Below are 119410 nucleotides of genomic sequence, written 5' to 3'. Positions count from 1 at the left end.
TCACCAGGCTGTGGAATTTATGAAAACCACATTCCTCAGATTCTAAAACACTGGCCATCCCGCTGCTCTTTCAAATTATGTTGATTTTGCTGACTAGTCTCTCTGAGAGCCAGAACAGTTGTCTAATTGTAAGTAAATAATCTCAGAACAAATCCATGTTTGACATACTAGCATTTACTGTTTTGCAAAAGGGATTTACTTCAAGGATATTGAAAAATTCCATTGCTGTTTAAGGGGAGTAGCAACTGTGACCCTCTATAAATTAAAATGCTTGACCCTGCTATATGATATAGAAGATCCAAAGTATTTCACAGGTCCAGGTCAGTGGAGGCAGAAAACAAGCCCTGCTCCTGAAGGTGCGGTATTGTGTTCGCACAAACATCCGCCAGCACCGTGAAGGTTTACAAGGGTGAGGTATTTCAAGCTCGGCCTCTTGGGCTCACGTGCAGCCCCCCCATACCTTCTTGGGGAATGTCTAAGGTTGATTTTAAAGGTCTACCCTTAGAGATCATGTTGCTAGGAAAGGACATGCTGGCCACGCTCAGAGCTGCTGTGAAGTGGTAAATGGGGATGCTGGTGCCACTGTGGTGTCAAAGTTCAAGAGCCTCACGAGTCCTGTGGACCACCTACAACCTGAGGCTGCCAAATCCTAGCATCCTCTGTATTCAAGGGAAGATGAAGCCATGAAATCTAGTCTAAAAGCCTGGAATGGTCAGCTTGAGTGTGACCCACCACTGTTCTTCTGAGACCCTTTCAGGGCCAGCTGGGATAGCACAGGGACTCGAGCACCAATGCCCCACTTCTCTTGAATGCAATGCCATAGTGGTAGCTGTAGTGGTGGCACTACCACAAGTGCCTGTAGAGAAGGGTTTTCTTGGCTGAGATGTCACAACTCTCCTTCTCTATCCATACAAGCCAGGACCTGGTAACCTGGCATATGAGCAAGCTCTGAAGAGCTCACTATGATCTTGGGTGATGACACAACAGCGGCACCATGGGCACAGCAGAATGCATGGCCTGTGGTGCCTGGGAGCCCCAGCCCTGCCAGCTCGGAGCCTTGCCCAGAGCTAAAAACTTCCAGGACAAGGCAGATGATGAGGGGAATCTGAAGTGCAGGATCATCCCCAGGAATTACACACCCACATGCATATATTGAATATTGTGGCCAGAAATGGGAAGGATGCTGCACTGAATTTCCATCTATCATTCTTTGACTGAACAAAAGAAGCTACATGGTGTGTTGGGGGTTTTTCCATCACCAGATACAGATCTATACCTCCCTTTGTGGAATTCTTTAAGAGCTGATATTTATGATGTCATCATTGCATCCTTTTTAGCACAGCCACTGTAATATCACAGTCACTGTATAACCTGCTTGAAAAGGGGTGCAGAGCTCCTTACAAGTTCCAGTGATTCCAGAGCACAATACCCCATTAAACCCATGAGCTTTATTGAGGCCCAAACCAAATTCTGAGCGTGATGCAGAATTCCCAAAGATGTATGCTTTGGCTTGTTAGGTGCAGGCTGATGTTTGAGGTTTTTTAAGAAGAACACTTTCCAGGTTCTCCCAGTCTGTCACTGTGCTGAATTCAATGTGCCTTGTACCATTAAGTGTTATAAGATAAAAAGGTGACAGATCAAGAGCAATCAGGTTTTCATATCATATTTTTTACACGGCTGAATACTTTTTTTTTTTTTACTGTGTTTGGCATACATGGAGTGAAGAATTTTAGCCTGTGACACATTTTAGTTCTAATCCCTTCAATATTCCCATTATAATGAAGAGACAAAACTGGCTTATTGTGAACTAATTTAATAGAAATATTCATAAGAAACAACGAAAATGTTCTGTGACTAATGAAAGCATTCAAATTAGCTATCCAGTTGTTTAAAAGGTCCTGCTAATAACTAGTTTGTATTTGTCTGAAAAGTTAAACTATTGGAGTACAGTCAGTGTGATGGAAGCATATAAAGTTTTGTTTAAATTTTTGGCTCCTACAGGGAAAACTGTCTCTTTGGATTTGTGTGCATCTGTTTCTGTCTGAAACTAAAATCCAAAGAATCAGGAGCTGGAACAGTTTTTGGTGTTGATTCAAGTGGTGCATGAGAATTCAAGTCAGTCTTCTTACTGTATCAGTACCAATTTCACTATTTCCAGTCAAAGAAGTTATGATACTTTTTCTTAAAATGTTCTTGAATGGGACTGCATAAAAAGCTCCAGCATGTCAAGCCAGTTCTTCTGGACTTGTGTGCTGCTCATGGGCAGATCACTCATAAATGCTGCTAACAAATTTGCCCTTTGTGACCTCATGCTGTGAAGTTACCTCAATAATTAAAAGAGTTCCTATATCAAATAACAAAGCCCCTTTTGGACAGTGGAATGTGTAATGTTTGTAGATTTTCCTCTCCAGTAAGCTGTCAACATTTTCAAAGGAAAACAGGAAGATGTCTAGCAGGGAGATCACAAGGTAGGGAGCCAGGAGGTCTAGCTTTATTCCTGGCCCTGCCACCATCACATTACATGATGGATGAACAGCTCCTCTCTGCTTCGTTTTCATTATTTCCCACACAACATTCCTGTTCCTGATGGACTCTGGGCTCCTGGTGCTGGGGACCATTGGAAAAGCTCTGGTAGCAGAAGATGTTCACAGGACTCCTGGGCACATACAGCAGCGTGAATTTTCAGAAAACATCGACTGCCTCTGAAAAAAAAAAAAACTGTACATTTTTTTGTCTCTCTGAAAAGTTCAGCAGCTTTGTAGGGAATATTAACCTCTTTCCCATGAATACATGTACTGGCCACGAAGGTGCCGTTATAATAGTTGTCATTTAATCCAATGTTTGTCTTAAGCAATAAATTTTCAGCAACAATCCAATAATATTTCCCTGGGATCCCAAATGGCTTCTTTTTTTTTTCTTTTCTTCTTTTTGAGGCTGAATTAACAGTTACGTAATATAAGGAGGTTTTTTTTTTTGCTTTTGCTTCATAAATGATTTTTTGTAAGACACAGTGGAAAAAGAACACCATATAACAATTCAAAATGAAGCCATCTGGCTTTGTGTCCATCTAACAATGTTAACAAATATCCCACATCTAAAAGAAACAAGAAGCACTATTTCTGTGCCGTGTTCATTTACTGCACTTTGAAGAAGCACAACACAAAGATGCATTTATTGAACCAAGCATACATCTTCCTTTTTCTTTTATGTGGCATTTCATTCCTTCTTTGCCTGTGTTTCAGTGATCTTGGCTCCAGTGTGGTGCACCTTAAAAAATCAGAAAGCAATTCTCAAAGCCATGATCTTGCTGTTCCACTCGGTGTGGGCTCCTACCTTGCAGCCCAGCAGAAGGCACCTTGTCCAGCTGGGACTGCAGATAAACTACTCCACACAAAGGGAAAATAGAAGGAACTGGAGTTATCACCAGGACTCAGCCCTTAAGTCGCTTCAGAGTAACTCATTGGCTTGTCCCATAATGGGTTTTTGCTTGTGAGTGTATTGGATGATGCAAGATAAATATGAAAAATGAAACTATTAGAAATGTCTCCCTGCTTGTTGGCATTTTGATATTGCTTGTGGGAAGAAAAAGAAAAGAGCAGAAGGGATTTCAAGCTTAGATTCATGCTACTGGGAAAGTCTTAAAATTAGTCTACACCCAGTCTTCCTTAATGTGTGGTCTCCAAGACATCAGAAGGGACACTGTGAAATGATTGCGAAAAAAATTTAAAAAACACACACATGCACACATATTCCCACAGATTCAAACAAGCCAGCAGGAAAAGCAGGAGAAAATAAAACTAAAAATATAAAACTAAATAAGAATCCTGTATGGACTCTAGCCTTAGTGTTTGACCATAATGAAAACTATCTTGGCAAGGTGATCCTTGGATTTTTTTTCCTCCCCCCACCCCATTAGGTGGTACTTCAGTAAGGAGGAGTGGTAACACTGGCAAACACCTTTAGTTAAGGCACAAATTTCACCAATGAATGGAGTTTGTGCTCACACAGCAAAAGGACTTCACAGTAAAAATCTCACAAATAGACACAGAGTTTGTATAGACAGGCCTGTCAGTTTGGGAGCGTTTACTTTCATGCTGCTTTCTGTAAAGCCATAGGCCAACACAATGGCTCTGGCCCTTCCACCACAGGGAGGCAGGATGGATTTGGTGAGATAGCTCTGCTTGGAAGTGAAGATGGGCATCTCTGTTGCTGCAACTTATTTAGTTAAGAGGGAATTGCATCTCTCTTGGATTGTCCTCCAGAAGCTGGTCCCTGTCTGGTATATTATACAAGAAACTCTCCCTCTTGGGGGCACAGAAAATATGGGCAATGGCCAAGGTCTTGTGCTGCTGCAGATCCCTTTGTCTCTCCTCTCCCACCACTGACAGAAACTGCAGGTGCCAGATAGAAGAAAACTCAGAAGAGCTCCTGCAGGGCAGCTGTCCTGATCTCTGCACCTCTTCAGGACAAGCACAGCTGAGTAAGCAAATCCATAGGATGGCCAAGCTTTAAGTGAGATAAATAAATAAATAAATAAATAAATAAATAAATAAAATATTGATATAATTAACTCCTAATTTTTATATAGCACCCAAAAATTATCATTTGAGCCTCTCAAAAGATGACAAGAGTTTGGCATATTCATTGGAAATTGCATTATGTTTTTTCTGTTTCTAAAAAAAAAGAGTTCCAAGGAGCCTCTTGCCTTCCAAGAGAGGAGCTGGGGCAGGCACCAGCAGTGGTGGGACTCCAGCAGATGTGAATGGGCTCTGCAGCAGAGTATGGGCTCTTTTCCTCAAAGTCCTGATCTTTGCGTGCACACACACATGCTCAGCTAATGCAACTCTGCTGATACTGTCAACAGCTTTTCTTCTTCTTTTTCATGCCCATCTGTAGTTTTGACTCATTTATTCCAAAACTGTGCAGCTAAGTCTGCCCAGCTATCTAAAATTAAAGATCTTAATTTGCTTTCCCTTTTTTTTCCTCTTTCTTCTTTTAATGTGGTTTCATTACAAAATGTCCTCCTTTCTGCTGTTATGACTGAAAGGAGCTCATGTAGGTGTCCTAAAACAGGGGAGAAGAGTTCAGAAATCCTGTGTGGTGTCATCTTCATGTAGAGGAATGTGTCTGAGAGAGTATTTAAATCTTCTGTGTCCATGCTGAAGACTTTCTCTTTTTCCTGGTGACACAAGTGCTTTCTTTGCCATTAGCTCACCATGTGGGAATCAGTGTTTTAGCATGCATAACAGCACGGCAAAAGTTTAGAATATGCTACAAAGCTTAATGACAAAAATATGTGTAGAATCAAATAAATCAAAATCCTGCTTTTGGACTGGGTTCTGTGGGTGGAAGGTTGTTCTTATATTTCATTTTTAAGCCTTCATTCATTCCTGCAATAGAATGCTATCTGTTTTGTTTTTAATTTGGTCAGCTTCACACAGTTCTTCACATGCAACAGATATAAGATACCTCTTTACTGTCTTGTTTCTTTATCCAATATATTTTTTAAAAGTATGTGATGTTTACAGTTTGACCAAAAGTAATGCCTTTTACTCATCTTGGAGGGCTTAGCACCAGGGGCCTCATCAAATGAGTGTCTCTTGATTACAAAGCCAAGTATTTAGGCTCAAAGAGATGATTCTTTCTAGCATAAACTCACAAAAATATGTCTTGTTGAGACCTCTCAATATGATGTAATATAAAAAATATATATAAACACAGGAATTATTCAGAGAGGTTTTGCAATCTTGACAAACGACCCATTAAAAGATGGATCTTTTCCCTGAAAGGGAAAGTTATTCTTAGCATCAGAACATAGTCACTTTCAAAGTAACATAAGTGAAAGGGGGTTGTATCTGTTCACAAGTAGTTCAATTTTGTACAGACCTTGAGAAAATTGCAAACAAAAAATAAGTCTGTTGAATTTTGCATCAACATGTAGAGAACTGCAGTAAAAACCTTAGGAGTGTTACGAGTGGAGCAGGAGTGGAAAAGTCAGGGTGGGCATCCACCCAAAGAAGCAGCAGGGGAAGGTTTATGAGTGCAATATCTGCTGACAGTACCTGGATTGGTGGCACATGAAGAACCCATGGACTGCGTGCAGCTCCCACCCAGACTGGGAGACACGGAGGTGCCCAGGCTGAATAATGATGACCTGATTTCTAGATGGTACAAAAGAGGCACATACAAACCCACATCACTGCCACCAAGCTAAGGAGAAACCAGGACATGTGGGGAGAACCTCACAGGGGGCATCCCTTGTCCTACCTGCCCAGGCAGACTGGCTGGGTACTCATATCTGGATGCCTGAATGCATTTATTTGGGTATACACCCCTCCTGGTGCTTGACAGCATATGGGCATAAGAGTGTGAATGAAATTTACTCCATTTTACCAATAAAATACCTTCTCCTCTCTAAAGTGATCTTTGATAGATCAGAGTAGTGTTGCAATATTATTTCTTACAGATGTATGGGGAATTCTGGCTTTCAAAGAACTTTGTGTGTTGTTATGATCAGCGATTGCTCTGCTGCCTGTTTGCAGTGAGAGCACGGGCAGGTTCCAGCACAATTTGCCTCTAATAGCATAAAATAGGAGTTACACATCCAAACCCATCAGAAGTTTGTTTAACTGGATTGGTTTTGCACAGCTTTCCTGTCTGCCAATAAAATAAATAAATTAAAATGATAATCTTCTCAACATGCAATGAAATCCTGACTCTGCTGAAGCCAGTGGCATGTATCCCATTGATTTCAGGAAGGCCAAGTTTTCAGCGATGACTTCTGGTCTTCCAAGCTGTTGAATGTGAAAGCTGAAGGCAAAGGACGTCTGTAAAGGTTCCTCCTTACCAGGCTCTCTAGAGCTAGCACCATCAGAAAGAGCAAAAGCAGTAGGATACTCTAAAATGAGCACATCCAATGATCATTTGAAGTTCAAGCAGATATTTAATGGCTTTTAAAGAACTAAACAATACCCACTCCTGTATGAGATGAAAAGTAAATAGTATCTTTCCCATTAAGGTTAATGGCAGCATGCTCCATCCCTCAGGAAACAAGCAGCAATATTTACATCTACGCCTGCACATGTCCTTGAAATGTGTTTATTTCCTTCCTATGCAGGTTTTAATAAACTACCATCCTGACTTAGAACAGTACCTAAAACACAGGCTGACTTTTTCATCAAAATATTTGCCAATGCAGTAGTGCTCTCTTCATCAAAATCTGAAAAATTTTAAAATATGTTGATGATACAAATCAACTCCACCCCAAAGTCTTTCAGCGCAAATGTTTCAAGAAAAACACTATTTCAAGAAAGCAGATTTCAGCATACATTATGAAACTTCATTTCAGCATTCTGAAATTATGTTTCTATTTGTCTTGTGTTAATTTTAAAATAAATTTTATAACTTATGGCAATTTATACAATACTGCAGTTAGCAGATGACAACAGAGCACAATGCAATAAAAACTATCATCACAGCTGAAATATTTTATTCCCTTCCTGGGTTTTACTATCTTTTAAAATCATTACTGTGTGCTGCTTTCTATCACTGAATGAAACTTCTTTCCTTGATCACAGTGTCTCCTGTTTTTTGCGAAGATTTGGCATGTCACTCCTATCCAAGTATTTCCTGTTTGTTTTGGAACTAAAGAGTCTGATGAATTCTTTCAACACAACAGAAATTGGAGACAGCTACATTGAGAAGATAAAATGCTTTAATGTGCAATAAACAGAAGCCAGACTTTAAAATTATTTAAAGTAATATAATGAAATATAGCTGTTCTGAAGTCACAAACTGATTTCAAAGCAATGAAAGTGGCATAAAGTAATATCAAAATGTAAAAACACAAAAAATAAATACAGCAAACATTTAAAAGTCTTTAACCCAGAATTTCAAAATCCAACTCATAATTTACAGTGTTCTAAGTAAAGAGAATTTTTAAAAAAATTTTTTTGCACTGTGGAGTGTAGGAAAAATAAGTTCAAATGTCATTTCTCCTTTAATTCAGAATAAAAACAAATTTTCAACAGCAAAATTTCCTGAGCACATGCATCCCATGTTTTGATCAGGACTGATACTTAGACTGACAAGTTAAAAGAAAATTCCTCTTTCCAAAAAGTGCCACATGTTATAGAACAGCATGAGCCCGAGTGATCATTTAATCAAAACTGTTTAAATTTGGAGTGGTATTCATAAACCATGAAGGAATTCAGTCATTGTTCCCATATCAATCCATATATCATCACCACATACAGTGTAAGATTATATATAGATTTCTTATTAGCCAGAAATGCTGCCCATCAGCATAACCAGGAAGCACAAGTCCAAGTAAAGCTATGCAATTATATTCAAACCATTTCAGCTCATCCTTGCCAAGAAAAAACATCAACAGAAGCGTTGTCTGCATGAACAATTAATGCCTGCAGAAGGCTTAGAGCATCAGGCCATGCATGAGGCTCTTCACCTGCAATACTTGGTAATACAGGGGTCTACAACTGAGTGAACGCTTCTGAATGTATCCTTTGTAACCGTGTTTTGCCTGACCAGAATGAACTTGCCATAAAACAAGCAACAGAGACTCTAATGTATAATTTAGAATTTACTTTTGTAAAGAATCGCTCAGGTTGGAAAAGACCTCCAAGATCATCGAGTCCAGCCATTAACCCAGCACTGCCAAGTCCACCACTAACCCATGTCCCCAAGAGCCACATCAACACAACTTTTAAACACCTTCAGGGATGGAGATTCCACCAATTCCCTGGGTTTAAAATGTGACAAAACAATCCACTCAATAGGGCTCACCTGGACACATACAGGTTGTGAACTTTCAGCTTTCTCCTTCATTCTTTGCAATTATTAGTTGCAGTCTTATTTCACATGACTCTTACAATTCAAAGTTTTGGTAAGAGCAATCCATTACAAGAACTGCCACCACCCTGAAAAAAGCTTCCAGTGGTATAAAATGCTGCTGCCTACTTAGTTAGCAGAGCAGATCATGTCCCAGGGTTTCATTCTTCACATTTCAACTCCACCATAAAAGAAATGCAATTCAAGATTTCTTCCCTGGTGACCAGATGCCTACACAGCTATGGCAGTGGATGAATTCATCTCCTGCATTATCACCTTCTACAGCAGTTGTTTTTCTGGGGCAACCACCAAAGTCAGAAAAGAAGCTCCAAAGGGCAGCAAATGAAGGGCTCACAGGAGCACTTTGCTTCCAACTGGATGAAAGAAGCTTGAACGTGGCCATGCCATTTAACACAGGACCATGTATTGTACCTCCTATCAGTGTGGAGGATAGGAGGTACAATATTCATGAAATATTTCATATTTCATGCATTCAAAGTTGAAGTGGGACTGGAATACATTTTGAGAAGACATAATGAGGGTTATAGACTTCATATTTTCCCAAATAACTTATGCAAATTTCTTGTTTGTGCTTTATCTTAGCCCCAGTAATTCACCACAGGCACAAGAGGAGGGTGATATAGAAGACCACAGAGCTGGAGCACCTCTGCTGTGAAGACAGGCTGAGCTGGGGTTGCTCAGCCTGGAGAAGAGAAGGCTCTGGGAAGACCTCATAGCAGCCTTCCAGTGCCTGAAGGGGGCTACAGAAGAGATGGAGAGGGACTTTCTACATGCACATGTAGTGATAGGACAAAGGGGAATGCTTTTAAACTGACAGAGGGTAAGTTTATATTAGATATTAGGAATAAATTCTTTACTGTGAGAGTGGTGAGGTGCTGGAACAGCTTGCCCAGAGAAACTGTGCATGTCCCATCCCTGGAAGTGTTCAAGGCCAGGTTGGATGGGGCTTTGGGCAGCCTGGTCCAGTGGAAGATGTCCCTGCCCATGACTGGAGGGTTGGAATGGGATGATCTTTGATGTCCCCTCCAACCCAGACTGTTCTGTGATTCTATAACTCTATGTTGAACACTTTTTCTGAAATTAGAGGCTGCACTTTCACATCCCTTTTCTTCACCCCAAGGCTGCAAAGAGGTTAGGAAGAGTTACCAGAAAACTCTCTTAGTCACAAGGAGCTCATTCCCTGTAGGAGGGGGAAGTGAGAGGTGGCTGCAGTCACGGCCAAGGCTCTGCTAGCCGAGTCTGGTTTCTGGCAGCAGCTCAGCCAGTCTCTCTGAGGCAAGGTAATGCTTGTTCCAGCAAAGGCAGCCAGTTCTCACCCTCATCCCGAGGCACCGAGCTGCTGCTGCTGCTGAATCAGGGCTGCACAAAGGCGAACGAGCCCAACGGGAAAGGGCAGGGAAATGGAGACAGCTCACACTCATAAAATGAGAAACACAGAGTTAGAGGAATTACAGAAACTATAAAAATCCTCTGCGCTTTGGAACGTCCTTCTACCAGCAAAGCCTGAGAAGTCCTTTCCCCACAGTAATTCCTCTTCTGTGTCATCCAAACCTCAAATTCCTCTCTGGAAATGAATGTGGATGGGACTATATTTCCCTGTGGTTGTTGCTGAATGACTCAAAACTTTTCCCTCCCTTTTCCTGTGAGACCGAGGGGCCACATCAACCAGCAGCAAAATTTTGCACTCTGCATTTTAGTTCTGTGAAAAAAGTAGTATCTGGGCCAAAAGAACAGGAAAATTGGTTACAAGTTCAGGTTTCTTTAATTGCAAGCACAAATATTATCAATGTGTAAAATGAAAGATAATAACATAAAGTTAGGCTGCTTGGTTGGGTCTATGGAGGCTTGAAGGGGTGGACAGCAGGTTCTTCTTGGGACTTGTCTGGAAAGGTCAAGGGGGAGAAGACCACTGCCAGGAGCAGCTTGTACGCTCCACTGCTAAATGCAGCAGCACCAGCAGCTGCAAGGCTGAGCAATGGCTTCTGTGCCTTGGTCTTCAGCAACAAGATGTCTCAGACCTTTTTGCCTAGAAGTGATGGTCAGAGAGACAGAAACTAAAAAAAAAAAAAGGAGAAATAACTGAGTCAGAGGTTCGTGGGGAAACTTTGATCTATGTCAATGGAACTAGATAGGGTTTGTGCAAGGGTTCCAAAAGGTTCAAAGGATAGTGGTTAATGATTCCTGCCACCTTGTCTGGTGACTAGTTACAAGCAAGATCTGTCCTGTCTTATACCCTGCAGATGAAACAAAATTGGGGAGTGCATTCACTGGGCTAGGAAGCAGCCCTGGATCTAGGCAGGCTGGAGGACTGGGCCAAAACAAATGTTTTGAATTGAAGAGCAAGTTCAATTTTCTGCTCCTGGGATGGACCAGCTTACTGCAATGGGACAGGCTGGGAGCGTGGGGAGCAGCTCCACAGGAAGGACAGCAAGCTGAGCATGAAGCAGAGGTGCAGCCCAGCAGGTGACAGCAGCTTCCTGCTGGGAGGCTGGGGAGGAGATGGAGCTGGGCTCTACACAGTGCTCCACGCTGGGAGGATGAGAGACAAGCACGCATTGACACAAGGGAGGTTCAGACACGACACAAGAAGAAACTTGCTCAGCCTGAGTGATCAGTCCCACCCAGGCAGGGGTGCAGGCTGCCCAGAGAGGCTGTGCAGTCTCTGCCTTTGGAGCTTCCAAGATCCAAAGGGGAAAAGCACTCAGCAACCTGGTCTGGTCTCACACCTGACCCTACTTGGAACAGGAGGCTGGACCAGACACCTCCTCATGGTTCCCTCCAGTATAAATGACTCTGTGTTGCAATTTTGCTATGCCAGTGAATTTTGTTCTCTGCTACTTCTGCATATATTTGGATATTCATTTCTTTGCAAGTACCTTAACTATGTTCATTTAATAAATTTTTAAAAAAGGAATTTATCACACAGGCAAATATCTCAAAGGGGGAAAAAAGGAACGTTATGAGCAGACTAGCTGCCTGTTACCAATTTTGAAGTCTATTTTCTGAAATCTAATACAAAGCAAAACCAGTAACACTCCAAAACTCAGAAAAATACATGGTAACAGAAGAAGCAAACTCTTCCATACTTGAACTTATGAACATCCCCCAGGAACAATGGTCAGGTGGTGCCTCTGGTGCCTTGCTTCATTTTCATTCCCTATGAAAATGTTTTTTGCATGTATTGCAAGTGGCACATGGACTTAACACAGTGCTGCTCCATGCTTCACAGCTCTCCCTGCCCTTGCAGTCATCCATTGCCCAAGAAACCCCCGAGAGATCTCCAGGTCCTAAGGGAACAGTTTGAACAAACAGGTGTATGTATATACTTGTTCTGCAGTTCATGCTGATTTTGACAGATTTTGACTGTCAGCAGGCATGCCTGGTCTCTTTCCATGAAGAAAACATCATGACAAATGACAGCATGAAAACTCTGCACTTCAAAGGGTTATTTTGTAAGTGTGAGACAGAACTCTTTCCTCTCCATCCCAAGTGCCCCTGCAGGAACAACAAAGCTGGTGAATAGTGCAGAGCTTTGCTCCTGATCTCTGTGCTGCTCCCTTTCTGGGAGGCAGAGCTGGAAACCTCACTGAGCTCTGTCAGCCACAGCAGATGAGCTTCTGCCAGAGCAGGAAGGAGTTTTTCCCAGTCTCCATACTCTGCCCTAGCACCTGCACTGAAATGGGCTAATAGCACCACTTCTTTCCTGAACTTTAACCTGAAATGCTTGGAATACCCTTTACACAATACTCTGGAAGCCAGCTGCGTGCTGAGCAGCCATCCTTAAAGTAGAGAAAAGAGGTCTATACTCTACCTGAGGGTGTGTGAGCGGCTGATGCTGAGTCTGAAAGCCAAGGCCTGTAACTCATTGCTCGGCTGGGTTTATAGGTAGTTTTATGTGGATCTGAGAGAGGTATAGATGCCTCTCTCAGGCAATGTGTTTCATTCCTCACAAATATCTCAAGTAGAGAAATTGACTTTTCTATTGTGGGAGAAAGCTTTGTAGAACTTTCAAAAGACCTGACAGCCTGGATTGACACAAGAAAGATCAAAATCAGCTTGTTCCCCTGTGTCCTCTCCACAGATACCTCCAAACACATTTTGGGTTATGTCTTCTCTTTATAAGGTTGCATAGTAGATGAAAGATTAAAATCACTGGCCACCATGGTCATTCTTTCTTCATTCCTGAACTGGTTTTGGCCTTTCTTTAAAGTTACCCAATACTTTCCATTATAAGGACCTTATAGCCTTGCCAAAATTCAGTCATCCTAGCTGTAATTTCTCCTGCTGGCTGGATGCCTCTGGCTGATTTTGTTTGGACTTCTTTTGATAATTTTTTTGGAAAATTTTCAGTCATTTCCAAGAAAGAACCTAAGGGAAAATGTATATATTGTTGTCTGTGTCAAAAGCCTGTGGATGTTTTCCTTTAAAAACTCTCATTTCCCAGGCTTTGCATCAAAATCCTGAAATCTGGTGGGTAGGTGATCTTTGTGCCTGGAATAATATTTTCTCTTTCCCAGTGGGAGTCTGCACAGCATAGAAGCAAGATGTCAACCCCAGGTTTGTACAGTGAGGAAAACTTTAAGTCTTTTAAGGGTTCTACCTCACTTATTGTAAAGGTCAGAGAAGAGGCAGGGAAAAAGAAATTTCTGATTTTCAGAGCTGAAACTAGAGAACAGGACTCTGACTCTGCCAGGCAGTGCCTGTGTGATGGGAGCAGCTACGCTGGGTCTGGGTGGAGTGGATGTGACTTTCTTCAAGTGGCCAACCCAGTGCTGTGGTTTAGATTTGTGACCAAAAGAGTGCAGGTAACACATCCATGTTTTTGCTGTTGCAGTGCTTTCACAGCACCAAGGCCTTCTCTGTTTCTAGTTTGAGTAGGCAAGAGGCTGGAAGGGGACAGCTGACCCAAACTGCCCAGGGATGTTTCACACCGGATACAGTGTGCTCATCAATAAAACTGGGACTTTTTGTGCTCAGCTGCTGCTTGAAGACTGACTGGGCACAGGACTGCTGGTGGGATGTGATGAGTGATTGCCTTTGCATCAGCTGGGATCTTCTTTTCCCCATGCATTTATTAAACTGCTTTCATCTTGACCCACGAGTTTCTCTCACTTTTGGCTTTCCAGCTCTCTCCCCCGTCTCTCTGGGGGAAAGTGAGTGAGCAACGGGGTGGGGGCTGAGCTGCCAGCAGCTGGCCTTCACCCATCCCAGCCACTCAACAACATCCAGCTCAGCCCTGTCTGTCACTACCCATGTTTTTCTCAACAATCCTGACAGGAGCCTATGGCTTCATTTGCAGAAGGGCTGAGCACTGCCCCCTGACATGAAAGACAATGGGATGTAGCCTTCAAGCATGGAAACACTGGGCATGGCTGTAGCTGGATTGCTGGTCCTCTGCAATCAGCAGCACCCCTCATGTCCCAGTGATCCACTCGTGGGGATTCAATCAGAGCCTGCCAGGGCTGCTCTTTGCAGGTTTCATACGCATGGAAAGATGGGAGAGAAAGGTCAGAGGCAGCACTGTGTGTAGCTGAGCCTTGTGGGGCTGTCACTAGGACTTTCAGCCAGGCTTGGAAAGTGGAAGGTGGCCTCAGGTGTATAGTGTAAGCATCGACAACAACATTGGGTAGCTCAAGAAATCATTGCACTTCAAGGGATTCACTTAGGAGAGAATGGCTTTAATCTTACTGTGTCTCAGTCCTATAAAACAGAGGTATTAATACTACTTATTGCTTGCAAAGTTGAATTAAGATTTGGGCAATGCTACCCTGATGACAGACATAGAGGAAATCAATAATTTTATCTTCAGAGAGGAGCATGAACATTGCAGTGAATGGGACCTATAGGAAGAATGAAGAAAAGATAAAATATTGAAGGGGTGCCCCCTAAATGAGTTCAGTCCCTCCTCTGTACCAGATAAATTGAATTACGAGAGAAAAAAATTAACACACCATTATAAACTAGTATTCATATTGATACCTTTTGTCAGTAGGAATGTATGTCTTGTCAGTAATTCCAAACATAGGCAAGTGAGCTGAAGTCCCATGGGAAATCTTTCTCATGGCATTTCCTATTGTGAGTGCTCAATTTCGGCACCTCAATAATGTTTTTGGACCACAACTATTTGTGCATGCCTTACAAAATGAAAAAGCCACAATATCTCTTATCTCTTTATAGCCTTCATTAATATTTCCAGTGAGTATCTCATGCTCTGTAATCTACCTGAAAGAAGACAGAAGCACAATATTGGTTGCACATTGTTGATAATATGGTCTCAGAAGCAATCGCTTCCTATCTTTTGGTACATCTGTTCCTTTTGAAGTCCATTTGCTGTAAAAAAAAAAATCTATGTAAACCTGGTAAATTCTACTAAAAATACTAATCAGAGTGGCCATCTTTTATTTTCAGTATGTTCCAAAAAGCAAAACTTCAAAGGTTCAACACTCTCCATAAATATTAATTTACATAATTTACAGATGTGTTCTACATAGCGTGCAAAATACTTTACAATTGCAGTCATGATGTTCCCTGATTTTCAAAGGGTTTTTTTCTCTTCTTTTTGGGCCAAAGTCAGAGCTGAAGAGTTGTAATTTAATATTCCCCTGGACCTACTTACACCCACTTGTTGAAGCGTCAGGGAGTCCTAGTGGGTGGAACTCACAGGCTAAGGAGCCAAAATACATTGCAATAATGTTAACTTAATATAGGGAGGATTCACTGTATTTTTATTTGCTTTTTTCTTGCTAGGATCCTCTCCTGTGACCAAGCAATATACAAGCCACACTCAGTCCCTGTTTGACTCTGAGATCTGCACTGCCAGGCAAGGGATCAGGAAGACATCCTACAAGAAAGATGGAGAGGGACTTTTCACAGGAGCACACAGTGGCTGGACAAGTAGGAAGGGGTTCAAACTGAAAGACAATAGGTTTAGATTAGATAATAGGAAATAATTCCTTACTGTGAGGGTGGTGAGGCACTGCAACAGATTTCCCAGAGAAGTGGTGGATGTCCCATCCCTGGAAGTGTTTAAGGCCATGTTGGTCAGAGCTCGGAGGAACCTGATCCAGTGGAAGATGTCCTTGTCCACAGGAGGGGGGTGGAACTAGAAGATCTTGGAAGTTCCTTCCAACCCAGGCCATTCTATGATTGTATGATTGTATCATGCATTTGGACTAACCATGTGAATCTCTATTGACATAACCAACAAATCTGGGGAGTGGACACAGCTGAACCACACTGTGTTGGTGTCTGTAAGTAATTTACACCGGCTTCCACTCCCTCTAGTGCCAGGTGCCCTTACAGAGACAGCTCTGTGCACCACTTTGCCTCTGGGAGAAGTTGCACAGCCAGACTGGGGCATGCAGAACACACCCAGCTCAAACCCAGATGTATGGCATGTAATGACAGCACACTGATGCTTCTCTGGGCTGACACAGCCCAGTTCTGGGTTCCTGCTGGCTTGCTCCCACTAAAGATAGCCATAAACTGAATGTCATTGGCATTTGGACAGTCTCAAAACATGGAGAGACCTTTGCTGCTTTCCATCCACATAAATCAAACTCTGGCCAGTATCATTTTTATATACTCCAGCTAAAGAGAGAGCTGACCTGGTTAGACCTCAGGCAATAACAATCTATTCCTGAGGCAATCAGAATTATTTTTCTGTGTGTTGAAAGAAACACATTCTATGAGCAAACAAAATGTCATAAGTAATGTATAAAAATCTGCTTCTGCAAGGATCCTAATAAAATTGGCACAAATTATTTGGTCTTGGTTTTAGTGTCTTCAGCATTTTAGCACTCTAGCAGTAATGGAATTGCTTTTCATTATGGAAATTTTGGAGTGCAAATGTCAAATATTTCATTGATTTGGATATTCAGCAGACACAACGGCTACAATTGTTTTAGACAACTTTGACAAAAAACTGTGCAAGGAAATTGGTCTGTAAATTGCCAGAATAAAATTTCACAAACTTTCTGAACTGTAAACAATCTCTCTTCATGCAAAATATGAAAAAACACCACAACAATGTGTTTTACCAAATATAAAAAATATTAAACAGTGGTCCTTCAATCTCACCCGCACATTATCGTAATAGCTGTACTTTTACTTGCATTTTGCTTTTATTTAAATTTAGTGCAATGTGACTGTCCAGCCTATTCTAGAGCTATCTTCCTTTTTTTTCCTTCCAAGATAAAAAGTTCACAGCAATTGAAAGACAAGAGAACTGGCACATGAGCCTTTGCAGGATCAACATCCAAACCATAGCTAGAACAAGTCTGTATCTCTAAGTAATTCTGGCATACCGAAAAGACAACCAGGTGTTTTGCTGCTTTCAGAATCCCCCTCAGTCTCACAGTTAATCAAAAAATAGGAAAGGAAAAACAAAAATCAACCTCACTTGCCAGGGACAAGTCTAGATAACTAAATACTTTCAAATTATGATGCTAATTACCCAGATTAAGAAAAGGCTCATCTGTAGATTTAACAAAAAATTTTAGCAAATAGCTTCACCATTTGTTCAGGATCATTTACAAACTCATTACCCAGATCCAAGGATAATGTCTTCACTCTGGGCACAGCTCCAAAATGGTCATTAACAACAATATGAAATTGTTGCGCAGAAAAAGATTTATCATTAAAATATGTTATAATACTCAACTCTTACTTTTCAAATGAACATTTTGTATGGAACCCAAATGGTACTTACTTCAGACAAATGATCCTCCACATATGGTTCCCGTGTCACATGCAGTTCTCCTCAATGATGCATGCAATTATTTTTTGAGACATTTTTAAATTCAATTGCTGCCCTTTGTATTGTATGCGAGTTCGGGCTATGAGAAAGCTGCCGATCAAAAAAGAATGCCACACATGCCTCCATGTGCAAGGAGCAAGGCTTCCAGGGTCTCCAAGATTTGCCAAAGAGCACAAATTTTGTAGGTTAGGCTCTGGGAATGAGCCAGGTGAGGGTAATGGTTCGTTATGAAGTAGAATCAAAGTGAGCAAGAACTGAGCCCATTACCTTGGCTCAATCACTTTAGCACAGCCTGCACAATTTATTCTAAAGTGCACACGGGGAAATTAAACACTGACATCTTTCTCTTTTGGATTACTGCTGAATTTCAATACATTTTGCTAAGCAAAATGAGTGAGACCCATTATAAACAAACTTCCTTTATATTCAAGAGGAGACTGTAGCAAGAAAAAAAAAATAAGCAATGCACATGTGGTTGGTAAGTGCTTAAAGTCACACCGTGCCACAGCAACTGCAAAGCACTCACTTGGGTACCTTATTTCAGCATTTGATGAATAAATTGTAATAGTTCCATATAAACAGGCCATATTAAGGCAATATGTAAACATTTCTGAAGAAGGATGATTTGTTTAGATCCTTTAGCCCTTCTCTGAGTCTGAATCTGGCTGCAACATGGCATGGCTTTGTGACAGGCAGCCCGTTGTGGCAGTAAGCTGCTGTTATATTGTTATTGTTGGATGAAAAAACAGGCCTCATAATTTATGTCCTGAACTAGGGTAACAAAGAAGCCCCTAAAATGAAGCATTTCTGTGAAATTAGTTTCCCTAGAATGTGGTCTAAAGTTTCCTAAAAATAAAAGACTATGAAAATACACTTGAAACTTTTTCTGAGAAGATCCGTGGTTTTCTGCGGAAAAGCAAAGTAACCGTGTTTGGCAAATTTCACCATAGATTTAAATGAAACTTGAAAAATATGAAAGAGTGTATAAAAAGCTAAAGTTTGTGAAGGCCTGTGACTGAGCAACACAGTATTATGTTTCCTAGCATAATACAAACCTGTATTATGCAGTGTACTGCACCCTAAATATGAATGTATGCAGCTGAACATATACAATAATGTATATGCTGCATGATATCAATTATCCACTGATGTTTGTTAAGTGTGCTTGATCAATTACCCCATCTCCATGATCCACCAACAATCTGTCTTCCCCTCTGTTAGTCCCAGGATTGCTAAGGGCGGTGATGGTGTCTAACACCTACACCCTCCTCTGGTGGACAGACATGGATTGGTGAGAAGGAGAGAAGAATGCTCACTTTAGAAACTAAAACATAAAATACTTGGGTTTAAAGGAAAGATTTGACATGTAAAACAGTTCATGAGTTTCCTGCACTTCTTTACTAAAACTAGATTTTTATAGCAGTGTTAGCAGAAGCTCATCAGCCATTTAAATTAAGGTATTTTTACCTATACTTTCTCACACATTCCTAACATATGTATAGGAAATTCAGTATGGAATACAACCTACATGATTAAAAGCCCATATGGAAGCTTACTCCAGAAATATGAAGTGTCCCACTGTGTTCACAAATTAATAAATATTTTCAAGTCACAAGAATGAAGGTAGACCCCAGGCCTACTAAATCAATCATAAGCTCTGTATGAATTCAAAATACTAATAATTTTTCTTTCGATTAATAAGGAACATATTTTCCTCAGATGCAGAAGTTAACTCATCAGGCTCTGCAGGTTTGGTTGCTACTTTTCAGTTCATTAAGGTTACTGTATAAAAAATTAGAAAAGTGTTATCTTTTACTGCTTTTGAGGAATTTTCTAAATTCCTGCACAGTCCTGCTCCTTGCACATCACCTGATGACACAGGTTTAAGGTCATATTCTTCTTTCCCCATCTTTTTTTAAAGCACTCCTTCTGCACAGTGTTTTCAAACAGAGGTACCCTCCTATGGAGAAATGGGGCTTCATTTACTGCTTTCATACAGTCAATGAAAGTGATGGAAAGGTTTCTTTTCGGAAACATACTCATGGGCTTTGGATCAGAGTTTCGATGGCTTTCAGTTTTGAAAACAGAATTTTATTGATTCTTTAAAATAAAAATTGCAAATTAACTTAGGAGCCTCGCGCCAAGTAAGCACAAGTGTGTCTCATATACACTGCAGTCCTAATCCAACACAGCACTACAGGGACCCTGTAATTACCTGATGACTGTATTCAGATTTAAGTGTTTTACTCCTGATATTCCAACGGCTAGAGTGTAAACTAAAAGCTGAGTCAAGTCTCTTTGATATCTGAGCCCTGCTTTAAAGCAGCAAATGGCTACTGCAGCTGGTATTCCAATATTTTCATCAGTCCCAAAGTAAAGGTACTGCCTCCAATTCAGTGAAACTTGCTCAAGCAGATGTCAACTCAAGTAAGCAGACCAACTGAAGGAATTCAGATTTCTGAATCTGTTCTTTCATTTTTGCTCTAGAATGACTACTTTTGGTGGATTTAATCCTCCAATCCTTGCTGATATGAGATCCTACTTGATATGTTTCCAGTGCTTTTTGACCTGGTGTTAAATTAATGCTGTGACCCTGAGCCATGACCTTTCTGGTACACTGTGGTCCTTAATGGAGGTATAGAACCTCTGGAAAGACCATGTAGTATAATCATTTCTTTGGGAAACCCCACATCCCACCAGTTGTGGTACCTCTAACTGCAAAGGCAAAATCATGTACATCTTCTCACTGCATCAGGAGTGACTCTGGTGCCTCCACTACTATCTGCCTCCACTACTTTGTTCATTCCCAGAACGAACTGGGGCACACTGCACCTGCCCTGCCGCATCAGCACTGATGGGAACACTCAAAGCTGGATCATAAACATTTATCACCGTCTTCAATTGCCTAAAAACTGGTAGCTTTGCAGGAAAACAAGCCATGCCTTTCATGAAAACAGGAGCCTGGAAACGATCCCTTATTCCTGGCAACATCCAGAACTAGAAAAATAAAAAGATGACTGGCCGGTATATCCCTAATCCCACAAATATTTACACACACTCTCCAGTGCCACTGAAGTGCACGCAGTCCCATTGAATCCAACAGGACTACTCGTGGCCCTTCATTCAGCACCAGGGTGAATTTGGCACATCCTGCAGCAGATAACCACGCACCCCCGCTCCAGGATCCCTCCATCGGCGCGCCGCGAGTGAGGCACGCTGCTGCGGGGAGCCTGGAGGCACCGCACTCGCGAGGAATCCTCTGGGTGCCTGCAGGGCCGTGGGGAGTACGGGGCCAGGACCGTTCTCCTGCCGGGAGCATCACATCCCGCTTGAGCTCCCCGGTCCCTGACGGGTGCCCTGTACCTCCCGTCCGGGGCTGCTCCCCACGGGCATCCCGGGCTGCCCACGGCCCCGCATCCCGGGAACCTCGCGGTCCCTTAGGACGCGGCGGGCGGGCTGTGACAGCCCCGGGGCGCGACACCCGCAGCCCCATCCTGCGGCGGGACCCCGAGCCCGCCCCCGGCCGCGGCCCCTTCCCCGGGGCGGAGGGAGGGAGGCGGGGCCGGGCGGGCTCGGCGGGGCTGGCGGCGAGGGCTGGGTGCCGGCGGCGGGCGAGCAGCGAGGCGAGCGGCCGGGGCTGCGCAGCGGGGCCCGCGGCGGTCATGGCCCGGCAGTAGGCAGGGAGCGCCCCGCCGCCCGCCGCTCCGGCGGCAGCCCCGCCGCGCCCCGACCGTCCTATGCGAGCCGCCCCGGCGCCAAGATGAAAGGTAGGCACGGAGCGGGGAGCCCGCACACGTGCACCGGGCACCGGGCAGCGCGGATGGACCGGGGCGTGCGGGAACGCCGTGCGGGAATGCCGTGCGGGAACGCCGTGCGGGAACGCCGTGCGGGAATGCCGTGCGGGAACGGGGCGGGAGCGCGGACAGTCTCAGCAAGGGGACACTGCGGGCAGGGCGGTCTTGGGGACAGTGCCCGCGGGACACAGGTGGCGGGCAGGACACGGGCTGCCGGTGCCGGGAGAGGCAGAGCGGGGTCTGACCGCCACCCCGGGTGCGGGGTCTGCGCCGTGTGTCCGTCAGTCCCGCTCCGGGAGCGGGCTGTCCCTGCGAGTGTGTGAGTGAGGGTGTCCCGGCATGAGTGCTCTGCCCCCGGCACGGTCTCTCTCGGCACCCAACTTTTATCTTCCCCCTCGCCAGTACCCCGAGAAGAAGAGTTGTGTTTCTCCCTGGTTGATTTGTTTATTTTTTGCCAGCGTTTTGCGATGTTCTTGGTGTTGCTTCTAAACATCTGGCAGTGATTAGGTGCCAGTAGAAGCCTAACTGGCTTGTGAAATGTATTTGGCGTATTTCTTCTCTGCATCCACCGCCTGGAAAATTTTTGGTCTTTACTTTGCATCTGTTCAAACTAAAACTTTGTTTCTTTTCCTTTTTCTCTCTTTTCCTCCCTTCCTCCTCTGTTTTAAATGAGTGAAATGTCTCTGTCCTGCATAGCCGTGACAGAGAGGTATCACATACTTTAAATTGAAATAAAGAAGCGGATTGCCGAATTGCTACTCTGCAACCTAGTAAAGATGTATGGGAGGTGCAAGAAAGCCTTCTGTTTATGAAAATTGATAGCCTTACAGCAAAAGGCAGAGGCTTTACACATTGGGGAATACTTACAATGAAAACATCAAAGGACATTATGGAAAGTTTAGGAGTTAGTTGGGACGTTGTGAGAGTTGAATTCAGTTTTTCTTCAGAGGCAAAAATAAGCTTAAGGAAAAGACATACATACATGAAAATTGCTTTTGGGCACCACTGTGCCTGTTCTTGGAATGCAGAGTTTTATTCCAGATGCCAGGAGGCCAGTAAACATCATGATAGTTACACTGAATTTCCAGAGTCTAGGACACCAAATGATGTGATTATTTATTCACTTGCCGGAGTAGCTGCCTGAAGGGAGGAAAAACTTTTGGGGGGCATTCATTTTGCAAGCCCACACACACACAATTTAAGTTACTTCTGACACTGTGTCATGGTGCCTCTCCAGAGCCATGCAACATATGACAAATAATGTATTTACAATGTTCTTTATTTATAGGCTGATCATGCCAAAATTTTTGTCATCATTTTGTCATTATCAGCATAAGTGTAAGGACAAGAACAAACCAAAATAATGGGGATCTGACAGTAGATAGAACAAACCTGTTACCACTGAAAGCCTTACACTCCATTCTTTGGGGTTTTGGGGAGAGGTGGGATGCAAAGGAAGAAGGATGGGAATAACATATAATGCAATTTGTGTCTCCTTCCATTCTACTTACATCACTCTTTGCAAAGCAGAGCAGTGGCGTTCAAAGGGAGGATGTAATTCCTGCTCCTGGGAGCACTCCCTGCTGCCCCACACTCCATCAAGAGGGAGTGCTAGTCCTTACCATTTGGCTTCCCTAAGAGTGATCACAGCCATCTTATTTCTTTCCCCCAGAGAGTTACAGAAATCAGTCATAAAACATGCAAAGAAGAACACTTGAAGGACTCTGCTAATAGCAAAAGAAAAGAGTCAAACAAAACATCACATCAAGTGCTTCTGCCAGTGTTAGAGAAGTCAGAGAGTCAAATCAGATTTTGACTCAGTGATTTCCTTTTCTGGGTATGGACTTGGATTTTCATGTTTTCTCTTTAAACTTGATGGTAGTGATAATTGTAGGACTGTAGTATAGTTTTTTATAGTTTTGTACTTGTTTTTGTTCTCAATAAAAACAAAAAGATCTGTTGATTGCAGCTGTCTCTGTATCTATCCTCTCTAGAGAATGGAGGAATATCTAAATAATTACATCACTAAATATCTGTAAGGAATAAATTATATTTCCATTGCTGGTATTTGTAATGTGTTATGTTTTAAATCAGTAAAACAAATTGAAGTTTATGTTCAATATGCTAGCAGTTTTATTTCCAGCAAACAACACTGAGCTCACAAACTTTGCCATATTTTTTAGCAATAATTCATGTGATTTATATAGGAATTTGTCTGCTTTAGGGTCAGATATATCTTTATCAAATGATACTTCTAAGTTATAGTTATTTATTGGGGTATGAAGGAGCACTTGTTGCCTGGGAAACAAATGAAAACAGCTTCCTCATAGTCAAACACCACCACATGTTCAAAACCATTGGCCCTAATTTAAGACAGGGACAAGCATTGTTAAAACTGAGAGCTTCTTTCCATATAGCTGCAATATATTTTGTAACTGCTACTTTAAACTCTACCTGTAATCACTATTGTCAATGGCAGTGCTGGTGATAAGTATTTCCCTCTGAAATATCGATACTTTTTGGATAACCACTTAATACTAATGCCCAAAATCAGGCAATGTGGTCATTTGGCTTCAAAGCCAAAGTGGTCATTTTGGGACTGTTGCTCCAGGATGACAGAGAAGCTCTTAATTAATGATGCTTAAAGTAGCTTAGCTGCTTCTTTTCATTCCTCTTCTTCCTTCTCCTCCCTTTCTGCCACCACAAGCACCTTGCTGTGTACCACTTGTATAGCAATGCTGGAGGAGCAATGCACTTGTATAGCGCTGCTGGAGGACAAATCATCTGGGATCCTGTGGGCCAAATATTCTGTCTCGTGCTGTTGCTCTCATTCTATACAAGAGGAAGCATGGGGGAGAAGCAGGTGTGGCCTTGGTTGTGTTGCACTGGAGCAGTGAAGCCCTTGGTGCCTGGGGACCAGCCTGGCCTGAACTCCTGTCCTGCTTAGCCTTGAGTCCTCTGCCTCAGAGGCGCTCTGTGCGCTCCATGCGCTCCATGCACAGGAGAGGAGAGCACACCCAGCTCCCTCGGGATGTGCCAGTTCAGCTGGCCCCAAGTTTGCCTTACACAGTGAGCACTTTAGCAGACAATTAATTACCATATCAGCCTGTGTTGCTAAAATTGTCCCTTCTGTGGGACTTAGAGCCAGGATGTAATTTGCAAATAATGCCTACAGTAGCAAAAGCTGACTGCTTATGCAAGCTCACTTCTTTCTTGACTACCTTGAAACATTTTTAAAAATTTATTTATATGATGGTTACCTTCTTGACAGGTTTTGTCTTTCTCTCAGTTTTGATGCCATTGCTAATTTTAAAGAATAAAGGAATAAAAGTTATAATTTTGTAACACTGCAGAAAAGACGCTCTCTCTCTCTCTCTTTTTTCTTTGTGTGCACAAAATCCAATGAACAGTCATCTGCAAATAGGTCTTTCCTGGATAGAAACTTCAAACCAAGAATTTTTTTAAAAATCCAGTCCAGAGCATTTTGCAGAAGCCAGAAAGCATCTGAAAACCAAGATTAGAAGTGGAGTGATCCAGTAACCTTTCCTTAGTCCATTTATAACAGAGCTTATATGAATATAGTGACATAAACATGAAACATATGGAGGAGGTCTGAGTGGTGTGTGTTGGACATGTCACAGGACCCTACAGCAGAAGTTCAAAGGCACGAGCAGTTATAATAAATGTGTGATAAAACACAGAACAAATCCTGAGCAACGCTACTATACAGTCAGTGTGTGTCCTGAATTGATTGGTAGCACAGAGGATTTTAAACATATGGATGAGAAAGATGCAAGTGTGTGTCAAAGCATGGTCTTACTAATACAGAGGAAAACAGAGCTATGAAATTATAAGAGAAATCTGTTCTTGTACAGATATAAATATTAGTATAAAACTGCAAAGGATATTGAGCAAAATTAGCATATAACCAATTTATGACAGGAGCATTTTCAGGAAGAACTTGTAATTGTTTGTTATTGCTTCAATTCTACTTTTCCCAGCCACACAGGACTAAGAATAGCAACTAAGAATAGCACAAAAAAAACTCCCTATGAAGAAGGGAGTTGTTTAAAATATCCTTTTTCTCTTACTTTGGATAACGTAGATTCATTTTAGACTGATTTTGCTACAGCTGAGGGCTGAACAGAGCCCTTTTTTTGTCACAACCACTAAACAGTTTACTTAGATCCACACTGAAAGACTGTTGTGCCCAGAGGTTCAGACACTTCTGTCTGCTAGGATAAGGAAGGAAAGGTAATCTTGCAGAGAGATAGAGCTGATCAGGCCTTGCAGAGATAAAACAGAGTAAAATAAAGAGAGCTGGGACAAATGTCAAGGATGAAAGCACCTCAGTACTGCAAAAGATGCATGCCCAGTTATCTTCAGCTTCACAAAACTTTCCTTATCCTGAGGTTCTGTATGTCAGAACAGAGAATCTCTCCTTCCAGCCCTCCCCCTTGGAAAGCAAAATAAAGACACTTTTTACAAGGCATGGAAAGTGAACCTGATCCTCCTCATAATGTGAGTGTGGTCTGTGAGAGCGAGGGAGCAACCTAAGATGAATTGTCTTTGGAGTTTGACCGCTTTCACCTAAAACTGCAATCCCTTTCGGTGCATAAATTTGAGGTGCAGACTGGGACATCACTGGGGAACAAAAAGTGAATGAGTTATGGGAGGTAATAGAGACATGTGTTGTTAGGAATGTGTATGCCATTTTAATACCGCTGTTAATTGCCTCCTCTGACATACAGACAGGGAGGCACGATTTTTCAGTGCACTAATGAGAACATATCTGTTTGCCCTTAAATCATTATTCTGAAATATGATATGATTTAAACTTTTAACTTCTAAGGTTGATCCTCCACACCATGCAGCTGCTCCTGACCCCAGTACGGTAATGTGGCACTTACAGGCTAACAAGTTTTGTTCAAAACTCCCTATTTACTGTCTTCATCTTGTACCTAAAAAGCAAAACTAGAGTGATTGTTTTTGTACCTCTAAATTTCACAATCTTCTGTCATTTTGTGTGTGTTCCTAATGTAATTGCTCACATTTTTTGGGCACAGCAGTAGGGGAACAGATGAAGACCAAGACATTAAAGTGCACCCATTTGTCACAATTATTGGTTTTGTTTGTTTTATGCAAGTGTTAAGTGATGGGAGACACTATCCAAGTCACAGGATAGTACCAAGGGAGGATCTCTGATCTAGGACATTGCCTCTTTCACTCACTAAGATAAGCAGAAAAATTCCCAGATCAGCAGTCTCGGTTGGACAGAGCTGAGGAAAAGCCTCAGTTTGCCAGAATCCAAGCTCAAACAACATCCCAAAGGATGCTTTGCAATGCAGGGAGGTGGTCTCTCTTCCAGGACAGCCTCAGCTGAACTTCAGTCATGGCTGCCCTAGAGACCAGGTACTCTGCAAGTGCAGAATCCATGTAATCCCTGTGCAAAGGAGTTTACTGCGTGACAAGCCAGACAAAGGAAGGGTTGGATAATATGGGCACAACACAGCCAACAGCAGTGACTGTTAGTGTGACATGTCAGCTTGGGATCCTCTCAGTCAGGAAGTGCTTCAAGTGGGGGGTAGGATTTTGTGAGGTAGGCTGAGAGAGAGACTTGACTATGAAGAGGGCCTATGAGGGAAAAGTAGTGGAGAAAGGCAGAACAAGAGGACAAGTGAAATAAAGCATCTGTGAAGAGAACTGGGAATGAGCAGCCCATTAGCACAAGCAGGAGACTGTCCAGAATAAAAGCTATGAAAACCAGTGGAAACCAATTAGACTGATGAAGTCATCAACATCTGAAGGCCACAGCTGCTTGCTGGGCTTCTGCTGGCTCCATTTCACCTCTAGGTCAGCAGTTTGAATGTAGACCCAGTTAATAGTGAGCAGAAATGCATATAAATCTGGTAGCAGCTCAAAAAGCTTTTGAAATGTGATATGAGAAAGATATTGGTGTCGCTGTTCTTGTCTGCCTGAACAGTTGTTAATATTACAGAAACCTCACAAGTGGATGGGTTTTGCCTTTCAGTGAAAGTGCTGAGAGGGAGAGAGCAGGCAGAAGCAGCTTTTTGACACTGCAGGCAATCTCTCATGAAGGAGAGGCACTTGTTACACAGTTCTTAGTAGAGTTCTTCATCCATGCTGACGGGTTAAAGAGTGGAATATTGTGATTTTCAACTAATGGGCACACCTTCTTTCCTAACGGTACAAGTAAAAATCTCTCCTTGATAATAGAATGAGCTTTACAGAGTTACACTGAGATGTAGCTCTACAGTTCCCGTTAAGTCAGCAGGAAAGGCAGGGCTCTAACCATTAAAGCCCTTTGAAAGGGAGATTTATTTTAGAGGAAACTCTTACACTGGATGTCATTTTTACTACAAATTAATCTTACGGTCTGAGTTCCCAGCCTGGCACTTAGGGGTAAGTTCTAATGTACTGTAATTTGAGTTATCAGGGGGTTTTAAAGGAACTTCTAAAATCTGAGGTGAAACTTGGCATGACCATTTTCAGCCCAGATGCCTCATTCTCTCCTGGAATAGATTTTCCCAGATTTTGAAATGCAATGTAGAATATTGGTTTGTTTTCTTTATTTAAGACTTCAGATGAGGTCTTTAAACAAGGACTTTTTATCCATGTTTGCAGCACACAAGTGCTCTGGAAATTACTGGATACCACATGTCTGCAGCCCCCATACGACCCAGCATCTCTAATGGTTCTGAGGTCTTGTTTGCCTCGTTAGTTAATTAGGTTTAAATGGCTGAGCAAGGTGTACTGTTAAAAGGAGACAGCTGGACACGTACATTAGCAGCTTTCTTTAACGCCTTCCGTATGCCAACAATGACACCCATGAAAGGAAGGAGCTAAAATGGAAACAACTTCCCTAAAATCACCTTGCACCAAAGGCTCCTCAGATCTGGTGCTGTGGTTTTATGCCCTGTATTGTCTCAGGGGCAGATTTAGCATCCATTTTGGCTCCATGCCAGCTCTTTCTTTCTTGACCTCAGAGTGACTCATAAGTGATCCATGATTAATTTATTTAAGGTTTAAGAACAAGAAATTAAACAGTTCTACTCCACAGATTTGCTTTGCCACTAGCAAATTAATCAAATGAGAGTCTAATTTGTTTTAGATTAAATGAATTCCCTCTGTTCGCTGTGCTAATCCCCAGCTGAACTGCCTTTTCATAATTCCCACTGCCTTGAAGCATTGTACTGTAACTTATTTAACTCTACAACTGTATTTACTAGAGGTGTTGCAGTAATGGCTTATAACTGGAGGGCAAGTGGAATTTGGCATTGCTACTCAATTGGGCATGGATATTGCCAAAATATCTCAAAGGAGGTTTTTTTACTTTTTTGGACCAGAACTCTTACTTTGCACTGACTCCGTAGAATATTTGATGTAGTGCTGTTCAGCCCCAGTGAGACAGTGATTTGTAGCAGTTTGCTGTAATCTCCCCATGACAATCTGTTCTAGCATCCAAGGAGTCTCTTGTAAACCCAATAAAACAGGAGATCTCTGGTGGCCCTTCCCTTACATGGTTAAATACAATTGGTTGCTCACATATGTTTCTGTTCTGCCCAAAGTTCACCTTTTTTTATGGACCTTCCTGCTGCCAGAGTTCTGTACAAGTCAGGGAAATAAGAGACCAGCTTTTCATGTTTCTTCATCTTTCTTATTCTAAATTTTGGTTCACAGCTGAGAGCTCAGTTGAGTGTCTTATAACTGAGTTAGGGCTGGTCTTCCCCCTACTAAAGAGTTAATTCTTGTGACCAGGACATAACAACAAATTCTACTTGATTGTCTGCTTCAAGGAGGAGTCTACCCTTGATATTTTTCACCTATGAAAATAAGCCTTGCCTGCATATTAATACATGTGTATGTAACAGAAACACTGCGTTCATTCCTGTCCTCTTTGTAACTGGGGACTGGATTTAAACTAAAGTAAACTATTTCTAACTTAAGGCTTTCACAATGTCCAGCAAACCCCTCCTGCACCAGTTGCAGCCTCATTCAAGTGTGGGCACCGCTGATGTGAAAATGCAGAATTTCCATTTCTAAGATCAGTCACTGGTGCTCAAAGCTCATGAATTTCTGCCACAACAATTTCTGATACTGCCTTTAAAACCATAAGTCATTAAAACACACTAGAGGTGTTCCTAGTATTTGACTTCTTACTTGGTGTATATTTTCTTAACCTCTGTAATTCATAACAGATCACATTTTCATAGTTTTCACTAGAAAAGCTGTTACCTTCTAAATGAAAACTTAGATTCTCCTGTACTTTGCTGATTTGAAGATATCAGGAAGCTTTGAGATTTTTGTAGAACTTGTGAAAAAATTTTAATATTTCCAGCACTGTAACAGGGAGCTGAGGATTGTTTCTGCTGCCTCCAGTGAGGACAACACTGCACAAAAGACATGAGAGGAGCAGGCTGGGTGTAGGGCTTTGCCTGGGGACTTAAATTTATAAGCTTGTTTGTCAACTTAATTTTTAATATTTCAAGCATAGACTTCTTCTGAGGTAGGACTTTCAACCCATCTTAGTCTCTTGTTCCAAAGTGCTGTAATTTCTGAGTGTTTAGTCTAAGCTTGCTTTATTAATTTCCTCCATCTTTTTTTTCCTTAAACTTGTTACATTACAGTTAATATTTTAAAGTACTATATTTGCACGTGATTTCAGCAAAGTTGCAGTTGTGACTGAAAGAACATTGAGCTTTGTCTGTTAAATAATTTTTAAAGATTTCCCCTAAAATTACATTGACTGCCCCTTGCAGGATCAACTCACAGAGGTGATGTTTGAGATTTTACTGATCAGGGAGATGAGTCACCTTTTGACATAACCATCCTTGCTCATCTCCACATCTTTGTTTCAAATATCACAAGTGCTCTTCAAAATTAGGAGGTGAATAAATAATTATAATGTATCCAAAGCTTAAGGAAAAAGCCCATCCCCAGAAAGAATAACATGCAACATTGCAAATACTGAAAACCATATATATATATATATATAATATATATATATATTTAAAAGTATATGTGTGTATAGAAATGTATAATATGTACATATATAAACATGTTGCATATACTGAAATGCCCAAAGAAACAAAAATGTAATTAAAGTTGTAAAAGGCAATGCTGTTGGTCTAAGCATGAAAAACAAGAAAAGTAGAGAAGGGGCTGTCAGCCTGGGAGGAAGGATGTGGAGATGTGGTATGGGATGAAGCTGCAGGATTTAAAGGTGGCCTGGCTGTATAGATCAGCTGCAGATCAGATAAGCCAGGTTCCACTCCTGAGAAACAAAGGAGGCAATTGTGTTGCAGACTGATAGCAGGAGAGGGCAGGAAGCTAAGGTCTCTGGAGCTGTAATCTTATTTTGTGCAGCATTTTATCTTTCATGCAAGAGGGGAAGATCTTTCCTGAGTAGTTCACTGCTGGGATAAGAAGTTGGTTGCTGACTGTTTATGGTTTATTAGTATTTGTCATGTTTAGCTGGGAGGCCTTGTCTTCAGATAACATTTGGGACAATTGTGAGGGTTTGTTTGGCTTGGTCTTTTAAAGGTTTCTTTCTGTCTTCAAAACCAGGATGTGTTTGTTTTGCCTAAGGAGCATCCACTGGCACTTCCATTTCTTAAATGCACATCTGAATTGGGGGTCTAGTTAAACATATGGACAGGAGCACTGCTGGCAGTAGGCAAAATGTCTCACCTGGTGAAGAATATGTTTTTAGCTGTTTAATCAATTGTTCTGTCTGAGTAAAGGGTGATGTTCTGCAAAATTATGCATTTCATGGACCCTGCTGCTGCTTCAGGCAAAGTGTCCTTCAGAGACTTCTGTCTGTGGCACCTCACAGGTCAGAAGGAAGAACAAGTCAGATTTCCTGCTGGAGACAAGCACACAAATAGTTTAGGCTTTGTTGAAGCTGGATGCAGACTGTATCTTTGCCTTTGAATTCATCCCCCCAAGGCTATGTGCTGTCCCAAGGTAGCTGTGGCACCAGTTAGCCCAATTTCGTGATGCAGAGCAGCCCAATCATGTGCAGCAAGTCTGTGGGCAAAAAAGATCTAACTAAACACAGACTTCTCACACCATCATACATGTTTATCAGCTTTGAGCTTGCTTTTCCTCCACCAGTCATTAAATGTTCCCTCTGGGAAATACAGAGGCGGGAGAAGAACAGCCTGGGCTGTGCTGCCCTCCCAGCAATTGATGCAGAGGCTGGGGCTGGTGACAAGGCAGAGCTTTTGCCTTTCCTGGCTCAGCAGGATGAGAGGTTGTCTTGGTGGAAGGAGGCTGAACACACGAACACAAACATATTCTTTTTTTAATAAAGAGTCATGAGTGTATTTCTTTTTTGCTGATGCCAGCCTTTTCCTTTGCTGACGGAAGGAAATGGAGAGAAATTCAGCTTCCGACAAAATAACCTTGTGATTATTAGCATATTACTGCTTGCTTACTGTAAAGATGAGAACAAAGGGCATGATGGAATCATCAAATGATAGAATATCCTGAGTTGGAAGGGACCCTCAAGGATCATCAAACTCCTGTCCCTGCACAGGCCAGCCCCAAGAATCACACTGTGTGTGTGAACGCATCGTCCTAACACTTCTAGAACTCAGGCAGGCTGGTGCTGTGACCTCTTCTCTGGGGAGCCTGATATTCTCCTAACAGCCAACCTAGACCTCCCCACAACTTCCCTTCCCTCAGGTCCCATCATCAGGGTTTGCCCCTCCACTTCCCCTCACGAGGAAGTGTAGACTGTCATGAGGTGTCCCTGCAGTCTCCTCTTCTCCAGGCTGAACAAACCAAGTGCCCTCAGCCATTCCCCTCTAGACCTTTCACAGTCTTCACCATCTCACCTGAGTTTCCCAGTTCTGTTTCCCATGTTTTATGGGATCATTTTCAGGCCAAGCTAGTGTGCATGGGAGGTAATGGATGGATGGATGGATGGATGGATGGATGGATGGATGGATGGACGGACAACCATCCCCTCAGACTCCTGTATCCCAGGCAAGCTTGATCAGGTGGCACACTGATGACAATTGTGGCTGTCATTGTGATGGAGCTCATATCTGCTCTGGTCTGCTCTTAGCTGGCCAAGCAGGCCTCAGGCTGCCAGGTGATAAATCTGCACAGTTTGTAATCCAGAGTTCTGCTGGGGATTCTTATTGGGGGAAAGGCTCTGAACTGCCTTCTGCACTTGGAGACAGAGGTGGGATAGGAGCAGCAGAGGGGAAGAGCTGTAGCGTGCCTAACAAACCAAGTAAACTTACATTATTTGAACATGCACCTGTAAAAACTTCTTCTCATCTTTTTCCAGTGGTAGTAGTAATAATCTGCTGCTGTGTCTTTCTTTCTCCAGACGACTTTGCAGAGGAGGAGGAGGTGCAGTCCTTCGGCTACAAGAGGTTTGGTAAGTGACCTGACCAAAAGCAGCCTTTCAGCTTGCTTTTGCATAGTGCTCAGGGTAAATCAAACACTTGCTATGAAAAACTTTCCTGTTGGCAGCATTGAAACATACAGGTACAGTCCCATCATCCACATCCAATGTCCTCCCAGAGGAAGGTGTGATGTTTAGACTTGGTTTATTTTCTTGGCCAGCATAAGGCTTCCGAAACAGTTCTTTCATTCGGGAATTGAAGCCCACACCTGAAGAGAAATGAATGTGCTGGCTGTGAAAAGGAGCCATGCCTCTTACATGTTCTCTGCCCAGCTGGGCATTGCTTCAGCCCCCAGACTGATGTGCAGCAGAGTTTGTAGGTTTTCCCCAGAGTGGCTTCATGGCATCTCCTGTAGACATGGCTCAGTTGTACCGATACCTGAGCCACGACACAGGCTGTGCACTCCTCTCAAAGGAAAGGTATATGGTATGAGTGCATTCTGATGTCAAAAATTATTAAAACGAGGTTGCTCACTTTCTTTCCTTTTTCCACTTTCCTCTTTTTTTTATGTTTGTTCACCCAAAATGGCCTTCTCCTGTGAGGAGGGTAGTACCACACATCTGTGCACAGGGGTTAGCGGCCTTCTGGGCCCCTGTTTTCAAGGCTCTTGTGATCTCTTTCTGTTGGGAAAACAGTCTCTGCAGTCAACAGTTTCACCCAGGGCAGGAGAATGCCTGTCCCTGTGGCAAGGGGAAGGTGACATGGTGGCCTCTGAGCTTCCACAGTGCCAGCTCTGTCTTGGCACAGCCAAAGGGGCTCATCATCAAAGCTGCTGGTGCCTTTTCACCTATGAGCCATCAGAATAGTTCACCTCATTTTTTCTGTCATGGGAAAGTAGCTGCAGCAAGAGTCACTTTCAATGACCCCAGTTGGCAAATAGATAAAAAAGGCAGGCTGAAAATAAAAATGAAAAGTAAGTAAAAAATTCCTTCCATCCCAAAAGGAGCAGGAGGAGGCAGCGTAAGGAGATGTGGAGTTTGGGAGGTGGGGATCACATTCACATGACCTTTTCTACCCCCTGAACTACTCCACTGCTCCCTGCTGCTGAGCTTTATTTTGGATAGACCAGCCAACCACAGAGCCAGCATCTGTGGCTTGGAAAGTCCTCCATAAGGCTGCACATAGGGTTTTTTCCTTTCTTGTTTGTTGTTTTCCTTTTGTTTGTTTCCATTTGTTGTTGTTGTTCTGCATTAAGCCCTGGAATAGCAAAAAAGCAAAACAAATCTTGAGAAATAGGAAGAAATGCTAACTGTTCATTTCTGTAACCTCCAAATGAGTAAAAAATATTGCTATTCATTAACAGCTATAAATATAGGTTCCTTTGGTGTTATCCTCTACCTGGCTACCCCTGATCAGCACTTTTGCAGTAAACAAGATTTTAGGGAGGAGTGGGCACTTAATTATCCTTACTGTCCCAACAAAAAGTGCACTGTTGTGACAGGATGGGATTTTTGCCTACTAACTTGCTGTCATTTCTTTCTTTCTCCTGGGTATTGTGATGCTACCAAGGTGAGTTATTTCTCCCCTTAGAAATACAGACCATTTCCAGAAATGCTTGTGCTGTTGTGCTTGGTGGGGCAGCATGGAGGGAGGAGAGGACTTACAGCCTGGAAGTGGTAGGAGGAGATTTCACCACAAGAGGAGGAGTCAGGGTAGTTCCACCCTTAGAAACCAACCCTAAGTGCCTTACGCCTCGGGAAGGCAACATTGCTGTGGTCAGGAAGGTATCCCAAATATCTACAGTACAGAAGAGCCTTGACTAAAGGGGAGATGGGATCATGAAGCCATAGCATTGACACTGGTGAGAGCTGTGTAATTCAGTAGGGTCCCAATCCAAGGAGACACCTTTGTCCATACTATTTTGGAGCCCAAACTTCCTCCCATAACCTCCTCATCTTTCCCAGCACCATGAGGCATCTCAGGGAGGAGCTAGGCTGGCCTGGTTTCCACACACCCCTGCACCAGCATCCATGTTGTTTGAATATAGGTGCTCATGCTTTTGTGTGCCTTAAAGGGTTTATTTCCCCTTCTTCAGAAAACCTGACTGAGTGAGTTCCCACCTCTACAGTCTCTGTTGCATTTCCAGGCAGCCTCTGAGCAGCCTCTGGAGAGAGTGGGAGCCTCATACCTTCAGCAGTGCTGGCTGCTTCCTCTCCTGGCACTGGGCTCCTCCAGACAGAGAGGGGACCTGCACGACTTTTAAAGGCTCCAAACTCAGTGGACAGCTGGGTCAACATTTCAAGTGAAGCACCAGAGGTTGCTCTTGGGGCCAAAATGCAGCTGAGCTCCTGCCTGACCAGTAGGAAATGTTACTCCTGCTGTCCTGGTGTTTCCTCTTGGCCCCGTGTTCTTCCTGGTAAAAGAAGGCAGTAAGGGGGAATCCCAAGGCAAGAACCAAGTTTTATTTGTGTTTTATTATGCAAACCTTGATAAAAGGTAATTTTGAAAGAAGTCTGTCTGCTGGCTGGCCCTGTAGAAATGCCAGCCCTGTTCCTGTACAGCCTGTTGGTGTGGGCAGGGATAAAAACCAGCAGTGGGGTTTTTGTTTCAGGATTCATGATGCAAGAGCAGTTGTGTTAATATATTATGATTGGAGAACTCCCTGTATGCTCCACGGACATGAGACATGGTAGGTGGACCATGAGTCAAGTACCTTTGACTCCATTATTTGGAATTGGGAGGTCTTGTTTGGAGCAAAATGTGTTCTGAGGGGCAGAAGGCTAAAGTGTAACTGTTTTAAAAATCGTGGCTAGCAGTCAGTCACTGCTGGCAGCTGGAAACATGTGTTGGTCAGCATTTGGCAGGCAAAGCCTTGACCAAGCTGCTTTCCTAGAGTTCAGCTGAGGAGTTTATTATTAGCTGCCTTGTTCCCAGAGCCTGTAGTTTGGTTCAAGGAAGGAAGAGATCAGCAGAAGGAGGGAAGGAGGGAGGCATTCTCCAGCAAATTTCATTTTGGGGAAGAAGTTTTTGAGAAGAGGATGGAATACGCACTGTCTTGCACCACTTCCCCTTTTTCTGAATCATTCTGTCCTTCCTTCTCAAATAAGTTAATTTGTGAGAATTTGTCAAGCTACTGTATTTTTAGTCAATAGAACATTAACTGGTCATAGTAAGCCAAACATACTAAGCATAACACACTAACATATTAAAGAATAATGAATACAGATGCAGACAACTCCTAGGAAAATACACATCAGATTTTTTTCTCCTTTGAGGTTGGGCTAGATTTGCTGCAGGGGGTCAGTAAGAAAAACAGTCTTTCCAGCTCACTGATGCTGTTTACTTCTTTTCAATGAATGCTACAGATGTGCAGGGATGCTGCCAGAAGTTGCTCAGCTGCAATGCCTCCAGATTGCTGCACTGAAAAGGGAGGAAGTGTGTTTCTTATTCCAGTTACTTCATTTTCAATCCCATTTCTCAGGCTGTCCTAAAGTTATCTGCTCCAGATGGAAGCTAAGCCTCTCCACTGGCTTTCCTCTACCAGATTGCCACCAATATTAACTGTTTGGTCAATCAGTGTCACTGGTTTGTACCACCTCATGCACAACTCACTTTGGGAAACAATGAACGAGGAAAGGGCAAAACTTCCTTTCCAATATGATACACTTTGGGGATGCTAAATCTCAAGCATGAGAGCTAAGACTAGTTTCTAAATGTAGACAGAACGATGAGACCTCTTTCTGGCAGGGTTTGACTCTTTCCTCTGAGATTTGGGCTCTGGGCATCTCCCTAGGCAAGGGAATTGGAGGGATCAAATCGACTCCAAGGTAGAAGATCTGATCTTCCTAACTCATGGCATTCTGAGGTAATAGATGTAGAATTCATTGTGGGTTTTTTTTTTTTTTTCTTTATGGTAATGTTTAAGAACTTAATATCTCTGCTTTAATAAATAGAATATTTGAAGTAGAAATTTCCTGTTAAGTTACTGATTGCATAGTGCAAAGCTACAGTACAATATGGGATTGCTGAAAGCAGAGAAGATGGTCTTTGACCTGTTGCAAAGCACACTTGTACTGTTTTAGAAAACAGGCTTCAAATAAATGAGCTGAAAGCCCTGCTGCTGAAGAGAATCTTTCCATGGAATCAGAAGATAGGACCAGAACACTATAGATAAGTGGAAGACTAAACAGCTTGTGCAAGATAATTACCCTTTGCCCTTGACAAACACAGCCAGAATTACAGACTGTGAGGCTGTTCTCCACAGAAACACCCATCTTGGCCACCTCCATGCTCTAGATGGTGAGTCAGGGTACTCCTCACCATCCCCTCCCCTCTTCCCTGCTGAGCTGTCAGGAGGGGACAGTCTCTCATGTCCCCAGGGAAGTCCAGTGCACACCAAGCCACTGATCCTCCAACCTTCCCCACACCCCCTAGGTCAAGAGCTGCCAGGGAAGGAGGGATAAAAATTACCAGGGGGCCCCCTGAAGGAAGGCAGGTGCTTCTTTAGATATCTTTTGTAGGATATGTAAGATATGACTGAGTTAGGATACCTCTTCCATGCAGTTACAACCATCTAGCTCCTAAGCATGATTCCAGGTGTAAGAATAAAGTCTAGGAATTTGTGGACCAGGAATGGATGAATCATCCTGCCATGCAGTAATGAAATCTGCCATACTAAAAAAAAAAGGTGAGGGGGAAAAATATGTTTAAAAACATATTTGTAAAATAGGGCTTTTTTTCCCCCTTGATGAGTGGCCTGGGAACAGCTGAACAAGATCCATTTAACTGTTTTCTTGCTGTGCACTTTTTATAGAATTTTGTATGGTAAGAAGTTATATATTCTTTCTTCACCTTTGATAACATATAACTATGGAGTTTTAGGAGTGTACAACTGACAAAAGAATTGCGAATGGGTTACAGCAAAACTGAAAACTTTAAGATACAAAGCTTTTTCTGAAAAGGATTTTAAAACATACAGAGGAATTTGTGCCTATAAATAACTGCTCAAACATGATCAAAATTCATGGCTCAGAATTTTGTGATAGTTCAAGAACAGCATTTATTCATTAACACTGCACAGATGGAATAATTTTAGTCCTTGTCTCTGAATAAATCCAGGCCATTGTTCATATCTCTAATAACAAGCACCAAAACAATGTCTGGCATCAGCCTGGTGGTTTGCTATATGCACACAAACCTTAAGCCCCTATGAAAAAAAAAAGTAAATTCTAAGCTTTAGGAACTTATCGACTTTTCTTTATGGTTTGTAAACGACCAGTGAGGGATTTCAGGTGCCACAACCACATACCTCCCTGGGCATTCTTTCACTTGTGTGCCTGCAGTGTGTAATCATATGGCTTAATAAAAAGTCACAGGGTCACTCACACTCACAAAGGCAGAGGAAAATCAGGCGCTGTTGCTTCCAGTTCACTGATCTGGCCATATTTGACAGATGAGGATTTTGCCTGTGTGTGTCCTGGGGTATAAAATCCCCACTGAATGGTGGTGCCCGTGTGGCTGTTCATTTCAGGCCAAGAAATTTCATTTGAAATGACCCTTTTAATTGCCATGGCCAGTAAGGTGGAAGGGGGTCGAGCCTGCCCCCTCCTAGGGTGAGCCCTGAGCAGATGAGAGAATCCAGCACCCTCAGGGGTCCTGGTTTGTGCTGGGGCTTCAATCCCAGCATCAGGGGCTGCACAGGGAGGGACCACCTATATACAGTTTCTTTGTCTTTCTTTTCTTTTCTTTTCTTTTCCAGTAGATACTCCCAGTACTGGAGCAGTTGGCAGGGAATTGAAGTCTCAATAAATAAATAAAGAATGCTGACATGTATTTCCACTGCAGAGGAATGTGCTCAGGAACTGTCAAGGTGCCCCTGTGCCACCAGTGTGTGTCCCTCCTCTGTCAGTACCTTCTGCCTTTTGCAGTGTCGTGGCACATGTGATAGATGGGATATCAAAACAACAAATTTGAAACCACCTGTCTTCATAAAGATAGAGAATAGTTGGTGGACCCTGAGAAATCCATCAGTGTCAGGCAGTAATAGCAAGATCCAAAAAGTTATCGGGACTATGTGCCCTGTGCTAACTTAATTGGGAGCTGAAAGAGCCGAGATGTTCAGGTCTGTGGGTTTGGGGCTGCCCCATCCAATCTGTCCTGCTGTGCCTAGCTAAAGGCACTTCTAATCCAAGCCCATAAAGAGGCCTCTTAGCAGTGCTGTGGGGACTAAAGTCATTCCAGCTGTGTGTTGTTATGTAGGCAATCTATTTTCTCTTAGTTACGGGTTTTTCCTATTTAGTACAATTAAAATTCTTGACATGCTTCTTCATATATTGCATTCGCATGCTTGCAGCAATACCTGTTTGATCAATCTCTGTCTTTTACAGGGGTGAATTGAAAGGCAGTGTGGTCACCATGATGTGTGAATTTTGCTCTGTCTTTTTCATTAGAGCTGTAAAATAGGTGTGTGGGCTGAACAGCACGTTGTATTTACGAGAGGAATGAAAAACATTGGCTACACTGTAAGCGACACCTGGGGATTTTGTTTTTATTTCCCTGTAAACTAGCTGGACAAATAATGATGTTTGGTAACATCAGCTTGCTGCCAGAACACCTAGGCTGCATTTTGGGCTGTTCAACTTTGTAGCAAAATTACCTGTGAAATTACTGTCTTGGAAGGAAACTCTGCGCTGTGTTTTCAGTGCTTGGTACCATTATGTTTCCATGCAGAGGAGTATCACAGGAAAACTGGCAGAAATGAAAACTTCAGATATGAAGCCATCACGAGATGGAAGGAGACAATAGTGGACTCTCCCAGCACTGCCGTGTGATTGTAGAATGCACCAGCATTACTCTTGAGCTCCTCTAAAGCTTTATTCCAAATACAATTCTGCATTTGTAGCCAGCTGCTACTACAGCCAGCTGAACTTTAGCTTTCAAGTGCTCACATGTCTGCAGTTGGTCTTTGGCTTTTCTGTACCTTCTTCATAATGATTATATCTGAAAGTGACACAGGGACACTGGGGTCCCTTGAGGCTATTTTTTTGGGTGAACCTAACAACACACACAAATTAATCACATACCTGTCATGTGCTGCTTACTTTAATATCCTGGATTTTTTTATTTCTTAGAAATTTCTTCAACTTGTACTGTAGCTCTGTGCGTGGTTGGTGCTGGGTTTTCCATGCTCCTGTGGGAGCCACTGCAGGGAGGGTGTGAAAACATAACCAGCTTCACCCAGACCTGAATGTGGGACCTGGACCTAGACCCAGACCTAAATATCTCTGCTGTCCTCTACCATCACACTCAGCAGCCCCGAGCCTGGCCAGTGTCCTGGCAAGGTAACACTGAATGCAGCTATGTGACATTGCTGTACTTGACAAATTTCTTGATAATTTTCAGAGAGAAAATTTTCTGCCTGAAGATTGACTTCCATATAAAATCTGAATATAGGATTTAGGGTAGGAGTTATGTCATCTACTTTTAGGGATCTGTGGCAACTACCTCTTTGAAGATACCTGTCCTTAAACTAGCAATAGCAAGGAGAGGCCAATGATGCATGAAAGATTTCCATGCTGAGCAAGGGCATCACCATCCTGATAATTTTGAGCTACGACATAGATAATATTGTCAACTCCATACCTCTGTAATATGTCTTGTATAAAGGCTGGGAAAAGCCTAAAGAAGCCTGTGAGAGAGAACAGTATAAGGGATAGCACAAATGAAGAACAGGGTAAGTGTTTGAGGATTATTTGTCCTGTTACAGACACTAACAAGGAAACAGTATGCTGCTTTGCTAAGTCAAAACCAATCCAAATTCCACTGTTGTGGACTACAGAATATTAGCCAAAATAAAGCTTGGATTAAAATTTTACCCAGTCTCAATTAGCCTTCTATGGGTAAATCTTAGGTGAAGCAGCCAAGAGCCAAAAAATTTCCGTTTCTCCTGTTGCAGCCTGGGTTAAGTGAGTGGGCTGAGACTCTGGAAAGTGGAGAGAGGTTGGAAGAGAGGCGTGAGTTGGAAGGAGTCTTGCTCGGTGCCCGGACAGGAGTTGTGCAGTGGAGGTGTGGAGAGGTTTGTGTCCTGCAGACACTCCAGCTCAGTCAGGAATGCATCTGGAAAATCCACCCACTCAGCCAGAGAGAGAGATTGATGCCTTAAATAAATAAGATGTGAATGTGTTTTTGTGATTCAGCTTGTGACTCTTGATAGAAGGGATCCACTTTGCTTCAGCCCAGCTGAGGCTTGTGAGGAGATTTTGTATTTGAAGTTGTGTGCAGACATTCACACCTTGCATAGCAGGACTTTATGTCTTCTCTGGCAGCTCCTTCATAATGCCACAAAGAGGCAGAGCAGAATTGTTTTCCCTTAAGGATATCTGAGCATGAGGGTCTGCTTAACAGGGCTCCACTGCATATTTTTCAAAACCTGAAATTCTAAATATTTGGAAAATGCTTATTGATTTGCATTACATAGCATGTATCTGTGAGCTTGTTTTTCAAGGTCTTGGTCAGGGAAGATGGAGAATTCCACCAAATTTTATATTTTTAATTAGTCCAGGAATGGACCTGGAAGATTTTACTTACCAGGCTTGTTATGATCAATATACCCTACATTTGGTCATGTTCAATGGCAGAAAAAACCTTCCCTTTTGTGTTTTGTTAGTGGGTGAAGTTATGATTTCAAACCATCTGTGTATATAGTGACAACCATTGCCTGAAAGATTCCTTACATAAATTTCTGCTTTGTCATATGATAGGGGACAGTCTGGTTACAAGAAATAATAATACATAGAGCCAAAAGATATTTTTCTTCCTTCTTCATTTGTTTCTAGAAGTTATTTGCTTCAGGTGGAAATCTGATGTATAATTCCCCACAAAACTGGTGATTTCATTTTAAATCTAACCTGTGAGTCTTGAGTTGGGAGTGGGAGAGATCTTGTCTTTAATTAAGACTGCACAGTCTGAAGCCAATTAATCCAGACACACACTGTCCAGGTTTCAGCACAGCAGCTGTTCACAGCTAAACTCACTTGTCCTCAGAAGTTACCACCTGTCCCTTCTTGCATGCACAGATGTTTATATTTAAACCTGTGTGCTTTGTGTGAATACATCCAGACTGGATTTGGCTCAGTGTGTAGGACTACCTCACAGCACAACTAAAGAAACAGATCTGTAGGACTAGATTGCATGTAGGTTCCATCTGGAAATTCGTGCTCCAAGCATTGTTTCCTAGGTCTGGAAAGCCAAAAATCTGAGGTGTGGCTCTTGTGCTCACTGTATTCCAAGGCCCCATTCATGAGTATTCTGGCTGCCTCAAACAAAGTAACTTGTCTCCTTAAAAAAACAGGCTTCTTCTTGTTTAATGATACTACATGTCAACCTCTTTAGCAAATTTATAAAAATAACCATGTGCAGATTTCTGATTTTTATAATATTTCTTTACTCAAGGTGCCTTGCAGAAAGCAGCAGCATAGCTCGGTTTTAAGGGAAGGCAAATAAACCAACATCATGTTCTTCTGCTCATTACACAGGAGCCAAAAAAACTTTCCATAATATTGACAGTTTTAATACTAATGTGGGTTTAAATAGTTAATCAAGGGTAGCTAAAATTGGGGGACTCAAAGGAATGAGTTTGATATGTGTAATGGTCTGAATCAGCTGAAATACTGCAGACGGAAGAAGAAGAGTAAACATGTCTTCATTGTCTTTCTCTTGCCTCATCAAAGAGAACCAAAGTAAAGGTCATTTTTCAGAGACCTGTCATTCAACCCTCGGAGACCATCTCTGCTGGTCTCAGATCAGAACCATCCTTTCTGCAAAGGTCCAAAGCAAAACGAGAAGCCACATCTGTGAAAGATCTCTGTGCTTTGTGTGGTGGTCACAGCTCAAGTTCATCATGCTTCAGAAAACTGCAGGCTCTGTGGAGATGCTGGTTTGTAGTGCCGTGGTCTGCTTTGGCTTTTTAAGAGGTGATAGAAGCAAGGCATATGTGGCTCCTGTCCTTTCCATGTTTAGCTGAAACTCTGTCCATTATTCCCCCTGCCCGTATCAGTTAGGTCTGGAGTGGTCCAGCAGAAGGTAGAAAGCTCATTTCAATACTGAGCCCATGGAGGGGATGCAGGAGGGAAATTTGGTAGCTGCAGGAAATGCCTGCCCTTGTCAGAGGGTGATTGGCACCCCATAAACTTCACAGCTGCCTCTTGCTCCAGCAGGCCTTGACTCTGGGCCAAACTCAGCATGAGTTTGAGCCCCTTTGCCCCTTTGTGACCACCATGTGTGCTGACCCACAGGACAGGAGGGTTCTGGCAGGGGCCCACCTCTGCAGCAATAGCCACATCTGCTCCTCTGCTGCAGCTCTGACTCCTGAGAAACTCGTGCTCTTGGCAAGCTGCTGTGTGAAATACAACATGGTGAAGCTGTTTTTATTCTCAGTTGTCTTGCAAAAGGTTACTGTGAGTAGTTCTGTGCTTTAATAAAAAGAAATAGAGCTGTGTTCTTCGCAACAAGCCCTTTTTATTACAGCTGGTTTGAATAGCAATTGGCCTCTAATCATGTCTCACATGAAAAGAAGACCCCTTATGAAAGCCTTTCATTTACTGCAAAGAATGAACTTTCCCATGCATGAAACCAGATTACCAAAACAAACCCACCAAATGAGCAAAAGAGATACCAAGAATTTGTATATGTGGGTATTCAAGGTGACTTAGAAGACATTAAGTGGAAGTGTCTTTGTAAAAGGAAGCAGAACAGCTGACTGTGAAATTAAAAAGCATTTTACGTCAAAGGAATACTTAGATCACTGTAGCCTTCTTCATTTTGAGCTTGGCAATTGTGCTGATGTGGCACTATAATAATTTACTTTATTTTTCTCCCTTCTGGGAGGTTTCTAAAACAATATTTTTAAAAGAAAAATAAATAATGGCTAATGTCTTTTCAGTTGTTCTTCTGGGAAGTCTTGTGGTGAGTTAAAAGAAAATACTTGGTGAAGCTGTGAATGGGAGACATTTCCAGGGTGGGAGTGTTTTGAGGTTTGTTTGGGTTTTTGTATTACTCTACCCCTATGTGGTTATTTTTTTAATAGTTTTCATAAGCTTTTAATACAGGGGAAACTAAATTGAGAAACTCTTCCTTATTCCACCACTTTTGGGAGCTTTGCAGGACAATGTGTTATGGGACTATTACCCTCTTTGTAGTCCTGATGGAGGGAAGCCATGATACCACCCTAGTCCTGCAACCCTCTCTCAGGCAAATTCCCAGCAAGGAATTTTTTGGTAATCACTTCTCTGTCCTTTTGCTATCAGATCTGTATATCAAAAGGTTTCACAGCCTCCAGGTGACCATGTTTCACCTTTCAAGACTGCTGTTTCTAGAACATCAGAGTTCCAAGAGGGAACCAAAGGTAGTGCTGTGGTCATTATGATCTCATGAGAAATGTCTTCTTTTCCCTCAAACACCTTCAGTTTGGAGATTGCAAAGCTTGATTTCCTGTTCCTCTGCTCTGAGCAACACTTCACCACTTCACATTCACAGGTAGGACTTGTTCTTAAGCATCCTGCCTCAAAGTGAAAAAAACATCACTTGAAATCAGATCAGTACTTGAGAGAATCAGCAATGTGTTCGTATAATTTCCTTTGAGCTTCTTAAAATAAAATACAGTCCTGCAGAGTTGACTGGCTTTATGAAACACATCCCTTTTCTAAAGGACACATTGCATCAACTCAGCCACCCAAACTATGCAGTTGATGGCACAGCTATTTTGATACTGGAATTACTAAAGCTGCATGAAGTCAGATGGGGTTTTCCTCCTGTCCTGTGCTGGAAGTGCAGTGCTGAGAGCAAGAGCAGGAGAGGCAGGCTCAAGATGACAGAGATGCTCTGTGGCTGTGGGGAGGCAAAGCCACACAGAGCTGGCAGGGATCAGCAGGGAGGGGGTCATCCCAAAACTCTGCCAAGGGACTCTGTTGTTGCAGTCTGGTTACTCTGATATGACCACTGCTCAGCAGGGTTCATATTTCTGTGCCCATTCACCAGAGCAGAGCATGCCACACAGGCAGGTTTCAGGACAGGGTTAAAACAATCTGCAGTCTGGAAACCAGCAGAGTCCCCAGAGAGGGAGTTAAACCCAGGGAGTCCTGATCTGTTTCCTGCCTTTGTTATGATTTCTGCCATGTAACCCAATCTCGCCCACCAAGCAGCCTGAGCGAGCCCGGCCAACTAAGTCAGCAGGGCATGGGCTGCTGCTGCTCCCCTCACGTCAGCACAGCCAGCCTCCAAAATCCCTGGCAGGTTTTCGGGTTAATCCTGCCCCAAAATCAATGGGTGCTCACCACCTTCACCCCCAAGCATCAAACAGACCACAGAGGAGGCAGGCAGGGTGTAGGCAGTGGTCCCCAGTCAGCTGCCATTGTGTGCCTGTCCAGAAGGGATATCCAGGGCTATGAACCCAACCCCCTGCTCTTATATGGGTCCCAACACAGCCCTTTAGGAAAATCCCACAGAAAATGGGTACGGCATTTAAGACTCTTGGGTCAGGACTCTTCTTTGATGTCGACCTCCAAAATGTTTAAAAGACTTTATGTTCTTGAAGAAAATAGAGCACTATCTGCACATTTTTAGCCCAGCACAGTGTGTGTAATCTTGCAAGTGCAAACAGGTAAAATGGGATGTAGCATAGCGAGGGCAGGGAAGGAGATGGTGCCATGACCTGGCACTGCTCACAAATCCAGGGAGTTTCACCTCCCAATCCCAGAGAGAGCCAGGCCCTGCGTGGGCAACACTGCCTGCCTGTGAGCTGCCCTCACCCTGAACCCTTTCACTGTTTGCTGTCAAGTCAAACCAGCACCCAGGATTCCTTGCCTTCTCCAGGACTGCCAGCCCAGTGAGGAGGAGCGCTGGGAAGAAAGTCCTGGTGCTGCCAGGATAAAGGCTGATCAGTCCTTTGGGGACAGGGGTGGGGCAGTGCTGGACAGCACAATCCCAGTCATGCTGTGGGTCCAGGTCTCCTGGCAGAAATGCTGTGCTGTGCCCAGGAGCCCTTGTGTGCAGATGAGGAACATAGAGTGATGCATGGCAAGAAAAATCGTCTTCTCACTTTGTTTTTTCCTCTTTCTTGCACGACTGGCATGAGCTGGAGCTGCCATCTGATCCGTTTTTGATCTTTTTCTAGCACGGGCTGTATGTTTTTCGAAGCATTTCACTGCCAGAGCTGACCACTACTGAGAGAGAGAAAAGGCAATCAGCAAACATCCCCATTTAAAACTGTGCTGGTTTTAAAGCTTTGCAGATTACTTTGCTTGTTTTTCAGCCAACTCATAAGATGTTGCCAGCAGATTTCCAGTAAATTAGACACTTTAGTCAAAGTGGCTTATTAGAAATATTTGAACAGTAGCATGAGGAAAGCTTAGGTGAAAGACAGAGCTGGGGGGAGGATGATCTGTAATTTGTCTGCAGCGTTACCTGGTGCAGATGAGATATTCACAGCAGACCGTCATTCTCCTCAGATTATGGTTTGTTACAAGGATTTGGGATTATCTCTGCTGATTTCCCAGGCCTTAAAATTCTGATTATTCATTTTGTAGTACAGTAAGCAAAATATTGTGCATTTTTTCTGGGATTTCTTGCTTCAGGCTCTTTTTGAAATTCATGGAAGCTATCTGTAACATAATTTTCTTATAATAATTTTATATGTCTTTTAGAAATCTGAGGAGAGTGGAGAATTTTGTGGCTATCTCTCAGGAGTTACATTCTTAGGTCACAGACAATTTTGTTGCAAATAAGTACAGTTCCACTGATTAAAGCAGTGTTGTCCCTGACAGTGTTGAAGTGTGAAATTATTTGGGTAGATTTGTGTCATCCCACTGTTAAAAGACAGAGTTAAACAATACTTGTGCAGGCAGCTGAAAGGCCTAAATAAGTATATTGCTTTAAATCACAATGAAACCCATCATTTATTTTCATTGTATTTAGTGAATTAGAGCCAGGATCTCAGTGAGCAAGACTAGTTTCCTCTGTAGTTGCTTGCACCATGCAGTTCTTTAACACTTGCCAGAGGAGCATAAGGAAGTTTGTTAACATCAAAGAATTATTGCATCTCACTGTGAAGTTTTTAAAGTTTTGCAGTAGTAAAGTTAGTCCTGCCATGAAGTTTTGCATCAGGTTGGTATGGGATTTATAAAAATAACATTTTGTTCAGTACTGGGTCTCCTCACTGACTGACAGTATTAAAAGACTCTTAGTTTCCTTCTACCAAACTTGTAAGTTGGTCTTTACTACAGGTTGATTAGAGATGGACATTCTAACATTCTCATTGCTGTATTCTTAATTTTTTAGTGAACCATAGAGATGTTGAATGGGGTCCTAGATGACTGGGTGATAAAACAGCTAATAGTTAAATTTGATTTTATCATAATTTATGTTCTGAAGCCATATCCACCTCCTCCATATATAGAATATATATTATCCCAGTATCTATGTTTCTGGTATTTTCTTATCTTTTAAGGCAGAAAACCTTGTCAGAAGCAGACTGAAAACTCAGAGTCATGCCCCAGCTGTCCTGCAGATTTATGCCAAAGGAGAAATAGCAAGGACCAGGAATAAGCAATATCTTACTTCCTCTGTTTTGTTCAAAAAAGCTTCAATGTTCCTTCAGCTCCCTTGAGGCAGTCCTCTGTCCTCATCTTGATTCTGGAAAAGGGTTTCTTGCTGTTTTTATGTATCTGGCCCACTGGGCCGTACACATGTCCCTGCTCTGTAGATCAGCTGCCTGCCACAGCCATCTTCACCCTCCCATCCAAGCAGAAGCAGCCCTCTTGCTCTGAGAGGTAGGGTTTCATTCATGAGATTACTTGGAACACTGCCTAAAACACAGAGACAAAAAAAAAAAAAAAGACAGTTGAGCAAAAGAGCAAAAGAGGAAGGCCAAGCATTCCTTTTATCACGAAATTCAGTCATGGGTATCACCAGCCTCTGTGGAGGACGAGCTCATACCATTCCCTCAATGGCATTTCCACTCCAGGCAGAAGGAGTGACCAGGAGGAGACAGAGCACCTGCTTTGTATCCTGTGCTGGCTGCTGCAGCATCACTATGGCCTGAACTGATCATTATGGACAGCAATTAAGAGTAATTGAGGTAGTCTTTCTAGCCCAGTGCTTTCCCTGTAGCTTTTAATAAGGAGAAATTAGAAGGGGAAACAAATGCTGTTGTTCACTAAGCTCTCATGAGTGGTTTCTGATTGTCTCGGGATTCAACAACTTATTAGATGGAGAATTGGCAGTGCCTGGTTTGAGTAACACCAGTTTTCTGCATGTCTGTGTGATGGCGTTGTTTACATTTTTGAAACATGTGGAATGTTAATTTTTCTGTTGGTTTCTTCCCTCTGGCATGGGGTTCTTGGGTTATTTGGAGCCTGAGCTTGTTTTCCTCTGTTATGTAAGAAGAATATAGGAAGTGTGACGTGCCTTCCTCTAGTGATACTGCAATTAAAGAAACTATGAAGACAGCACTGGCCAAATAGAATCTTTGTCACAATATATCACTGGGTTTGGAAAATATAATAATAATAATATGATTTTGTTAGGGTTTTTTTGGTAATATTTCCTGTGTTTGGTGAGACGAGGATAAGTACCAAATAGATTGCAAAAGAGCAGCATGTTTGTAGTGGTAACAGCCCTGGCTGAAGCAGCTGCCTCACCTGCAGCCTCTGGGCTGGGCAGTCTCTGCTGGGACCATGTCTGACACACCAAACCTGTGAGCAGTGTGCAGTGCCTGCCAATGAAAAGAGAAGATGTCTAGGGAAATTTTATCTCCCTTGTCCCCCATCCCAAAATGTGGATTGCTTTTTTTTCTTCCCGTTTGTTTTGGTCCAAATTCACAACCCCAGAGCACAACCTGCAAATGGTTGGTGAGAATGGGGCAAAGAAGATTCGGTGTCAGCTGCTCATCCTGCTGCATACACAGCAGGATGCCCATTCATCCTCATGCCCACTGCTCTGTGGATGCCCTTGCCACACCATACTTGTGGGAAGACACCTCCATGTTCGTGCATGCCTACCAATTTGGGTCCTCAATAGCCTCTATTCATAGCATGCTACTAAAAGGGTGAATCCTTCACCAAGTTTTTCTCATAAACACCACACATTTTTTACAATCGGGCCATTTGAGCGTAACTTGGGGTCAGCGAACTGTGGTAGAGAGTGCTGTAACAAATGGGAAAACTGTGCTTGTAAATGCATAAGCTTTTCAGAGGCAACTGCTGGTAAATTCTTTCAGTTTACCACAGTTTCTCCAAGGAGATTTGCATTTTTCACCTTCTTGTCATCAGGGTTTCACAAATGAAGGCATATAGGCTGATGTCTTCATCAGACACCCATCAGGCAACTCAGGTCTTGTTTTGGAGGGTCTCTATGCTCTCAGACTATCTGTAAACAAAATGCATGTATTTATGACATGTTCTAGAGAGAGCAGACAGAATCAGACGTGGGTCTGTTCCTTAGACTTTGTCAAGGTCCCTCTGGATGGCATCCCTTCCCTATGATGAGGGACCACCAATGCAGGCATTCCATCATAGAATTCCACCAGATTATCAGGCATGATTTGCCCTTGGTGAAGGCATGCTGGTTGTCTCTAATCACCTCCCTCTCTTCCTTATATTTCAGTGTAACTTCCAGGATGATCAGTTCTTACCAGGCATGGAGGGGAGGCTGACTGGTTGGTAACCATGTCTAGCAGTGAATTAGGAGTTTATTGAAAGACTAGGCAGCAAATATATTTTTTCTGTCTGTTGTCACCATGATTCATGGCCCATCTATTTGTGATATGGAAGTTTCAAAACATGAAATGCTTCTTTCATTTAGATTTCACATGTGGGATTGCATACTGCAAATACAGCTGCATTGCATGAGGCTGAATTTGGTGTTAAATTCCAAGTATATAAGTTTGTTTTTATACGGAAATACCTCTGTTCAGAATTAGTGCAGTGCTGATGTATTGCTCTAACATTAGAGCTTGTCAAAAACTTTTGACTCTTTTGTCCCAGAAAAAAGTTCTGGCATTTCATTTTTTTGTTTTCTTGCTCTGAATAAAGGCACCATATGATTCCCACCCACCTTCCCCCCCCAACAAGGGACAGTTGCAGAAAGGATCATCTTGGAAAAGCTTATCCAGCTTTATTTTGAGGTCTTCAGCTGAAGAGCAGCTTCAGAATTCCTGAGCAACTGAGTTGTTCTACTTTATTCTTGTGTGATTTTAAATTTTGTTCTTTTGTTTTATGGGGAAAATAGATCAGATAAATTAGTTTTCACAAGGAGGCTGGACTCCCAAGCGAGAAATGCATCGGGTATCACAGTGGTTTATTTAGGAATACTGTCCAGTGTTTCCTTTTTGCTACCTCAAAATAAACACATTTCAATTGAGTAGTGCAATTTTTCACTTTTGCAGAATGTTTTGATGCTTGTTCATTATGCTTTATCCCGAATCTAAACACTGACCACAGCTTATTTTAGCTTTCATTAAAGAAAAATCTGAAAGTGTTTGTAAATATTAAATCTTTCAAATGGAACTGCCTTCTTCCAGAGACACATTAATCTAGTAAAAATTTCTGCTGTGTTTAATTTCCAAAAAAAGTGTCAGATTCTTCACTGTGGTTTCTTCAGCAGTGCCCTACTCAAAAATATATTGCAGACTACTCCTCCATTTATAGAAACTATGTATTTATTATCTGCAGAAAATCTGAGGAGATCTGACCAAAATGTTTCGTGCTTGCTGTGAACAACTGCTCCCTTTCCAGTGTCTAAATGATGGGCTGCTGCTGTTACTCATGGTGCTTATTTCATAGCATCTGAAATTCATCAACAAAAAAATTCATAGTAAGAATCGTGCAAGATCTTGTGGTCTCAGCAGGTGAGATGAGCAAAGAGTGGGTAACAACCTGCAGGCCAAGGGGAGGATGTGACAGCAGGAATTCACACATCTGCTCTGTTCTAGACTTGAGATCCAGAGAGTAAAAATAATAGATAGTAGTAGCATTTTAGGAGCATCCGTGATTCCAGGAGAACCTTCCCCACTGGATGACTAAGTCCTCAAGTCTTTATGAGCAATAAATAAATTAGTTCATCTGTTAGCTGTCATATAAAAGCATATTTTCATCTATATTGCCTTCCACAAAAATTATTAAGAACAGGCAAGGGTTTCTAGCCCTGTTTATAACCAGCTAGTAAACATGAGGCTGAACTCTTCTCCAATTCATAAATGCTGTTTTTTCCTTTTTTAAGTTATCTCATCTTAACACCTCTGGATCTTTTGGTACAGGGCAGGGAGCGTCTTTATATGTCAATCATCTTTATCTCATTTCAACTTCTTAATCTGGAACTACCACAGGAACATTTTACTAAGGGATTTCCAGTTGTTTGGGGTTTTTTTCACTTTGAGTATCAGAATGCAATGTGAGTTTAATGAACACAGTCTAAAAAATCACCAAGAGAATATGTAGTAGAGCTCAAATTACAATTTCTAGATGCATCCAGATTATGCTTTAGAGAATAAAAACCTCTCTAAAACTTGCAGAATAGGGCACAGAGATGAAGGATGGGAGGGATGTAGCACTCCCAGTCTTCTGCTCAGTTCAGCAGAGGTTTATCACCGAGTGATGTGTTGTGGCTATAAAACTGCTCAGTGTCCCACACAGATCAGGGCTGTATTTGCCTGGAGTGTTCTGTGCTGGAAAAGGACTTGTTGACAGACTCCTTGCTGCAGCAGCATCACGGAAGGTATTGCAGCTAATTCAACATGTCTCTGGCAGGAGTTGGGCAGGTTTGAGGCTTCTGTGGTACCACTGTGCTTCCACATCAGCATTTGTGAGAGTTAACTCAGTTCCTTGTAAGCAAATATAAACAGACCAGTTCAGGTTGTACAAATTCCAGGGGTGGAACCAGTGCTCACAGCTGTGACAAAACAGGAGTGTGACGTGTCCAGAACAAAGGGGGACTGTTTCTTCCTGAAACACTCTAAGGACAAGGAGGATGGAATCTGCTGAAAATGTATTTGTGATGAAAAACAACCTTGAAGTTGTAGTGTTTTCTGATATTTAACTTATTCTGTTTGTCATCTGAAATGATGGCACAGACCATCTTTTATTACTGTAGTACATTTACCAAGTCTCATTTAATTAGACTCTTTTCAGCAGAAATAAGCAAAGAGAAGGAGCAAGAGATTTTCCTGACAGAAATCCATGATAAGCAATTAAATCTTTGTCTTGTCACTGTGGAGAAAGGCAGGCTGCCCACTCAATCTGATGAAAGTTTTCCGTTGGATTATTCTGGCAACTGAATCCATCAGCTCTGCCTAGTTTGGGGTGTTTTTTGTCCGAGTTGGGTTGAATGTGATGTGGAGGAGTGTAAGACAGCCCACTGGACAGATCATGCTTCTGTATGATGCAGAATTTTTCATACTGTTTTCAGAAGGCTTTTTGAGAATTGCAGCCCACCCTGCTGGGTGTTTTCAGGTGGAAGCTGACTGCATTCACTTTCTCTCAGCATTGAGGGCTCCACATTAGAAAATGGTCCAGGAATTGGCTGCAAACTGTCCATGAGCTGCAGTGTTCTGGCTGAGGTGGTGTGTACCCCAGCTCCCAAAACATGTGATGTAAACAGGATGAGTGTTTTGCTTTTTCTGGTCGAGTGTGGAAAGAGTCTGGCTGACCTGTTGTGTTCCTCTCCAAAATATTTTGGATGACTTAGAGGAGCTAGAGAATCCCCAAGGATTCTCAAGGGGTTGAATCATAAGGAAGGATAGTGGAGTTCAGTGTGTGCTCACTGCTGAGCACTAATGAAGCAAAGCAGTCCTTGGCTGTGCATGCCGAGGGGTGACACTGAGTTATGTAGCCCATGGTCCAATTCTGTGTAAATTAAGCCCTTGTTGACACCTCATGGGTTTGGGTGGGTGGCATGCACCATTTCCTTTTCTATCCAGAGCGTTTTTGGGGTGGTCACAGCACTTCAGACTTCCCTGTGTGTACCTCAGGCATCCTGACTTATGGCCCACTGCCCAGGACAGTGAGGTGACAGGGTGGGCAGCAGACTGCTGTCTGCCATGCCTGGGTTCAACAGCAGTGGCCTTGAAGCTGTGTTTTTGGGGCTGCCCCCACATTTGACCCCAGCTCTGTCAAACTGGGGAGTTTTCACTTGATCCATTTCACCAATCTAAAAGGTATCACACTTTTTATGCCTATTGACAACTTCTGTCATGGCTAACCAAACTGTGTAGGTGTTGATGGAAGAGAATTTGGTGTCCTGGATCTACTATTAACTATTACTTAAGAATGAAAGTGAGCTGCAAACTTCATCCTGTCTTCCCCAGTTTTCATGAGGTTAAATCCATGATGAGATTAAATCAGGATGCAGTAAATGGTGTAAAGGAAACACCATTTTGGAAAGAAGGATAGAGCAGCCTGGATGGGTATGTTAACCAGGGCACTGAGAGAAACTCTAGATTCTTGAAAATGTTTTGCCGGGGCTATCCCAAAGTCCATGTAGCTTCAGTAATCCAGCGATCCGTTCCAGCTGTTATCATGAGCACCACAGCATAATAATCACCTCCGTGTGCATTACTCATTCTGCATTTTGTGGTATGTCTCAGTACTTATTGGATCATTGACAGGGGGAACAAGCCATCCATTGAAGGAGACCTGGATGTAATTAAGCATTGTTCAACTGAATCCTATTAGTGTTAAATAACAAAAGATGTTCCACGTAATCTGAATTAGTAAGGTACATGGAGGAGTACAGCAGAGTCACGAAGGCAAGGACTGATACTCAGCAGAGACTGCTGCTCTGGGAGATACAGCCTTGGTGATATATTAGCCACAATGCCTGTTAGCCATGTGTCATTAATTCTGGCTTAACCATCTCCAGGTATGAGAGGGAAGTGCTGAGGTTATGCAGGCATTTACTAATGACAAATAAAACCTGGCCTGGCACGGAAGAACAGATTTTTGTAGTCTATAGTGAGCATATGCCCAATATAAGAGAAGACAGAAAATATTTCAGGGTGGTGCTTCTGCTTTGTCACTGGAATGGATGTGAAGTCCTGGGGAATCGGCTGACCCTGTGTAACAAAACAACAGGAGCCAGACAGACCACTATTAGCAGACCCCAGTAGGATCTCCTTGTGCTACAGGTGGCTGATGCTGCACTCACAAGTCTGCTTGTGTAACTGTGGTGCAGAGCAGAGACACATGAGCACATGGTGAACAATACCATCAGCATCCAGGGCAGAGATGCTCCATTTCTGCAGCCTGAGTAATCCCCAACCCTACCAAGCAGCAAGCCTGTGTTCTGACTGACTTGCATTCAGTGTGTGGCTTGCACTCTGGCTCAGATTGCCAATAAATTCAGTCCACTGAGGTGCTCTAATAAGGGATCAGTTTTTAGGCTCTAGCTAGGTGTGAGTCTTGCCAACGTAACCATGCTCAAGTACTTAATTTTAGACAGATTTCCTCTTAGCACCTGGAAACCTTTAAATGTGTAAGCTGAAATCCAGAGAAAATACTTCAGAAACTCAACACTACATTCGGCACTTGATATCAGTGCAATGCACTGGGTGAAATGTAGCAGTTTTATTCCACCATGACAATGATGAAAAGGATGCAGTTTTCAGGTATCTTTCAGTCAATTGTGTGAGCTTTCCTTGTTGATATGATTGTTAAAAGAAGCTTCCTGTTATTTTTAGTTAATGTCATGGCTTAACCCAGGTGGCAGCTAAACCCCACACAGCCACTCATTCACTTCCCCACTAGCAGGATCAGGTAGAGAATCAGAAAAGTAAAAGTGAAAAGATTTGTGAGTGGAGATAAAGACAGTTTAATAGGGAAAGCAGAAGCTGTGCACAAGCAAAGCAAAATGAGGAATTCATGCACCACCTGATACTAGCTCAGTAGGTTACAGCATGGTGCTGATAGCACCAATGTTGCATGTTTGATCACTATCCAGGCCATTCCCTTGAGAGCTGGACTCAATGATCCTTGCAGGTGCCTTCCAACTTGGAATATTCTGTGAAATATCTGGGAGATAATTTATTTCCCTTGGTCAGGCAAGTATTCAACCATCTCCAGAAAAGGTGAGCTCCATCACATCTGTGACTTGGGAAGACAAGCACCATCACTCTAAATGCCCCCATCTTCCCCAGCTCTGTATGCTGAGCATGATGCCATATGTTATGGAATATCCCAGTGGGCAGTTGGGATCAGCTCTCCTGAGCTGTGTTCTCTCCCAGCTCCTTGTGCAGCCCCAGCCTGCTCACTGGTGGGGGGATGTGAAGAGCAGAAAAGGCCTCGACTCTGCATAAGAGCTGTTCAGCAATAATGAAATGTCCCTGTGTTATCAGCACTGTCTCCAGCACAAATCCACAGCATAGCCCCATATCAGCTACTAGGAAGAAAATTAACTCTACCCCATTGCAAACCAGCACAATAAGCAAGAAACAGCTGTGGACTTTAGTTTGCACCTCATGTGTTCCAACACAGCAAAATGTTGTAGGAATTAAGACCAACAGACACAAGTACTGAATGTGATGATGATGGAAATAATACTGGTAGAATTAGGGAAATACATGGATTATTATTAATTTTGTTATTACTGTTTCATCAGAGGCCATTACCCTACAACTTTTCTTTCGGAACTGGATTTCAAAACTGATTAAGAAATTTTCTTTATCCAACCGTATTTCAGAAAATTCTCACCAGAGGAAGACACTCAGTTACATCTTGTACATCCATTTGATTTATTAAAGACGTCTGAGGCCAAAGAAAAATTTTGCTAGTCACTTCTCTTTTTTATTAGAAAAAGAGAAATCACACTCTCTTCAGCACAATTATGTTGGTTTCTTGTGTATCATGTCATGGATAAGCTGCATATTCATCAACAAAGTGAGAAGAGGTGAAGAGTTTATATGAAAGTATTTTGCTTAACAACAGTAGGAATTCACTGGTCAATTCTCAATCATCACTGATCTTTTCAACAAGGGAAATATTTGTCATCATTCTTTTGGTACAGGAGGTGAGGCTGAAACCAAGGTAAGAAATTTGCTTTGTGGTCATAAAGATCAACATTTCTGAGGAACATGTAGAGAAATTAGCAATTAATTTGTGCTCTGATACGACACAGGAGGAAAGTCCTAATGGTCTTCCAGCTCTAGTGCAAATGCCTGTGTTGTGCTGGAAAATTCTCATGTTCTCCATTTGAAAAATGGAGATGGAGAAGGAGAAAACATGCTTTACAGATGGTGTGGTTCTTTGCCTCTGAGAACAGCAGAGCACAGGCATCAGGAGAAAGTGAGGGAGTGGAGACAAAGCAGGGCTGGTGGGGGACACCTAGGTAACTTTACCCAAATGCATTTCAGATCCATGATCCCAGCATGGAAAAAAAATGCAAAATACATTCAACAAGTGATTTATAACCAAAGAGGTAAGTGCCAAAATTATTTCTGACACTTCTTAAAAGTTTAGTGTTACTGTGGGAGATTCTTAAATTGCAGCAATGGAAGTGGCACTGTTAGGAAAATTTATAGACGTTTCTAGAGCACCTAAAATTATTGAATAAAAAGTAGCAAGGCTATGCAAACTCAGTTGCAAGCACAAATTATCGGTCATATAAATTCTCTTTCCACATGTAGATGTAAGGAATGAGAGAAGTAACTATGTGGCCAGGTTGTGGTATGGCTAAGAAACTTGACATAACTAAACAAATCATACTACTTTCCCTGTAGAAGAATTCCACATTTAGAAAGAGCAGATGCCAGTTGTTATCAGTGCCAGAGATGTGTTGCATCCAGCCAGAACCAGTAAGAATGCAAGCTCCAATATGTTTCAGAAAAGAAAGATGAAAATTCAATTTTAGGTCAAATTTGACTATGTGATCTTGGTTCTCAAGTGGTTTCATGTCTGGGAGAAATCTATAGTTTGTAAAAAGTTAAGACCTTAAAATGGTAATTGTGGTCAGGAGGTTTCTTCCATTCAAAGCAAATGAGAATATTTTGGACCATGTAAATAAGAACCTAATTTATTTGTTGCAATGTCAAGTTTTCCAATCTTCTCTGGTAGCTCTGAAATGAAGGAAATTTTCTACTGGAGGAAGCAAATGTAGCTGGCTCATCTTTTGCTTTTCTTTTTTTATTTTTTTTAAGGAAACTGCAGAACAACTAAATACAAATGCTACACCAACTACAGAAGTCTGTAAAGAAATCACCCGAGGGGTGTTTGCTGTTGTTTTCACAAAATCTATAATGCCATTTTTAGATAAGAAGTAAAACTATAGGAAATAAACACAAGCCTCCCAAGCCATGTGTTTGAGAGGTATCCAAATTGAAGGCCAGTCTGTTAGAAGACAGATCTACCATGGAAGCCCACAGATTTGTCCTGTATCTGTGTGGTACTTTACCTGGGGGTTGAGACAAGTAGTGGCTCACAAACAGCTCCTGTTTTGTTTTCAAAGCCACATTGTGGTAGGCAAGTGTTTGTGCAAACTGAGTTAGGGGGAGCTTTCAGCTGGTATGAGTACCTGCTGACAGGCAGAAAATTACATTTGCAAATGTTTTATCAACAATATTTTATGTAGAACCTTTTGTAATGAAAACAGTAATATGCTGTAATACTTGTTTACTGCAATGCTGAATTTTTGATACATCACCCTCCCTCCTGACCATATCACAATTCCTGGATTTGGAGGAGCTGCGTTCACGTGGGTCAGGAAATGCTCTTGGTGAGGCAGAAATAATGTCTAGTAACCCACCTCTCTCATATTGCTAGTTTGTGCTGACCCCCAGTCCCTTCCCAGGATTGCTGAGACTACAATATCCATAGGATGGGAGTAGTCTAACACTCAGATCAGTGGAACCACCCACCAAGAAGGTATATACACGATTGAAAAGCCATAGCTTCAGGCAGCAAGGGAAGTGCAACTCGTTCTGGCCCCGGTTGCTGAGAGAATATAGAGTAAAATCTGTCTTTAGACTGGCAAGAATGAGATCTGAGCTCCTTGGCTTCTCTTTAACAAGGGTACTCCCCCTATTTTTTGGTGTTCACAATTCTCCTTAGCCTTGGAGAAGTGAAGAGAACTTAGAATGAGTGTTCCATCTGACGAAATGCTTGCTCGCTGAGCTGGCTGAGCAATATTTCTTGCTTGTTAAGCTCAAGATACATCTTAGCACTTCATGAACTATTGAAAAAAAATCCCTTACTGATGCTCAGCCAAGGTGGCCATGGAAAAGCAGCATGGCTTGAAGGGCTGTCGTAATTCCTAAAATTGCTTTAAACACCCTGTGCTACTGTGGGAGAAGCAACTTTCGAAATAATGCGAGTCCCTCGTGGTCATGTTACCTAGGGAGCCTGTGCTGCAAAATGTTCTGGAGGCTGCATTTCTGCTGGGGAGGACCCTGTGGTCTGCCAGGGCTTGGCACTGCTGTTGGCTGAGCGGGAATGTCGCTGCCTGTGATGCCAACGCAGAGCCTGAGGGCTCGTTCTCCTCTTTGAACTGAGGACCCCGGAGCAAAGTTCCTTGGTTACACAATAAAATAATAAAAAGGCTAGTTTAAAATTTGAATTAGTAAATAACTATTTTTGGCTTTCTCAGAGACAGCATCTGTAAATAATCAGGCAGAAGCCTTTCCATAAAACAACACAGAAAAACCTCAAAGAGCATTTAGATTCTGCAACATTTAAACAAGATTTTTAACTCATGGGGAAGCCAACATCAACACAATGCTTCCTGCACATAAAAGCATGGAATTTCTTAGCAGTGTGGGGGCAATAAATGACTATCACATTTCCCTCCTTCTAAAACCTAAATATTTTTCAATGGAAATAGTAATATTGATGGAAAAAGAAAAGAGGACCTTGAGTTATGTAAGAATTTTTTTAAGCTCTGAACCTCCATACACTGCAGACTGGAGGCTAATTAAAGAAAACTTAAGCTGTTCAGTTTTGCTCTAATTGTCCTTCAAGCTCAGGAGATCAAATATGCTAGCTGAGATCCTTCTTCTAATCATTCACATTCGTGACCCAAGTTTTGAGTTCATTCCTGCTGCTCTCAGCCAGGTCCTTCCATAGTTCAAACAAAAGAGATGAATTATATACTCTTAATTTTGTCCTCTGCAGAGGCAGGAGGACATGATGACAAACAGCTATACACATTTATGCTCCTAGCAACCTCTGACCACAGGGTTTGCCCACAGTGTTTGTTGAATCAGAAATTCATAGCCAAGTACGTATGCGTGGGTTATTTGTGGGAAACGTGAACATTTACCAGTGTAAAAAAAAATTAATACTTTATTCAAGATGCTGTTACCTTGATTTCTTAGCTCTTTTAGGAGTTTTGCTGTTATCTCAAGGGGCTGCCTAGTCAGGCTCTTGTGCTTTTGAGTGGGAAATTGTTTATGAATAACTGGCTAAATTTCTGGTCATTAGACCTGACTGAAACCTAGGGATCTCCAAGCTGTGGATGAATGAACCAGCACGTAGCAAGTTTCTGGGAGGGATGACTATTGCAGGCAATCAAAACTGGGAAGTGTTACGAATTTAACATGGCTCCACAAGCAAGCTCTGTGGTTTCACAAACCACCCCTGGTTTGTGAACTTCTGCTAGAGAAGGGCTGAATTAAACATTTATTTAATCTGTGTGAATCTCTGAGTAAAGAAGCAAAAAATCAGTCTTGCGTTTCCTGTTTACCAGGCTGGTTAGCTTTTAGCTATAGTTTGTAAGTTGTCATTTAGAGTGTCTAATTATCTAGCTTCCCACAAACAACAGATTTGTGACTTTTCCCAGATGAGGCACAGTTATGAAAAGTTATACAGTAGAGGAGTCAAGATAATGGTATGCAAAGTTGTGCCTGGATTTGTTTTTCTCTGCTAAATGATTTACTCATTTTGATAGTCTGACAAACGCCAAAGCAATTTCCCAAAAAAGCTAATGTTTGCTTCATCAGCAGCTTTCAGAGAAAACAAAATGTTGTGGTTTAGACATGGGGAATAAGAGATCAGAGAGTATCACAGAGATACTGAGCTTACCAAAGTGCACCCACTATGAGTTCTGAGAGCCCTCAGAAAGAGGTCACTCGGTGTTGGTGGCACCTGGCACTGTTGTAGCTCCTGTCTGAGCCATCTCCTGGCCACCTCCTGCTTTCTGCTGTGTGCTGGGCCACAGGCACATAGAGCAGTGCCCAGGCTGTGCGTGGTCTCTCTGCAGATCAACACTGACCTTTTCAAATGAACAAAGGACAGCTAAGCTGGTTTGCAGCTTTGAAAATCCTGGTTGGGTCCAGCACCACATGAAAATGCTTTGATGAAAATAAAACCTGAATAAAGACAGGACTCCAACCTCTGGAAAGATTTTAAACTCTATCCCACAGTAAGACTTTATTTGGGTTTTTTGTTTGTTTGTTGGGGTTTTTTGTTCGTTTTGTTATGTTTCGTTTTTTAACTGTTAAATTTGGGAATAGAGCAGAGATTGGCACTTCTATTATGGAACCATGAGAAAACCAAAGGTTTGTTCTGTAATTACTTTTTCAGTGTAGCTTTCTTTTCACAGAATTACAGGATGGGTAAGATTGGAGAGGACCACATCTGGTCCAACTTCCCTGCTCAAGCAGGGCCATGCTAGAGAACATGGCACAGGGTTGCATCCATATGATTCTTGAATATATTCAGTTAGGGAGACTCCACAGCCTTTCAAGGCAATCTGTTCCAATGCATGGTCACTCCAAAATCAATCTAAGCTGCTCTCAGAAGAACAAAAAGCTGGTATGGAGTTTGTTACCAGCAGACTGGTAGACCTGCAGTGATGAAAGTGAATGCCAGCCCTTAAGTGTTGTTTGCACATTAGTTTGTTTGCTTGTTAGTATGACCTGTGGCTTTTAACATTTTTCTTTGACTATAGCACTTACAGTTTAAGAAAGATACTCTGTGAGTTTCTCCTGAGAAAGATACCCTTAAGAAAAGTTTCCCTGCAAGCAGGAAGGATGCTGAGCGAGGAACTCACACAAGAGATAACTGTCAAATGGCAATCCTGCAACTCTTCAAAGCAGAGCAAGAGTGTTACTTAGCTACCATGTGGTTGACAAAAAGATTTATTAACTTAGTTAACACATCTCTTCAATTTACAATTTTTCAGGTAGTGTAAACTGATGACAATAGATTTTTAGTACATAAATTGAAGATATAAAAAGCAGGTGCATTTCCCCAGGTTACTTGAGCTTATGTGTCTTATGCTTCTGCATTTTCATACAGGTACTCCAGTTTTTCACATTGTATCTAGTATCCATGCAAGTCATGACTTCTCGTGGTACTTTTCAGGAGTGCAGGAAGTTAAGTCAGGAGCTGGGTTTATGTAGTCGCTCAAGTCAAAAAACCAATGGACAAGATTGTGCTGTTTAGGAATTGTGAAACATTTTCTGTCGTCCTAGTTCACTGGGTAATGAATGCAGCATGATCAGCACCAACACAGAAGTAATAGTGTACAATATGTTTTTGAACTTTTTGTTCCTATCTTCCCCATTCACTCTTTTCATTCCATGTGGGTAGCTAACAGATGTGTTACATTATACTGCCTTAAATCCTGTAGAGGCAATAGTCTTAAGTGCTGTGTCAAATATTTATAATGTGGAATTATTTTAGGATGGGAGCCAAGTGCAATATGGCATCCTTCATAGTGTCTCTCTTGTTTTTGTATGAAGTGGAAGCTCAGCTACTTACAATTACAATTTTACTTCTTTAGTCTTCAACAACCCTTTTCATTTGCCACCATCTGAATATGTCTTAATTATTACCATACATTAGAGCCATGTTGCTTTCTTCATTAGCTCTCTTATTTAAGCTGGGAAGGGCCAAGTTTTCAAGATTCCCATTCTAGCCCTACTGCTCATCTGGCTGGGCAAGACCCATCTTCCTTGGGCCCCTGGGGCTCAGCACACATGCAGGCACTGACTGTGCCCCCCAGCAAGCCCATGGCTACAGACAGCCACTGGGAAGGGCCAGCCTGGAATTCATCAGTGCAAGGCTGGCTGTGAGGTGGTGCCATCATGAGGGGCCCAGGATTTGGCTTGTTGGTGCTTCTGGCCTGAGGGTGAGGGCATGGGGTGTGGAGCCTAGGGAGGCAAATAAACCTGGGGCATCCTACCAGCTGTTTTGCACCTTTTGCATTGCAGGGAGGTTATGCTTTTTGATTATTATATTCTCCTTGGTGTTCAAGACACTAATAGTTTTGATAGCAAGAGGAATTTTCACTCCTAAATCTGCATAATGCAGTGTTTATGAACAATGTCTTGGGTTTTTTTTTTGCTTTTTTTTTTTCACTTTGCAAAAATGAAGACCCTAACCATAGCAGCCTGTCCTGAAATAATCTAAAATACTTGCAGCTATTTTCTCTTTAGAAAACCAGCATGTTAAGGAAGGTTGTTGTTCATCTAAGGCCACATGTCTTCCATTTATGAATCTGCTTAAATGTCAAACTTCTGTGTCCTTCTTTTACTTCCTTTGATGTCCAAGCTTGGCCAAGTCACTTTTTTGATGGAATTAATTTACAGGTTAAGTTATTTATTAAAGATTCTCTACTCAGAAATATTGAAAATATTTTTACTCCTTATTCAGAAATATTTCTCTCTGAAGGCATTTGTTACTCAACATGTATGATTGACTCCATAATTGAATTTTTCAGTTCCTTTTGATTGTTTTAATAATTTACCCACACATGCAGGATCCCAACTTCATAGTGTGATATTCAACAGGAAGAAACTTTTTTGTTGGTAGATGATTTTCTAAAGACTTCAAAATTATTTTGTCATTTAGGTAGATTAGAAGCATCATTCTCACTTACTGTGATTCATAGGGTCTGAGTTTGGTTGAGGCCAGAGTCTGTTCCAGTGCCTCAGTTTGTTTGTCCATTAGCCTGTGGGCATGGCTAATGTAGCATGGAGAATGCCCAGACAGTTCCATGTCACTCTCACGTAGTGACACATAAATAGGACTGTTTGCTATCACTCGATCACTTGAAGTGAGAATTTACAATGATCAGCATTGCTATGGCTGTAGCTGAAATACAAGCAAAGATGGATGAGATTAGATGATCAGATGAGAGGAGATGAAATGAGATGGAGAGAGCACAGCGCTGAGTGATGAAATATTTTGTACAACAAACGTGTGTCCTCTGACAGACATTTTCTGAGTGGTGCCAGTCCTTACCTCTGCACAAGGGGTATGCATTCATTTCAGTGCTATCACTCTTACTGGAAATTTTTCTCCACATTTAGGACTTTAGAGAATGTATTCAACTACATCTTCTTGGTATTTTGTTGATATTTGTTTGGTTTCCAAACTAAAACCAACAGCTTCTCTATTCTAATCATTACTGTATTACAAAGGGGGGCAGCTGTGAACAGTGTGTAGCAGGGAAAATGAGGGGAGGCCCCAAGTTTCTCTGTAAGGGCCTTCTTTTAATACTTTAAAACCCAAATCCTAGTGTAAAAGTAACATCATTTTTATCATAGTGTCTTGACAACTTTAATCTTCTCTGCTGGCACAGGCTGTAACTCACTCTTCAGACCCTTTCTCCTTTTAGCAAATGGCCTCGAGGAAAATGGAAACTATCTGCTCTTCCATTAAAAAAGCAATTGAAACAAACATGAAGATCTTGGCGCAGAAGCCCAAGTCAATCTTAGTTTCTCAGTTCAGTGCGGCATTTTCTCATTCCATAAGAAAGGAACACTGTCTGAGGTTTTCAGCTACTCTGGGTGGGCTCACGAGCCAGCAAAATGAAGGGATGGTTTCTACCAAACTTGGCTCGGGTCCTGTGTAGCAGCTCATAAACACCATGATTTGCATAACCTCTCCAGCATCTGCACGAAAACAACTGTCAGTCAACACTTCTGGCACGCCAGGGTCATTCTTAACACATTAGATGTGAAAGGGCACCAACAGGGTGAACTTAATATCCTTCCACTGATGTGACCCACATACCATCCAAGACAGGGAAGGATGTTTTCAATCAGGTCAAAATGAAGATGACTACAAGCTGGGACCATTCAGTCTCTGAGCTGCTTATCAATCAAATATATGATATTCTTCATATGGGATATTCTTGAAACTATCTAAATTTTCAGGTCTCATTGAGACATAAAATAGCCAGACTGTCAATCTGGTTTTCATTTGTGCTCTTTCCAGCTTGGCTGTAATTGAGAGCAGCCTCATGCAGTTTATCTATAGCTTCCATATACTTTTAGGCCTGTGTGCTTCCTGCTTTCACACAGGGTCCATTAGAATAGCAACAAGAGAGAAGTTTGGGGAAAAATAAAGAAAATGTGCAGAATACATTTTGCTTTGACAGACTATTTGACTACAGGACTCTGAAGAAATTTTTCATTTTTAATTCATGCTTGCTTTCAGAATCGCAGGGTGGTGGGTTTTGTTTGCCCTTTAGTCCCTCTTTGAGTTCAACAAGATTTAGTTGCTAAGGCCCTTTTTAAAGTCACAGGAGGTTTGCACCTGCATCTTTAGATGATATTGTGCCCTAAAGTAGCCTATGCCTGCATGACTTGCTCTGAGCCCCAGTAACAGCCAATGAAAGGACATTGTCCATTCCAGACCAACATCCTGGCTCCTGGACTCTTTTTTCCTTGACTATGTCAAGGAAGATAGGTAGGGTACAAGAGGTCAATGGGACAACTTAAACTTTCTATGAAAAAAAATTAATGAGGCAAATGAATTTGTGAAAATTGTCACACCTGGGTCTCAATCTTTCCTTAAGCCACCCAACTTTTCTTAGGGCACTTAAGAGTCATGTCAGTCCCTGACTAACTGCAATTCCTGCTTTCATGCTGAGCATGTTCCTAAGTGCAATCCCCTTCCTTCAGCAGGCTTGAAGGAGGGAATTCTTTCAGTCAGGCCTTCTGAGGGTTTACCCACTGACCTATGCAATGTCTGTTATGGCAAACAAATCAGCTTCATTCTTTACATATTTCCTCACCATTGTCCTGTCATTGTTCATAAGGGGCTTTTTCTAGTTCACTCAAGACATAACCAGTTGTTGGATGCTCTGGTATATCCTGTTATATATTATCCTTGAAATCCATTTAGTGCCTAGTATTTTTTTGAAGCATTTTTCTTTGAATCATTCAGAGTCTGCCTATGATTTTGATAGATTTCCCTCTTGCACATCCACATACGATGACAAAAGTAATGTCTGAGTTGGAGATTTGTACTCTGGTCTTTTAGTAATAGATGTTTGCTGACCAAATATTATTTGAGATGGTAAATGTGGCTGTTGCCCTGTCAATTGATATCCTGTCAAAGAAGTTGGCTTCATCTCCTTTTCTGCATCTCCAGGGGGATAATATGTTGTTTCCAAGGTATGGAAATTATTTAATATCTGGTATTCATGCTTACTTCCAAGCAGTATTGGCACTAAAATGTCACTGAGGATAACTTTACTTTGTTGAGGTTTTTTCATGACAGACTATTAGTACTTTGGTTTTGTGAAGCTGAATGCTTCACTTGCATACTGGCTGGGCTGTCACTTAAAAGAGAAAGACTATCAGCAAACTCAGCTTAACTGGTGATAAACTTTGTGGTAACTTTATGGTAGACCACCACATTTCTCTTTCCTCGAAACTGAGTACAAGTCAACAAATGGAGATGGATACAGGGATTTTGCTCTAGAAAGAGCCAAGGATCTGGGTTTTAGCGGGGCTGGGGAGTGTGTGCACTATCAGGGGAGTGTGCCCCGCTTTGCACTCTGTCGTGGCTTTTTTGGGGAAACACTGTTGTCCCAAAACATTTAGTGTGATCTGTAATAAACATTGGAAAGGGTGTTAGAAGAGTGTGCTTGTAAAATTAAAGCCAGGTCCAGCTTTGAGTCACTCTATGATAATGCCTGCCTTTTTCAGGCTTGCTTGTATTAATCAGTTTCAAAAGAGGCTGAAATGCTGTGATGATGAACATCATTTGGAGAGAAACAAATTAAAGTAGAAGGGAGTTCAAATGCACATCCTTCCTCTTCTTCATTTTAAAGAACTTCTTATGAATAAGTTCCAAATTACACAATCAATCAGATTCGTTTGCTGGTGCTTTTTGTCAATTGATTTTACTTCTTTTTGACAGCTGCATCCCTGTGCAAATGTAAAATCTGAGCTCCCCACTGAGCCCTGAGTTTGGAATAATTCAAACCTCATCTGAAACTCTTTATCCAAGCTTCAGTACTGCCATTCTCTGTGTGTGTATGTGTATATATATGAAGTTCAAGTCTTTTTCTTACATGATAATGATTGAAAGAAATGTTTTTTTCACTGATGACTGGTTGAATAATGTTTAGTGTGTTTAATTCCAAACAATCAGTTCCATGTGTGATTATAAAATGCTTTTCTTTCCAAAATAGTGTGGGCATCTCTTTATTACAGTTTTATAATGCCAGTACCTGTTTCTTTCCTAAGTCTTCAAGACTATATGCAGCTAGTAAGAGCACTAAAAAAGGTCCATTTATAGAATATGTGTGTGTGTTTGTGTATACATACACTTAAAACATGCATGGCTGTTTCACATGCCTATGTTAGAGAGTATCCTATGGAGTTCTAGGTACATAATTTACCACAAATGTATTGCTTAAGGTGATGGTAGGTTTTCAATCGTACTCCACTTTGTCACACTGAGAAGCAATGAGAGCTTTCCAAAATAGTTTACATGCCATATAATTATTTTAGCAGCTGTGGTTTCAGTTACCTTTAATTAGTTCCCCCTGCAGCTCTAAATAAAGAGAGGCTTCTGTTAAATGCAGTTATTTTCTTCTGCAGATGGCATGATGAAGTGTGGCTACTCATAAAAGGAGACTACCGAACACCACATGGCAAACTTGAGGATCTAAAGCAATGTGATTATAAGTTAAGGACCATGGATTTCTCCATGGATTATTTACAATTTCCAGTCAAAGTGTTTTTATATCAGAATGTTCAGCCCTAAATTTTATGTCAGCTGGCATTGCTGAAAATTTTGGCTTAGATGCTTGAGAGCTGGTGAGATAACCCTCCACCATAATGAAATGGTGTTTTGACATTGTCCTGTATTTTCCCCATACCCCCACATTTACTTGGTTCAGTGGCCCCGACCCTCCTAGAAAGCATGGCTTGATCTCTATGAACATCTGTTAAACAGATGAAAAAGCCTCCTAAAGACAATTTCCTTCTCTTATGCATAGGAGAAATTTTCAGAACCCATTCAGGCCTATATGGTTTTAAACATCCCAGTTGGAAACTGTAGGGTTGCATTCTGTTTCATAGGACTCAATGGTACGTGCCCTGCTGCCATCCATCCATAGCAGCAAGCAAACACACTGCTTCTTTCCAATTAGGATTTCATATAATAACTTCTTACAGAATTCTTCAGATATTTCAAGTTCATCGACTTTGTGACTCTTCAGCTGTATAAACAAAAGCCACATGAAGCAAAGTAAGGGTTCACAATGACACAACTTGAGTTTTAAGTGGTAATTTTAGTGAATTTTTTTTAGAGGTAAAAACAAATATACATAAATAAAGATGTTTGCCTTGTATTGCTGCTGACTGACAAGGAGGGATGTATCAGAGTCATGACTTCATTCCGTGAGAGTGAACTTCAGCGTGGAAGGCAATGTAAGACATCGTGTAGCAGAGCCCAGCAGGCAGGAGAACCCTGCTGGCTTCCCTCTGCAACTGCTGGATTGTTAAATTGATTTAAAAAGTGTTTCTGTTGCAATCACAAATGTCCCAGTTTGCGCTGTTACCCAAGGTCAGAGCCCACCTGACCTCCCTGGCAGAGGAAGAGAAGGGTAAGGAAATCAGGAAAAAAGAGAGTAAGCAAATCACTCTAAGGAAGCCTTGTTTCTTTTACCCCAAACCCAGCAGAGCAAGAAAGGCTGAATTGAAAGGGAAAAGGGCTAAGACTGAGATTGATTAAGAGAGGTCCAACCCGGAGAAAAGGCAAAGAACAAAACAACTAAGACAGAGAAAAATAAACTACATTAAGATTGAGCTCAGATGAGGCAGTCGGCCGCTGGCCAGGAGGGAGCAGCTGCGGCAGGAAGGCCCGGGTCCCATTGAAACAGAAAAGGGGCCATCTTTCTGCTGGAATGAAAAGGAAACAAAAAAATAATTCACCTTTAAAGGCACAGAAATGGGATTCGAGGCTAGGGGAAGGGCAGAGAGGAATAAGAATTTGTGAGTTATTTTTTTTCCTCAGAACAAGGCAATGGCTGTTCAGATGCTCCCAGAGAGCTGTGTGATGGTGCAGATTAATCAGACTGGCCAGAATGAGTAGGCCACTCCGAGCAGCTTCATGTTGCATTCAGATTCCTCAATGAATGCTTGAAAATCAAGCAAATTTTCTCATTTTTACCAGGGGAGATGAGGCAGATGACATGCTATACTGATGACATCATGCCTCGCTCCAGATGTGAACAGAGAGGAAAGAAAGTATAAGATGGATATTTCCCCACAAGCCAGTGAAGTCCTCGATTCTGAGGAGGAACATGAAGCTGCAAATCTCAACACCCTGAGGTTCTACAAAATAAAGGGCAAAAGGAGGCAAGGCAAAACCCTGTGCAATTCTGAGTTAAAATTCCGGGTTCAGGCAACAGAGAACAGATATCATAAATTAAATATTCATGCCTTGTAAAAAGTACACCATGCATACTAAGCTAATGTCATCAGTGTCACAGCAAAAAGTTGTCTGCACTGTGTAAATATAGAATTTAGGCTGGATCAAAGGCTATGGAGAGAGCATCTCACCTGAAAGAATTCACAAGGAGGTTATTTTGAAAGATCCTGGGGTTTGGTATGTCTCAGAGCACTTATCTGCTGTTAAAAGAAACATGTCCCACTTCAAGAATTCTCTCAGTTTCATGGTACCAGAATTATACATTTTAGGGCCCTGCATCAGAAGGCAAGGAAAATTTTCAAGTTTATGTACCTAGTGAATGTAGAAACAAAATACCCTCTTCAAATTCTGCTGGACTGAAGTTCCTGACTCTCACAGAGCTCCTCAAACTCCCTGTTCCTAAACTGTCCTACTGATTCTTGCTAAATTAGGTGCCAGACCTTTGCTTCTTCAAGTGAACGGGTCTAGCACCAACCAGACTATGAAAAGATTGAGATTCTTTAGCTTGATGTATCGGTAAGACTGACAAATCCTGGGAAAAGGGACACTTTTGGAATATATGTACTAAAGCATGAGAAACACAACATATTTTCAGATAGCCCATTTGTGTTGGGGAAAAAAGAGAATGTAATGCTGCTGTAAGTCCTTTATTTATGCAAATAAATATGTGGGGACATAACAGGAGGGTGGTGTCACATCCTTTTTTTTATTATTATTTTCAGAATTGTGTTTATGGATTTTTGATGATGGTAGATATTAATTGTGAACTTGTTTGAAACTCCTGGGAGTGTTTCCATCATCTTTGAGTAGGTGATTTATCTTGTGTGTCTGCAAAAACTTACAGCTGTACCAGAAGTAGCTGTTTCTCAGCACTGCATAAATTGTCCCCAGATTTGTACTGACAAACTATGCAAAGACATGCTGGGGTTTTGCAATATTATAATGCATGTTGAAGTCCTCCTAGAAACTATAAACACTAGTTTAAAGAATGACTGCCATGTTTGCTATTTGAAACTTTTGCAACATTTTCCCAAACTTTGGAGTACTGCTGTAAACAAATAAACAAAGCCACAGGAATGACTACAATTAAGCAGTATAAACAGGCTGTGTCCTGATCAAAACAAGGGCTAGCTAAATTCAGTTATGGTTGCATTCTCATGCAAAAGAGGTTGGTTTGTAGTCTGAATGACCCTATCCCTGCGTGGTTATGCCAGCCTTTCCATTATGGTGTTTACTGTTGGGACCTGCAGTTAAGGTGACCTGGAGGTTAGAGTGCAGCCCTGAGAATCTGTGGCTCTGCTTTGGCTCTCTGGTTCTGGCACAGCACCTTACAGATAACCACATCCCACCTCTTGAGGTGGTAACTGAATACCTGAGGCTCTGCTCAGTCCAGTGCCTTCTCTGAGCTGTATCCTGATTTCCCAAGGTGAGTAACATGCCCAGCCTGGGTTACAGGCTGCCAGCTCCTGCCCAGTCCAAGGACACACAGCAGCAAGCAGAGCACTGCACAGATAGCCAGCTCTGCAGGGGCATTGGCTTGTAGTTCCTCCTGGTGTGGCAGGGATACAGCAAGGCACACAGGGGCAAGGCACAGGGTACCAGAGGAGATTGCTGATGAGGGGACACCAAGATGATCCTGGAGTAAAGAACCAGCAAAGGACTGGACAAAAGCAGTGAGGTCCATCTTTAAAAGGCCTGGAAATATATTGGACCCAAAAGTGCCTAATCTTTGTGTGAGCCAAGCCCTTGGTTTCCCAGCCTCAGCAAGCTAGCACAGTGGTGCCAGCTTCCCCATGTCTCTGCTAATCCAGATGAATGCAACTTTGAACATGAGAAATGAAAATCTGTACAGTGTGTTGAAAGAGTTGTTGTGACATGTCGCCTGTGGTGAGCAATTCCTAGCAAGTGGGAAGCCACAGTGTGTGGCAGCTGTTGCCTCTGACTGATCTTCAAGGGTAGCTCCAAGCCTGAGAGCATTGCAGTAATTACATCTTGAAGAAAAATTAAATGGAAGTGGAAAGCTTTTGCTAACTGTGCCAGGCCTGAACAAAGGTTCTAAAGCCTTCAGTGAAGCAAGTGCTGTGTTGGGACCTATTCAGGAGATTAGTGTCACCTCAGAATCATGAGTTTCTTGCATGAGAAGAGAATGGTAGTCTTCAACAACAGCAGAAACACCCCCTTCCAGTGCATCACTGTCTTTCCCTCCTGAGTGTCAGTGATGTAGACATCTGGAGCTGAGTCCCAAGTCAAGCTACGCTTCAGCAAAAAGAGTCAGTCCAGTCCAAATGTGAGCCAGAAACTGGAGAAGCAGAGGAAACTGAGCTGCACTGCTTAAATGAAGGCAGATTTGAAATACACATTTCACCTCTGAGTAATGTAGCAGGCTCTTCACACTTAGTGAACTGTACCTATGGCACTAAGGTGTTGAAAATAAATGGCATCTGTATTTTTCACTTCTGATTTGATTTCTTCGAAGATTCTGTCATACCACTGTGAAATATTAACTAAGCTTTTAATATCTATTTAGAGGGCAGAACAGATATTTTGTATACCCTTATAGCCTCTAGATTTTTTTTCCAGGGTCACATTGCAGTGCATTTGAAGCCTTTTTTTTTTCAACCCCAAGTTTCCATGGTTTTCTCAAGATAAAGCCAGAAATGTTAAGTCTAATCAAATTTTATGCTAGTTTGGTGACAGCAACACAAGGAATTGAGGCATAGTTAGGTTAGACATAGCTTTGGTTTGGACTTAGCTGTAGCCAAGTGCTTTCTCTTTAAATTTTCCCCATTGTGTATATTATGTCATTAAAGAGCATAAGGCATGTGAGTGGATATATAAACATCCCCCCAACAGCATGGAACAAGGCAGCCTGCAGAACGTGCGGTTGAAGTTGTCAGCTGCAGATACTTACCCACATGCAGGAATGGAAATACTAGTGACATTCAGCTGGTTTTGGTCTGCTGAGGTATTTTTGTTTGGGGTTGGGGTATTTTATTATTGGTTTTGGGTTTAGTTTAATTAAGAAGATGACAGACACCGTACAACTTCTGCACAGAATTTATAATGGATGGCTCTGTCTGGACTTGGTACTTCACACAGATTTGCCGCAGCAAGTAGCTTCAGACAAGTTTTCACATGTAAGATTTGGAGTTTGGCATTGTAGGTCACTTCTCTGTGTGTCCCCTCACAGAGACATTCTCTGAAAGCAGCCAAAGCTGGAGCATCCCTTTCTGATGTTGTTACCTTTCCAAAAGATTCTTTAGCAAAATGAGATGAGGACACTGTATTGGGATTCTTCTGTTTCTGAAGTGCTGTGAAGACTTTAGAAAGAACTTTTTTAACTTGTTGAAACAGCTGTAGCCAAAAAAAATTTAAAATATGGCTCACTGATGAAATTACTAAATGAAAAGCAAAAAACATAGGGCTCTGTTTTCACTCAAAATTGTGGAAAATGACATTTGGGGCTAGCCCTGCACAGATTTTCAAGAGGGTTAAGAAGAATAGTATGAAGAGATTTCTGCTCTTTGCACAAGGAAACCACTATTCTTAGCCTTTTGTACCAGAGTGGCAAAGGTCTGGGTTTGATGTTGCATATTTCCCCTATGGTGTTTTGAGGAGTGCTTGCAAACTGGACGCTGGCTGTAGGATCAGACCTTTAAATGGTTTTCTTGAATTTTGAAAGTACTGAGCAAAACTGCTGACTCTCAACAGACAGGGGAAGTGCAGACTTGCATGAACCTTCATGTCCCACAAAACAGTAGGCTTATTTTGAGTATCTTGTAGTGAAATAGTTATTTATCCTTGTGCTAAGACAAATGTAAGGTTTGCCTGGCCATCTAAGCAGAAAGGCTCTGGAGAGGTTTGAGTGCACAACGTCTTGGAAGAAGCACATTTGGTCTCAGAAGGACATATCATCCTTCCACATTACTAAACAATCAGTGTTTGCATTTTCAGATTTAAATGCATTTGCCCAGACTGTTGGCATCTCTTCCTAGCCCCTCATTGCTTTTAACTACACTCCACAACTGTAAAATGGTGCAGCTCTGAAGTTGCCTGCACAGGAAAGTGAAAGCCTTTTTATTCTTCTGAATAAGAGTAACCACATGAGGACTTAACGTGCTTTAAGTCACATGCAACGTGCTTCATATGTCTAATTGATTTATCTCAGCTTTCCCACATGTCCTCACACAGGCATGCCTCAATGCAGCTTGAAAGGAGGGAGTGCAGCCTCCTGGCTGAAAGCTGATGGTAAGTAATTAAACCTAGCAGCAGTGAGAACCCCTGAGACAAAATCTTTGGCAGTTTTCTACACCATGTAGTGAGCTTGGGTCACCAAGGGCCTGTAAATAGCATCATAATGACTGGTTCCTCAGCAGGGATAAACATGTGCTTTGAGTTTTCTAAATGATTCAGAGGCATGCTGTGAGATAACTACTGATAACAAGCAGATGTGAAGTTGCTTTTCAAGACAGGGAGGCTGAGGGGGAAAGTCAAATAGGTTTTGGCTTATGGACCTCAGAAAGCCTGATATTTGAACATCATTAAAGCCTTTTTTTTTCCTCAGAGGAGGAACTCAGTTGTATCTGATAAAGGTAATGCTGTTTTAAACCAGATCTTGTCAGGGCTAGTGGGATAGCTGTAGACAAAGCTTTCTCTGAATTTAAACCCAAAGACAAAAGTGGCGCCTCACCTTTCAGGATTAGGAATGTTGTATAATTTCAAAATCTATTTTACATTTTGCCAGTGCCTTTCTGAAAGCTTTTTCAAAGGTTGCATATGGATAAGTCTTTTCTTTGGTTTGGTTTGGTTTTTATTTGAGGGTGCCCAAGTGTTGAAGGATGTATTTCATCCTTCCAGGCAGGAGGACACAGAAGAAAGGTGCTGAGCTGATGTGGCTGTACTCAGTGGGACAGGTGCAGTAATGCTGTGGTGCTGGGAGTGCAGGGAGAGGCTCAGTGCTAACCTGGGGCTCCCAGCCCTGTGTTTCACATCACCAGCAGTGAAACATGAGCACTAGAACAGTGTATTTGTGAGGCATCAAAGGAAATCTGTCAGTCTCCCCAGTCAGGTTCTCCATTCTTTCTCAGGGACGTTTGGAGTTTTGCTAATTCCGCACAAGTGGAGTAATATAAAGAATCTGCGTCTCTTGGCATTATTTTAAAAGCCAAAGACCATGTCAATATTCTTTCCTTAATTACAAGAGTTCAGAGCAAACTGAAAGGTGAGATGAAAGCTGTTTCAGTGTTCAAGGAGAGAATGAACTATTTAGTTAGAAAAGTGTTTGCAGACATCATTAATCCACAATGACTTCTTTGAAACATGTTGGAATAGTTGTGGGGTTGGATTTTTTTAAAAACTATTTTTTCTGTATGTTTAGGAGTTTCCTTTTAAATGGCTGACAATACTTTAAAACCCCTTGTTTTTTCCTGAAACAGCAGTAGAAGAGGAAAAGTTTGTTCCTACCCTTCTTGAGGGGCCAGAGAGGGAGAGAAATGAAAACAGATCACCAAAGCCTACTGGGGCTCATCAGTTGCCATACATGCCTGGTGCCTCTTCAGTTTCTGCTGTGTCCCAGATTTCCCAGCAGAAATGCACTTGTTCCTCCTGTGATGCGAGCCCAAAAGCTGAAGGTGTCCCCTGGGGATGCACATGCCTGTGTGGGAGCTCAGGCTGTGTCTGAGGGTGGAAGGAGCCAGGTCTTCAGGCACTGTGGGGCACAGTTTGGACATGGCTGGTCTGACACCCCTCGTTTCACAGGCACACATCCCAGCTGAAGCACGGGTACTACAAGCAAGAGAGAGGTACCTGGGGTGACTTTCCTGGTGCAACAGGAAAACTGAATTCTGATAAACATCTCTTCAAATGCAGTAAGGGAACAGGCATGGCGTATTATTACTACTTTCCTCTCTGATCTTCTACACAAAGGAGAACCCAGCATGGGATCCTCTGTGTACTCAGAAAGTTATCCATGGGGCATCTGTATGTTTGCTCTTTGCTGTTGAGTTGGTTTCCATAAGCACAAGCACAGTTACTGGCTGTTGTGAGCTACCCTCTTCAGCCTGTCCATCAAAACTCCTTTTTATGGTCATATAGTTTGGTGCAATTAATGGTTTTCAAGAGCATAGAATGCTTTAAAAATGCATAGGCTCAGAACTTTACAATTAGAGGGGACCATCATGATAATGAAACCTGACTTTTTACAAAATACAATACAGCAGAATTGCTGGACAATGCACATCATTCTTTTTTCCCGTAGCTAAAGCAAATCTGAATAAAAGACATGAGATCTAATTTTAACATTTCATAGAGCAGAAAATCCCTTTTATATATTTTCTCTGTTTCCCATTGTTAATCATCATCTCTTACAAGAATTTCAGCTTGTGTCTACTTGGAATATGTTTAACTTCACTGGCCGCCACATTGGCTTTTATCATGTTTTGTTTATTTGAAAGCCATGTATTGTCAGAAAGGGTTTCATTTATGAACAAAACAAGAATAAGTCATCTTAGTCTCATCTTTGCTAAACTCAGTAAAATTATGTTTTCTTTAACCCCTCATTTTAAGGAAAGTTTTTATCATCCTTTCATCTGTACTGTCCAATTCTTTATTGCATCTCAGTTGCTCAATAAATGGATGCAGAAACAGCATAAACTATTCTAGTACCATCACCAGACACAGTTATACCACACCTCTAATTTTGCTTACAGACTTAGCCATTGCATTTTCTCTCTCCTCATTTACCCTCTCCTCAGTTACAGGGTTTCCTACTGTCAGGCTCTGGTGGTTACCCACACTGCCTTCCCTGCTTGCTAAAACACAGTCACCTATCCCTCCTATGTGGCTGGGCTCTTGCCTTTTACATTTAGCTTGCAATATTTTAAAAGAAGACAGGAATGAAGAAGAATGAGCAAGTCCAATTGCCTCACAATGGCTTTGTAGTTCTGACCCCGCTGTGTTTTCCAAAGTTTGTGTCCTCTGGTGGGGCTACCAGCCATCATCCACAGACTGGTGAATGCACTATAAATGCCAGACATTTTTATGCTGTACACACATACTCTCCATACCCTCATGCATCTTTTTGGAGATTATATTGCCATTTGCAAGGATGTGGTGCTGAATAAGGGCACCGTGTCAGGCTGTTTCTGGCTCGGCACCTCTTTGGTGTGTCCTCATTCAATGGCCAGGTGGGCTTGCACTCTGCACAAAACTTCTGACAGCTGCAGCCCTCAGATAACAAGTGAATCAGCATGGTGGCAACCTCCTTCTGATACACAGTCAACATCTGTTTCTGTCAGAGCCTCCCTACATAACAAAATGTTATGTGGGGAAGGCAGATACTCCTCTGAACCTTTGTTGAAGTGGTGTTGCCATGAAAATGGGTGGATTAACTGTATCTCCTGCTTTTTGGGGGGATTGAGAGAGGAGGAAGTTTAGAGGGGTGGGTTTGTTGCAAACTTTGCTCTGTAATGTTTCAACAGCCCTCACTGCCAGACTCCAGGCAAAGTAGCTATAAATATTGTACTACCAAGTCATTTGTAATACATTTTATGTCACACCATTCAAACAGTAACATATTCAGTGCAGTCCCTGTCCAAAATCACTTCCAGGTTGAGGACAGGGCTGTAAGGACATAAGCTGACCCATCAGGCAACCAGGTGCCAGACTCATGTGTAGTGCAGCCACTGAATCCTGAGGCCACCAGGGATTTCTGCAGGGGAGTCAGAAGGAGAAGAATGTGATGGAACAGGTCTGCGCTCTTTGCACAAGGACCAGGTGCTGCTTGGCTCTTGAGAAATGGAGAGATTCCCTTGTGCATAAGTTTTACAAGTGAGAGGAGGGAAGGGAAGGCCAGGGTGTGAAAAGAGAGACATTAGGGGAGGGTGACTCCCCGGGACATCTGGAGTTACTGCCAGACCCATGTGTGTGCTGTGGAGTGGGGAAGTGGGACATAGCAGAGGGATGCAGGAAATATGAAGGAGTCACGTGGGGGAAAGGGAGGTAGCAGCTGCTGTGGAGCTCTTCTGGAAGAGGTCAGAAAAAAAATGTAAGGAATCCAGGGGCAAAGGGATTTTAATCATTGAGTCTAGGGGTGGCCAACCCTGGGTTCAAAATTTCAGTAGTAAAAATGTGGAGAAAGCTAACTGTAGAAACTTCTAAAGAAAGAACCTGTGTGACTTAATGAGAGCTTCAGCCTGAGTTACAAGTCTGAGATGTATTTATAAACCAGCAAGGAATGAACTGTTGCTATGCACCCTTTTGAAACAATGTGGGAAATTAACACTTTGTTTTAAGTGCCTATAGGAAGGCTTTCTGGCAGTTTTAACCTCACATTCCATAAGTTTTCACAGGGACAGCTGGAACTGCTGAGCAGGTGGGATACCAGCAGGAACTGGGTAATATCTAGCTGTGTATGTGTTCATCCAGGGGAGCTTTGGTGTGTGATAGGCACGGCAGGTAAAGTGAGGCCTGCAAATATCTCAAGGTGTTTGTGAGAGGGGAGATAGGGATGTATGGAGAAGGCTGGAGATAACTGAATAGTGACTTCTTGCACAACACGAGTCACATGGTTTTACCTCGTCTGGCTAAAATTTAAATTGGTTTCAGAGGGCTGATTTATCCCAGCCTGGTTCTTAAGTGTCTGGTATCTACCAAGCTGACTAGCTGAATTAGAAGAGAGGCCTGGGACAGGAGAAGCAGGGAAGATAAGTCAGGATAGAGGCATGTGAGCCAGAATCCCATTATTCTTAAACCTCATGGGGGTAAATGATGTGGTGTTAATTATGAGATGTTCTGAATGCAGATCACTTCCTAAAACTGTTAAATGAGCTTTTAGATTTTCCTCATATACCACTTTCATAAAGCAGGAATTTTATGTGCAGGAGATATTCCAGTTGTGTGTGTTGAATTTGCAAAAAGATGCCTTTTTGCTTTAGTTTGTCCTAATGATATTATTCCCCACGGCCCAGGCTTTATATTGATGTTTTCAGAGTTTCTTAGGGTGTTCCTGGAAGCACTGCCTTGACAGGGAAGCAGGAAGGGCTACAGAAAGCCTGGGTCCTGGGAAGATATAAGCTGATTTTTAACACAGTTCTTGTTCTGAATTGGTGACCCCTTTTTTGAAGTCCTTTTGAATATCCCACGAAATATATTAAAGCAACAAAACCAGAAATTTTGGACATGGCTTCTACAGTCTATTTCAACAAGTAACATTTTAATTGCAGTATCATATTCTAGGGCTGTTCTGTTTTCACTTGGACTAATTTAGACCTAGAGTTACTACACTGAACTTATCCTGGATTTACACTCATGTAAGAGTTGAAATTTTGGCTAAGAAATAAAAAAATTTGCTCAGAAAGACAGCAAGTTCCATGAAAACCTGCAATTAGAACTTTTTTCAGTGTATCTCAGCACTGGAGTGACCACATATTTCAAACTCTTACCTGATGGGAGTCAAATTTTTTTTTTCTGTGCAATTTAAGGTGGACAGCATGACTGGCAGTTTGTATTTAGGGATAAAGGTGTAAATACAAAATAAAATAGTCAAAATTTTGACATCAAGCTTAACAAAATGGCCAGTGTGGCATATTTTAGGGTTGAAAATTGGATTATGCTAAGAATCAAAATCTGAGGAAATGAGTTATTGTGAATAAAGAATTTTCAGTTGGGAAAAAATGTCATAATTATAGAAAAATATCTTCTGCTTTCTGTGGTAGCTGAAACACAGAATTTTTTTTCTTGTGAGTTCTGTGTTTGTCCCAGACATGTAGGGGACAAACTTCTTTTTCTAGAGTTTTTGGTTTTATTCTGTCTGGTCAGCCAAAATCAGGATCTCAGCCACTTTTTGATTGACAAAAATAAGTAAGCAAGTGGAATTAGTCTAGAGTCTTCAAAACAGGGACATTTGGCTTTATAGTAATAATAAACCAAATTTCAGAAGAGCTGAACCACCAGCAACTTCAGTTAACCTCCTACCCAGGTATTTCATTTTGAACTCTCTTTGATGAATGGTCCCAATTTCAGCAGGAGTTCCCAGGTAATTTTGAAATGTAAGCTGTTTATTTAGTAACTCCCCTGGACCTGGAAGTGCTTTGCATTCCTGTGGGGCAAAACCAACCCTTTTCCATGTTTGACATAGAGCTGAATGGTGTGTCAATACTGAAGAAATGCTTGTCCTGCTGACCAGCACATTGGAGGCAGAGGAACATGTATTTGAAAAACTGCAGTACAGACAGAACTAGGAAAACCCTTTAATTTCCACTGTCTCCTTGTTTTTACCAGCAGTGGTGTTTTGGACTAGATATCCTGAAATTCTGTATTAGAAAACATCTTCCAATAGTCTGTTCACTTGAAAGTCAAAATATATTCATTTTGTCATCAAACAATTGCAGATTTAGGGACAAATTCTGCTGCTTTCTGAGTGCCTGCAGCTGCAAGTTGAGTTTGCGCATCTGTGCTGCCATATGAATACCAGACTTGATTTATGAGGTGAATTTCCACTACAGAAAATTGTCTCAATTTATGGTAATAGTCTTTTAGAGCTGAATTTCAGTCTGTAATAGCTGCTAAGCAAATTCAATCTGTTAAAATGAATGTACATTCACTAAAGAGTCTCCAGTCAAGCTAAATAAAAAATACAAATTTTGGAACTTGTGTCTTTGCTAGTTTTCACACACAGCTGAAGGATGAGCTGTTTTCCTTTGCTGCAAAGGGTGGAAAACCAGGGAATGGACATCAATCAGCTCAGCAGATTTTGGGCTGAGTTTTATCTGTGTGATGACAGTAACTCTGAGGCTCCACCAGAGCAAGTACAAGGGTAACTTGGCCTCAGTGTTGTGTGAAAGTAAAATAGATTAGTCTGCAACTTATCTTGAAGACGGGGTGAGTCAATGACAACTGGCACTGAATCCAAACACTGAGCCTTAATGAAAATTCAAGGCAATGGGTTTTTTTCACTTTGTAAGATTGCCAGGTACTGTTCAGATGAATCAAAAAGACACAGGCCCTCATTCTTCCTTTTTGCAATACATTAAGCATCCTTGTTGAAGTTTAACAGTGCTCATTTAAGAAGCACCCTCAGTATTACAGTGGCATTTTCCCTGTTAATAAGTGTCAGACTGGACAATATAGGATATCTGGGGGCTCAGCCTTCCACAGTTTGCTGCCTGCTGGAAAAAGGTGCTAAAACACAAACACACCTCCAGGCTGCAGAGAAACCCAGTGTGAGTGTGAACATCCCTGAAGCAGTGCCCTGACACGAAGGTGGCCACACATTCCCTGCAATGGCTGTCCCCTTCTGTGACAGAGTCACTGCAGTTCCCAAAAGCTTCCCTAGAGATTCCCTTACCCTTTCCCCAGTGCAGCAGCCGTGGCTGGAAGCAGAGCAAAGCCGCCCCCAGCTGTGACTTACACAGGGAATGATTCAAGGCTCAGCACACAGGGAGGCAGTTTTCTTGGCTGTGAAAGGCTGATGTGTTGATTGCCTGTAATGCCATGAAAAGCTGACAAAAGTCCCCCATTTCTGTCTCTGTTCTCTTGCAAGTTCCGGGAGCCTTCCCAGCACGTGTGGATTAAGGAAAGTTTGCAAGAAAACAAGTTTTAATGCTTAAGCTTTTGTGCACGGTTGTCCAGTACTTCTACAAATCTTCCAGGGTTTGATTTATTGTGTCATTCATCATCCTTTTTTGGTTGTAACTAAATTGTCCCAAAATGCAACGTTTAATTTATTCCTCAAAGTAATGGTGCAAATACAACAGAAGGGATGCTAAGGATAGGGACTGCAGGGATCAGCTGCATCTCAGAAGTTTTCTGTGAATGTCAAGTGAGTTTCATCTTCTGTAGTACTTCTGTAAACAGCTTCTACAAGCCTGTCCAAGCTAGCCCTTTTCAGTTTTATAGATAATTCTTCTCTTTCATATCCTGGTCCTAAATCCTTACTTTCCATACTGTCTTTTTTTAGTAGTCCCTAGCATTATCAGCAAATTTTCATTGGTTTAAAGAGTAAATCATACTAGTAAAAGTAGTAAAAATTTAGTATTATTATGTTTTCCAAAGCTGTATTAATTGACTGAAATACTTGTACTTTTCCATACTCACTTCTGTGCTCTTCAAGGAAAAAGTTGGACTTCAGCAAAAAGAGTTTTCCTCCAGAATTTGGCTGAGAGCTCTAAAGAAGGTCTGGCAGACTGGAAGAACCAGCTTTAAAAGAAAAAAAAAAAAAGTCAAGATGGGAAACGCGTCCTTTCACCCCTACATAAGGGACATATACTTGACTTGGTTGTTGCCTCCCAATGTGGGTATCTCTTTCCCCTCTCTGGGGAAAAGCAACAACACGGTAGTTTTGTCTAACAAACCAGGTCAAAGATAACTCACCAAAGCTCTTAGCATTTTCTGGCAGTATTAGAGGTCCATTATTCAACATAATGAACTATTCTGGAGTAGTTTCTCCCCCTCTATTAATACAAGTAGGCTTTTAATTAGCTTCCAGTCTTTATACCTTTGGATTAATTTTATTTTGTTTCTTCAACAGACTTATTGCCGGATTTGTAAGAAAAAAACTAAACCCCCTTGTGTTCCAGCATACACTGAGCCTTATCACCTGCTGTCTCCATCCAGTGCCATAAAACATCTGGGAGGGTTATCTGTTTTAATTCTGAGCTCAGCTGGATCTGAAAGACACATCCCCCTTGGGGCAGTGAGGCATCTTGTCATCACCATGAACTTCCCCTAGAGACATGTGTTTTCTGTGCAGCAGGCCAGAGCACAGCCACACGTATTTCCATCTGTAGGGATTAGAGCCAAGGCACTTAACTACTCTGACCTCTTGTGTGTGATAGGCTGTGCACTTCTATCCAGTTACTCCTGTACAAAGTCCAATGACTTTGTTTTTGGCTGAAGCATATCTTTTAAATGAGGAGTCAAGCCTGATCTAAAGGCATTAAAGTACAGGGAATCCCCTGTGATGGTAATTTGTTCCAGTTGTAATCACCTCCACTGCTTCAATTTCTGCTTTTTTTCCAAGAAGAGTCTCTACCTCCAGCTTGTAGCCAGGAACATATATTACTCCTACCTCTACATCAGAGTGCCCTTTAGTGACAGTGCTCCATTAAAGAACCCAAGTTTGCAGCCAAGTCCTCTGGTTTTCTTTTAATTACTGTTTTCTTCCAAGTATGAAAAGCATCTGGCTCAATTTAAGGCTCTCGCTGTAAACCCCAGACTCCTGGTAAGACTCATAGTGGTGGAAACACCTGGTGTGGCTTGCAGCCTCCCCACAAAGGGACCCCAGGGTCATGAGCTCAGTGGCAGCTCCCTCCAGTGTGTGCTGCCTTGGAGCCAGTGGCTCTCAAGACTCCTGACCCCATCAGAAGCTGCCCTTGGCCACCAGCTCCAGGAGACCTTTTCTCTCAGCCTTTGAGTGACTGGTGTGGCCCTGGAGCTGTAGAGCTGGTCCAAGGCTGTCCAGCCTCCAAGTGCTGTCTGCAGCACGAGAAGCTGGAAGCTGCAGCAGTGAGTTGGGCTTTCCCAGTCCCTGTGTGGAGCTGAGTTCTCATCAGTGCTGTGATGCCCAAGGCTGGTCCAGCTGCCAGCTCACTGCAGCAAGCCAAGGAGCTGGCTCTGCCCTTTTGTCCTCACCATCACAGTGGCCTTCTTGTCATCTCACTCGTTATCTTCTTTGGAGCCACTGCTCTCCACACACAGCACACAGGATTCGTGATTTTGTTTCCACCATTCTCCCAAATACCCTGATGTTCACTTTCCTGTATGTGGTCCCAGCTTATCCTGTGACTCAGCTTGCTTGAATGGCTGCCCTGTACTCATCATTATGTTTTAGTTATGCACTAAGTTTTGTGCTCCCTTGGGAAACCTGTAAGGTTTGTGTCTGCGACTGAGAGTGGCCAAAGAAGGATTTCCTGCAAAGCTGTGTGCCATTTTCAGACAATCCAAAATATTATGGAGCAGCTAAGCAGTTTACTAACTAATGAAATAATGATTAAAAATTAAGTGCTCTTCTGTCCTCTGGCTTCTGTCCATGTACAGTAAAAATTTGACCTGAGTTTGCTCATGCACCTTGGCAGAACACTTAGAGGAAATTTCTGTGAGTTCATTTAAATTTCTTTAACAAAGCACTCAGTAAAACAAGGAGTGGAAGAGAGAAGAAGCTGCATAACAAATTGTACTACCCAGTTTCTGCAGGAGTGTAACACTTTCTGCTGGGCATATCCTCTCTCATCTTTTGGCACAAGAACTACCAGGACATTTATCAAGCAGTTTAATCTATTTTAACTGTGCAACAAAGTTCATCTAAAAATTTACAGACATTGATCTCATCAGTAAAAAATAGTATTCATATAGTAGGATATGAAGAAACTGAATTACTGAATTACTACATTAATTCTCCTTAAAAATATTTTTGGAACTCTTAGTTTTAACAGCTTTGAAGTCTGTCTAAGCTATTTAAATAGAGTAATGCACTGTTCAGATGAGATGGCAAACAAGATGCCATCTTTTCTTGTGGATCAGGAAAGAAGTGCAGAACAGGAGGAACATGAAAAGTAGTGAAAGCTCTTAGTCTCTTAAGTGAAAAGGCTACACCAAATATGTTCAAATAATTCTTCCTTTTGGAGACTGGGGTAAGATTCAAAGTATGAGGAGGTACGAAGTGTGCTTAACAAACAAAGTCCATATTTCATTGAAAAATAAGGTTCTGCTCACACTGAGAACTCTGCTTTTTGTGATGTGTGCCTTTAGCTATAGTTTATGGTTTTCAACATTTCCGGCTCTGCTTTTCAGGAGGATATAGTTCAGCCATGGAAAAAATTTGTACTGGACTGAAACTTACTGTAGTAGAAACTAGCCAAGAAATAAATGTACTAAGTCAATAAAACTGCAGAGAAACAGAATTTTTAGAAACTATTTTTACTCTTAATACGTGAAAATTATTCTTCAGCCTATTACATATAAACCTCAGAGCACTACTGGGACTTGGTGCCTGTGGATTCCAAAGACACAAGGAAGAGTTATTTTGTATTTTATTGGATTTTCCCTAAATAGGTTATAGTACCGTGTGTTAATTTTTTTAATGCAGAGTTTCCACTGAGTTGCCAATTTGACTGCTTCACCTGCTCTTCTGTTTTATGCTTTTAGCTTGTCATGGAACAAAAACCATTTTCCAGCTCCCTGGCTGAGTGATACACCTGCACTGGTGTAAATTGCATGTAAGTCTGTGGAAGCCAGAGAGGTTGCACTTGTGTAACTGGAGCTGTGATAAGGAACAAGAGTGTTTAGTGCAGTTTAGTGCTAAAAACATTTGACACTTGCTTTGAACAAATAAATTACAGTGTCTCCACACTTAGTTGGAAAGGCTGTGGGTCAAGGGTGTGATGTATTTCTCTGCTGGAGTTCAAAAGAGCAGCTGCAGAGTATGGCATAAATAACAGCAGATATTGACCTCTTTGAGAGTGAAAAGGCAAGATATATTGACCCTGAAGTCAAATATTGACCCCAGATTTGTTTCAGTCTTTTTTTTTTTCTCTTCAAGGACCAATAAATCTTGGTATTTGGCAAAAAACCCCAAGAATGGAAATGCAAATTCAGGTTGGACACAAATATGATCAATTCTAGTCGCTTTCTAAGTTCTTGCCATCTTTTACAGAAAGGGACTATTTTCTTTGTATTTTTAGTGGTATATCATATCAAAACAAGGAAACTGATTATTACAGCCATTATTTGAGAACTTCAGCATTCCTCAGAGAGTTAAAAGTGTGGTAAAGTTACAAGTGTAGAAGAACATCGGAAACCAGTGAGAAAGTTCTACAGCAGATATGTAGGTTTGCAGTCCAAAAGTCTTTGGCATTAACTTCAGGCAGAATAATTTTTCAAAATGAGCTTAGACATCTTGACTGAGTTCACTCAGCTTCCTTCTTCCCTCTTCCCTGAATAGTTGTCCTCCAAAGTTTTAGTTACCCTGGGATTGCTTTCACTGAAACGCAAGCTAATATTTGGGTTGGGGGTTTTTTATTGCACAGGGTTGGACCTTTCACAAGAACTTTTAATAATATATTTATGTGTCAACTAGGGAAAAAAAACCCCAAGGTCTCTTTTACAATTTTTTGTCTGAATTAAAATTCACCAATTCCCACTTGTAACATATATAGATTTATATTATGCCTTCTGCCTCTTAATTAAAGTGCTCTGGGATTTTCTCTCCATTGAAGCACATACATTTTATAGTGAAAAGTTCTAAGTTTTTCATTTAGTCTTTTGGGTAAGAAAATTATTTTCTTCAGTTTAAGCCTTTTACTGTCAGCCTAAATCCCCTGATAAAGCTTGTAGCAATGAGTCTGAAATGCATGGTAAGATTTGAGTCTTACCAGACTAAAGACTGGTAAGTTTGACTTAAGTCAAACTTAAAAGGCTTGTAAGTCCTATGAGGCATGGCTGAGGGAGCTGGAGTTGTTTATCCTGGAGAAAAGGAGGCTCAGGGGTGACCTTATCACTCTCTAAAACCACCTGAAAGGAGGCTAGAGGCAGCTGGGGCTCAGCCTCTTCTCCCAGACAATGAGTGACAGGACCAGAGGACATAGCCTCAAGCTATGACCCCTGCCAAGGGAGGTTTAGGCTGGACATCAGGAGGAATTTCTTAATGGAAAGGGTTGTCAAGTATTGAAATGTACTGCCAAGGGAGGTAGTGGAGTCACTATCCCTGGAAGTCCTCACGAAACAACTGGATGTGGCACTCAGTGCCATGGTGTAGGTGACAAAGTGGAGATGGTCAAAGGCTGGACTCAATGAACTTGGAGGTTTTTTCCAACCAAAATGATTCTGTGATTCTGAGATTCTTAGTCCTCCATCTGCAGATGTGGAATCTCAGGAGAACCTGGCCTCATGACAACAGCCTTCCCCTTGTACTGCTCTGAAGACAGGGATCCTAAAACTGCCAGGCTTTGTTAAAAATATTTTGCAAAGACTTGGTTCTTCATGATTTCATAAGCTATCAGGGAAAGGATTATAGCAAGGAATGTGTGTTTCAGGAAGATGATTACTTTTGCAAGTATTATTATTGTTGTTGCTGTTGAAAGTGTAGCAAATTTTTCATGTTTAATGGATTTGTCAGCTTATGTATTTTCGTGATTGCAGTAGAGTTTTCACCTCCTTACCACAGTGATTGCATTGACAGCAGGGTGGGTGCTATGTAGGCAGGTAACATGTTTGTTGTCTAATTGTTGGCTAATTCGTTATCTTTCTGACTGCAGTGCTCTGGATGTCCTTCTGCATCGCTTTTCCTCACTTGTAACAAACACATTTAATGCATCATTTCCCAGCATTTGTCAAGAAAGTGCAGATTTGCTTAGTGTTTTATTAGGAGGGAAAACAAAAATTCTGTTCACCAACCACGCCCCCACCTCTGTACAGAAAATTTCTTGTAGTAGTTTACAGAATAAAAATTTCCTCTCTAGATAAGAGTAAATATTAACCAGGGGAAAATCCCAGAAATTGTGATGATATTAGGTGGAAAAAATCCATTTATCAGGGCTATTTGCTCCTTTCATTGCACAGTCATTACACATTGGCACGGGCATTTGAAAAAAATGTTCTGGTTGCCTGAGGAATTCATTCTAAGTCTGCTTTTTATCCAGGAAATTGGATGCTAGTGAGGTGTGAATGAACCAGGGTTAGGGAGACCTCAGAAGTCGGAGATGCTGCAGGACACAAGGAGACAGGAGAGGGGGAAAAGGGAAGAACAGAATGAGAAAACTGAAAGATGGGAGCTGCATTGAGAAATAATCATTCCTTAACTTAGAGATCCAGCTTCACAGGGGAACACTTCCCCTTTGAAAATATAAGATTCTGGAAAAGGAGGCAGAGGGGGAGGTTGGTTATATTGGAGGGTGGAAACAAGATTTATTGTGTCTGCCATCAAGCCTGCAATATTTCTGTAGAAAAAGCCCTACCTTTAGAAAGTGGTTTTAGAAGGGCAGTGAGGTGGAAAATAAATCCAGGCCCTGACAGCTCCTCTCCTTTGGAGGTGATTTAATGGAGAGTCTCAATTCAGCTGAGGGGAGTAAGGCAGCACACTTCTAGAGGAACAGTGCTTATACCTCGACATAATTTCTCTCCTGTAGTTGAGCATGTAGCCTCAGGAGATTAGGAATGAATTTACAGCCAGTGGATTTGTGACCATGAGCTATGTTCAGTGCAGTGCCTATGGGGATCCTTTCTTCTCAGTTCAGTATTGGTACCTCAGCCAAGACTCTTGATATCACAGGGAAAAGGCTAATCAGAAGTGGCAGTTTGCATAATTAAAAGAGTAGAGTAGGCTTCTTTATACCTACTGTTTTCTGAACTCACTTTTTTTTTTGGGGGGGGGAGGGGGGTCCTACTGCATTCTTCCTTGTGGCCCTCTTCATTTTTGGGGTCACCTTCCAAATAACAGTTCTATGAAACTGCTAAGTACCCAGGATGGACAGAAACACTTTTACCTCTTCTTTTTTCATGCACATGAATCTTTTAAATTCCAAATAATGTCCTCAGAGAGACTTTCCATTTGGAAAAGAGGTAATTTTTATATTAGAGTCGTTCTTAATGAAGGCGACAGGACCATTACCACTAAATCCAGAAAAGAGTGTATAAAGGTACATATATTAATTTGAGGCATCAAATCTTGGTTAATTTTTTTCAATCCTGGTAATGTCAGCATTTATTGCAACATTTCAGATGGAACATAACAAAACCTGTAGTTACAGATATACCTGCAGGTTTGATTTTCTGGGTATACTTGTTCAGTCTCAGGCAACAATTTTTTCCCCCCTGAAAACCTCATCAAAAGTATCTCTGCATTTTTCCCTAACAGAAAAATGTAAATATGGTTTCTATGCTATCAAATATGGTTGAAACTCTGTTTTGTTCAATTCCACCAGGTACTAGATGAGAGAAAAAATCCTGATGAGAAGGGCATGCTGGTTGTGCTTCTGACTACTGAGTGAAAATTGGTTTAGATTCGTATGAGCTACAAGAGTTTAAAAGCACACTTTGCTGTAACACATGGTATTTTACAATGCTCTTAAATGAATGACCTGCCTCAGCCATGTCAGGGGTGCATGTCTGCACAGAAACTTACATGGAACAGATGGCTGCCAAATACGTCCATCTAACTTGTGAAGGCACATAAAAAATTTAATTTCTGTAGTTAAATGGAATAGCTTTTGTGGCAACATCAGCGGATACAGAAATGTTGTTTTGTTGTGCATGGCTGGAGTTCCCTTTGTTTCTTGTTCTTTAAAACAGTGATCCAATGTTTTTAGCATTGCCCTTAAATTTAAAAGTTGCAGAACTGGTAAAAGAACAGGTGAAAGCTTTCTGTGAAGAGCATCATCTTTGCATCTGTGCCCTGGATGACTTCATCATGTCCTTGGTGAGTGGCCCTGCAGCACAGGTGGCACTGCCATGGTTTTGGCACCTACCACACTCAGCCATGGAGGGGATCATGCTGCCCTCCTCAAGAAATGTATCAAAAGCCACAAAACATGGAATTAACCACTTTTTCTGCCTACCATTTAGCACCATTACTAGGGTCACTAATATCTAAAAGTTATAAAGTTAGAGAATCTTAGGGAAAGTATACATTTTGGGTGTATATTATATGTTACCTCTTTTCATCCTTTCAGTTGAATGTAAATTGAAATAGGGTGGAAAATCATGTACATTAGTCATCAAATTATATAATCTTAGTTAGGATCTATGTTTCTTTGGGAAGCATATTTATTTCAGAATGGAAGGCCTGGACTTTGACAAAAATGGCCTGCCACAACTCTGAGGGACAGATCCCTTCCTTGACTTTGCTAATGCTTTGTTACCTCTGGTTTTATATAAATCATTGAATGGAATATCTTCAGGTTGTCTTAGGAAACTGATTCACAAACAAGAAACCTGGCTTTGATCTCCTTATAGGTCTGGCTATATTTCTTCTTGCAAGTCAGTCTAAATTCTCCTGTATTGAGACAGAGTTTGAGAGAGGCTCTTTATTGTCATGTATCATGGCTGTCTTGCCTGTCATTAATTCATACATAATTTCTATCTTCCTTTAACTGCTCTAGTTTTTCTCTCATCTTTTGAACAGCCTAATTAGATTTCTGGGTTTAGTTCCAGAGACATGCACTGAGTGATCCGTTACTTGATTTTCCGTAACTGAGGACAGACACATCTCTCTTATTCCAGACAGTTATTTAAAAGCACCAGCACTTTCTGAGGTTTGTTCTGGTTTGAGTTTGTCTTTAAATCTAATAGCCTGAGGGATGCTGGACCCTCTGCTGGTGTGATATTCTTACCACATTGTTATGGCTGGACCTTAAGCTATTGCAAATCCGTGATTTTTCATAAAATTTACCACACTGGTTCTTCGGCTCTGTTTGTAATATTTGCCTAACATACAGTTTGGATATGCAGCAGTCTTTGCTTACCCTGTGTTGTGGTTGAGCTTTTTGTGTCCTTTCAATTAAAATATTTAGTGTTTAATCACAGTAGGACATTGTTTGGTAATACTATATAATTAAATGGTGGTGGTTGTTGAAGTGTATAATTAGGATTTCTGACAATTCATTGTGATTCTCTGGACTGCTGCAAAGAAGAACAAAGCCAGAGAGAAAATGCTGCCTGGGTTATATAAATAAGTGAGAGATGATGGTCAGGCTGAAAATGAGGGTTCTCCCCTCCTTTAATGAAAGGGTTTGTGTACATTACATAGAATAAAGTATTTCTTAGGCTGAAAGCTTTCCAGAGATAATAGTGTTGGCCCTCTGAGACTCTTTATTATGTCAGATGTGGGATTCTAATTTATGGGAAGTGGCCCCTGCCTCCAACAGGCTCAATCTGGTGTGTGGAGGAGAATTTGCTTGATGGCCCCTTTGTGCAGAGCTTTGGGCTGAAGTGTGCAGATCATTAAGGGCTGGGTTTTCCCAAAGTGTCCCAGAGAAGGAAATCCCTCGTGTTTACTGAAATACCCTGGGCTTTTGGGACAAAATGCACCCCTTCCACTTCAGGGGGTGCAGGGACAGGGTGAGCCCTGCCAGCCCCAGCATTGCCCCCTCAGTGTTGAGAATTGCTCTCCAGAGGTGGGATTATAAAAGTCCCAGTGGAGTCTTCAATTCTCTTAAGCATTAATGAACAAGTCGTCCCCACTTCTATTTTTTAGGAGTCTGGGAATCTGTTCTCCTAGAATGCAAGCTGAAAGTCCCACATAATTACATAGCTGCAAGAATCGTGGAACAGTTTGGGTTGCAAGGGACCCTTAAAGTTAGTCATCTAGTCCAAATGCTCTGCATGTTCATCAAGATCAGTTTGCTCAGAGCCCTGCTCACCCTGACCTTGAATGTTACCAGGGATGGGATATCTCCCATCTCTTTGAGCAACCTGTTCCTGTTTCACCACCCTCATTGTAAAAAAGTCTTCATTTTATTTAATCTGAATCCACCTTCTTTTGGTTTAAAGCCATTTCCTCTTGTTAGGACAAGAAGCCTGCTAAAAAGTTTGTCCTCATCTTTCTTAGCAGCCCCCTTTAAGTACTGAAAGGCCACAATAAAGTTCTTTTGAAGCCTTCTCTTCTCCAGGTTGAACAGTCCCAACTCAGTCATCCTGTCTTCATAGAAGAGATGGTCCAGCCCTTCTGATCATCTTCATGTTCCTCCCCTGCACCCACCCCAGCAGGTCCATGTCTTTTCTGTGCTGGGGGACCCCAGAACTGTACACAGGTGGGGTCTCACCAGAGCAGAATAGAGGGGCAGATTGCCTCCTTCCTCTGCTGGCCACACTGCTTTTGACACAGCCCAGGATGTGTTTGGCTTTCTGAGCTGCAAGAGCACATTGCCAACCCATGTCCAGCTTTTGTACACCAGCATCCTCAAGTCCTTCTTGGCAGTGCTGCTCTTGATCTGTTCATGCCCCGACCTGTAGTGATACCAGGGATTGCCCCAACCTTGTACTTGGAAAGAAAGGGGCACCAGGTGAATAGGAAATCTCGAATGTGAAGTTCAGGATATAATCATAGGAACTGGTACCACTGTCTGTGGCAGGGGTTGTACAGCCTCGCAAAGCACAAATTCTCAGACCGGGCTTTTGAGGTGTGATTTCTTCTCTCCAGAGGTTATTGCCTTCTGCCAGCTGTGTAGCAGGGCAATCAGATTATGCTGAATACTGTAGAAACCTGTGGAGATGGAGTGATTTGGGTTGGGTCCATTTATTTATTCATTTTGGAAGAAAGAAGCTCTGTGTCTTGCAGTGTTTACTTGGAATATAGAGTGGGTGTTTCAGCCTGTGTCTTGCTGCCATGCTTCATAATTTTCCACCTGGCACAGGAAAACTGGCACGAGTTAGGTGGGTACGTACCCACTGCTTGGATTTCCAGTTTAGCTGCTTTAATTGCTTCCTAATAAATAACCAGAAACTTTTTCAAAGCAAGCATGCTTGCATTTATCCCTATTTGATTACAAAACCAGAAGCAAAACTAGCAAATTCCGGAACAAATGACAGCATGTTTGTGCTAGATATTTTTTCCAATGGCATTGTAAAAATCTGATGATTAAGTTAAGCAGGCTGTTGCAATCCACCTGCCCACAAGCCAGCACTGCACTATTGGGGTGAGCAGGAACATTGCCATTGTGGAGACAGGGCTTGCCAAAACCGTGGAACAGGAGGAGGTGTGGATCTTTACACATTAGCTAGGAAATATGTAGGGCATCTATTTACATGTAGCTCAAATTGCAGCTTTTACAGTGTGAGAATAGACTCTAAACTGAAGAAGTTAGTTTTATCTCAAAGCAATAATTTAAAAAGGCATGAAGCAGTTTCAATTTTTGCCATTATAAAGAACAATTGCTGTCTGAAGTAGGCCAGCATATGGAACTATCAAACCATCAGTTTTGTTCACTGCAACAGAACCAGTCCTGAAGGATCATGGGAATTGTTTTTGTGAGGGGTAGGTTAATAACCTGTGACACAGTACAAAAGAGAAGACAAAAATCTCACTGTGAATTTTGTGGCTGGCTGGATCCTGTAATCTCAAACCTATACAAAGTTATTGTTGTCAAAGATGCTGTTGCCTGCTTTTTCTTAGTGTGCTGATATAATATGCTGGGGTTTTATCATTACCAAAGCTTCTCTGTAAAAAAAATACACTCATTTTTCCATATATTTGAACATAATTGTGTTTATGTGTATGTATATATGAAAACACTTATATGCCTGAACTTAAAATCCTCTCTGTCCTGTGAGACAAACTTACTTTCATAATTGCTAGTCATGCATATTAGTAAACTACCATTTTACACTTGGGTGCCTGGATTTAAGCACTTTAAACCAGGTTTTTCAAAACATTTAGGTATGTAAACCTAGAGATGGATTCCTCATGGGATCACCTACTTTTTGCTATGAGATAGATACCACTGGGAGCTTGTTGCAACTCTGCAACATTAATTATGTCTCAGTATTTGACTCCTAGTTACACACTGAATCACAGAATGGTTCATGCTGGAAGGTAACCCAAAGATCATGTAATTTCTGCCTCCCTGCCATGAGCAGTGCCACCTTCTAGGGCAGGAGTCCTGAATTAGATGTATATAGTTTGCTCAGGTCCCTTTAAATATAGGTATTAGATCCACTGCTGTTTTGAAAACATTAACTTTGAGAAAACAATCATTTGAAGGCTGCAAAGTAGGCTTGCAGTCTTCCTTTTGTTATTTTCAGTGAATCACACTGGGGAAGCCCCCTCCAAACTAATGTATTTTCATTTCCTGCACTACATTTCTTTATCTTATCATTATTATTCTCATTTCTCGTCGGGGTTATGAAGGAAACCTTGCATCTTTGTGAAAATTGATTTGCTAGCAGAAATATTATGAGGCCACCTATGATCCTGCAGCCAGAGCCAAGAAAAGAACAGAGAGGCAAATACTTGTAAAAGAATTATTCAGAGAAAAAAAAAAAAAGCATGTACATGCCTTATTCCAGTGTTCAAAGATGTGCTCCTGAATTGCAATACAGTTGAGGAGTCAGGCATTTTGTAAGGTGGTTACAAAGAGCAAAGCTATCTAGTGTCCCATTAAAACCATGGAACAAAACAACAACAACAACAAAAATCCCCCGAACAAATAAAACCCAAAAATCCCAGGTCCACCTTCAGCAAAACCTCTTCTTGTAGCCCAAAAGGAATCTGCAGATGTATACCCCCTGCGTGAGAACAAAGTCTTCAGTCACTGGAATGCAATGCTATAAAAACAAATACTACAAAGCCTGGTAACAGGGGGATGTCTCACTTGCATATTTTTTTGTGAGCATTTTGGTTTGCAGAGAAGGGGGTCCCCAAAGCATGTGAGCCAGCAGGATCTCTTTGTACTAGGTTGCTGTCTGTTTGGCCAGATGTCTTCCCAACAGTGAGGCAGAAAAACCAGAGCTCTTATTAAAATAAGTCAGAGAAAGGAATGGAAAAAAGCATATGTCCAGTGAAACGAGGCACATTGTGTCCCATCTGATATTTATTAAACATTGATCAAATCAGCAGTGAGAAATGCACGTCATGCGGAAGTGACCCCAGCTCCCTGGGTTTGGAAGGCAGTGACAAATGTCTGGGAGCAGAGCAGCATTGGAAACATGTGTACAGGACACAGAGAGGAGTGTGCTGCACTAGGAGCATCACTAACAGATGGGGAAGAGCTCACTTGAGCTGAGAATGCCCTCTTGCAGGTTTACATTTGTTCTGTCAATGGGATGTGTGTGTAGGGCCTTTCCCTTTCCATTTAGTCTGCAGCTTTCTAGATGAAATGTGATACATCTCCTGGAAGAATTCTGCATTTTTATCTGTCAGTCATAACAGCAAGCAGTCTAGTGGATAAAACTGGGGAACTTCTGCCAAATAAAAGCCCAAGCATGGGACCCTTCAAGGCTCAACTCATAGCTTTTGTGGTAAACCTGCATGATGTTATGCCAGCCTGCTGGGTTTTGTGTAATCACAGTAAGCATTTTTAATTGACTCACATTTGCTGTTGCTTAATATTTTGGCTATCACATCTTTTGAGAACAACCTTTGAATAAAAATGTGTCCCCACAACATGGACTAAATGCATCTCCTATATCAGAACAATCTTATTTGGGCATCATCATTAAGTGAGGTAGTGGAGAAGAATAACAGGGCAAGCTGAAGTCAGGGTGTGTGCTTGGGAATTTGGGGAGCTCTGATTATACTGTAGTTTATCCCTATACAGAGAGGTTTACATTCATGGCTTTTGCATGTAGCCTGATGTATTTAATTGCTTAGAAAGACATCAGAATGAGTCTTCCAAATCTTTTCCTCAAGGGGTACCTATATCTTTGGTATTTTTGAAGTAGTTTTATATGTTTAGTAAACTAGAAAGTCTCGTGTTACTAGCAGCAGAGTTAAGCACAAAATGTTTGTAATAAAGAGCAAAGATAATTGCTCTGAAAGATTTTACTGCATCCCAGGTAAAAGAAAACAAAGGAGCCTGTTAGAGCTCCCTGGCTTTTCACTCCAGCCCTGGACCTGGGTCATGTTAGATGAGGGTAGCAGGGGTTCATGGCAATCAGAAGTAGTTTTAGGCTGACAGGCAGAAAGCCCCAGTGAGGAATGCAGTGCAGAGTTCCAGGCCAGTTAGTTAATGGAATCACTCCAGCCTGTATGATTGTTTTAGTATGATGTGCCTGTGTTATTGATACCAACCGTGCTGGGCTGTAAAAGGATGGAGAGGTCTGGCTTTTGTTGGGGTGCTGTTCTGGTGTCAGTTTGAAACACACAGAAACAAAAAGTTCTGAAAAGCTGAAGTGCTGTTTTATTGAACCAGAAGTAGAGTGGGTTGAGACAAGTGAAACTGGATCCCTGTGAAGCACTGGAACATAGATGATGCTTGATGCTGAACTGCAATACACTCAGAGACATCGGTGAAGTTTCAGCTCATTACACTACCCAGGAAGCTGGAGTACAGTGACAGAAAGCAGATCATGTCATAAAATGAGTAATCTGACTATGAGACACTTATCAAGTGAAACTTTTCATTGGCAATTGCTGCCAAAGGCTTTGTTTTTACTTCTGCCTTTCTCTGTGTTTTGTACCTCTGCAGTCCATCATTTTTCCCAGATTAGGATCTAGGCCTGCTTCAATTAACATTAAAATAAGGAGGATCAAGCTTTCTGTTTGTCTGTGTATTTAGAAAGTGAATGTGATGTGAGTTTTGCCCCAAACTTGTTTTTGGATATGTGAACTCTTAAAGACAACTAGATTGGAATTTTAAATCCTTCCATGAGAAGGTGCCTTGCATTTAGGGCACAGGGGCTCAATGAGCCCATTAGTACTGGCTAAGGCCAGCAATATGGTGCTCCAGACACCACCAAGTTCCCACTGTGAGATCATTTCAGTCTCTAAATACCTATTGCAAACCTTTAGAAAACTGCACTTTCCCTTTCCTGCTTTTTCTACAGTTAGAGCTTCTTCACCAGCAAACTCCTTGAGACCAAAGCAAACAAGTCAGCCCATGCATCAGGATCCATAAGCAAACCTGACTACTGAAATATGGGCCCTTCACCTTTTCGTTTGTGGTGCAGGAGTTACCCCCCTTCCAAATCCAAGTCACCAATAAATGGGCTATGGAGCTGCCTGTCTCTGTGCCAGCTCCCTCCCTTCTCACCCCATGGGCAGAAGAGAAGCCTTTACCCTCTGGAATTTCTGTTCTTGAGTTAATGCTTACAAGCCTTTGTCTCATTTTCCCATAATGTTCCTGAAAAAAGAACCAGATGTTCCCAGCTGGTCTTATGCCTAAACCACAAGGAACCCAAATCATGGCATCACTTTCATCACATGGCAACAGAATGTGATGTCACACCTGAAAAGTTTAGAAAAAACATGTGATGATGTAATGTGGAAAAGACCTGAAAAAGATGCATTTCCATCATAACCACAGCGAGTATATTTGTGCAGAGAAGATTGAAGAAAATGCCTTGTCAAATAAATTTGTGTAAATCCTCTTCCTCAGTTGCTCCAATATGGTAATCCTTCTTTCTTCAAGTACCTTAGCTTTAAAGGAAGCCATTGGAAAATGTCATTGGAGAGAGAAATGCAATTGACTTAACTCATTATGTTGGTCACCCATCCTTCTTGAACCCAGGGGAAGTGGCCTGTGCTTTTCTCTTAAAAAAAAAAAAAAAAAAAAAAAAAAAAAAAGAAAAATAAAAAAGCACTCTGTAGAAGGTTATGAGTTTGGAAAAGTAAAATCATCTGTGTGTTAGGCCTCGGGGGAAATATAAGTTATTCATAAAAAGCTGCAGAGCAAGTTTTGATTAGTTAAGTAATCTGGTACATAGAATTTATTAGAGCTTAAAGCTTTCCTGTGGGACTCCCCTAATAGTACACAAATAGAGTGAATATCAAAGAAATGCATTTTCTGACAGACACAGAAAGTTAGGTTAATCCTGGCCTGCTTAGTGCACCTTGGAAAGATGGATAAATCCCGTCTGTTTCTTCCAGCACATAGCTCCAGTTTTCAGGTTTTTACACATTTGTGCTTCTGATTAATAACCCATGCTCCCAACACTCTTGAGCTATTCCCAAGGAGCACAAAAGAGGAAAATAGGAAAATTGCTTCCATAATAGACTCAAAGATACCAAGCTGTTCTGGAAAAAAGTTTAAATATAGACTAGTATAGCTCTGTTTTCTTTCATCAATTTGAGGCCATTTTTCTTAAGCTTGTCCACAAAGAGAAATTCACCAGCACTTTTTCTGTGGATGAACAGATCACTGTATCAGTAAAGCATCTCTTCTTTCTGTGGAAATAGTGTTCTCCAAAACCCCCCAAAAATATGCAAGAAGTCTCATTGTGGAAAGAAAGTGTTTGCATGGTAACTGTCTGTGGTGATTGTCACAAAGCAGAACTACTCCTACCAGTCTTTCACAATGCTCTTTTTTTCCTGTGGTTTTTTTCTGCCAGAACATTTGTTGTGTCCTATTGCCCCCATAGGGATACCAAATGCTAAGAAAAAGCTCCTGCAGTGTGATGCCTGACAGAGGAGATGCTAATAAAGGTTTTATTTCCAAAACTCACCAGAATCTTGTTAGCACAATCAGAAAATAGCCACCTTCACAGGAAAGCCAGAGGTTGTCCAGTGAAGCAGAACCTACTTTTCTTACACATGCTAAAATCCCAAAGTGATTGTTTCACTGAGCAGATGTTCTAACCACTGTGATTTTTTTTATCCTGGCAGCACAGGCAAATAGGCACTCCATATGTAAACATCACCTGCTGAGATAAATAATTTGCTCTTTAGAAAACAGAGGAAAGGAGATGGAGAGACAAACCCAGCAGTGTGTTCTTTGCCATTGTTTTAAATTTCTTTAAATTTTCTGTTGCAGGTATTCAGGAGGGGAGCCAATGTACCAAGTGTAAAAATAACTGGGCACTGAAGTTCTCCATCATCTTATTATACATTTTGTGTGCCCTGTTAACAATCACAGTAGCCATTCTGGGATACAAAGGTATGTATGCATTGAGACCAACATTGCACTTTCAGACAAGTGTCCAAACACATTGTCACTTATTAGCTAGCCGGGCAATTTGTCACATTTTAGCCTAAATATCAGTACTTGGGCAGTGTTGGCTTTTTGTATGTACATAACAACAAACTGCAACCTTAGAATTTGACTTTCAAATAACTATGAATTTTTGAAACCAGATTAGACATTTGAAAGGGAAGTTGAAACAAAATGATCATTCCTCCACCAAGGAGTACTGGAAGACACAAAGCTGTATAACATGTGCAACAGCCAGGAATATCTTACTAATATAATATTTATCACAGGAACAAAATGTAGTATCAATATTAATTTGAAATATCTAGAAGAAGAAAAATTAAACCAGGAGGTACGAGTGTATTGACTATTCACAATAATTGTGATGAACAAAGACACTTAGATGCTTTTAACAGTAATTTCAAAGATTCTGGTAGTTGAGCAACCCAGTAATGGAGAGAATTTCATTTATGCAAGTCATTGGTTGGGCACACTGGGAAACATGGCTTAAAATTCCCATAAATCCTTATCACGAATTAACTGTAGCCACTTGAGCATTTATAAAAATGTTTTGATGTAAACACCTGCTTACTGTGCAGTTACATCTATAATAAGTTAAATAAATAAGATGTGAATTTCTGGCATGGAAAGGAAAGTGAACAACATCATTGTGAGCATTATAACAGGGCTTCACAGCTTGTTGCAGAGAAAACCAAGCTAGTTCTAAATTACCTGTCTGAGCATGGCTCTGAGAGTAGCTTCAAAACCCCTCCAAGGAGCTGAGTAAATATTCATGTGATTAGCATGCAGTGTGTCCTGTGCTGCCAACAGCTGCACTCATAGCAGAGCTGACATCACCTCTGGTCCTTTGCCAGGGAAAGAAAAGGAAATTGTAGAAATAGAAAGGATAAATAATTATTTAAGAGGGTTTGGCACAGTTTTGAGTGGGAGAAAATTAAAACTGTTTTGTTTAGATGGAAGATTTATCCAGGGAAAAGAGAGAATGTGAGGAACAGATAGAGAGACTTAGGTAATCTTGTTTCATGATAAAGCAGACAGAAGGTGGCAAATTAACATCAAATGTAAAAAAAATGCAGTACATCTATGTGGATACGTCTCCTGAAATAACTGGTCTCTGGAAGTCAGATTTTGAGGGACAAAAAGCCTTCCAGGATTCAAAAACCTATTCTTGATCTAAGATGATTTGGTCAAATGGATTAGGGGAGGCCTTTTGCAGATATAAATTGGCAGAAATCTGCTTACATCAGATGAGAATGGGGTCTTTCCCAACTTAACCCAGCCACTAAACGACTGGAATTTAGCAGAATTTCCCTCAAGAGTTTTACATAAAACTATCATTTCTGGGGCTTCTCAGAGCCCTCACTCAGCATCAGATGCAGCATATCAAGTTGGAGAGACTACTGTTCTTTATCTTGCTTTGGCAAATGATTTACATGTGTGGAGGAAGCAGTATCCATAAGGAAACTGTCCAGCAGACTTTGGGAGAAAAATTTTGTCTTCCTCATTTCAATCTGGTTTTCAAGCTTCTTTCTCTATGGGGGCTGCTAGCACCATCTTTTCCCCAGACTTTGCTCTTTACTTGAGGCCCAAACTTTGCTTCACTCATTTCTAAACTTCCTTCTTTGAATGAGCAGTCATTCATCGGGGATGAGTCTTTCTGCCACAGCAGTACCAAATCACAGCTATCCAGGACAAGGACAAAAGAATTCCCTCTTCAAAAAATAAATGGAAAGGGGATTGTAGGAGGGTGGATAATGCATCTCTTGCTTGCAGACCCTACGACATTTTGGTGACCACTGCTCACCAGCTTAGTGATTGCAACATTTGAATGCCAAGGAAAAGAGGAAAAGAGACAAAAGTCTTGTTGAATCCAAGTATTCCTTCTGTAACACCAAGCAGCAAATGTCAGACATTAATTCTGCCCTTTGTACCTGCAGTTTCAGAGCTTTGTCTTCAGTGTACCTACATGCTCATTTGCAGAAAACATAAGTTAGATAAACATAAGGTAGATAAAACCCCAGCTGAAAGTACACATTCAAATTAATTACTGCAACAGTTTTGATTGTTGAGAAGGGATTAGGCCTTAAAGGAAGAACAAAATTCAGAATAAAAGTATATTGTCCTTGAACTCTCCTCTTTTTTACTGCAACATTACACTGGAAGAAGGAATTCTGCTGGCATCAGGGATTCTTTCAGTCTCTTAGCTAAGTTTCCATTAAATTTGCCTCCCACACTTATGTTTATAAAGCCCAAAACTACTTTTAAAACTTTCATTTCCTACGTCGCATTTAAATATCCTTTGTGATTTAAAACGTTAAAACTACTAATCAGTGGATTAAATATGGCAAGCAAAAAAATAACTCAATGGGAGGCAAAGTCAACACAGAACAAACCTCCAAACTAGTGGTAAAAATTATATAGTATGTTGGAGAACCCTGAAACCAAAACATGAATGAATAACAAGGAAACAAAACATGAAGGAATAACTAGGCAAGTTTAGTATTCTTCTGCTTTGAGAAGACAAATTGTTGTTTAAAACAGTAATAAAGCAATCTGCAATTTTTGCGCATACTTTATTAAATTAAATTTAAAATACAAAGTTATAATTTTTCTGGCACCAGCTGGTGTCAGATTAGTCTATTGAAGATGAATGATCTTCCTGTGGCTCGTTCCGGTAAGGGAATGCTTGCAGGCTGAATTTCTGGTAGTTTTTATTCTCTAGTCAGTCCTTGTTTTTAAATTTCTTGAGTAATGCCCACCATGACTTTCATCTGCTTCTTTTATCTCTCTCCCAGACATAGTTTGCCTGCCATTACCTGGGGCCAACACATCCTGGTGAAATGGCACATTTTGTCATGGTGGCTTAGATGCAGACACTCCTCACTGTTCTGGTCAGCAACTACTTGAAATTTTGGCTTCCTTTAGAGGATCTTTGCCACATTTTCCACTGTGATCTTGTCAGGAATTGAGATGACAATCCAGAGAAACCAAGCTGTGAGTTAAGGTGAAGTTAACCAAAAGCAAGTTAAGACATACACAGCTTTGCCTTTTTAAGAGCGGGCAGATTGTTGGGAGCAGCAGAGTGGCCTTTTGTGTGGGATATTACAGCTGTTCTGCCTGTTTGCCTTTTTCTGGAGAAGGTGGAAAGTGGATGTTCAAGTCTGGGACACTCACTAGAGGCTGACTTCCACTTCTGAGAGTGTTCCACACGCTCACATATCACTGAAGGCTCCATCCAGAGATGGTGGTGGGAGTTATTACCAGGGAAGGAAAGACATTCCCAGTAACAGGACCTTTAGTCCACATGACCTCTTTTGACACCAAGAGCAAAAAAACACAACATGGCCTCTCGCTACTCAGTCTCTCCTAAATTCATCCTTCCCACTTGCAGGGCAATAGCAAGAAAAGCAAATAAGCTACAACTTGCTTTGGGAAGGAGTTTGGGCAGAGGATCAAGTTCCCCACACCCATGATTTATTTGACCATAAGATCCCACCCCAATGTAGAGCAAATACATGCATTGGTTTATCTATGGGATGGCAGCTTAGCCCTTGAGCTAACCTTGCAGTCAGGTTTGCAGAGACCAGCAGGTTTGTTTCTGCTGCTGGAGTTCAGTGGCTTCGGGTTTTTTCACTTTGAACAATGAAAATACCATATGCTGTTGTATAATTACTTCTGTTCAGTCTCATTTAACTGCCAGACAACTACTTATTGATAGGATTACTACTGTTTTGTTTACATTTGCTTTGGACTCTTCGGGGTTAAATTTTAACTCAAGCTTCCAGTGTTAGATTTCATTCAGCCATGAAAACATACTTGTTATATGATAGTTTTGTTTTACAAACTTCAGATCTAGCATTCATTTGGACAGCAAAAGGAAGAAATTACATTTTTCTACATCAAAACTAGCATTCATTTGGACAGCAAAAGGAAGAAATTACATTTTTCTTTTAATTACTGATAATATATCTTCATTTTCCAACTCCAAGTGTGTTGTATAACTGGGGAAACAGTTGAATATTACACTAAAACTGAATTAACAAGAACCATAAGCAATGTGACATTGCTAGTCAAGGCACAGGTTCAGCAGAAACACTTGAATTAGGCCTGCTTTTTAAATACAGATGATTTCATAAGGTCCCTCTAAGTGCCCAGAGTGAGCCATGCCGTGGCAGTGACTCTCTGTAGACAAAGGAGAACACCACAGACTGAACAAGGAGCCAGAAGGAAAAGCCAAGTCCTCACTCTCTCTGCATGTGATGCATAGGCATATATATGCATCAGTGGAGTGTCAGAAGTAGCTGAAGGACCTTCGTTGATCTGGGCTCCAGCCTGGAAGACAGCAGGGCAGGACAAACAGAGAATCAACTCTGGTTTCATTTAGGAAAAATGGCATATAGCATTTTGACAACTTTAATGGGCAGAAGAACCAGTGAAAAATTAGTGCTATAATGGGGAGAAAAATGCTTTCTAAAGCTGAAGATATTGAGCAACTGTCTCTCTGAAAAAGCAAAGCCTTTATTGTAGTCTGGGTCTGGTGTTTAGCAAGCAATCTGTCATCATCTCAAATACAGAAAGCCACACTCTGCACAAGCAGTAGAGTCTCTCTTTTACTGGCTTTTTAGCAGCCTAGAAAGGAGCAGGCAGATAATTCACCAAAGGCTGTATGGTCTCTCTGAAGACCCTGAGACTTTTTCTCTGTTGTAACTCCTCAGTGATGTTCCATCAGATAGTCTTGGTCTGTTTTTCTTATGTTGGTTTTGGGGAAGCAGTAAAAGCCTCCAGTGTAACTGTGGTACCCAGAATCAGAAAAACAAATGTAAATGTTAATAAAGAAGGAGCACCTGATAGACTACACTTTAAAGGTCTGGGATTCATGTGGTTGCTCATGAGCAGCAAAAGATTCCTAAATTTCACTTCTTGGGAAAACCCAAACCTTTACATAGCAACATTTTTATGAGATTCTTTCCTAGCTGCAGATCATTTCACAGACAGAAAGAGTTAGAGGTACCTCTATCCCACACATGTTTACAGAACCTGAAAAGATGGGAAACACTTTATTTCTCCTGTTTGAAAAAAAGGAGCTGGCACAATAACTTGTGTAGCCTCTCCCAGGGTTGTTACAGACCCATTCTGCTCCCATTGTAGCAAAAGGACTAAATAATCTCATGATGAGAAGCAATTTCTCTCCTAGTTGTGGCTTGAATGCAAAAGGCTGTTAGACAAAGTCTACTGTGAAATCTGTAGGCTACCTCTAGCCTTGCAAGAATTTCACATTTTTGCCACTGGAAGCCACCCTGGGCTTATTTGTTGCTCTGCTTTTTCCATTCCCATATTAATTTCATCAAATAATTGAATATCTCAGTGACAATAAAAGTACTCTGGCATTACAAAATAAAGGGCACATCAGTCATAAATCTGCACTTCCTGAATGACCATCCTTTCAATCTTAATGAGGCAGAATCATTTCAAGACTGCTTTGAGTGATCTGTACCATTATCAATATGTTTAAACCCCCCAAAACATTTAGTAATTCCTATCTCAGTCCTAAGTTTACTATCCAGGTGGTGCCTTTTACTGATGAAAAGGCAGAAGGAAAAAAAAGAATTCTTTTTAAGGAGAAATGGCTCGTAGCAAAATTAAAGGAAGTTTCATTCACACATCTGAGCCTTTAGCAATCAATTTTCCTTTGCTACACAGCGCTGTGCTGGAAGCATGGAAATACTGTTAAAAGAAAATTACTTTGTTTGTGAGGAAAACCCACAAAGAGGGATTTCCTCATTCAGGAGAGAGATTTCTCATGGGCAAAAAAAAATCATTAGGGACTGCTGGCAGACTGAAGAAGTAGAAGAATTCTGGGTCCACCAGCAAATAGGAGCTCATCCTTCCAAGATTTCACAGAGCAACAGCAGTGTGTAATGGCAAGCAAGGCAATTTTAAGATGTTTTCTTTTTTTACTGTTTGGTGATAATGGTATGGGGTTTTGTTTGCTTTATTGTTTACTAGTCTTTTTTCATAATTTCCCTTTTCTTCTTTTCATAACACACTGTTCTCTCTCCCCTAGTTGTAGAAAAAATGGACAATGTGACAGGTGGCCTGGAAACATCCCACAGAAGATACACAGAAAAGCTCACAGAAGTGGAGAGTGATCTGAAGAAATTAGGTAATCTACCCACAAGCAAAGCCCCTTTGTATTATGGACCTGGGGTGTTCTCCTGGCAGATTGAGACAGGAAATTTGTCTGAAAAATCTCTGCCTCTGACAAGATACAGCACTTCCATTCCAGTTTCTCAAGTACTTGGGAAAGCACTTAAAAATAGTTCAGATTTGCTCTACTTAGAAGAGCATTTTAAGAATACTTCAAAATTTACAGTTCCCACTGAAGTCACTCTGAAAGCATTTATATTTAAATAAACAGACACTTAAATGTTGTCCCCAGGAGAGAATCTTCTCTGAGGTAGAGATCTAAAACATAACAGAAGTTGTTCTACAGCACAAAAGCTTCTACATAAAATGAGCACCTGTCACCCAGTCATCTTGAAGCTGCTTAGCAATTAAGATTCATTTTGCAAGGTACACAATAATCAGCTATTCAAAATTCTTATGTCTGAGGCAAGTGTATTACTTCCATAAATTATTTCTTGATCATCTCAGGGAATACAGGAGGTAAGATTGTTATGTGTTTGGGTATCCCAAGCACTATCAAAGTTCTCAATTTTCAGGAAGATGCAAAAAAAATCATGGATAAAGATTCTACTCTCTAAGTGTACATTTTTACTTTTCTTCCTATACATACAGTTTTTATTGTAGAAGTATTAATATACATATACATGCATGTGATTCTTGAGATAAATTTGGTCTAGTTTTGTAAATCATATATTGAGACATGTATTTCTAGGAAAACATCTTTGCTTGCAGCTTGATTGTAAAATTTTTACAACTTTTTTCTCTCAAAAAGGAGCTGGCTTCTAAAGTATTTGTACATTACATTTAGTTCAAAAACATGGGGTAATTCAGTGAGATGTTCTTTTACTGACACATCTACAGAAGTAAATGCTACACTTCTGTAAAGGTTGCTTGTGCAACCTTTTGGATTCTATTTGGGTTATTATATTATGCTGATTAAATTTTCATGACTTGGAGCACCTTTGCTTCTTTCATGGCCACACATTTTTGCACACTGCTGGATGGATGCTCAGTGAGATGCTCAGGATCATCCATTCCCATTTAGGTGGCCTTGCCATGGAGGAAGTTAGGAAAGTTCTGGAGCAGTTTGAGTAGGAGACATAAAAGTAAGAGAAGTGCCGTAGGGCCAGAAGGATAAAAGCGTGTGGTGAATGGAAGACAGGCCTTCAGGGATTAGCTGTATGAGGACCTGGCAGTTGTCAGAGCTGTGTGAGGAACACTGTATAATTTGAGCTACAGCCAAGAGGTAAACATGGAGTCAGAGCTGAGAAGATCTGGGAGTGAGAGAAATGGCAGGGAGAGGAACTGTGCTCAGGAAGATATCCATCCACAAAAGACTCCATAAACACTTCAGGCTGAAGTCTCACAAGCTATCCTTTGACATTTGCATCATGACTCATTCAATCACACCAGACAAAAGCACCATACACAGCTGTATTCACTGTAATTTATGAAAACCATACTGCTCTCTCTTGGCATCATCTGAAATTATGGACTTGAGACTATCTAATTCATAAATATAGCTGCATGTAGATGAGGACAAAAATATATGGACTGTGAGCAGGATAGTGAAGTGATTGAGGTCAAGCAAGGGAGTCTTCCCTGAGAGCAAGTGTTGACTGCTTATTTCCTTGGTTTCTATGTCCTGGATGATAGGCTGTGCTGTCTCAAATGCTTCATCATACTTGGACAAGCTTCCAGAAGTATTCCACAGGGCAATGTAAGCACAGGCAGAGATGTTCCTCAAAGATTAAAGGTTTTGCCTTCCTCAAACTCAGAACATGAGGCAACAATAATGGCAAAATAAATGTCATTAAAACCAATACTAATGTATTAGAGAGAAAACCAGAAATATATTTTATCCTGACATATCTGAAGTAGTCTGCTGGCAAAAGTTTTGTCTCTAATCCAGATTGCTTTAAAATAAGTATGAGAACTTACTGAAAGCTAAACCCAAGATTTTAAAAATTAGAATTATATGTACTAAATCACAATGAAGGTATTCCACTTGCAATGAAAAGAAAGAAGAAAACATGAACAGATAAAATAAACTTCTGGTCTTTCAGCAAAATCCAGTTGTAACTTCAAAACCTACACTTGCTGGTACCTATTTAATGTTTTGAATTCTGTTTCCCATTCAGTTTTCATTCAGAACACAGCATTCTTGACTGCATATACTCATCAGTTTCTAACCACAGTTTTTCCCATTTGTGATGACAGAATCACCGTTTTGTTCTCCTCAGCAAGACACAAGGTCTCCATCAATTCCTCTTTGCTTGTTTTCTCTGTCTAGAGGCAGAACTTTGTTTAGTCGTTTCTCTTTTCTGGAAAAGATAGCATAAAAATCCTACTGAATAGTTTGACAACCTGACTGTTCTTACAATACACTGTGTTGTTTCATACTGTGTTAAAAAAAACCTAAAGCCTTTCCTTTTTTTTTTTTTTTTTTTTTTTTTTTTTCTTTTTTCCTGTACAACAGATGACCAAGCTGGACAAAAAGCCTTGAATACTAACATTGAACTGTCCAGCTTCAGATCTGACATTCTGGCTCTTCGTCAGCAACTTCATGACATTGCAGAGAAAACTAGCAGAAACAAAGACACACTGGAGAAGCTGCAAGAGTCTGGAAATTTATTAGATGATAGGCAGAACCAAATGAAAAGTGCCTTAGATAGTAACACTTTCACGATCATCAGTGTCAATAAGACACTTCAGGCATATACTGGCTATATCAACAATCTCCAACAAGACACAAGTAATATACAAGCAACCCTGCAAAGCCAAGAGCATTCTCACAGTGTGGTCATCATGAGCCTTAACAACTTAAACCTGACTCAAATACAGCAAAGAAATCTTATCAGTGTCTTACAGAAGTCAATGGAAGATACAAGCTCGGCTATTCTAAGAATCAAGAATGACTTTCAAAATCTGCAGCAGGTTGTCCTTCAGGCCCGGAAGGACACTGACTGGCTTAAGGAAAAAGTGCACAATTTACAGGCCTTGGCTGCCAACAACTCAGCAATGACAAAAGCCAACAATGATACACTTGAAGACATGAACAGTCAGCTCAGCTCCTTCAGTGGGCAAATGGAGAACATCACCACAATTGCCCAAGCCAATGAACAAAGTCTAAAGGATCTCCAGGAACAGCATAAAGGAGATGAAAACAGAACTGCTGCCAAATTCACCAATCTAGAAGAAAGGTTCCAGGTCTTTGAGACTGATATAGTCAATATCATCAACAACATCAGCTACACTGCTCATCACCTACGGACACTGACGAGCAATCTCAATGAGGTCAGGACAACTTGTACAGACACCTTAAGTAAACACTCGGATGAGCTGATTTTTATGAACAGCACACTAGCCAATATTCGCATAGACTCTGCATCTCTCAAGGTGCAACAGGATTTGATGAGGTCAAGATTAGATGTTGAAGTCGCCAATTTGTCAGTAATCATGGAAGAAATGAAGCTGGTGGATTCCAAACATGGCCAGCTCATCAAGAACTTCACTATCCTACAAGGTATGCAGCTTCCCTAATGATGGTGTGTGTGCTGAATTCCTGCTTGCATTACTTCTTTAGTTCTGTGGAAGTTAGTGTGTGCTGGTACAGAGTCCTGAGGTTTTCCATTATCTAATCCTAAACTTTGGAAATGAACATGTAGCTTGAATTTTCCGTACTAATTTTTCTAGCTAAAATGGCGATGTTATGAAAGAAGGTTCTGACTTAGCAGAATTTTATTCTGTCTGACTGACTGACCGACTGGATCTGCTTTTGATTTAGTTTCTAAAATAAGTGAGTGAAGGTGTGGAACCTCAAGAAACCAATCCTCAGTAAGGAGGAAATGGCTAAAAAATATATGTTGGACTATTCCCAGAAAGGTCCACCCTTACTGAAAAACAAGTTACTATTTCACTTTAAGCCAGTTGTTAGTCTGCCAGAAAACATCCTACTTTGCTTAGTTTTTAACCCTGGGATACTTTATTTTCTCCAGAAATAAATAGCATCAGGTTTAAAAGGTTTCTCCCAGCCAAATATTATCCCAAATGAAAAAACCACTCATATTTCCAATCAGATGTGAATCAGCCTAAACCTCTAATCACAAATATAAATCCATTGCTCCAAATAAACTAAGGCTGCATTAGAGCCAAGATTACATGTCAGTAACCTTAACCATTCTCATTTCAACCAGGCCTAAATTATTCCAGCTTGGTGATCTATCTCTGGAGGAGTTTGAATTATGTAGATTAGTGCCAGGGGTGGGAAGGTAGTGACAAGGGATTTGCTCATCCATGAACAGAATCCCAAACTGTTTTGTTTATTGCTGTCACAGTATTGCCATTTCCTGTTGTGAGTTATCGTCCCCTGTCTTGTTAGAGCTGGCCAATTTGCAACTTCTGGTCTTTCCCATAGTTGGCCTTTTGCTCACTATCCATCATTTTGTCTCTTTTTGACATCCTGTTATTGACAGACAAACAACGAGGATCAGGAGAAAGAGTCCTGGAACTAAGAGCAGAGTGATGAGACTAGAAGGACAAGGGAGCATGGCAGAGTGAGGGAACAGGACCAACAACACACAGCACTAGTGCATAAACTAGTATAGACAAGTGCACAGAGTTTTGCAGACACTGGCACCTTGCCTGGTCACCTGGGGTGCGGTGTCACTGTCCAGTTCACATGGCTGGGTGTATCAGAGTATTTTCTGTATCTTGAATTTTGTGGAGGTCAAGGAAAGGACAACAGTATACAGGATCTGGAAAGCAGCTGCACTATTACAAGCACTGATGAAAGCAGCTGTTAGCCCGGTTTCTGTATTTTTAAATATCCAGTGGCGCTGGTCTGAGATGTATTAAACAAGCCCACCCCACGAGGGCTTTTTGTTTTGTTTTCTGTGCATATCCCCACTTTGTACGCTTGCATTGTTTCAGGCCCTCCTGGTCCAAGGGGAGCTAAAGGTGACAGAGGCCCTCCTGGTCCTCTTGGCCCCGCTGGCCTAAAAGGACAAAAAGGAGAGAAAGGAGAACCTGGACCACCAGGACCTGCAGGTGAGAAGGGCCCACCTGGGCCAGCCGGGCCACCAGGAGAAAAAGGAGGGAAAGGTTCAAGAGGATCGCCTGGCTCCAAAGGTCAGAGAGGTTCTCCTGGCAAGACCGGTCTGCCTGGACCAAATGGAGACCCAGGGCCACCAGGGCCACCAGGCAAGGATGGTCCACCAGGGCCCCAAGGCCCACCTGGATTTCAAGGCCTGCAAGGAACGGTGGGAAGCCCAGGGTTACCAGGACCACGAGGAATAACTGGGCTCCCTGGGGTCCCTGGGCTGCCTGGTCCGAAGGGCCCGCCTGGCCCACCGGGGCCACCAGGCCCAGGGATGCCAATGGCGCTACAGAGCCAGCCTACGCCCATGCCCGAGGCTAATGGTAAGCCATCTACACACTGCATGCTGTGCAAGGGAATGGGTTCCTCCATTTATTACTGGCCCTATCACTGCTCCCTTGAGTTACCAATAACTGGCTTAACACAAAAAAAATTCACATCACAGGTTGTTCCCCCCGTTGGAAGAACTATACAGAAAAGTGCTACTACTTTTCAACTGAAAGAGAAATTTTTGAAGACGCAAAGTTATTCTGTGAAGAGAAAGCATCACGCTTGGTTATCATCAATGACAAAGAGGAGCAGGTAATTACCTTCTCTTGCTGGTTTTCAAGGAGGAAGTTTGAAGCTGTTTAACATGCAGAAACCACAAGATAGTGGGAAGCTGCGAGCACCATGAATTCATGTAGTAGAAATAAACACATTGACTCATTAGAATTTTGTCCACCCTGTTGTGCCTGATCAGCAGCTTCTCCCTGTGCAGAAGGGTAGTGTGAGCAGAGCTGATGCTGACCCTGAAGGTGGTGGGGACAGAGCAGTCAGAAAAGCTGCTGAGAACTGTAGGAGTTTTCAACCTTTAAAGATGGAATCCATTACGCCTTGTGTACTATCAGAGTATTTTTCACAGCAGTGAATGTAATGTAATTTTAAATTATCTGATTTAATACATGCAGCCTAAGACTAGTATGACCCAAAAGTATATTTAATCTAACTATATTTTAAATACTATTCAACATGGTAGTGGAGATGTCAAAATACAATTCCTTACTCTTAGGGGTTTTTTCAATTTGTGTCTGTAAGATATTAGCTGTGGCTTTATGTCAGCCCAATTTTCATGCCTAGTTCTCTCTACCTCATTGCAAACAATGAAAGGAATTCTAGTCTGGGCAAGGGCTCTCAAGGCCAACTCCTGAAACATATCTTCAGCTAAGAAACATTTCTCTGGCCCACCATATTCTCATAACAAGAGGCTTATGAAACCAGTGTAGTTTATTGGTGCCAAAAACCGTTGTCCTTGTTATGGACTAAGCTCTTTCTTTCACAGCAATGGATAAAAAGGCAGATTATTGGGAAAGGCAGCTTCTGGATTGGACTAACAGATACAGAGAAGGAAAATGAATGGAGATGGTTGGATGGATCTTTACCAGTTTACACGTACGTAAATAAAAAGCAATGCTGTCGCTCTTGCTGACACTTCTAAAAGCAGCATCTAGAAATTATCTAATGAATCCAGATGGTTGTAGATGCCAATAATTTAATTTGTTACTGAGGGTGCTGGGGTTTTTTCTCTCTGCTTTCCCCATGCACAAGGATTCCTTTCCTTGCCAGAAAGAAAACTGAATGTTGAATGAAAGAATCACATAACTATGCAGCCCAGTGTTTCTTGCCAAAACTTTTGCTTCTGACTTTTATTACAAAGTTGAGATGGAAAGCACAGTTTTACTGTTTTGGTTTGAATTTTCCTTATTTGCATTACAACTGGCTATAAATAGAGTACTCGTTCTAATAAAAAATGACCAGTCTTTAGATAAAGCCCAAATCCAAGTGGAAAGCATTCAGCATAAGGAAAATGCATGAAATGAGGATGTCTATGCTTTGGCCAGCTGAGAACTGAATTGGCAGCTTTCCAGGAATCCTAGGGCTACACCTAATTTGTCCTAAATGGAACAGATTGCAACCACCCAAATTTTTAATACTGAGAAGTAGACTAAAGAGTTTATAGATGTTAACATGCTGTGCTTCAGAAAAACAGGCTACACAGTCAGTCAGATGTTACGAAATGATTAGCTATGATCTCATTGGTGTTCATTTAGATGAAAAACATGGAAAAAGTCACATTCATTTCAAATGAGCTGTAAAATTTTCCCCTTTTTATCCTTTCCCATTTTCATCTTTCTTCCTCTTCATGGCAGCACTGTGACTGATCCTACTTAAGGTGCTGCTTTTAGTAGATTCCCACTGCACCGTGGTTTTAGGTGCTCTGTCATAACCTCAGAGCTGTTGGTTACAGGTTTTTGGAGTATTTCATTACTTCTGGAAAGCTGTGTGTCCTCCCAGGTGCCTGGTTGGACGCTCTATGTCAGGCAGGCATGTTTTTTAGCTGAGCATGGACTGTGTCAGCCAGCAATCACAAGCTCCCTTCAACAACCTGTTTCTGCAGGAAAACTGAGCTTTTAAATCCTGAGTTTGGAAGCATTTCTCACTTGTTAAACAAAAACAGGATGAGGAAACACTGCAAGATTTTTTACTTGCTACCTTCAATTTCACCATCAAAGCTAACGATCTCAAAAGATGCGTGTAAATATACTGTGTGTGGATTTCTTAAAACTCAATAGAATTCCCTTCCCATCTGAGCACGTGTCCCTAAAACACATGGATCTTCGCTGTTTCTCCCAAGATGCCCACCTTTGGTGCAGTCAGAGAGCTTTGGAGTGAGTGAGGGCAGGCTGATGCCATCTTGGCATTACCTCTGAGCCCGTGGGCTCTTCTGAGCCCCATCTGCCAGCGGGAATGCAGTGTGCAGGTTTCACAGGCTTGGAGCAATGCACTTGGAGCACGGAGCACTCCCACTGTGTGTGCATGTACGCTCAGAAACTAAAATAAAGTTCATTGGTCTAAATTTAGGTCTCTGAGTTTTGGCAGCCTGAGGCCGAATAGATTCCCTTCTCTGTAATACATCTGTTTTCCATTTTCAGCAAGAGTCATGTATTGTTTGTTTCAATGTGTGTTTCCCGTTCAGAACAGATCTCATGATGTTTTCGTTAATTTCTTGTGGTGAAAACCTGCCATGTGTGCTGTGTTGTGCAATCATATCTCTTACTTTTTTGTGGAAAGAAACTGGAAACCTGGGCAGCCTGATAACTGGGATCACAATCACGGGCCGGGGGAAGATTGTGCTGGGTTGATCTATGCTGGGCTCTGGAATGACTTCCACTGTGAAGATGCTAACAATTTCATTTGTGAAAAAGACATGGACAAAGGTAAGCAAGGCCCTTGGTTTGATTATTCCCTCTTGCTCTTAGTAAATGTCCCGCAGCTAGAGGTGAGATCTTAGCTGAATGCTACAGCAGTGCCTTGTTGAGGAAGAGGGGAAATCACATGTGAGGCACTTCTACTCAGATCCAGATGCAAGTGCTGGATTTTTTGCACTTGGAAAAAGCAGCCTCGAAGCTGACTATAGCCATGGAATGCCCAGAATCTTGACCATTTCCTGTAGGCTTTACACATGCCTAAAATTTTGGGCATTATTTGGCACATGCTCCAGATCCTACCCATGCTGGAAGCTGCCTTTATAGGCTCAGTGGCCACACAACAGGGAAAGCTGGCCTTAGAGTGGCTCAGGAGCCAGTCTTCAAAAACCAGAAAATATTTCTTTTGAAAGTTTGTGCAATAGGAGGCACAAACTTGGTGGCTGCTGAGGAGATCTTAAAATTCCTGTCACTACCAGGAGATGTCCCATGGGACTGAGAAGCTGGGTCCATAGGCCATCAGCAGCTTATCCTGCAGCTGGAGTGAAGGGCTCATAAGCTGCTGTGTGGCCAGCAGTCAGCCAGGTGTTTGCCACAGGGCATCTCTCTCTGTTGACACAGGCATTTCTGCAGGAGCAGAGGGCAGGTGGTTCCCATGGCCGCTTAGAGCCCGGCCCCATCACCACAGAATGTGGTCAAACGTGGCACAAAAGTGTTTGTGTTCATGCTGGGGCTCTGCCTGAAACATTATCTCCTCCATACAACCTGTTTAAACATTGCTGTGCCAAGGGTGCCTGGCTCCTCCAACTGGAAACTTGTTGGTTGGATTTCAGTGAAGGCAGACATAAATGTCAGCTAGAGCCAAAATTGCATCCCATCCATGGTCCCCTAAGACACAACTAAGTGCTGAACAAGCTTTGTATGTACAATTCTGTTTAGATGTCCAGAGTGAAGGACCATGTGTAAGTAACAATATAATTTACCCTGGTTTTCCTACATACATTTGTTATTTTAAGAAAACTTAAAGGTTTACAAATATTTATCCTCCAGGATTTTCAAGATCTGAGTGTGAGTCTGCTCAAATTTTTTCCATACCTTGATCTCTGTAAGTTTTCTCTTTTGAAATTTGTTTAATCTTCACAGGCTTTTTACAGCATTTCTTTTTCTCTTTGTTTTTCTTGTTTTCTCTCATACTGTAGGGCAAATTCTTGGAGTGTAATAGGCTGTAACTTTACAGATACCTTCATATTAAGGAAATTTATGTAAAGAAGAAGAAAATCCTGGGAAAGAGCAACACTGACTTCCAAAACTAAAAAAAAAAAAAATGAAAACAGAAAAAAAGCAAGCACTGAAAACTGATTTAAAAGCATCAAGGAATTCAGCAATAACTCTTCTCCAGCATCCTGTAATTATTTAAGGCCTTTCGACCCTCAGCATCAGGAAATACTGTTGGACTAATTCTGTTTTAGATTTTCTTCCCAACCAGTAACCACATCCATAACCAGCTTGTGTCTTCTGAGAAAAGACATTCTATAAATCTGAGTAAGACTGTTGGTCACTCACATAGAAAAACATATAAAGCAACTGTGTAAACAGTTGCTTAATTTGCTAAAATCCCAAATGTAGGAAAATTATACAGATACACGAATATATAGATTTTATATAAATATATATATATAGTCCAACTCTTATCAGTAATATGGAATATACTTTTAAGAGCTTTTAAAACTTTGTATTTTTGTACAAAATATTTGCTTTTTACAATTGTTCTCTTTTTTACTGACTTTTTTTACAAATATAGTGCACAGGGGCCAAAGAAAACAATAAAGGTACTAATAATTCATTAAGGTTTGCTATCAGGCCTAGCTCAGCTATAGAGAAATATTTTTCCAGTTAGAAATATTTTTACTTTCCCAGATGATTTGTTCTGGTTAAATAACTTTTAAAGCAGATTTTAGATAGTGTTTTCCTTACTGTAAGCAGTCTAGTCTGCATGTGTAACAATTAAGTTGACTAAGGACTAGATACTCATTATAGCTCTGATCACAGCCAGTGTTTCATTGGGGTACTATGGAAAGACCATTTTAATAAAAGCCAGCCCTTCCTTCCTTCCCTCCTTCCCTCCTTCCCTCCTCCCTCCCTCCCTACTTCCCTCTTAGGAGAAAATTCCACGGAAGTAAATCTCCAATTTTTAATAATCATTTTGAAATATTTTCATTCCTTCTCCCTTCTTGTAAGGAATTCTACCCCAGTAGTTGCCACACATACTGCAGGTCAAGCCCAGATGAGAGACTTTATGAAAAGAGAAACAAAGAAGCTGCACACACTGAAATATGTTTGTTTTTAAGACAGATTTCAAGATTTGGTGAGAAAAACATGCCATACTCAGAAAAATCTAATAAACTTGCACTTCTCCAAAGTGCTTTGTAAATCAATCTGTCTGTTTTCTTGGACTGGTACTTCTCTCCCAAACAAAACAGAAAATATGCTGCAAAGCAGAAAGAGATTATACCATTACCCAGCCAGTTTCTTCCACAGTCCCATGAGCCATTGTCTAGGCAGCTTATCAGGAATTTTAAAAATTAGCGGGTTAATTCATTAGCAGAAACCTTGGTATTGGTTTCCAATTTTTATACCCTTCTCATGGCCACATGCTCTACAATGAAGGAAGTTGTTTTGGCTTCTTGGGAAGGAGAGCTGTTTTTCCATTGCCTCCTGACCTGCCATTTACCTTGGCTGAATGCAGATATGTTTGGTGAAATACTCCAGCTCTGTTGGAAACAGAGACAAGATTCCGTACTTCAGATTTTCAAATACTGCTCCTAAGATCAATCAACTAAAGACTGCTGTTTCCCTACATCTCTCACTCCCTCAAGTGTTTTAAATTTCAATTATAATTTTTTTTCAAAATACACAAAATGATACATTTGGGAATCTGTCCTGTGACTACAAATTAGATATGAGATGGGAACAACAAGAAAATTGGTATATGTATTACATAAAAAGGTTTATGTACTGCAGCTGCAGAAACCCTGTGTCACCATTCTGGAGGCAGGGCTTGTCTGGATTTTGTGATCCTTTTCTTTTTCACAAGATTTTGAATACAACTTGATTCTGCCATGCACTGTCATGCTGTACCAAGGAGTTGTGTGTAGACACATGCTGCAGTGTTTACATATATATTTACACATTGTCTGTGGAGATAATGTTAAACTGCTATTTTTGGATAATGGGGTACAAAACTAGTATTTTGTGTGCCCAGAGAGCCTCACAAACCCTGGTGATTGGAGCCTTGAAGAGCCACACTGAAGTGGAAGGACTGCTACCTTTGTTTTGAATGTTGTCTTATTTGGGTGAAATAAGCCTGTTTTGAGCACCTACCACATTAAATTACATTCCTTATGCTTTCTATTGATGTCACAGACTTCTGTCACCAAAAGAAGTGAATGAGAAATGTCTGTTTAAGCCCAAGCTGTATTGCTTCCTTGCCCAGATTTCATTCTTCTCTTCCTTCAGCAACAGCAGTGATGGTACATACACGAGATCAGATTATCCAAGAGTTATTTAGTGTCCCCCAGCCAGAGGAATGACAAGCTGAGGACACTGAGAAATGAGACGTGACTGGGCTCACACCCTCTGTTCACACACTTGAATCAAACACTGCAGCTGTTAGACAAAACTGGATGAAGAGGCATGCTGCAGGTGCGTGCCTGACATGGCCAGTCATCCTCAAAACATGGCCTGAGCAGCCAGACATGCTGAGACAGACCATCCTTTTGACCTAGTATTCCTGCAGGAAGGAAACAGAGGTGTCCAATGGCAACAAGAATTGAAATCACTGAGAGGACCAAGAGTGTTAAGACAGCTCAGGAACACGTCACAGAAAGGACAGATTGGCAGGAGCACAAGCAGGACACCAGAATGGGCCAAGAAATTGTCATGAAAGTCACTGCCACTCCCTAATGGGAAAACATCTTCATCAAATCTTTCTGTATGGTTTCAGTAATAATGCAGATTTTATAGAAATTTTTGAGTGATAGCAAATTATTATGCCCCAGCTTGAGTTTTGCTTTCCTTCTTATACACAAGTATTGTAACTTGTCATTTTGAGCACACATTCCCATCATCCTTCTTGTTTTACATAAAAATTAAATACAAGTTCATATACTCTGACAAGCACTGGACTGTTGGAAGAAAAAGAGGGAAAGGCAGAGAAGGTACAAAGTCATTGTGATTTACATTAAGTTCTGGATTTCTTAATGTCATTTCTAACTTGTTTCATTAATTTATTTGGAAATGCCTTCAGCTGATTAGAGCTTATAAATCTCAACTCTCATTTCCTTTGTTGTCTATAATTAATACTTGCAAATGTTCCAATAAAGGAATCACTAAGTGAAAACACAGGAATTAATGTTGTTAACTCTGTGCATGTGTGTGTAACCAAGAGGGATGTGGAAATCAGAGGGATGTGGACCCAGAGCATTCACAGGTATTAAAAATCAAACTGATGAAGCTTTTTTCCAGTAAAGCCTTCTTTTTCACTTACACCACCCTGGTTCTGAGCATGTCTGGGGCTATCTTATCCTGCAATTGCAGGTTTACTGCCTTGTTCTTGCAGCACATAGGGGATAGGAACATGGTTTGGAAGGTCTAATCTGAACAAGACCTTTAAGAAGGGCTGAAGCGCTTTGCTGCTTACTGTGTCCTAGCACACCAAACACCTCATATGAGCCTCCAGGTGAGGGATGTCCTGAACTAAGTCACATCAGCCCCCACATTAGCCATTATGATGACTTAAATTATCTGTTTATAATGGCTGATCTGGTCTTGCTATTCCTCTCTCTCTCAGACAGCTGACCTCCTCTTTTAACTTTCTGTTCCTGGCAAGTAGCTACCCTGCTTTTAGCAAGTAGCAGGAACTGGTGTCTGATCAGTGGCAAGGCAAGGAGCTGGTCAGAGGACAGCCACTGGCTGTGGGAACAAACTGATCTGCAAGGAGCAGGGTGGCTGAGTCCACTCACATGTGAGAAAACAAAACCATTTTTCCCCAGTGCAGGCTCCTTGCCCAAGAGCACAGCAGCTCACACATCTGTAGCATCCAAAGGGAACACGCAGTCTCCAGCCTTGCTTTGCTTTTCCTCCCTCACTTCTGTGGGTGCCTGTGTTCCCCAGAGCTCTTCCATGGCTCTTCCATGAGCGGTCCCCAGAGCAGGCTCTGCACTGCCCTGTGCAGGTGCTGGGCTCACCCAGGTGAGAGGCCAGCAGTGGGACAGCTGCCCATGCCTGGCACTGCCCCAGCTGGGACACCATGGTCTCCCCAGGGCTTGGGCAGGAGCTGAGGAGGAAGTTCCCAGCGCTTACCCACACTCAGAGATACCTTGGGCATCTATAAATGGGACAGTAAACTGCCTTACAGACAAAACCCTTGCTCGTCAGAAACCAGGCCTTCCTAAAATCAGAGCCTATTTGTTCATTCACCATCTCCACTGCATTTTTTCCATGTTGTTTACTGGAAAAAAATTCTAAAAAAACTTGGCTAAAATTTTTTTTTAAAGTTCTCATCTGTTTTCTTTCATATGGTGGAATACATTTGTTTTTTCTTCCCATCTGGCTCAGAGATGAAAAAACATTCTTTGATTTCTTTTTCAAAATAAACTCAGTGTAACACTACGAAGTTTGTGTGGAGATGTTTTGGGATTTTTTTAGACCAAAACAATAAAAGCAAATTACCAGGCAAATAATGCCCTTTTTGGAGAAGATCTTGCATGCCATGATGATTTTCTTACCCAGAGAACTTCCCAGAGGCATGTAAGTATTGCCAGCCCCATTTTATGACTGGAAGAAAAAGTAGATTTTCAAGAATGTGATTCATTTTGAGGTCTCATTTTAGAGATTTTGGTTTTGTTTATCAGGTAGGTGATTTTTAAAAGTGACTTTTTCCAGTGAAACCAACATTGACATACAGCAAATTATTTTTCATACACCTTAGTAAGGGGAGTGGGCTTTTCAATGTTAAATTAAACAGGGGGGTGTCCTTCCCCCATCACCCTGCACACGGGAGGCAGCCATTTCTGGGGCTGTTTTGGAGAGCAGAGCTCAGTGTGATCACAGCAGAAGAATAGCAGCAGAGCAGAGCAATGTCCTGTGTGGGTAAGAGTTAACACCTGACACTAAATTACCAAGAGACCCCTTGGTCAGAAACAAGAAGGTTAAAGGACTGCTGAGACCTCTGACTCCTCTGCAACTTCAATAAATCTTCCCAAAACCATACCAACTTATATTTTAAAAATAATTATGGGTTGCTTTTTCCCTTTAATAATTTTGGCTGCTCTTCAAAAACTTTATTAGGAATCTTCTTTTAATAACCAGTGTGAATGCAATTATGTCCAGTTTAGACACATTTGTTCTGGTTCCAGTGCTGTCCTTCAGCTTAAACAGCATCTCTCCTGGGACTGTCAAGTAATTGTAGTGGTCAGTGTGGAGCCATTCATCTTGAGACACAGTAAGGGGTAGTTGGGAACAAACACATCCCTCTGACCAGCTGGGGAGCCCTGATGACAGAGCCTGGCTCTGATCCCACCATCCAGCCCCACAAGGGATTATTTGAGGACACTCTGGGCATCTTGATGAATGGTGGAAGTTTCCGTACTCATTTTTGTTAGTGTTGCAGGAGAGCAGAGAGCAACAACACGGTTATAAAGGGTGGTTTCCTGCTGAATTAGAGCAGGTTACAAGTGCCTGGCTTTTTATAAGGCAGTAACACATTTTATAAGGCATTTGAAAGATCAGTCTGTGTATCTGAGCTTAAGCACACTTATTCTGGGTTTACACCAGAGCAGAATCTAAGTTCAAGTTATACCTAGGTCCTTGTTCTTCAACAGATTAAAATCTCCAATTCAGAGATTAACGTGTGACTTCTACTTTTTCTATCTGTCCTGCCAAGGCACAAATCCCCAGCTCAGGCATCAGTGTGATTCCAGGCTCAAAGGATTGCTTCCAAACTTTCCATGTTTGCAGTCATGCTCCTGTCAGCCCTGCCAGAGGTCCTGCTGATGGAAGCTACAAGTCTGAAATGTGACTTTGGAAGGATTTTGTTTAGGAATCCTTCTCATTCAGAAATCTGGGCATATTGCAAAGATGACATTTCTTCAATTCCATCTCTATTACCCACACTCATATAAAACAGATGATGAATCATTTTTCTGAATGGCAACAATGTATTTTTATCCAGTTTGGTTTATTATGCCAAAATAAAAGCCTGGAAATTAAAATCCGACAAAGCATCCTTGGCACTGCAGTATCCCCCTGTAGCAGGCAAATCAGGCAAATAATGTTCCTGGATTATTGCCTGTGAGAACAGCACAAACTGCTATCTGAACAACAGACAGCTTCATGCTATCTGCTGGCAGAAGCAAACTTACCTACAGGCACAGCCTTGTCACTGGCCCTTCATCTGACAGACTGGGGCAACCCTGCTTTCCTGCTGTGCTTCAAAGAAACTGCAGGAGATAAGAAAGAGAAAAGGTCAAGTGAGAAGAGCTGATGACAGAAGGGGAACAGAGAAAAATAGAAAGGGACATCTCAGGGAGTGGAAGAAAAAAATACAGAGAATGATTGAGGAGCATAATGAGCCCTGATTGTGGTTTCTAGTAAGATCAACCACAGAGGAGCTCTCCTCTCAGAAACAGCAAAACAGGGGCAGTGCCCTGGTTCTCGTAATTCCCATTCTCAGCTGTAAAAAGAACACATCTCTGCCTTGCAAGAGAGGCATGTCATTCAGTTGGTGCCTGAAGTCATGTCATACTTTCCCAGCACAAACAAAAATTCCTGGTGGCTCCAGATCTTC

The 119410-nt window shown here is 41.6% G+C and overlaps 1 protein-coding gene across 1 annotated transcript; it reads left to right on the top strand.

Moving 5' to 3' along the window:
- The first annotated feature begins 21306 nt into the window (after window positions 1–21306).
- COLEC12 (collectin subfamily member 12) lies at window positions 21307–116033 on the top strand. Its single transcript, XM_054285245.1, has 10 exons — window positions 21307–21393; window positions 32786–32836; window positions 96859–96981; window positions 103100–103198; window positions 105701–106747; window positions 108154–108642; window positions 108765–108901; window positions 109641–109750; window positions 111431–111576; window positions 112764–116033. The coding sequence occupies exons 1-10, from the start codon at window positions 21387–21389 to the stop codon at window positions 112781–112783; spliced, it is 2229 nt and encodes a 742-aa protein (XP_054141220.1). The 5' UTR covers window positions 21307–21386; the 3' UTR covers window positions 112784–116033.
- Window positions 116034–119410: the final 3377 nt, after the last annotated feature.

The sequence above is a fragment of the Melozone crissalis genome, unplaced genomic scaffold (genome assembly GCF_028551555.1).
Source record: "Melozone crissalis strain CALT ecotype California unplaced genomic scaffold, PUWL_Pcris_2 ptg000042l_1, whole genome shotgun sequence".
NCBI lineage: Eukaryota > Metazoa > Chordata > Aves > Passeriformes > Passerellidae > Melozone > Melozone crissalis.
This window is presented reverse-complemented; position numbering and strand designations above follow the sequence as displayed.

What these genes read in the sequence shown, in the direction of transcription:
- COLEC12 (XM_054285245.1), top strand. An exon ending in GAACTTCACTATCCTACAAG is followed by an intron (nt 106,748 to 108,153) that starts GTATGCAGCTTC and finishes GCATTGTTTCAG; the next exon opens with GCCCTCCTGGTCCAAGGGGA. An exon ending in GGATCTTTACCAGTTTACAC is followed by an intron (nt 109,751 to 111,430) that starts GTACGTAAATAA and finishes TTTTGTGGAAAG; the next exon opens with AAACTGGAAACCTGGGCAGC.